Source organism: Crinia signifera, chromosome 19 (assembly GCF_055691185.1).
Source record: "Crinia signifera chromosome 19, ASM5569118v1, whole genome shotgun sequence".
NCBI lineage: Eukaryota > Metazoa > Chordata > Amphibia > Anura > Myobatrachidae > Crinia > Crinia signifera.
The window spans coordinates 10488532-10627560 of record NC_139226.1 but is presented as its reverse complement, the minus strand read 5'-3'; the positions used below and the strand labels follow the sequence as shown (position 1 = coordinate 10627560).

The 139029-nt window shown below is 44.2% G+C and overlaps 1 protein-coding gene across 1 annotated transcript; it reads right to left on the bottom strand.

Annotated features, from left to right (window-relative positions):
• Positions 1-34863: 34863 nt before the first annotated feature.
• Positions 34864-110425, bottom strand: LOC146042447 (IgGFc-binding protein-like). Its single transcript, XM_083162438.1, has 15 exons — positions 110240-110425; positions 109965-110126; positions 106969-107536; positions 106237-106832; positions 103956-104535; positions 102859-103058; positions 102325-102466; positions 101379-101707; positions 99138-99714; positions 98431-99032; positions 42943-43510; positions 40814-41409; positions 40129-40702; positions 39778-39977; positions 34864-35014 (listed from the first exon to the last, which is right to left on the bottom strand). Exons 1-15 carry the CDS (start codon positions 110423-110425, stop codon positions 34868-34870), a joined length of 6027 nt encoding a protein of 2008 aa, XP_083018564.1. The 3' UTR covers positions 34864-34867.
• Positions 110426-139029: the final 28604 nt, after the last annotated feature.

Below are 139029 nucleotides of genomic sequence, written 5' to 3'. Positions count from 1 at the left end.
TCAATAGAATTGTTTCGTAATATTTCTTCACCTCTAAATAGGATGTCGAGTGACTTGGATGTGTTACACTTAGAAGGGTGACTGTTTACCACTTTCCCCCGACATGTGAGAAGCTAGGCAGCCATCACAGCGGCAAAGGGATCCCTTTTATCACATGGAGGTGTCGTTGAGGGAGCATATAGCATGAGTCGTTTTCATGTCCCTTGTAAGGCAATTGGGACAGGGGCCTTGGAATTTTATAGGTCGGGTCGTTATGAGTATCTCCTTATAGTCAGAGGTAGAGCAGAAGCGAAAAGAGGTTGCTTATGGTAGGAGCCGCTGTAGGAGGGGGGAGCCCCCTTTGTAGTGGATCACTCAGTGGGCCGGTTCCCCGGGGTGGGGTGCCACCTGTTTAGCTTGGGCTGGATAGCAAGGTCCTGGCCGCAAGGTCACGGGAAGGCCGCAATCCGCGGAGACCCGTAAACGGGCCCCCCGACTCCGCTGCCCCCGTGACCCGCAGCCCGCTGCGGGCGCTGGTGAAAGGGGACGCCCCAGAGGTGGGTGCACTGTGTGCGAGGATCTTTGGAGCTTTTTTTTTTAATTATTATTATGTAAAAAAAAAATTTTTTTATTATTATTATATATTTTTTTTTTTTTTTTTTTTGTCTTTTTTCACATATATATGCCTCTGTGTGAGAGCTTGGAGGTTTTGCTGTACTATGGTGGGGGACTGCACAGGTCTGGAGTTGCTGGCAGGGGGCTTTCTCCTATTCCCAGCAGCAGCACCTCGTGGTGAGCTGCACTGTTCCTTCTGTCTGCAGAGGACACTCGTGGAGGTTGCAGCCAGTAATAATTTTTATTATTGCTTTTAGCGATGGGGGAAGGGAGGGCAGATGTCCGGCGGAGGAGGCTATATACAGGAGGCTATGTGTCCCTCCGGCTACTTCCCCAACCCAGGGTCCCTCAAGCCCAGGTAGCCGCGCCGAGATCCCGTCAGCCGCCGCACGATATGTTCAGCAGCGGCTGGCGCACTATCCCCCCCAGCAGACCCGCCTCGTGTGCAATGCCCCAGCGGCACTCACCCCAGGGCACCAGAGACCGGACAATGCCAGGAGTCCTCCTCAGGCGTCTCCAATCAAAAACGAAGGCCTCCGGCGCCACGGAGCTCATCAGTCGGGGAAGCTCCAAAATCCAGGCCCCGGCTCAGTCAGCTACCCAAGGCCGCAATCCGCAGAAGCCGTCAGAACGGCTTCCCGACTCCGCGACCTCCGGCAGCAGGTACAAGGGGGAGCAGAGGGGACCCGGAGAGCAGGGGGGGCTCCCTGGTGTATAATCAATTGGTCCCAGGAGGTTATTTGTGATCTTTTGGCACGGGAGCTCGCCAGAAGTGCTGCCTGCACGTATGGCTGCCAAGCCACGCCCCCTCCTTATTAAAAGGTTTATCTTTTATTCCCACAAATCCCCATGACACCTTCAAATGGCAAATAGATCAGTACAAAATTGGGAGAAAAATGAGATTGCGGGAATATTTTGATAATAAACCATCAGATCCCTCACGTAAAGAAGCGGCCATAAAACCTTTCAAGAAACCGAGTCATTTTGATCCACCCTCATATAATGCAAGTTTAAAGACTTTTCTACGAGTAGTTGACAGAGACTGTAAAAACTCAGCAATTAGGTACAACAAAAGTACATTTGATAATTTAACTAGTGAGGAAAGACATGCCCTAACCTCCTTAAAAAATAACAACAATCTGGTTATAAGGAACGCCGATAAAGGCGGGGCAGTCGTCCTACAGGACTTCTCTGTTTACAACAGAGAGGTCATGAGACAGCTGGCGGATGTACTAACTTATCAGAAAGTCCCCACAAATCCAATGCCATTGGTAAAAACTAAAGTCGATTCCCTCCTTGCCCTAGGCAGCAGCCAGGGCTGGCTGGATGAAGATGAGGCAGCGTTCCTGACAGTAGAGCATCCGGTTTGTCCGGTGCTCTACACGTTACCAAAGATACATAAAACCTTGGACAATCCTCCAGGACGGCCCATTATTTCGGCCAGGGGCTCTGTTTTACAACCCCTGGCAAAATATTTGGACCATTACCTGCAGCCCCTTGTGAGAAATACGGGAACTTATCTGAAAGATACTGGTCATTTGCTATGTGATTTAGATCAACTGGGGGTTCTCCCTGATGAATATGTATTGGGCACACTGGATGTATGCTCGTTATACACTATTATACCCCATTCAGAGGGTTTGCAGGCAATTAGGGAGGCGTTGACCCAAAGAAATGAGGGTGGACCCCCCACTGAATTTTTGGTATCTTTGCTTGAGACTGTACTCAGAGAAAATCATTTCATGTATGAGGGCATGCATTACATCCAGTTGGCTGGCACTGCTATGGGGTCCAATGTGGCCCCTAGCTACGCCAACCTGTATATGGATGCCTATGAACGTGTTAACATCATCCCAGCATATCACGATTGTTTGATATATTTTAAGCGTTTCATAGATGATATATTTGTGATATGGAAAGGCACCAAAGAAACGTTCCATCAAATGGTAGAGACGCTTAACAACATCAACAACCCAGTTCGCTTCACAGCAGAGTGCGATCCGATCCAAATAAATTTTCTGGACGTGACAATCTTTCGCAATGAGAGAGGTCTACAATATACCCTGTATAGAAAGGAAACAGACCGGAATATTCTTTTATGGGCCACCAGTCACCATCCCCCCCAGTTGAAATCGAACTTGCCGGTATCCCAGCTCTTGAGGGTCATGCGCAATAATTCCGACCCTGGGCGTGCTGAGACCCAGATCCAGGACTGTGTTGACCGATTTGTTACGAGGGGTTACAGTAAACATAATGTCCAACAAAGCCTAATAAAAGCTAGAGCTACTCACCAGAGTATTGCACGGAGAGCACCTCAGTCCAATGATGACAGAATTGTATTGAATATACACTGTGACACTAATCTTAATACCACGCAGAAGGCATTGAAGAAAAACTGGCACCTTGTAGCAACGGATCCAGCATTCAAAAAGCTACAACATACTAAACCTCTAATTAGTATCACCAGAGGACGCAATCTCAAGGATACCCTATACCGTACTAGTACCAAACATACTACGACGGCTGACACCATGTGGCTATCCAAGAAAAAAGGTTGCATAAAATGTCTTGGCTGTACCACATGCCAAGGGCTGATTGTGGGTCAGTACTTCTGTCACCCACATAGCGGAAAGAAGATTCAGCTACGTCACAAATTGCACTGTCTCTTGGACTACATAATATATTTTCTCACGTGCCCTTGTGGGCTAATGTACGTCGGAAAAACTGTGAGGACATTACGCGAAAGAATGGCCCAACACAGGTACACAATAAGAGAAGCATTGTCGACTGGTGTCACTGACAAACCTGTAGCGGCCCATTTTTTAAAGGAAAGGCACCAAGTTTCCAATCTTCGGTATATGATCATTGATTGGATAGCCCCCAATCCAAGGGGTGGTGATCGTGGACTGTCTCTACTCAAAAAAGAGGCCTATTGGATACATTATTTGGACACAATCTCACCAAGGGGCCTTAATGAGAAAAATACTTTATCGATTTTCCTGGATAACTAAAGAACAGGGCAAATTTGCCTTGCTGATATATGCCCGTGATATAGAAGTTTTTTCTTGTGTTTTATGGCTTGGTTTAACATTATTATGATTTTTGATTCTTTTTGTGTTTTTCCGTTTTCTTCAGTTGTTGTAAATATTATTTGGTAGGTGACACATGGGTTAATATGGGCTCTGGACAGCGTTGCACATGTTCTGTGGATGACTGACTGATTGGTTCAGTCTCTCCACGAATATGTGTATTTTTATCTAATTGTTTTTATATTACATGTGTAATCTGATGTAATAGTCAGCGATGACATGGTTCCCCTGCTAGAAGGCTCTTTTTGTCTACAATAATTATGCCCGCTTTAATATTTAATATACACTCCCTAGTAACCTGCTTCCGCCTAGGTGGAACGCAGGAAGTGAATGGATAACATACTGGACCCACTGATGGAACGCACACAGCGTCATACCCTGTAGAGTATCATGTGACCGGGTAATAATTAATATCCACTCCTGAGTAACCTGCTTCCGCCTTGGTGGAATGCAGGAAGTGAAAGCATAACGTATTAGACCCGCAGATGGAACGCACGTAGCGTCACATCCGGCGGAGCACCATGTGATCGGGTGCTTGGAAGGAAGTCTGAGTGACTACTTCCTCTCTATGGAACGCATGCCGCGCGGAAGCTGCGGTGATGCAGGAGTAGGTATGGAACGCACGCCGCACCACGAGTGAACGGCGGGATTTCCTACATCAGGACAGGTATGTGACATAATTTAACAGCTGATTTTTTGAGCAATACTTGCCATGATAGGCTGGGTATTTACCTTGATGGGCGGACTTTGTGACATTTAAGGCTGGACGCAGGGGGACAGTGTTATCGCTGTCAGCAGGAGATCAGGCTGGAGTAAGGTCTTGAAAAAGGGTCGTGCAATGGCCCGAAACGTCGACTACCATGTTGAATTTTAAAAAGATGAATTAAAATTTGGAAATTTTAAACTATTTTTCTGAAGTCTGGTGAGTGCGCTCTGTGGAAACTGTTTCCCTTTATGGATATATATATACAGGGCTATTTTTCAGCAGGCTCCAGCAGGAACTGAGGCCCTTATTCTATTCTAGTTCACTCTTTCTGACAAAATCTTTCTTAAATGGACAAAACCATGTGCACTGCAGGTGGGGCAGATGTTACTTGTGCAGAGAGAATTAGATTTGGGTAAAGGTTTTACTTCAAAGTGAGATCTATATTGCAGTGTAAAAATAAAGCAGCCAGTATTTACCCTGCACAGAAACAAAATGACTCACCCAAATCTAATTCTCTCTGCACATATTAAATCTGCCCCCCTGCAGTGCACATGGTTTTGTCCATTATTTATTTATTTATTTATTTATTTATAGTTTCTTATATAGCGCAGCAGATTCCGTTGCGCTTTACAATAGTAATCTAAGAAAGATTCTGTCAGAAAGAGTGAACTAGAATAAGGGCCTCAGTTCCTGCTGGAGCCTGCTGAAAAATAGCCCTGTATATATATATATATATATATATATATATATATATATATATATATATATATATATATATATATATATATATATCATACTTGGGTAGATGTGGCACTCACGTCACTGGCATAATAGACGACACGTAGTCATAATTCTTAATCAACGTTTCGGTAATTTATTATACCGTCTTCAGGATATGACATACAGTAAATACACTCACCTTATATAACATGAACACCCCGTGCAAAACACCACGCTGGAAGCCGCGCGCCACACTCGCCGTCAGAACCAGACGGCGGGGGGAGCGTGCGGAACGCCAGGACGCACAGCGGCGTCTCCTAGTAACCAGCCACCAAGACGTACGGAGCCGAGGGACGCCAACCGGTATCCACAGCAACCGTCAGTCAATACATACAAATACATAACATTATTATACACGGAGAGACATATAAGTACAAAAGATACAAAAAAGTACAATATCAAAAGTACAATAATAACATAGCAATGTAGTTAAAAAACAACAAATACTCATACTTCCAGAAGAAATAGAAGATTAGAATAATGTATAGTCATACAAGAATTCTATTGAATGCGGAGTCAAGTGATCATTTATAAGAAACAGGATAGTGATAAATATTCATTCAGCCCTTTGGGGCTGATGGTATTAAGGTGGTGGATCCAGTAACTTTCACGTTTAAGCAGAGCTAAATTACGATCCCCCCCTCGTCTAAGCGGGGCTACCCAATCAATCATCCTGTACTTTAAGCTAGACAATGAATGTTTGAAAAGCGCAAAATGTCTAGCGACAGGTTGTTCGCTGACACCACTCAGTATCACAGCTTTAATCGCAGATCTGTGTGCAGCCATACGGTCCTTAAACCTACATTGCGTCTTGCCAATGTAGGATAAGCCGCATGGGCACAAGATCTGATAGACAGTGTATGTGGAATTACAGTCTAAGGAGTACTTGATGTGGTAAGTTTTTCTAGTATGTGGGTGGGCAAATACATCACCCCCGATCATAAATTTGCAGGTGGCGCATTGGCATTTAATGCACCCCAATTTCTTTTTCAAAAAGGATTTAACGGGTTCTTTACCCATCCCTGTTACATCAGCTTTAACTAGCAAATCGCGTAAATTACTGTTTCTCTTAAAACAGGGCATAATGGCATGATTCTGTAACCCCAACGCTTTATCCGTCTGTATCATCGGCCAAGATTTTTTAATGATACTAGTAATTTGTTCAGATTGACAATTAAATTTAGAAACAAACGGTAATTTATTGATCAAAGATTTTTTGGGATGTTGTTTTAGCAGATCAACTCTGGATAATGCCAAAGCTTTTGTTTTGTTTTTTAATAGGGACGATCTGTCAATCAATAGATCAATTTGTCAATCAATAGATCAATTTGGGCGCATGATACAGACGGGTCACTGTTTATGCGGCAAATGCGCACCATCTGTGAATAGGTTAACCCCAATTTAAGTTTATCAGGATGACAACTTGACTTATGGAGGAACGTGTTTCTGTCAGTCAATTTGGTGAACACAGATGTTGAAATGATACCTCCTATACACGACACAGATACGTCAAGGTAGCTTATCTGTGATTGGCTCATCGTAGCAGTAAGTTTAACTGTACTGTCAGAAGCATTGTGGAGATCTAATACATCAAGAAAGGCTTGTTGAGGGCCCGTCCAGATTAAATACAGATCGTCAATGAAACGTGAATAAAACAAAATAGATGAGCCAATAACAGAGTCAGAGAAAAAAATATCATGTTCAATGCCAAACATAAAACAATTGGCATAGCTGGGGGCCACGGAACTGCCCATGGCACACCCAGCTACCTGTAGGTAAAATAACCCGTCAAATAAGAAATAGTTTATGGTCAACACAAATGTCAACAATTGCAACAAAAAGTCAATGAAAGCAGCTGTCAATTCTGAGTTGGACACCAAGATTCTCCGCACAGCCTGAATACCGAGGGTGTGGGGTATGATGGTATACAGGCTTGTGACATCGATGCTCACAAGCCAAGCCCCTTCAGGTACTGCACCCACGGCACCCAGTTTGTTAAGGAACATAGTGGTGTCCAACAGAAAGAATTGATTCTGCTGAATAAGTGGCTGTAAAACAGTGTCTAGTAAGACAGATGATGGCTGTAGTAACGACCCTCGCGCCGAAATAATCGGGCGTCCAGGAGGGGGAATAATACCCTTGTGCACCTTAGGAAGGGTGTTCATCAAAGGTATTACAGGAAACTCAGGTATCAAAACATCAAATAAATCATCATTTATAATACCACTATCTTTGCTGTAAATAAGGAATTCAAGCAATTCACGTTTAAATGCAGAAGTAGGATCACTTTTTAATGGTATATACGTCAAGGTATCATTCAACTGGCGCATGATTTCGGCTTTATAGGCAGGTAAGTCTTGCAAAACAATGGCACCGCCTTTGTCGGCGGGCCGTATGACCAAGTTCTCATTCTTAGTCAGAAGCCTTAATGCGTTACTCTCATGCTCGTTGAGATTAGAAAACATTTTTTCTTTCTTCTTGATCACCTGTTTCACCCCCAGATCAATCATGCGGCCAAATGTTTTGATGGACGCATTTAAAGAACCAGGGTCAAAAGTAGAGCGTTTCTTAAATTGTTTCAAAGCAGGTGGAATAGTCGGAATAACTGCAGAAGTAGAACTAGTCGACACAGTCGGTGCTTTATTGTTGTAATGTTCCTTTAAGCGCAACTGGCGCATCAGTCTATATTCCTCAATCTGCCAGTCAAGGTCTTTAGCTGGTTTAGAGGGAACAAAGGAAAGACCCTTGTTTAACAGACTGATTTCTGATGCAGAGAGTTCATATGAAGAAAAATTGAAGATGAAATCTTCTGGGGTAATGGTGGTTTTAGACCCCTGCCCCTGCCTCTTCCTTTGTCCCCCCCCCGTCTGGTGCGTCTCTCTGACCAGTGGGATTTTTTCTGGTGACTCGTGGGGGTAGATCTAAAGGGACACGTCGGTTTCTATTATACTTCTTGGTAGAGTTTTCGGACCCGCTTGCTGAGCTAAATTGTTCAGAGGAAGAATCCGTCTCAAAGCGGTCACGGTTATATCTGACACGATTAAATCGATTAGATCGATTGAAATTGCGACGACCATCTTGATTACCACCAATCAGCCATTGATACACACGGTGATATTCGTAGTCCAATTCAACCTTGAGTAGTTTCTCCTTTTTGAATTTAATCAATTCACGTTTATAGCCGGCAATCTGTTGTGCCAATTTATCCATCCAATCTGTCTCTTTATCGGATGTAAGGCTTGGTAGGTGTACAGACTCAAAGGTTTGGATTTTCTTTTGAATAGTAGCAAGTTCTTTGTTGGACTGGTCAATGACTAATAATATCAAGTCATAGGAGCAACGATTTAATATTCCCACCCACTTTTTACAAAAGACTGGGTCATTTCTGCCGATTGTGGGGCAGTTCTTTATTCGGAAACCCCTTGGTATTTTCTTAGTCTTATAATAATCGCTCAGCGATATAGCGTGGTAGGTGAAATCAGTCTCCTTTTTCTTCAAGCTTAGGAGGTCGCGATACAAGATATCGGTGGCAGTCACTTCAGGTATATCCTTAAGCCATTCTTTATTAAGGATCCCTTCGATATCCGTGTCAGAGAATAGAAACGTGTCACCAACATTGAAGAGGGTAGGGTTAAACGGAAGGTCATCAGCTGCAGATTCCGCCATTGCAGATATTATGAATCAGTCCGTGTATACACCCAAAAAGTGCTCAGTGCAAAACAAATAGACGAATCCAGTGTGCAGGGATAATTCCTGTCGACAAACGATCACGGCGGGTGCCTTGACCAAAACAGCAGCAGGGAAGTTGCCGTTTTCAATACAAGTGGTAATAGTCCGGCACTCCAACAACCAGAAATACTTGGGCGGGTGCCTCCAATAAACCAACCTGGCGAGGGAAGGTTCAATACAGCATACTTGGGTAGATGTGGCACTCACGTCACTGGCATAATAGACGACACGTAGTCATAATTCTTAATCAACGTTTCGGTAATTTATTATACCGTCTTCAGGATATGACATACAGTAAATACACTCACCTTATATATATGAGTCCAAGAGACCGGCACACTCCACGGCAATAAGTATCGTAGTAGCCAGGTGCCTGCACAAATAGTAGATACTCCACGGAGTATATATATATATATATATATATATATATATATATATATATATATATATATATATATATACAGTATATATATATATAGTAGTAAAGTTGGTGTAGTCGGCACTCCAGGGGTTACATCAGCAAACAACCAGCGTGGTGCCTTCCGTGAGTTTAGGAAATAGTCACAGGTAGATCCGCAGCACTCATTCCAAATAATGAAACTGACTTCAAACGATCAGTGGTATGACATGTTTCGGTTTTAATCAACCGTCCTCAGATATAAAGAATGATAAAACATAGCTTACCTTTATAACAGGTCAAATAGACCTCCACCCCCATCTCCACGTTAAAAACGGAAGTATTCAGTACTTCATCTGATACATTCCGTGCACCTCAGTGAAACAAGAAAAATTACCAAAGTTCCGGCAGGCTGCATTTAAAGAGAAAGATACATCTTAATAATAATAATAATAATAATAATAATAATAATAATAATAATAATAATAATAATATATAAGACAATCAGACATTGACAACATGCAGTCATGACTCAATAACCTCTATGCATAAACAGACTTCAAAGATAACAATTATAATTCAGTTATTCATTCAATCCATACGGTGCCATCGTTTTGAGTCGATGGATCCACCGTACCTCCCTTTGTAAAAGGAGCCTGTCACAATCTCCCCCCGTCTGCTATCTGCTACTTGATCGATCTATCATAAGATATCGAAGATTGGATAAATTATGCTTGCAAGACAAAAAATGCTTAGCCACGGGTTGGTCAACCACCTTACCCTCCAGGGTAAGTTTGATAGCACTCCTATGCTGTGCCATGCGCTCGCGAAATTGGCAAATTGTTTTGCCAACATAGTACATACTACATGGGCAGATAATGCAGTAGATCACATACTTGCAGTGCAAGTTAGAGCTTGTCGGCAAAACGATGGCACCGTATGGATTGAATGAACAACTGAATTATAATTGTTTTCTTTGAAGTCTGTTTATGCATAGAGGTTATTGAGTCATGACTGTATGTTGTCAATATCTGATTGTCTTATATATTATTATTATTATTATTAAGATGTATCTTTCTCTTTAAATGCAGCCTGCCGGAACTTTGGTAATTTTGTATCTTGTTTCAGTGAGGTGCACGGAATGTATCAGATGAATTACTGAATACTTCCGGTTTTAACGTGGAGATGGGGGTGGAGGTCTATTTGACCTGTTATAAAGGTAAGCCATGTTTTATCATTCTTTATATCTGAGGACGGTTGATTAAAACAGAAACATGTCATACCACTGATCGTTTGAAGTCAGTTTCATTATTATTTGGAGTGAGTGCTGCCGATCTACCTGTGACTATATATATATATATATATATATATATATATATATATATATATATATATATATATATATATATATATATATATATATATATAATATACACCAATGTGTTCTGTTTTCTGTTTGGGACAATGTTTGTTTGTTTTTATGTAATACTCTCAAATTCAAGGTAAGTATTAGGTTTAAATCACCATCCGTTTTGTTTCTTTTTCTTCACAGGAATCAGGAATCACATACAGTTTAAGAAATATTTATTAACAACTTCTTGCAACAAGGAACATGTTTTTAACAATACAGTACCAGTAATTGCACACAACAAGCGGCATCCTGGTCTCAATAACTGTCACAGGTTAAGTTTTATTAAACCGGAACAGGGACTCCTCGTATATAACTCAGCTGCTGGAACATGTTCCTCCTATGACGATAACATACAATCCTACCTTGGATGCTAAAACCAATAAATAATATTATAATACACTTACTTAGTCACTGTAAAGTGAAAACATTCAGATAAAATACATTTAAATATAACTCTGCTCCGCTTTCTCTGCAGCACCTATGTGCTCTATTACCTATATTATTGCGCAATAATATCACAATTTAACTTATATATTTAACCTCTAAATTAAGCGCTTCTATTTATTTCAGGAAGTTACTCCGTGATCGCAGTCCACTGAGATTTCAAATAACCCAAGTCCCCAACAGTATATGCACAGGTGAGTAAGATGTAGTAAGATCAAATTTGTAACTAAGGGCCTTATTCTGGTCGGTGCGTACTTTCCCGAATTCTTACGGATGGCATTTTTTAGCCGTCTGCGCATGCGTGGGCAACGCTATGCGCATGTGTCACGCATGGTCTCCGTACTTGTTCGCACTAATACCATACAGAAATGTGCACCGCAATCACTCGGGAAATATGGGCGTATTATGGGCGTCATTCGGAACTACACAGGGGCGTAGTTTCAAAGTGGGCTAAACTGGGCGTAAACATGGGCGTACACGAGGGAGTGCACTCATTCTGGAAGGCGTGCATTCAGACAGCACACCGAATGCATGCGAACTAAAAGGCTAGAAATATGCGGTGTCCATAAGCAAGTATTTGTTTGCGGACACCACTCGGTCATGCACTAGGCAATCGGAACGCCCAATCACTACTGGCGCACCTCAACCAATGTCAGCTGAACACAATACAATCCACTCCTTTACTCATTACTCATTAATTACACGCTTCCCATTGCTTCAATTGGAACCATTGCAGCTTAAATGGACCATTACTAAACACACAAATATATGCTGCAGTTTGGACACACATTTACACTGCAAGCAATGGACAGAACTTACTATCACTAATATAAATAGACATGTCACTTCTACATTTACCAATTAAACCACACATTTGGGGATCAAAATATGAATTTATTACAATAACTTCAAAAAGAAAATGGAAAGCATGTTATTTGACACATGCAACAAATTAAAAGGTACCATGGCAGGAATGTACAAAAAAACACGTTTGGCCCTGGTAGGCTCCTTGCCACGTGCAGCAGCTCTTCGGCCACGGCCACGTTGGGATGGTGGCCAAGGTGGAGCAGATGCTGGTGAGAGGGGGGGATGTTGTTCCCCCTCTGCCAGCAGGGAGTGCTTGTGGTGGAAATGCACCAGAAACGGATGACAATAGGGCCCTATTGCTGGAAACTAGCTCCACCATAAGCTCATTATGGTGGAGGAGGAGGTCATTTTGGCGCAGGGCTTGATCTGCCAGCACCTGCAGGCTTGCAGCTATTGAGTGCTGGGTGCCAGCCATGGCCTGCTGGGCCTCAGCAATAGCCTGCAGGCTCCCAGCTATTGTCTGCTGGGTGCTGACCAAACCCTGCATGACCTCCTCTGTCCTACACATCCGCTCTGATGCTAAGTCTCCCTGCTGGTGAATCTGCCCAAGCACCTGCACCCACCTGTGGTAATCCGGTTTGGCCAGTGGCTGCTGCTGCTGCACATGCCTGCCACTGGTGGCAGGTGGCACAGACTCCTCCACCTCCTCAAGAGATTCTTGTTCAATCGGTGGGGATGCTGGTGAAAGAGAAAATTACAATTACAACACATTCCAAGAAAATTAGTACCAACTACTTATGCCATGCCAAATAATTACCTTCAACAAAAGCAGCAAAGACTCCCGCTGGGGCCTCGCTATCCATGTTGCTCACCCCCCGGACCTCCTCTACTGCAATGCAGCACTCGGCCATCTCCTCCAGGGGAGTGAGCTTCAGGCGGCCTGGCATGGGGCCAGCCCCAGAGGTGTGGCTGTGTTCCCACCGTTTGGTCAGTTTCTTCTTGAGGTTGGTTTTGAAGTCGTGCCACCTGCAATAAAAGTTTACATATTACTACATGTCACTCCTGATGTTTGCTGTAGCAGCCATTGCAATCTGCAACCGATTACAACATGTGCTTCATTACACAAAACTTACATTCTATTAAACTATAAAACCAACCCTTAGAAGACACATTCTCACTCACCCTACAATAACTATCGATTAAATGACATGGCAATCATGTCTGTGGATTCAAGCAACGTGACCGACCATTTACCAACTCCATCTAACAACTCATTTAAACATTACTGGTCTTGTACTGCTCAAATGTAACACACATGAACTTGCCTCTTCTTGACGTGCTCCGTCTCACGAACTTGTGGAGCTACCGCATTAATCTCTGCAGTTATGTCCTCCCAAATCTTCCATCTCCTTGTGTGTGTCAACCTGTCCTGTGGACACTCGATCCAATCCCGTGTGCGGGGTACCAGTATGGCAAGCTCCTGTGCTTCGAATGCCATGTTCCTGCTGCTTGGTTCCTCTGTTGGCATCTTTCGGCCACGCCCACGGCCATGGCCACCTGTCGCTGTACTTGAAGTGCTGGCCAGGCTACTCTGTTGGGAAGCCACCTGCTGTGTTCCAAATGATTCTGCCGAGGCAGAAGATGGCCCAGCTGCAGATTGGGCTGATGTTGATTGGCCAGCTGCAGATTGGGCTGATGTTGATGGGCTAGCTGGCTGCTCTTCTCCCACTGGCTGGTCTGTGGTGAGGGGCACATAGGAGGTGCTGGAGTCCAGGCGAGCAAAGAGTTCCTGGCACTCCTGGTCTCCCTCAGATTGAGATCCAGCCATGTTTGCAACAACTTTTTGGCCTTCTAGCACACCTTTATATGGTATTTCTGTAATTGGCGTACATCAGCGACACCCTGCGTTCCGTACGGCAGCGTAGATCGTGCGGCGCATAGGCCACGCCCATACCAGCGGAAAAAAAATAGTACAAAACCAGGCATACTTGCTAAGTCTGATTTAGTAGTTAATGGCAGATTTCAACACCAATAAACACCTAAAACTGTGGCCAGACATGAAGTCTATATGTGAATGTACATTTGTACTGTGCACTTGTTTGGTATGTACAACAAATGGCACTAACCCATGCCATATGTTAATCCAGTCCACCACTCAGGCAATAGTAATCAGTGCTTGCATCCAAATCACATGTGAAAGGTCTCCAAATACTGGCTTGATGCTAGGTACAATTCATTCCACATCTCTAGTGTGGCCCGGTAGAAAGTAAGTGTTCACATGGCACCATGGCCTAATATTGGGAAAAGGTCTTGCACTATTTGCTATGTTTCTGCTGTATAGCTTTCACTATAATAAAGCTGTCTAGTTTAGTACCTTGTAGAGTTAGGTGTAACTGGCTAGTGATGCACACTATTTCACCTGTTGTTTTCACCCATGTTTGGCGAATATAATGGATTCCAAACTTCTTTCACCCTGTCTGTTTTGGAGATACTAAGTAATGGCAAGGTCAGCTCAGCTATGCAAAGCTACAGCAAGTGTTGTTTTGCGATGCAATGGTTTAGCCTTCTGTTGTGGCGCATACACGCTGTTAATGACAAAATGAACAATAAAGTTAATACCAAATATCACTCTGAACAACCAATTACAGAACATGATTGCTTTAATTGTGCCATTGCTAAGATGGCGGCCTATGGGAGAGCAGCCCCATTTTCGCCCGCGGAGCTCAGGGCACTGGTCTCCGTTATGGAGACCAGGCTGGGGCGTGCGGGCCCCTTTATAATGAATAGGCAGAAGCGCCATGCCTATGCAGCGGCCCGCAGGTGCATATTCGCGCGCACCCAGGTGCGGAGGACCATCGCTCAGCTGGAGCGGCGATGGTCAGATCTGAGGCGGCGACAGCCGGATTTGCTCCAGCAAATCAGGGCCAGCATTGCACGATGTAAGTGTTTACACATTAAATGGCCAATTCTACATTATTGCTTCCATGACCTTTTTTAAGCCAATAAGGTAACCTGGCTGATCACCAGATTAAACATGGCATACACTATATGTGTGGTACTTCCTGTTTGACATCCTGTAATGTGGATATAATATGTAATTGTGTAGGGTTATTGTTTGTGATGCTTAAAATGGGCCAAATGTCACATCAAAACTGGCATGTTACAGGCTGTGTTTGATAAAAGCCAGTAAGGAGATGATTGGCTGGACATTTATCTCTACGTATCACCTTTGCATTGATCGCTTGTTAAAGCGTAATACATCTGTCCAAATGTCCCCTAATTGGCACTAATGTTTTTTTTCTCCAAACCAGCACGGGATCGAGCACGCCAGGCAAGGGAGGAGGCAGAGGCGGCCCAGCCACAGGAGGAGGGCACTGCCGATATGGGCGAGGAGGTGGTGGCACAGGAGGAGCAGCTGGTGGAGGAGGAGGTGGTGGCACAGGAGGAGCAGCTGGTGGAGGAGGAGGTGGTGCCAGCTGAAGAGGAGGTGGTGCCAGCTGCTGAGTGCCACCAAGAAGAGGTATGTATACATAAAGAGTAATTATTCCTTTTGTAATCTACTATTTGCTATGTAGCACTGGTGAATCAATTGTGTTTTAAAAGACTATAAAGTCATCAAACAAACTGGGTAGCAACAGACACACTTAGGGGTTAGATAGGGTGCCCAAACCATCCATTTTATCCTGGACACATATTAATGACACAGGTTGTGGGGATGGCTTTCAGGTCGATTTTAATTGCCACTGAACCTGTGTAGTTAATCTGTATCCTGGAAGAAAGGGATGACTTGCTCATCTAAGGGTTACATGTCCCTGCTGCAAGCATACAATCTGTAGCCTCATATAGGTGAATAGAGTTTACAGGTGATTGATCTTTCTAAACTAGATTAAGTATGGCATAAATAGAGTATGGACAGGCGTGGCTTAGAATGGAGTCACAAGTGGTCAGTGCCCCTGGGCCCTCCTCTAGCTAACCACCCCCTGCGGTCTGCATGTATTGTTGGCACCATAATTGTGTGTTGATCTTGTCTTAATGATGATTTTGTGCATGGGAGTGGGTTAGTGCTGCAGCTTCACCTACCTGGCATTATGACAATGATTTATGGAGCAGACCATCAGCAGGCAAGCCATGCTTGATTGCACAAATGTACTGTGCATTCCTGAGAGTTGACTAAGTCCCATGCCACGTTCCATCATAGAACAGACACTGAGCGCTTTTTGATGAGTTGTTATTGGTGGAGCTCATGACATGCTTCTCAGAGCTTAGTCATGGGTGGGTTTGGATTCAGAAGGAGCACTATGACTGTGAGGTGTTCTACAGAGTAAAGGGTAGAGGGAAATAAACAGGCTGTCCATGTAGTATGTATGCATGTATGTATAGATGTATGTGTCATATATATATTTATATATGTCTGTATATATATATATATATATATATATATACACACACACCTGTCACCTTGCATTTATTTAATTTATGTATGACTATGTTAAATGTATGCATGAATATCATTACTAATTGTACCCTTTATAACATGTCCACAGATGAGCCAGCCCAAGCAGATGAGGGTATCCGTGGGGCCCTCCTGAGATTGAGGGACCACATGCAGCTGGTCATGGCTGATATACAGGACCTGACCGACCTGATCTTGTGAATTTTTTTTTTTGTTATCTTTAAAAAATTATGTTCAATTATGAATAAACTAGGTGATTCATCGCGCCCTACGGGCGCTCTTCACACCGTCGTAAGGGGCTGCGCCCCCTTAATTTGTGAACATTTGTATATGAGAAAGATGGTTAGAATTGTATGAAAGATGCCTGTATTGCAACTTGAGTTATAGGTGAAATGTGTTAAATAGAGAGCATATGATGTGGAAGGGGGTGTGTATTGTTTTGTTTAATTAAAAAGCGGTTACAGAGTAAGATGTACATTGATAGTGTGGATGGTACAGTGACATTTGTGGGTGTGGGGGGGGGCTGTGTGTGCATGTTGTTTAGGTGTGTGTGTGTGCAATAGTATAGTAGGGTATTTCTGAGTCAGCGGCTCCCCACTGGCGGAGGTCACGACACAGGAAAACAGGAGGCTGGGTAGTGATAGGGGTGTGTGGACATAAGTGGGACTAAAGAGGAGGGTGGGAGATACTGTGCAGCTTCTGCCAGTGGGTGAGGGTCCAGTGTGGCAGTACAGGAGTACAGGATGGTGGCCCTGAGTCAGTGTCTCCTCCTACTGGGTGGGAGTTAGGGTACATGAGAGCAGGAGGCTGGGCTATGAGGCATGATAGGGGCATGTGGGCAACACAGCGTCAGCGACTCCCCAGTGGTGGAAGTTACGGTTCAGGAGAGCAGGAAGCTGGGTAGTGATAGGGGTGTGTGAGTATACAGGGGACTAAAGAGGGGCTTAGGGGTGCCGTGAATTGTGGGAGGGGCATGGGGGGTGCCGTGAATCAAGGGAGGGAGGGGGCGCAGGTGTCCACAAATCGCGGGAGAGGGCTGGGGTCCGCCAAGCGTGGGAGGGGGCGTGAATTGCGGAAGGGGGGGGTTGCGAATTGCGGGAGGGAGTGTGTGCGGGGGGTGACGTGAATCGTGGGAGGGGGCATGAATCGTGGGGGGGGGGTGTGCGGGGGGTCCGTGAATTGCATGAGGGGGGGGCACGGGGCGCGATAAATCACCTAGTTGGTTATATATTCTTGTAGAAGGATGGTAGGATGTTGCTGTCATTCAGAATGCATTTACATAAACAGTATTAGTAGCAGTAAAAGATCTGACTTAAAACACCTACAGTAAAACAGAACAGGTGTTATATATTATACAAAGAATTGGTTGATGATGTGTAGGTTGACGTGCACATAGTTTTCACTGTAAAAAAATTGCTACAAGAAAAAATCAACACAGAAAGGTCAACACATGTAAATGTTGACATAAGTGTGGCACTTAATTGGTGTCCATGTCGACACATGAGAATGAATATGAAAACATTCAAAAAAGAAAAATAAATCTTCAAAAACTCATTTCAACCTTTTTCATTGTCGACCATAGCCGTGTCAGTGTTTTGCATGTGCCATTTAACCCTGGGGTTGCCGTGAATCGCGAGCGGGGGTGGGGGGGGGAGGAGGTGAGGTGTGTTCGCGAATCATGGGAGGAGGGGTCGTGGGTGGATGCCGTGAATTGCGGGAGGGGGGGTCGCGGGGGGGTGTGGGTGCCGCAAATCGTGGGAGGGGGGGGACGCGGGGGGTTGCAGTGAATTGTGGGAGGGTGGGTCGCAGGGGCGGGGGGTTGCCGCAATGACAGGGGGGGAATTACGGTAGGGGTGGTCGCGGGGGGTGGGGGGTACCGCGAGGAAGGGGGGGCCTGGGGGGTTGGCACAAATCGTGGGAGGGGGGGTCGCGGGGTGCCACGAATCGCAGGAGGGGGTGTGTCACGGGGTGGGGCCGCAAATCGCGGGAGTCGCCGCGAATTGGGGGGGTGTGTGCTGTGAATCGCGGGAGGAGGGTCGCCGTGGGGTGCCGCGAATCGCCACAAGAAAAAATCAACACAGAAAGGTCAACACATGTAAATGTTGACATAAGTGTGGCACTTTATTGGTGTCCATGTCGACACATGAGAATGAATATGAAAACATTGAAAAAGTGAAAAATAAATCTTAAAAAACTCATGTCAACCTTTTTCATTGTCGACCATAGCCATGTCAGTGTTTTGCATGTGCCATTTAATCGTGGGGTTGCCGTGAATGGGGGGGGGGGACACACACATTGCTCTGTTTCTGGACTTTCTTCTTAATTTATGGATTACCATCACCTGTGCTTAAACACCTTTCTTATCAATTACCCTGTTTAAAACAGGTGATGACAATCATAAATTAAGATGGAATTCAACAAACAGAGCATTCTGTCCCTCCTGGAGAGGGTCATGTTGGGAGGTATGGAGGTGTGGGGCGCTCACCTGGTGTGTCTGGTGAGTAGCTGTGTCTTTGCTGTGTAACATGGAGAGGCAGAGGGTGTCTGGCACTGTCTGTGGGCTCACTGGGCTGGTTCTCTGTCATGTGAGTCAGTCATGTGAGTCAGAGGCTCCACCCAGCGTTACAGCTTCAGACACACTTTGAGTGACAGATGTAGCCAAATATATAAGAGATAGTTGCAAACAGTTAGAAGTTGTCTGTGTGTTTTTTTGACATTAAACAGTATATGTGTAAATTGTTTATAATATTTTACATTAGCAAAAGGTACATACTGTATATAGATGTATGTTATGTTCACATGATGTAAGGGTTAATGTGTGTAATGAATGTAGTAGTAATGTGTTTAAGTTTGTATTAGGATTTAATTGATTCCAATAGAAAACAATCCCTTTTTAATGAGGTTGCCTAATTGCATAAGTGGGTCATGTGATCGATTTCTGTTTTCAGATAATAGTGTTGAATTGTGCGTAAATACACCGCATCGGTGCATACGGCCAGGTTCCCGTACGTTCTGACGCGGTAAGACCGTGCTTACGCTGTAAGACCGTGCAGAATATGTGTGTTTCCACCGCACACGCAAGGTTGGGATGTCGTCCGTAAACACGCCCTGGTCTTCCAGTGTGAGTCCGTCCATATGCGGAGGTCCGGTGGGCGTTTTTTCGGACGATGTCCGCACAGCGTTGCGTGCGGCCCGCTCCGAAAGATTTCGGAAATGTACGCACCGACCAGAATAACCTCCTAAGTATTTGTATTCCACTTGTTATACTGTGTAACAAATCTTTCCAAGTCTTTCAAATAGAAACTTTGTGTCCTTTTAATTGACTCGCTCTCATTCCCTCTGAAGCTAAACTGCTGTAGAAATATATATCTCCTCACTTTAAAGTTAAGTTATACATCGTCACACACAGCCCTTTTCCATAGGAATTGTTGTTTAATCTCCGTTTGGGATCACCACTATCCTTGTTGGCTTGATATAAAGGGGGACATTTACCAAAATGGATTCGTAGAAAAAAGGTGTATTCGTAGGGAGAAATACACCTTTTTTTTACGAATTTGTATTTTCGGGATTTACAATCCCAAAAATACAACAATTCGTAGTCCTAAAGATGGAACATTCGTATTTGTATTTACAAATACGAATGTCCTACACCATCGATAGGATACGACAGAAATCACCATTCAAAAGAATGGTGGTTCCTGATGTACTAAGCAGCCGTACTGATAATACGGCTGCTAAGTGGTGTAAAACACCCACACAAATACGACAGGAAAATAGAACACCATTTTCCTGTTCTATTTGCTTTAAGCCTGCAAGGATCAGTCAGTGTAAAAAAATAGAAAAATTAAATAAATAAATAAATAAAAAAAAAACGGCGTGGGGTCCCCCCCACAGCCGTAACCAGCACCAGGCTGAAGGAGCCGGGGCCGGTAATTAAAAATCAGGGAACAAGAACCAGCCCCAGGCTCCAGGTCCGGGGCTGGTTCCCAAAATACGGGGGACAAAATGACTAGGGGCCCCCCGTATTTCAAGAACCAGTCCCAGGCACAACCAGCCAGCAGGGTAATGTCACAGCCGGGGGACACTTATGATATAAGGTCCCGCGGCCAAAACATTAACTCCCTGACCGGTCAGCCTGGCCAGGGGCCCTGGGGGAGTGGGGACCCCCCCAATGAAGGGGTCCCCCCCTCCAGGACTTACCTGACCAGGCGCAAGCCTGGTACTGTCCCCGATGCCCCTGGGCGGTGGGCATCGGGCTGATTATGGTGTAAAAAATAGATTAAACTATTGTTTTTTACTGTGGCACTACAATTGCCAGCAAGCCTCCCCAGCAAGCTGGGGCTTGGAGAACCACAAGTCCCAGCCTGCTGGGTATTAAAGGGCCCGCTGGCACTTGTAGTTCCACAGTTAAAAAAATAGTACACAAAACACATTGACACACTTTTAAAATAAAACTTTAATACATACAAAGCACACACATACTAATACTTACCTATCTTCTTTCCATAGGTAGCCCTGGTCCTGTGTCGTCTTCTGGTCCTGTGTCGGCGGTCTTCTGGATCCATGTCGACGTCCTTCTTCATGTCGACGTCGCTGTCGGCGATGGCATCCGGATCTGACGAAATCCATGTGGAAGCTGTGGAAGGAAACCATACTCACCTGTCCCAGCGCGACGTAGTCCAGGTAAGTGTCTTGGCAAAAAAACAAACCGACACCCCGAAACCAGACCGGACAGAGAGCCGCACGGTGTTTGTTTACATCGTGCGGCTCCGCCTCCCGAATGCCGCTATTGGCCGCCTTGCGGCCTAGCGGCTCCTGATTGGCCGCTAGGCCGCAAGGCGGCCAATAGCGGCATTCGGGAGGCGGAGCCGCACGATGTACACAGAGTACCGTGCGGCTCCCTGTCCGGCTGGTTTCGGGGTGTCGGTTTGTTTTTTTGCCATTTCCTGGCATTTTTGGCAGAAGCCTGCACGGGTCAGTCAGATCCATGCAGGCTTCAGTGTGTAAAAAATAGAAAAATAAATAAATAATTAAAAAAAACTGCGTGGGGTCCCTCCCTACAGCCATAACCAGCACCAGGCTGAAAGATCCAGGCCTGGTTTTAAAAAAAATCTGAAAAACATTCAAATAGGGGTTCCTTGATTTTTTTAAAACCAGGGCCAGGGCTGGTTCCCAAAAGACAGGGGACAATATGAGATGGGGTCCCCCGTATTTTGAAAACTAGCCACAGGCCCAACCAGCCAGCAGGGTAATGCCACAGCCTGGGGCACACTTTTTATACAGGTCCCCCCAGCCAAAGCATTCACCCTACCGACCAGTCAGCCTGGGCAGGGGTCCTGGCAGGCACGTGCAGTCAGGGGAGGCAGGGGAGGCAGAGCCTCACCTGTCATAAATAAAAAAAAAAAAATACAAAGATGATATTTATAAACATATACTGTGTTATAAATATCTTATTTGTATTTTTTATTTTTATAATTTATGGTTTGAGAGGCTGTGTGAGCGCTGGGAAGCAGCGGTAGCTGTGCCTCAAGCTGACAGTTTAAAACTGTCAGCAGCGGGGGGCAGGGCTAAATTGCGGGCACAAGCAGAGGCTGAAAAGCCCATTGAATTAGAATGGGGAAACGGCACCTACTCCTCTGCCTCAGTGACAGGGACGTGCCTTCAGCTCACATGAAAGCACGCCCTTGTCACTGAGACAGATGTCATTGGACAGCAGATCAGTCTGTCACACACTGACAGACTGATCCGCTGTCACACACGGCTGGGCAGGAGGCTGCTGGACCCATTAACGGCAGTCGAGCTAGCCCAGGACCTGGCTGCCAAGATCGAGCTGGTGCTGGGGCAGAAGCATGGCCTGGAGCGGAGCCTGCTTTGCGAGCTCAGCATCGCCAGCAATAACCTGCAGTCCCAGGAGCGCAGGGCGCCGGGAGAGCTGGTCCTGGGGCAGAAGCATGCCTGGAGCGGAGCCTGCTTTGCGAGCTGAGCTCAGCATCACCAGCAATAACCTGCAGTCCCAGGAGCGCAGGGCGCCGGGAGATCTGTTAGGGTGCCCCAGCTAACCTCCCTCATCCTACCCCGGCCTCAACCCCACTGGATCCTGATCTCTTCTTATGCTGGGACCACGCTGGGAGGCCTGGCTCCCCTCACTCCTCCAGCTACCGGTCCGCTCCCCGCTCTCTTCAAGATGACACTGTAGCGCTGTACAGTATATCGGGACACCTCTGTGAGACCTGGCTCTTCTCCTTCCTCCTGCAACTGCAGCCTGGGACGGCTTTATTCATGATCTGCGTGACTTCGTCTGTATCATCCCCTCCGCTAGGCTGTAATCCCTCATCCCGCTGCCAATGCCGCTGGAGCCCTGGTAGGCTTCAAAAGTAAGTGATGATTCAGCCCTATGTCCCCACTATCACTCTCCCCACTGTCACTCTCCCCCATCCCCCACTCTCACTATCCCTGCTGTCACTCCCCCATCTCCCACTGTCACTTTCCCCACTGTCACTCTCCCCCATCCTCTACTGTCACTAAACCCATCCCCCCGCTGTCACTCTCTCCACTGTCACTCTCCCCCATCCTCTACTGTCACTAAACCCATCCCCCGCTGTCACTCTCCCCACTGTCACTCTCCCCCATCCCCCACTGTCGAGCTTTTATGGACAGTGACAGAGGGGTATGTGGGGAGAGTCCCACATACCCCTCTGTCACTGTCCATAAAAGCTCCTGCCTCACCTAACACTAACCTCACCGCACGTCACTGGGTCCTGGGGAGGTGGAGATCCCCCCAATAAAGGGGGCCCCCCCTCCAGAAGACTGGTGCTGTCTCTGGTACCCCTGGGCTGTGGGTACCAGGCTGATAAATGTGTATAAAAAGAAAAACCTATTTTGTATTGCTGTTACACTACAAGTCCCAGCAAGCCTCCCCCGCATGCAGGGACTTGGAGAACCATAAGTCCCAGGAAGTGGGGCAATAAAGGGACCGCTGGGACTAGTAGTGCCCCAGCAGTACAAATAGTTAAATAAAAACACCCAGACACTTACAGTACAAATTTAATACACACGGAGCCCATTCATTCCAACTCACCTGTCTTGATAGAATATCAGTCCCCTTCTCATGTAGAATCCATAGTGGGGTACCTGTAGAAGCAAATTATACTCACCACGCTGATCTTCGGGACTTCTACGCACCATCCGCAATGCAGTACGGCAGGCATGTCCAAACTTTGGCTCTCCAGCTGTTGTGAAACTACATATCCCAGCATGCCTTGCCATAGTTTTAGCATTCACTAATAGCAAAACTGTGGCAAGGCATGATGGGATGTGTAGTTTCACAACAGCTGGAGGGCGATAGTTTGGACATGCCTGCAGTACGGTGTCTGGGGGCGGGTTTGTTTACATCCCGAGCTCCGCCCCAGACCAGGACTTAGCCCCGCCCGCCAGCCAATCATGGTCCGACATGGGGGTTTTCCCGGACCATGATTAGCTGGTGGGCGGTGCTAAGTCTCGGTCAGGGGGCGGAGCTCCGTAAGTAACAATTGGTCAAAACTTGTATCAGCAAGTGCAATGACATGCAATATCCAATATCTCCATCTGTCTATAGCCTCCTGTGCCTACATGTGTATATACACACACACATATATATATATATATATATATATATATATATATGGCTGGGTAGGCAGCAACTTTTATTGACAGGCCAGTAACACTCCCAGAACATACCCATTGAATGGATCTTTTTTGTAAGCATTACCAGCCACCTCCCAGTATCAGGAAAGCATCCTTGCTTTCTTTCTCTTCATTTGAGGTCCACTTTTTGTACTTTTTTTCCATGCTTTTCACCATCATATTGTGGCCATCACCATACCCCTTCCCTTTTATAATTTTCTTGACAACTTCACTGTCTGGCTACCCCACTTATTCTCTAAACATCTCTATTTCTTTCTGGGTGACTACAATGTGCCCTTCACAACCCCATGGATCCTGTAGAATCCAATATGCTCTCTCTGTCTTCCTCTGTCGACATCAACTAATCAACTAACCTCCATCACTCCCACCATAGTTGCCACTCTCTGTGAATTCTTTGACTTAAGTCATTTTCTACTCCTAATTTCTGACCACAATCTTCTCACCTTGACTTTAGCCTACTTCCAGCCCCACTCCCTCACCAGAAGGGTTACTCTAACCTTAACTTTGTGCTTTTTATCTCCTCTCCAGACATCCTCTTTTCTGCCATCTCCACTCTCTCCTGCCTTGAACAAGAGGTCTCACTTTACAGTTCCACTTTCTTCCCTGTACTTGACTCTTCCAGCCCAGCTTTGATTCTCAGACTCTGTCACTCTATATCCTATCTTTGGCTTTATAAATGCATTTTTTGCCTCCAGAAATGTACAAAACAGATCAACCTTTCATATTTCAACTTGACCCCTTCGCTTTCACCTCCTCTGCTCCCTCCTTCTTATGGCTTGCTCCCACCTTGTTCATCTCTTCATTCTGTCTCTCTCTTCCAGCTTAGTTCCCTACTCCTTCAAACATTCTCGTGTATCACACATCCTCAATTCCTCTCTCTATCATGATTCTCAAATATCTTCCTCCTCCCCTTTCCTCCAAGCCCTTTGGAGGATTGTCTTCCTTGATCTTAACACGTTCTTGTCTGCCCACTCTCTTCTAAGCCCTATTGAATATTGATTCTGCCCTCTTCACTCTACTGTACTTACCTCATCATGGTCTCCAAGTTACTTTCTCACCACCAAATGTAAGGATCACTTTTCTCACCCTTCTTGATCCATATGCTGCATCTTCTCTTGCACCCTCCAGTCCATCAATTTACATGTTCTCTTTTAGTTCTACTCTTGACTCTTCATCAAGGGGATCTTGATGAAGTCAAGAAGATGGGACTAAACACATTGGTACTGGAACTGGGTGCATGCCCTTTATCCCCCAAAGAGACAGATAAGCCCTACTGTTTTTATTTCTTATATATGTGCTACCTCCTTACTGCTTACATTAAAAACTGTGGTTTATCTTAAGAAACCTGGTCTGAAGGATTTTTTTTGTGGGACCATATTGTCCCTTACTACTTATAATAGTATTTATTATGCTCCATATGCATTTTAGTACACATTATGTTTATTTTTTTTTTTATTTATTACATATACCCATACTTGCTGGTCATGTGACCAAAGATATTTGGAATGAGATAAGTCAGTGTTCCTAATTATCTGTATGCACTTTTTAAGGGGTGCTTGATCTTCCCCATACACAACATGCTCAGAAAGTGAACACTCACTTTCAGATCAGTGGTGCTCAGAGGGGGCGGGTACTAATTACCCAGGCTCAGGCTGCTGGTGGGGCCCTGATCTGTTGCCCCCCTCTTCTGGAGTAAAGTTGTGGCTAGCACTATTTTCCCTATTATATCTTTGGGAAGGTGGCGCAGCACATTAAAAGCAAATACTCTGGTATTGTTCCAGAGTCTTAGTTCTCTAGTGTCCAGTGTCAACTTCCCATATATATCGGAGAAGATGGCGCTGGCCAGGGAGGAAGCCTTCCATCGCGCCCCCCCCCCTCCTGTGTTAAAATGCCCCCCCCCCCCCACACACACACACACACACTGTGGAGCTCAGTCCCGCAAATATTTTATTTGTCAGATTACCACATATTAACAGACATACTGTAGTCACGCCAACTATATTAGGTCATGCCCCCTCTTTGCCGTTTCCCAATGTGGCTCTCTACGCTACTGATGCAGGATTCTGCCACCTATGCTTATATGTGCCTTAAGAGTGGGAATAATATTGTGTTCTTGTGGATGAGCTCGGAGATGATGTCATCACCAAAACTGAAGCCCCATACACACTACGCCATTTAAAAAAAAAGATATTGGTCAAAAGGTCCCATCTGAGCGATATCTATTAAAAAACGTGTAGTATGTATGCTCAATATTGCTAATGATGTGTGCTCCGGCGCATCATTAACAACCCGTCCCACATCGTCTGAACATGCAGGTCAATTTTGGTTATGTAGCCAATGACCGGCATGTTCAGCAGGATCCTTGCGACACATCACAGAAAGTCAGGGCAGCCATCAGGGGGGGACTGCAGGGACTCCAGTCCTGGGCCTAGACAGTAAGAGGGCGTAGGACTGGAGTTTATAAAGTATTATTTGTCATAAACAGAGTTCATATTTCCCTTGAAGCAATATAGAAGTAGTGCAGGCAGTGCCGCTAGACACAGGTCAGACCCAGCATTCCATGTGTTCGAGAAAGTGAAAGGAGGCCCTGCCTATTTTGTCAGTCCCGGGACCCACAATTCTGCTGACAGACTGGATTAAGCCTCAAGGGTATGTGGGACACTTAGGAAAAGGGGGGCCACACCCAGGGCACCTAAGACCGGAGGACTCTCTATGTGTTTGTCTAGCTCTAGACCCAAATGCTAACATTAGATAACAGGTGGACAGAACACAGACATTCAGGGGCAGAAGAGGAAAGGCTGGGAACCCTGGGTGACTTACAGCTCTCTCTGCCATCCAGTCTCTCTCCTTTGGTCAGTAAGCTCCGTTAGTAGTTCATAAAACCTGATTTTCCTGTGCACTTCAAACTGTCCTGCTCACATTCTGGCTGTCTGCCTCTACTGCTCCACAAAAGGGAGAGCTAATAACATAACTGTGCTCCAGCTTGGGGGGGGGGGGGGTGGTGGAGGGGCTTACAGTATATCCTGCACCCCTCTTTTAATATGGATATGGCCACTGAACAATATTATTAATGATATTGTTCAGTGTGTATGCACAATATCGTCCAACTGCAGGACCGCCTGTCAGCGGCATAGCTTTGTTTGGGGGAGCCCCCCGTTGTTATTGGGGGGGGCGCCCCCCCTCCCCACCTGGCCGCCCCCCCACCCTGTGCCTGCCCCCCGTGCCCCCTCCCCCTATTGCCGCATGCTAACCTGTCTGCGCGTCCCGGCTCCCCTCCTGGCTTCAATAAATTCTATGCAGATGGACCATGATAAAATGGCCGCCCCCATACCCCAGACAGTTTCAGAGAAAAGTCTGCTTTATGGGGCGGCCATTTTATCGTGGTCCATCTCCATAGCATTGATTGATGCCAGGAGGGGATCTGGGACGCGCGGACAGGTAAGCATGCGGGGGATGGGGGGCGGGGGGATTACTATAGCACCGCAGCCCCCTCGGCACCCCCATATGCACAGCGCCCCACGCGACCACGGGGGCTGCGGTGCTATAGTTATGCCACTGCCGCCGGTATCATTAATGATATCGTCCGTTCCCAGGAGTTCATCTAGTGTGTGCAGGGCTTCAGGATTTTACTGCTCTGTGTGATTCATATAGATACAGTACACTCAATGCAAAAATTAATGAGTAGATAAATTCACCAAGTTTTTATTAAAGCAAATAAGAAGCATTAGCGTGATTTTAAAAATGTTCAACATTTATTTTATTACATACAGTCCCAGTTACTCAGATGACTTATACACAATGTCTGTCTACTTTTATCCTCTAGTCCATCTGTCCTATTCATCTAGCAGCGATAATAGTACATTAAGCAGAAACGTAGACACATGTTAATGATGCCCTGTAGAGGGCAGTGATGAGGGTCAGGTTGGCAGCCTACAGGGGCAGCATTAGAATGGTAATAATAAAAAATCCTTCATTTAAAAAAAAGTGCAAATAAGTGAGAATGAAAATAAATGGGAAAAATATGGTTATAGTAAATATCACAGGACAGGTGGGTTATATATACAGTAACTCAGGCAGACAGCCAGTGGCGTAACTTGTGTAAGGCAGCCCCCGCGGCCGCTTGGGGGAGCGGGGGCTGCGTGGGCGCCAGCACGGGACACTGACTGACAATCATCAGATTCATCACTGCTGCCGCAGTGTGCCGCCTGCCGCTACCCGCCGCGTCTCTCTGCCTCAGCTGTGTGTGTGAGCCGGAGGTGAGCTTAAGTTCACAGCCCCGGGCTGTCTCCAGCTACTACTCCTCTCCCGCATTTATACAGCAAGAGAGGGCAGCCGGAGCGCACACCCACAGCAGCAGCTTATTAGGCTGCTGCTCTACAGTACCTTGCTTTCTGTGCTCTGACAGGAAGCAGCCAGCGCTAGCAGCATGACCTCGTGAGTATACCCCCCCTGCTGCAGGACTCAGGAGTCATCATGCTGCTGAAGACAGGCAGCAGCAGCACGCTCACCTCCTCGTCCTCACCTCGTTTCCCTATCTCCCAGCCTCCCCCTTCCATCAGAGGGAGGGCACCAATTCTCCTTCCCCTTTTTTTTTCAAGTTGCTGCTGAAGGCTGGAGCAGAAAAATGGAAGTCACATGGTGCAGCACTCTGGAGGAGCCTCAGCTCAACAAGCGGAGCAGTGTCCTGTCAGCCACCACAGAGAGCAGCAGTTTATCAGGTAGATACTGCTGTGGGGAGGGAAGGGAAAGATTGTCACAAAGAATATTGGGGGAGGAGAGGAGAGTGTCACAGAGCAGTGTGGGGGGAGGGGAGTGTCACAGGGTGATGTGTGGGGAGGGAGGAGAGTGTCTCAGAGAATAATGGGGGAAGAGGGGAGAGTGATGAGTGTCACAGACACAGAGTGATGTGGGGGGGGGGGAGGGGAGGGGGAGAGTCTGACAGAGTGATGAGGGGGTTTTCAAAGATTGATGTGGGGGGGAGAGTGTGACAGTGATGTGTGGGGAGGGGGGATAGTGTATTATTATTATGTGTGCTAGGAGGGGGGATTGGTGTATTATGTATGCTGGGGGAGGGCTGATGGCATGAATGTGTGCACTGGGAGGGGGGAATGGCGTATTAATATGTGCGCTAGGTGGGGGGAATGGTGTATTATGTACGCTGGGAGGGGGGAATGGCGTATTATGTGCGCTGGGAGGGGGAATGACATTAATATGTGCGCTGGGTGGGGGGAATGGCGTATTATGTACCCTGGGCGAGGGAATGGCGTATTATGTACGCTGGGGGAGGGGGGGAATGGCGTATTATGTATGCTGGGGGAGGGGGGAATGGCGTATTATGTACGCTGGGGAAGGGGGCAATGGCGTATTATGTACGCTGGGGGAGGGGGAAATGGCGTATTATGTACGCTGGGGGAGGGGGGAATGGCGTATTATGTATGCTGGGGGAGGGGGGAATGGCGTATTTAATATGTACGCTGGGAGGGGGGAATGGTGTATTATGTACGCTGTGGGAGGGGGTAATGGCGTATTATGTACGCTGGGTGGGGGGAATGGCGTATTATTATGTGCGCTGGGAGGGGGTGGCATATTATTATGTGCGCGGGGTGGGGGGGAATGTGATATTATGTGCACTGAGTGGGGGGTGGCATATTATTATGTGGGATGGGGGAATAGCGTATTATGTGCTCTGGGAGGGGAATGGCATAGTATTATGTTCCAACAGTAGTTGCCAATGGATGCAGGCACGCATCTGTAGTATGCAGGATAGCAAATATAGGCTCTCATTCTGGTTGACTCAACCAAAATGCCGCTTGCACAAAGAGGCTGCAAATGCGCATAAATATTTATTCACAGACAAAACATCGCTCCCCTGCACAGGGAAGTGAATCAACCAGAATGAGGGCCATAGTGCAGTGTATGTTGAGAGGGGGGTGCAAGGTACCAGCAGTAGTATGTGCAAGGGGGTGGGTGCAGGTTAGCAACGTTAATGTGGGGGGAGGGGCTGTAGAATGTTGGCAAAAGTGTAGTGTGTGTGGAGATGGAGGTGCAGGGTAGCGGTGGTAGTGTGTGTGTGCGTGTGTGGAGTGCAGGATAGCTATAGAGCTTGATTCAGTAGCAATTGCAGTTTTGCTTAAAAGCACAGAGCAGGGCCGCCCAACATGCAAGGTCCCTCCCTGCAGAAATGTGATCACATTGTAAAAATGTGATATGATCGCATCTTTAAGGAAATCCCCTGCCTGCGCAGCTCAGCTGCGAAGGCAGGCGCAAGGCCAATATTTTCCATATTGCTGCAGCTGAGTGTGATGTCAGGCAGATGTCCAAAAATGGTCCTGACACGCCAGCGTTGTCCTGACCGTGCCCTGCCTTGCTGTCCTGTTTCCGCCTAACACTGACAAATAAAATGCGATCACATCCTTTTGGCCTAATAATTGATTTTCGCACTTGTCAAGCTGAATCAGGCCCATAGTGTAGTGCTTGCAGGGAAAGGGGTGCAGGGTAGTGGTGGTAGTGTGTGTGTGTGTGTGTGTGTGTGTGTGTGTGTGTGTGGAGGGAGGTGCAGGATAGCAGCAATAGTATAGAGGGTTCGGCGCGGGGTAGCAGCAGTAGTGTAGTGGCTTACACTCTCCATTTTCGCCCACTGACACTTACCCTCTTTCCATTACCATATAACCGTGAAACATTTTACAGAGACATGTAGAGAGGATATACAGATGTATCCCTTTTTGACTAAAGGCTATTAACGGCAAACGGGACTCAGTTGTCGTGATAAGCTTTCCTGCTGGTGTGCGTAGGATCATATAGTGTGTTCACTCCCATGAATGGGTTCTAGCGGATGTGATATATATATATATATATATATATATATATATATATATATATATATATATATATATATATATATATATATATATATATATATATAGCAGTCGAGTGGTCTGGCACTCTGGACAACCACCGGGGTGCCTTCCTGAGGTAGAAATAGAGCTGGCTTTGGATCCACAGCAGTGGAATCACGAGGCGGCACTCTCCGGATTTGGTGCAAAGTAAATTGTATTAAATCATGAACAAAAAATAAAGTGCAAAATCAGGTCATAGTTGTGAACAGTCTCAGGGAGCAATCCCCTTCCTCAGGACGACCAACAGGGTAATAACGTGCAGGATGTTTTTGTTTTTTTGTCCTTCACGTTATTACCCTGTTGGTCATCCTGAGGAAGGGGATTGCTCCCGAAACTGTTCACAACTATGACCTGATTTTGCACTTTATTTTTTGTTCATGATTTAATACAAAATTGGGCTCTGACATCTGGATCATCTTGGGAGTGCTACCCTTAATCGTATCATTATATTTAGATATTATGTATATGTATATATAGAGAGAGGTACAGAGGTTCCTGAGAGAGAAACCAGGCGGCACTCCACCAAGGTGTGATCCAATGTTTATTCACTCATCAACGTTTCAAAGCCCCATCGGGCTTTTTCATCAGGATATGCAAACCTTGAAACAAGTCCGTGGAGTGCCGCCTGGTTTCTCTCTCAGGAACCCCTGTACCTCTATTTGCTTCTTTGGGAGGGCACCCCGGCAATTAACCCCTTCCCCTTACTGGCAGGGGGCTGCAGACCTGAGTGCTGGTCAACACGTTGTGTATATATATGACCCAGCAAAAAATCAGACAATAGTCTCTTGTCTCTATATTTCCCATAGCCAGGATGGATGTGCTTACCTTGCTCCCCACTGTCCCAGCTAAGGCTGCTGCTATGTGAGTGGCCAGTGACCAATGCCCCATCTGAAGGAAGAGGACAGCCAGGTGGTCTGACCACACTACCCCCAACGTACCCCACAGATACCACTTATTATGTCTGTACCTTTATTATTAGTACTATTATACAGGGACAGAATAGTGGCCACTATGTACACACTGGGAGGTAAGGAACTCCCCCCACCCCACCCTTACAAATCCTGTGTTTGCCACTAGCCTCCCATTACCCCATCTGAGCTATGAGCTGATGTATGGGGAACTAGGTGATCTAGTCCAGTGATGGCTAACCTTCACACTCCAGCTGTTGTTGAACTACACATCCCAGCATCTCCTGCATCAGTTTTAGCATGGCCAAATAGTAAAACTTATGCAGGGCGTGCTGGGATGTGTAGTTCAACAACTGGAGTGTCAAGGTTAGCCATCACTGATCTAGTCAGATCGCTTAGAAAAGGGTCTGAAATAACCCCATGTGTACGCCCCTTAAGGCTTTAGGAGGGGAGCTCATGAACATGTTCCCCCTGCCTGAGAGGTGCTCTCCCTCCTCCCATTGTTCAGAATAATACATGGGCTGAAAACTTCATATACATATTTTTTAAGTTTAGTAATCAGCCCTGTTTCCTGCAGTGTCCGCGGCTGAATGTTTTGGCGACACCCGTGACTAGGTGGAAACCCGTGCATCTTTCAGCTTCAACTTTAGCAGGTATACTGATGTAGTAACCCCGCCTACTGTTATACTGGCCCTGCCCATTTTGATTTGGTGCCGCCCACATGAGGCCACTTCCAGAAAATTTCCAGGGCCACTTTTTGTCCCCAATCCGCCCCTGTGCGGCAGCCAATAAAAATCCTCAGCGTCACACTAACCAATCACAGTGCAGCCAGCAGCTTCATCCATACGCTGCCTGAGACCTCTGCACTTTGTTCCCTGGCTGCCTGCAGAGCCTGTAATAGCATGGAGCCTGTAATAGCGGCTACATAGTTCTCATACAGGGGTCTTTCCCCTGGCCCTGCAGCCACACCTACACTCGCAGCCCTGGATCATACAAGTGACAGTTCCCTGTGTGTTTCCAAGCCCTAGATGATGTCCATGCTGAAAACAAATGACAGGTATATATATACACACACCTATACAACACATACACATCCCAATATTAATACCCCACCCCCACAACCTTATCCCTATACTACAGGTACACAGATCACTATACAGCACATGTTTCCAAATGTTTGAAAATTGAGCATACTGTACATCCCTGTATGCCGTACATACATTCCTACTTACAGATAGATCCCTATAGACATTAGGGAGATATATATAGCAGTCCCCTACATACAGTACATACTTCCCTATGTACAGCATGTAGAGTCCTATATAAAGCAGGTATATACAGTATGTAGTTTCCTAAAAATAGCAAGTATATACAGCACAAACAATATCTAATATACACACACATACACCTACATAAGATCTCAAACACATATGACACGTATACAGCAAGTACATTAATCATAAAATATCTTTACCACATACAGCTGGCATACACAGCACATACGATCCCTATCTGTGTACAGGACTATATATATATATATATATATATATATATATATATATATATATATATATATATACATACACACACACACACACACACACACACATATATACCACACAGGATCCCTACAAACATACAGCATTATGGTGTGTGGTATAATATGTAATAGGTATTACGGCATTTGGCATAATGCAAAATGGGCATTACAGTGTGGCATAACATGTAAGGGGCATTATGGCATGTGTGTATGTATGTATATATATATATATATATATATATATATATATACACATACACAGACACACACACACACACACACACACATACATATATATATATATATATATATATATATATATATATATATATACCACACAGGATCCCTACAAACATACAGCATTATGGTATGTGGTATAATATGTAATAGGTATTACGGCATTTGGCATAATGCAAAATGGACATTACAGTGTGGCATAACATGTAATGGGCATTATGGCATGTGGAATAATATGTAATGGGTGTGTGACATGTAGTAGGCAGTACGGTGTAAATTTTTGGTGCACTTCCCCTATTTTTAGATTGTCTGGCTCCTACACTTTCATCCTGGCTCCTAGATTTTACAAAAATTTGTCAAGCCCTGCCTTACAATATATTTTGTAGTGCCATTGTGATATTCATATATGTGTGTGTGTGTGTGTGTGTGTTTGACCAAAAATGGAAGGGGGGGGGGGTGGGGGGCGCCAGATTTTTATTTGGCAGGGGGGAGCAAAATTTCTAGTTACGCCACTGCAGACAGCTTATAGACAATACAGTACGTTAGTAGTAGCTTTGTATGTGTTATAATGGCACATCCAGAAGGGCCACCCTGCAGTCATATCTCTACATTACCATCTGCAGACATCGCACCAGTTGTAGTCTCTACTTTCTCCATCTACATTTGAACCCAACTGGCCACCAACTTCCTATGTAACTGGAGATATCTACAGGGCCTACATCTAGCTTTCTTTGTCAATTCATATGATCGATCATACCTGTAGAAACAACTATACTAAGGGGTTAAGGGGGGGTGGGGGGTTTCCATCTCCTGTAATGGTGATGTTGACCTCCTAGACATTGTTTATCTGCCATCCTGATACCACATAACTATCAATGTATCTAACATGCAGCAACTCTTATTAAGTACAGAGATCATTATGTATACTGCCATTCATTCAATATCTTCAGGAACGGGAGATCTGTTGTGTATTTGGGTCAGAGGGGACATCCTCTTGGTTCTGACCGGTATCTTCATTGGGCCGCATCCAGTACTACAATAAGAATAATGTATCAGAAGAGTCACAGTATATAACATGAAATACAAAATTGTAAAAAAAAAGCCCATGTCGCATGTCAGTGGGGACCTCCCACATCATTCCATGGTCGCCAACATTTTAGCAAGTGCTGTGCAGGGTACTTACCCAGACCTAGTTATCCTTGGACCCTGTAGCAGCCACGCACACCATTGATGAGGCCACAGCGCATGAAAATGCTGCATGAAAATGGTGCGCAGGTCACACCGCCAGCTTGGCACGTACATTGACGGGTACAGTCTGCCGTGACAAAGGACTCGCCCTCCTAAATAAGAAAAATTATAGGTTTTAATTTAAAAAAAAAAACACAGGGAATACGTAAACTTCTAATTATTATATCAGCAATTGCTAAGAAATGCATCTTACAAATTTGGTTACAGCCTATAGCCCCTCCGTTTACTCTTTTTCTTAATAAATTACATTATGTATTTAAGATGGAATGGTTAGAAGCATCTTTGAGAAAAGACATAGCTACTGGGAAATGTTTCATCACATGGGAAAGTTATATGAATATCCAACCCAATTTTACTCAATAAAAGATCAGGGGCCTTATTTTGGTTCATTCTTTCTGACAAAATCCTTCTTAGATGGGCAAAACCATGTGCACTGCAGGTGGGGCAGGTGTTACTTGTGCAGAGAGAATAAGATTTGGGTGGGGTTTTACTTCAAAGTCAGATCTATATTGCAGTGTAAAAATAAAGCAGTCAGTATTTTCCCTGCACAGAAACAAAATTACTCACCCAAATCTAATTCTCTCTGCACATGTTACATCTGCCCCCCCTGCAGTGCACATGGTTTTGTCCATCTAAGAAGGATTTTGTCAGAAAGAATGAACCAAAAAGAGGCCCCAGGTTTGGAAATGCTTCCGGAACACACGGTGGTACGAAACACGAATGAATGCACAAGACCCACCGATCCTTTTTTGGGTGAATATTAAATAATACCAATAGTGTATATAATCTGGAATTATGAAATAATGGGGATATTGATTGGAAATATATAACCGGATCCCACCATGCCATATAGTGTTACTGACATCTTATTTTGGATTTGTGTTTGTACTTTGTATAGCATATATAAAGTAACTGTAATGAAATTTTCTAATGCGCTTCAATAAAAGAAAAGAAATGGAAAGGTAAAAAATATTGTGATCACCAAGTATAATGTGCCCCTGGAGAAATGCCGCTTTATACCTGAATTTCAATCTTTTCCATGGCCCCTAATTTGGTACATTGCAATATATATGTATATATATATATATATATATATATATATATATATATATATATATATATATATATGTAGAAATATATATATATATATATATAGAGAGAGAGAGAGAGACCGGAATGAAGCAGCACTCCTCAATCTGTAGTAGGTGCGGTGCCAGCCAATAGCTCCCCAGGCAGGGGGCAACAATATAGACACGATGATGGCAGCACACGCTCAAATAATCAGTCAGGAGTCACGTTCTTGCAGTCAACGTTTCGAAGCTTTTAATGTAATGCTTCTTCTTCAGGACAAGATAACATAGTGCATAACATACAACATATTTATACATACCGGTAAGCACACCCACTCGTACCTAGATTCCCGTGCTCCACCGGCAAAGTGACTGACGTCATCAGCTGTGGACAAGCGTGTCCGTCTAAGCCTAAGTCAAATTTATCTCCAGGTGAAACTAAAGCATTGAATGACTTATCTTCTTATACAGATATTGCTATACGGCCCGCCGATAAGGGCGGGTTGGTGGTGGTGCAAGATCTTACTGAATATAAAGCTGAAATTATGCGTCAATTAGCTGATTCATCTGTTTATAGATTGCTTGACTGTGATCCTACTGAAATATTTTCTGATAAGCTTGTGGAGATATTACAGCATGCGGTCAGTGATGGGCAGATCACATCTGATCTAGCTAATGCATTACAAGTACAGTTCCCCACTGTACCGTTGCTGTATACACTCCCCAAGGTTCACAAAAGATTAATAGCCCCCCCTGGACGCCCGATCATCGCAGCCAGGGGGTCGTTGTTTCAGAATGTGGCCGTGTATATTGATTCCCTGCTTCAACCATGTGTCCAATCTAGTCCTGGTTTTCTTTTGGACACTACTACTTTCATTAATCAGTTGTCAGATATCGGTACAGTACCCTCAGACAGTTTACTGGCTAGTATTGATTTCACTAGTCTATACACCGTCATACCGAATGATGGTGGACTAGAGGCAGTACGTAGATTATTACAAGATAATCCTCTCTATGTGGGTCCTGATATACAGTTTGTATTATCCTTGCTTGAACTAGTACTCACACATAATTATTTCTTATATGACAACAGATTCTATATACAAACTAGCGGATGCTCGATGGACAGTCATTTTGCACCAGCATACGCGAATGCGTATATGCTGCAGGTCGAAAGAGACATATTTTTCACTAACATCAATGTATCTAGTAATATCATTTTCTATACTAGATACATTGATGAACTGTTTGTTATTTGGAGTGGCAGTAAGGAGCATCTCTTAAAAGTCATTGATCAGCAAAATATCTCGAGTAGCCCCATAAAACTTACCTGTATTGTCAACACAAAGACAGTGTCATTTCTGAATGTTCTGGTGTCGATTAATGATGGATCGATTAGCACTACTTTGTTTCGCAAAGAAACGGATCGCAACACGGTATTACATGCCAGTAGTTGCCATCCGAAATCTTTGAAGTTTGGGCTCCCTTATTCGCAATTTATCCGGGCGAGAAGAATTTGTAGCGATCCCCAGGAGGCAGAGCTACAAATTGATCTCATGATTGACCGATTCTCTCAGAGGGGTTATGATATTGCCTTGTTACAACAAGCTAAGAGACGAGCACTATCAAAGTCTCGTAGTGAACTTCTTGTTTATAAATCTAAAACTAGTGAGACAACTAACCGTGATATTTTGCCTTGGGTTAACCAATATAATACAGCCAGTCCGACCATCACTCAGGTCATCAAGACTAACTGGCCGATTATACAGAGTGATCCTTCTCTTCAGCTTACCACCAGCAGAATAATGCCCTGTTATACAAGGGGTAGGAACATCCGTGATAGACTTGTCAAATCAGATGTTGCTCAATTACAGGTTGCGGGCAGCGAACAATTCTTGACCCTCAAACCAGGCTGTTTCAAGTGCCTGGGGTGCATTACGTGTCGTTCCCTCACAAGGGCCGACACATTCTGTCACCCCCTGAGTGGCAAGAGATACCAAATCCGACATAGGGTGACCTGCACGACACGTTACATTGTTTATATGATTTCGTGTCCGTGCGAGTTAAACTATGTTGGTAAAACAGAAAGAACACTAAGAGAGCGTATGGCGGGACATCGCTCCTCCATTAAGGCAGCTCTCGAGAGCGGGTCTAGTGATCAGCCCGTTGGTCGTCACTTCTTGCTTGCCAGACACTCCTTACCTATGTTGAAATATATTATTATAGACCACGTGCCTGAGAGTATCAGACGAGGCAATCGTGGTCTGAAATTATTAAGATGTGAGGCACAGTGGATCCACAGACTCAACACACTGGCGCCTAGGGGGCTTAATGAGTCTGCTGGTCTCCACTGTTTCATTTAAGGGGTTATACTCTGTGGGTTCCCTTTTGCTATTTGGGCATGTCCTGATACATTCAATTCCTTTTATATTAAGTACTTTCTGATGATGTTTAATATGTTGAAGGTGATGTCAACTTTTTGACTATGTCGATACGTTTTATACAAGTAATCTTTGTGATTTTTTTTCTTATAATACCAGTCTGCATCTCTTTTCAGGTGGAGCGCAACTAGTTTTACCGCAATGTTTATGTGATTTCACTTGCTGGTGATGTGTGTTATAAATTATAGGTTTGTTGTAATTGACACGCTGTAATTATTGGTGTTTGTTTTTGTAAACCACGGTAACCATGACAACAGCGGCTCGGAGCCGGCAGGCGTCTGGACGCACAGGTGAGTTGGTTACGAGCAGTGCCAGTGCGTGTGCGCCGACGGACACGCTTGTCCACAGCTGATGACGTCAGTCACTTTGCCGGTGGAGCGCGGGAATCTAGGTACGAGTGGGTGTGCTTACCGGTATGTATAAATATGTTGTATGTTATGCACTATGTTATCTTGTCCTGAAGAAGAAGCATTATATTAAAAGCTTCGAAACGTTGACTGCAAGAACGTGACTCCTGACTGATTATTTGAGCGTGTGCTGCCATCATCGTGTCTATATATATATATATATATATATATATATATATATATATATATATATATATATATGTGTGTATATATATATATATATATATATATAGATAGATAGATAGATAGATAGATATTATACAGTATATATATATATATATATATATATATATATATATTATATACATACATACTACATACACACACTGTAGATTGATAGTGAAAAATCTTGGTTAAAATATAATAAGTGAAACTTATTAGATGAATTTGAAGATATAAATGCTATAGGACTTTATGTTTCTGTGTCATTTGACCATGAGGAAAGGTCTATTTGGAATACAAGTACAGTGTGTTACTCTTCCATTCAAAATAATATAATAAGATACATCTTCTACACTATATATAAGAATAAAAAAACAGTAGTACTACGTACACTTAAAATGTAATACGTACACTTAAGTATAAAATGTAATACGTACACTTAAGTATAAAATGTAATACGTACACTTAAGTATAAAATGTAATACGTACACTTAAGTATAAAATGTAATACGTACACTTAAGTATAAAATGTAATATGTACACTTAAGTATAAAATGTAATACGTACACTTAAGTATAAAATATAAAACGTACACTTAAGTATAAAATGTAATACGTACACTTAAGTATAAAATATAAAATGTACACTTAAGTATAAAATATAAAACGTACACTTAAGTATAAAATGTAATACGTACACTTAAGTATAAAATATAAAATGTACACTTAAGTATAAAATATAATATGTACACTTAAGTATAAAATGTAATACGTACACTTAAGTATCGTCCACTAAATACACATCCACATTTTTCCATGTTGACACAACTATCTCCGTCTAACAGATAGCCGGCATCACACTCGCAACCTTCGAAACATCGATCAGTGCATCTTATTGGCTCGGTGATCCCAGAGCAGGCCTGCTCACAGGTTCTGGTACAAAGCGCATATTGACTGTTCGCTGGACAGGACATCGCTGCAAAACGAAGATAACAAAATGTAGGAAATTGGCAAATAGAACTGGACAGTAATGTAAAACACAGCATGCAAGATAATGTTCCTTTCCAACAGCTGGAACTAACTTATTATGTTACACTGAATTTTGCTTTATTCTGCACTGTACTTACGGCAGAAATCTGGTGTTCGCCAAGAGCTTACAGTAGCCCCAACGGTATGACAAGCTGCTGCATAGGCCTGGATTGCCTTGCACACAATATTATCATTTCCATCAACAGCACAAGAGTCATAGATGCAGTCGTTAAAATATTCAGTTGGGTTAATCTTGGAATGACAGCTTTTAAATGGCCCAGCAGGGTTTGTGATCATGCCGCAAGAGGACGTAGCCTTAAATGGTTGGAGCTTGGCATCCGAACATACTGGACATTCTCCATCAGCACAACCATCACTGCATTTGGCACCAGCTATGGTCACTTTCCAAGCTGCTCCGAACTGATTCACAGAATTGGTAACCTCTTTGCTTGGAAGTTGAAATTCATCCTTGATGCCACCATTGAAGTTGCCACAGAGACCACCCATCTTGCCACGGTATGAACTAGGAATACTAAGCACTACATAGTAAATAGTATCATAAAGTATCTTCAAGCCAAAATCTGTCAGTAGGACAACATTGTTCCCTTCTTGATTTACAACGATACTGTCATCTTCTAAGGTCAGTGGCAATTTTTGGAGCTCTCCATCAACCTATGGAAATAATAAAAAACATTTTTCTTTAAGGTATTGACAAATTAGAACATAACGTTGTATCATTGCAATGTAAACAAAACAAATTGTATATTAATATTTGATACTCACCTTTACGGCGGATCTCATGTCTCTTTCAATGGCCACAGTGTACCCATATACAGACACCACCACGAGTCTTGTCACAGCAACTTTACCATTACCATAGCTTTCATTCTCAACAACCACAGAGAACTTCACAAGGCGCGGGTCATCCACCACAACCTTTGCGAAAGTGTAAGTGCAAGTGCCTTGGAAGTCAAATTTGAGACCATCAAAGGAGGTGTAATGTGGATCTCCAGAAGCCTCACATCTGCCATAATATTTAGGTTGGCATCCCCAAACCCCATTGACCAGTTTGCATTCTTCCTCAGGTCCACAGCGTTCTGATTGGCACGTGACAATGCCATTAGGCCCACACCAGCACTTCTCATTGCACTGCCCCTTAGGATAGAAGACTTCATCCTGCTGGTAATATTTATCTTGATAGACGCAGCCACACTTTGCAATGGGAACACATTTGGAACCACTCATTATAAACCCATTGTCACAGTAGCAAGATTCTTTACAAAGAGAATCGCATCCAGTCGGTGAGGACAATCCATAACAGTTGACGGGGCAGGCATTTCCGCACAATTCATAATGACTGTTTGGAGGGCAGGATGGGCCTAGTGAAATTGTATAAGTCAATATTAGCATTTCATATGAAGGGGTGTAATATAAAACCATAAGATAGTATAAGATTATAATATATAAGATATAAAATTATATTATTAGAATCAAATCACAGTGTAAATAAGTAAAAAAAAAAACCTGTAGCAGAGTCTATCAGACAGATGTATTAGCCTCCGAGTTCGGTGGCTGTGCTGGACAATAATTTAGAAGGCATTGTTCTGCCTTAAGAATGATTGCCCCTTTAAAAAAAACATACGAGTTCGGCCGGCATCCCTCACGGACACTAAAGTCAGAGGCTATTACATCTGGCAGCATGTGTGTTGTGCTTTGGACAATTTCAATATTGCAAGTATTCAACACTTGACATCACTCTTTCATTACCAATACAAATACTCTTTATCAAAAGCACCAATATTATTACAGGTTGAGTATCCCTTATCCAAAATGCTCAGGACCAGGAGAATTTTGGATGATGGATTATTCTGTATTTTGGAATATTTTAATATTTCAATTATATATTTTGAAGTATCTTGAATTTATTCTGTATAAACACATCAAGCACATGAAATCCACACACATATATTTTTTTTGTTAAAAAAACAAGGTTTTAAAACTTGAAACAAAATTTGTGTACTATCACAGATACTGAATTTTAATTCCAAGCAATCATTTTCTTGCACATATTTAGTGCCAGTTACATATCATGTCCCCAGTAGTGCCAGTTACATATAATGCCCTTCTTTTTCTCCTCAACCTCTTGCCCATAATCCTTCTTTAATGCTCTAATTACCCATTACTCAATACCCATTGTATCTGGAAGTCTGCCTTCTGTCTTTCTCCCTCTTCCTCTTTTCTCTTCAACTTTCCCTCTTTCCCCATCGCTTTCTTTCACCTGTTATCTCTTCCTTTTCCATAACCTGTGTTTTTCCTACTTCTGTCCCTTCTGGTCTTTTGTAGACAGCAAGGCAATCAATTACATCTGTAGCTACCCACCATGCTCCTCATGGAGAAGAACCTTCATCTCGAAGAGTTCTGCTTTTTTCTGTTGAGAGCTGTCTAGTTCTGTGGGTCAACATGGTGAAAGATAGAAAAATGCGGTATGTGAGAAATGCCAAAGACAGGTCAAAGAGGGTTGGCATCTTGAACCTCACCTCTCTTATCTCTTTAGCCATAAACATGGCTTGTCAGCCCTATTCTATATCTACACCATGTTCTGCCATCCAGTCACTGCTGGCTAAAAATCTACTTGAAGGATAAAAGTTGGATATATGTCAAAAGTAAATAGACTAACCCCATGAGGATTTACTATTGAGTGGTAGAAGTAATTCCAGCTTACCAAAAATGTATTGTTGTACAAAATTTCATGATTTGGCACAACTAATAGAACACACAATAAATGCCACTTGCACCTATGTGTATCTGTTACAAGTGTTTACTAAAGATCTTAATAAATCAATATTTATGAAATGTTCCTTTACGACTAATTAGCATCAATTTCATGAGAGATCTTTTGAACCTTAACTTACAGCAAAAAGAGGGCGATCTCCATTCCTGAAGTTTGACACCAGCGGCTTGACAGGCAGCCACATAGAGACCTATAGCATTACAGTATGATGATGGATGTCCTTTGTATTGGCACGCATCAAAAATGCAGTCATTGAAGAAAGGAGTGGGGTCAACAACTGAGAGACACTGGCTGAATGGCCCTTTGGGATTGGTGATAAGCCCACAGTAATTCTCACTTATGTACTCTTGCTTTTGAGCTTCAGAACATAGAAAGCAGTTCTTGTTACACTCTGGGGTACAACCAGGAACATCACCAACTTTCCAACTGTTACCAAACTGAACTTCATTTGCTGCTGTTTCGCCATTCTGCATGACAAAGTCATCATTGGGATCCTTGTTGTAGTTTCCACACAAGCCAGCAACAGCATTGGAATAAGTGCTAGGTACAGTCACTGCCACATAACTGTTCCAGTCATACTTTACAGTAACGCCAAAGTCTGTCGTAATAATGCCTTGGTTGCCACTGATGTATGCTACAACTTTGTCAGTTTGGAAGTAAAATGGCAGTGATGTCACAACATCGTCAACCTGAAGAAAAAAGAATGTAAGAGATCAATGGTCTACATCTTAGTCATCTCTCTTTATCTGTCTAAACTATACTGCATATAAAATTTTGATGTTTGTATCTGGCCCCTGATTCTGGTGATATTTCAAAGGATGACCACTGTCTACTGGATTGTGATCATTTTCCAAATGCACTAACGGTACTTGTGAGTTATCCGGGCTGCCGATTTTTTCATCGCGCCCGAAATCGTGGGCATCGCGTCGGTCGTGGCCGTTATAAGGGGCCGCGACGCGATGCCCGCGATTTCCCATAGACAATAATGTTAAAAGACGCGATGGACCAGATTTCCCATAGACAGCAATGTTAAAATAAAATGACAATGTGAAATTGGCCAATATGGCCATTTCACATTGGATATGTTTTAAAAAAAAGGTTTCATGGCCCCCCACCACCGTTAACGCCACCCCGCTATTGACGCCAACCCGAAGCGTGGCGAGCGCAGCGAGCCCGCGAGGGGCGGAGGTACGCGTCCTACGACCTTTTCATATCCCTACTATCCACTAGGGCGTGGAGGGGACGCGGACACCTGTGAAGCCCGCAAGGGGATGCGGATACCTGTGAAGGTATCCGCGTCCCCTCGCGGGGCTCGCTGCGCTCGCCACACTATTCTATTCTCACTCCACGCCCTAGTGGATAGTAGGGGTATGAAAAGGTCGGAGGACGCGTACCGCCGCCCCTCGCGGTCTCGCTGCGCTCGCCACGCTTCGGGTTGGTCTCAATAGCGGGGTGGCGTTAACGGTGGTGGGGGGCCATGAAACCTTTTTTTTAAAACATATCCAATGTGAAATGGCCATATTGCCCAATTTCACATTGTCATTTTATTTTAACATTGCTGTCTATGGGAAATCGGGTCCATCGCGTCTTTTAACATTACTGTCTATGGGAAATCGCGGGCATCGCGTCGCGGTCCCTTATAACGGCCACGACTGACGCGATGCCCCCGATTTGGGGCTAAATCGCGGGCATCGCGTCGGTCGGGTGTCCTTAAGTTAACTAAACTTAAGGACAAAATCGGCAGCCCGGATAACTCACAAGTACCGCACTAACTACTTGCTATTGTGAATGCAGCATAATTACATCTCATCAAATTGGTTGACTATATGTGTGGACAGAATGAAAAATATTTCTGTTTTAGCTCTATGGTCTAACAGCAAGATCTTTGTGTTTAAATACTTTCAATAAACAAATGACTACATTGACTTCATACATACCAAAATACGACGAGGATAATCCAAGCTAAGAGTCAAAACCATGGGCAGTATTCAATGAGAAAAGTTCTCCGTCTTTTGTGGAGAATTTGTGCTTTTTTCGCCTTGGACGGAGCATTTTGCTCTCCAAAAGCGAGCAAGCCTATTCAATGTGAAATGTTCTCCGTCTTTCTAACTGATTTTCGCCGTCTCTCTCCGTGTAGAAATTCTCCATCTTTTGATGGAGAGCTGGAATGTGAACTTTTAATCTAAAAGGCTTTTGTATTTAATTTTGGTGTCAAAAAATCAGGAATTTTTTTCTGTGAAGGGGCATGTGATTTTTATTCATGTGCTTATAGCACATGAATATATATTTAATTTAAAAAAAAATATTTTTTTTAATTTTTTTTTTTTTTTTTTTTACACAGTGCAGCCAGCAGGGGGCCGGAGCGCTCGAGCCGCTCATTAGATATTCATATATTCACTGCACCCGTATGCACGTTCGGGTACAGTGAATACTGGGTCCCCCGCTGGCTATAGGGGGGGGCAGCCTGTGCTGCCTGGGTCCCAGGGGGGCCCCCTACCCTCACATATGTTCTGTGGCATCCAGGGAGACTTTAATCTCCCTGGATGCCACGTCCCTGTCAGCTCCCTGCCGCGGACGCTCGTCCGCTGCAGGGGTTAAGACTCGCCGCGAGTGGCGGCGAGTCTTAAAAACATTGAATAGTGGGAGCAGGAGAGGCAGCGAGCCCTCCGGAACACGGAGAGTGCACGGCGAGCAAAAAAAAATGCTCGCCATGCACGGAGAATATCTTCATTGAATACTGCCCCATATCGTAGACTTCCAGTGTAACCACTTTGGTGTAGGAGACAGCTGTGTTCCCACCACGATTGTTGTTTTGGACATTGACAGTAAAACGGGTCAGTGATGCATCATTAGAGGACACACCAACCAGCTGGTATATGCAGGTTCCCATAAAGTTAAATCTCTTGTTGTCAAAAGTTGTGTAGTGAGGATCTCCACTGCCTGTGCAAGTAGCGAAGCTGATGGGTTGACAGCCAAGCACTCCATTTGATACCATGCACTTTTCACTTGCTTTACAACTGTTCTCCTTACAAACCACCAGGCCAAGGCTTGGATCACACTTGCAGAGAAGACGACACTTGTCATCGGACCAAAACTCCTGGTTTGGTTGGTAGTAAGCACCATTGTAATTGCAACCACAGCTTGAAACCTGTACACATTTATCAACACTGAGGACATAACCGTCATTGCACTGGCAGGTCTCCACACAGTCATTAGTGCAGTGGGATGGATCTGTTCGATCGGTACATGTGGCTGGACAAGCATTTCCACAAAATTCGTAGTGACTGTTTGCAGGACATTTCAAAGCTGAAATACAATAAAGTTTTTAAAAATATATTTTTACCATGTTTAAAATATATGCTTATAAGCCAAAGTTGATGTTGATTTATTTTGGTGAATCTCACTACTTACTGCATCCAGAAGGGGTTCTCCAATCATATATTTTAGCGCCCTGTTTTCGGCAGGTGTCGGAATAAACGTTGAGAGCCTGGCATAGGAATTGGTCAGATCCACCATTAATGCAGACATCGTATAAACAGCTATCGAAAAAATTGTCTGGGTTAACTTTCGAGTGGCACTCTCTGAATGGCCCATCTATGACATTGCTGATGAGGCCACATCTCTTCTCATCTCCAAACATGGCCTTCTTGCTGTCATCACAAGTTGGACAATTGAGTCCCGGGCAGTAATCAAAGCAAAAAGGATCCTGGTCATTGACTTTCCAGCTCTTAGCCCAGTCTATGATGGAAGTAACCAATATGTTGTCGGAAGTGGTCATATCATCTCTGATATTTTTGTTAAAGTTGCCACAAAGACCAAGCGTAAGCCCATAGTAGCTGCTGCTCAGTGTGACCACAACATGCCAGTTATACTCGTAGGTCACCTGAAGGCCAAAATCGGTACTCACTACGGCATTGAGACCACTGATACTTGCCTTGATCTTTCCATTTAATAAGCTCATTGGAAGGTTGGTGATTACATCATTGACCTGTTAAAAAAGATAAACATGGCAGTTTAAAAATATAAATCTTAGCTTGCTAGCTTCCTTTGATTACATTATATAGTTATATGTTAACCATGGCTTTGGTGGCACTATGAGTAAAATGAAAACAATAAATAAATTACTAAATAAATAGATGTATAAATAAACACTGTGTGCTATTGATTTGCACTATCGATTTTGACTATTTTGGGTGGTGATTCAGGTTGGCTCAGTAAGCAGTGTAAATGATCTGCTTACTAAGCGCTTAAAAACCATAGGCATGGCGAGCGAACAACCCCTTGCGCCGTGAGAATGTCCTTCCTGGGATGCAAATGGATGTGAATGCTGACACATCCATGCGGGTGTACAGGTGAAAAATCATACGATGGATACCAACCAGATCAACAGATCTGACTTTTATCTGTCCCCCCTGTGTTTGCATGGGGACGCCCAGTGTTTTTCTAGGTGCAACCACCATGTTTATGGGCAGCCCAGAAAACACTGGGTGACCCCATGGACCTCGAGTGGTCTGTTGGCCACGAGCACAGCACAGGAACTGCGGGCCCTGACCTTGTGTTGTCAGATGGCCACCAGCGCAGCATGGTAACCATGGGCCCTGACCTTGAAGTGGTCAGTTGGCCATGAGCACAGCATGGAAGCTGCGGGCCCCAACCTTGAGTGGTCTGATGGCCATTAGCATGGAGACTGTGAGCACTGACCTTGAGTGGTCTGAGGGCCGTGTGCGCAGCATGGGAACTGCGGGCCCTGACCTTGAGTGGTCTGATGGCTATTAACACAGCATAGGAACTGCGGGCCCTGACCTTTAGTAGTCTGATGGCCATTAGCACATCATAACTTTCCCGCATTGTAATTTGGACTTGCATCATACCCCAGCTTGTGTTAGAGAGGTGCACGTGGGTCTGGCTGCCTGAGGTGCTGTCGCCACACATGGGCGAATTAAAGTTTCAATGCCACCATCTGTTTCTCCCTGTTAGAGTCCTCTATGTAAGGAAAGGGAGGTTTAGATTTGTGGAGGATCTATTCCTAGGAGCGTCCTTTTTTGGTGCTCTAGTCTGGTGGTAGGGCAGGGGTTTGTGGGGCCAGGAACCCTGCTCTTGGCAGGAAAGAACGACAGATTAATTGTTTTAGGTCTTCAGTAAGCGATGTTTATGCATCATATCGGTTGTTTTCAGTACGCTCACCTTTCATTGACTATAGGCCTGCGCTGGATCACCCACTCGGGGACAGCGGCACCACCCGGTCAGGTGTACAGTCAATCGAGTTGGTGGAGCCATACCGCTTGTTGTTTAGCGAAAATGTCATTACCACGTCAGTCGTGGGGTGGAGCTTAGATCACTAGCCGTTCTTTCGGGGCCACCATTAATTAAGCTATAATACTATCAATTAGCTTAAAGTGCTTTAAATAAATTCAGCTATCAATTTCTGGCAAACCCAAGTCTCCGAGTCGTTATTTCAGGTTTATATAAATTGTGAAATGTGAAAATGTATACATGCATAAGGTCACACATCAGATGCTAGGATGTTTAGTGCTTTTTCTCTTTGGTAGCTTCACTTCTACACTTCCTTAATTAGGAAAAAAAAAATATTAGTGTATTTTTTTATGAATATTGAATTTAAAAATATTGTATTCTTTCACCCTCCTCCATTAGATTATTATTGTAATTTTTTTAAGTATTATTTGCATAGAGATAGATATAAAAATAAATGATCGGACATTTTTCTACTATTATTCCTACAACTACTACACTACAATTGCTGCTTCTGCTTATAATAACAATAGTAATATGAAATTAATAAATATAAAAATATTCACATAGAAAACACATGTTAAAAAATACTAGCTAATTTACATTCTGTTAATATTGGTTCATGCAGAAATAATTGGACTCACCCGAACTTTACCAAACTCGCCCTTCATAATGGTGATCTTATACCCGTATATGTATATGCTGACTGTTTTAACATACGACACTGCTTGGGTTCCTCTGTTGTCATTTTTCTCTTCAATGGTAAATGGCACCAAACCATCATCTCCACCACCATATTTAGAGAGTACATATGTGCAGGTTCCTTGGAAGTTAAAGTCATAACCATCGAAAGTGTGATAATGAGGATCTCCCCACGCCCAACAGGTGCCAGTGTAATTTGGAACGCAGACTGGTTTTCCATCTTGCACCTTGCAGGTTTCCTGGACCCTACATTTTTTGAACTTACATGGATCTGAAATAATAATAAGAATAAAAAAAAATGTATTTTTAACCTCAAATATGTAAAAATCACAGCTGGGATAGTATTTAAATTCTCATTTCAAGCAGCAGACTACGACTTATGTGTAGTAACAATGGTGTAATATTTTATTTCATGTAGTTCCACTTGTAACCTGCAGGTGTCACTGTTGAGGTTGCTGTTTACAGCATCAGTGGGTTTGAAAATATATTAAAGAATAAGGCATCTACAGGCCTACCTACAGTTCTATCTTATACAATCAAGTTTGACTTAATGATTAAGATTATATAATATAGTTTATTGATCAGTAGATTTTTAATTTTAGGACCGGTAAAAACGTTACCTTTATTAATACATCCTACTACACCATCCGTAATCTGACACTTCTCATCAGACGTGCAGCTGGTGTCCTCACAGATCAGTCCACCAATCGGGCTGCAGGTACAAACTTCTGTACAGTCGTTCGATAGAACTGGCAGATTGGGCTTTTGAAATGAAAGCAAACCAAACCAGTAATTAGATAGCTGTATAAAAATAGTTTCATTTGAATGTTGTATAAGAAAAATCAGGATCATTATTTGGTCCTTGTTGTACATATGTACTATTCAAAAACAGTTTATATGGCCTTGAAATCAACACAGAACATAAATTGTTAACCACCATTATAATAAAATGATGTAAATTATTATCAAAATAAAAGCTTCTCCTTCCATGGAATTGACATTCGGCTATTTACTACAGTTAATATGGTATTTTTTATTCGGGTGAAACCTGGAAAGTTCTTCCGGATTAAGTAACTGTTCATCTGTATGATTCCAGACCTACAGTACACCAAGAGCTCCATTATACCAACCTGATAGTATTGTCCATCTTCAAAGCAGCCACAATTGTCCATCGACACACATCCTTGCCCATCAAAGAAGAAGCCATCATTACACTCGCAGCCCTCTGAACAGGTGGTGGGGCAAATGGTTGGATTGGTGATACCAGCACAAGTTGTAGAACATACATCAGCACAGACTTGGTATTGGCTATTGGGTGGGCAGGTCATTGCTATTTTGAGAAAATCAAGGACAATTCATGAGCAACGTAATACAAATAAAGATTGTACCAATGCGTTTCACGTTCTTGTAGTATAGGACTCTTGTGATGCATAGTGTTTATTTAGAAGAGAACACATCAGTTTGACATACTCCCTGTGAGTACTTTCATTGATGGTCAGAGCAATCAATCAATCATGGTTCTAACCTCCCAGTGACGATGTGAAAATTAAGGAGCTGCAAGTCCCTTATTGGCTGCTAGGAACATCTGAAGTAGGAGCCCTCTAACTGGAGGAATGTAATCAGCTAACACGCTCCTAGATGGTGATATCAATTAATTCTGATATTAAACAGGGATCAGCAGGAAGTCTGGCTTGCAGGACAGCTGCCAGAGATAAACAAATTAAGATTCATAGTGTGACAATGTCTAAGTTGCTTCTAGGCCTCTCACAACAAAACGACTCAAAAAGAAATAAAAAAGGACACCTCTTTATCTACTTCAGTGGTTACAGACAGTATATTATTCTTGGATATTGGTCATACTGTATTATATTTCCCCTATTTACAGTATATATATATATATATATATATATATATATATATATATATATATATATATATATATATATATACAGTACATCCCATTTTTCTCATTTATTAATCACATGTATAATATTCACTGTAGATTGATGTATATTGTAGGCTGTATTAGTAAAGCTTTAATAACTTACGGCAGAATGCGTCATTTCGCCAAGGTTTTATGGTGACACCGGCTGCTTGGCATGCAGCGACATAGCTTGCAATGCTATTGCAGAGAATGCCTCCGTCCCCAGCCCCAGCGCACAGGTCATAGATGCAGTTGTTGAAGTATGTATCGGGGTTAATAGTTCCATAGCAAGCACTCAGGGGGCCTCCTGGCTTATTAAGGAATCCACAGTAGATCTCAGTCTTGAAGATATCTACTTTTCGGTCATCACAGGATGGGCAGGGATTTCCACTGCCACCACACCCACTGTCACATATTATACCAGGGATCTGAACCTGCCAGGAGGATCCAAATATGGTGACATCTGTAGTCAGACTTTTGTCGGGGAGCTGGAAGTCATCATTTTTGTTTCCATTGTAATTGCCGCACAGGCCACCCAACTGTTCCTTGTAGTTTCCTGGAACGGTTACTATCACATTGTAGACCAGGTCATAGTTCACCTGAACACCAAAGTCGGTGTCAATGATGACCCTTATGCCATTCTGGTAAGCTTGGATCTTGCCGTTTTCTAAGGTCACTGGGAGGTAACTATACACTCCATCAATCTGTTTAGGAAATAGGAATTTCTGTTGCGCTTTACAATTGGACATAAGTGATCAAATAAAACTAGGTAATAATAGACAGACATAGAGGTAGGGGGACCTTACAATATATAAGAATATAGCATTGACACACAAGGATAGGTTATATCGATGGCGTAGAGGTCTACCAGATTTAAAAGATTCTAGGTGGACTGTATGATATGGTCACCCAGCAATGTTGGCCTGGGGTTGGCAAATCGGAAAGTGAAGAAAGTTCATGTTCAGACAATAAAGCTCAACACTATATAAAATAAAAAGGGTTTTCTAGATACTATATGATAGATAATTAGGTTATTAAAGTCCACATTTCTTCATTTTGTGCCAAACAAACAAGGGACCTCTTACTGAAATTTTAAGGTTTTCTAGTTTTCGATATGGCATACGACCTTATTTGTAAACATTGCACTTCATTAATAAAAGATAAAACCGGCTAAAAAACAAACAGAACAAAAGCTAAAAGCATTTTGTCAGATGTCAGTTGGAACAGATAGTGACTAGTTGAACCCCTGAATGTTTTTTTTCCAAACATCTACTGGAATAAAACATTCAGGGGTACAACTAGTCACTATACAGCAACCACAGCTGGAACAGATAAACATACAAATTTGTTACTTTTTAGTTTTTGCTTTGACATGTTTTTACCTTTTGGGGGGGGGGGGGGTTTCAGCCATTCTGTAGTTGGACCAGATGGTAATACTAAAATGAGGATATCACTACCTAAGGGTCCCTATATAAGGTTGAACATGATGGACACAACCTTAACTACTATGTTACTATGTTATTTTTATAGTTGTTTTTTTTTTTTTTTAGCTTTGGCATGCTTCACCAAGTTTTTTTTTTTACTTTGTATAACATAGCAATAAAATCTAAGCACAGTGGATATTATTGCTAGGTTATAAAGAGTAGGCCACTCCGGACAGAAGGGATAAAAGAATAGGGTGTGGTACAGGGGTCCGACAGTCGGGATCCCGACAGTCATTAGCCCGGCGTCGGGATCCCGACTGGCCGGACCCAGACAGCATGGTGAACGCAACTAAGCCCCTTGCAGGCTCGCTGCACTCGCCACGCTGTGGGCATGGTGGCTCGCTACGCTCGCCACCTATTCTATTCTCCATCTGTGGGGGTCGTGGACCCCCACGAGCGAAAATAGCTGATGGCTGTCGGGAACCCGGCTATCAGTGTTTTGACAGTCAGGATCCCGACGTCGGGAAAATGCTGTCGGGATCCTGACTGTCTGGCCCTGTCCGGCACCCAAAAGAATAAAGGTGCATACACACTGGACGATGTATGGACTGAAAGAAATTCGTAACAGTGGATATTATTGCTAGGTTATAAAGAGTAAGCCACTCGGTACAGAAGGAATAAAAGAATAAAGGTGCATACACAATGGACAATGTATGGACTGAAAGAAGTTTGTAACCAATTTGCCTTGAACTACACAAAGGATATTGTGCATACACACTGAACATTATGATGACCGATAAACGTCAAACAATCTAGCTAGACTGTATCAGTTTTTTCAAAGAGGAAGAAGAAAGACTCTGGGTGAAATGTAATAGGATGAGAGATTCAGAAAGTGAGAGATTTGGTAAGAAATCTCCAGTTTTTTTAAAGTGACAATCACTGACACAGCAAAATCACACTGGTGTTGCTGTGTAAATGATTGCCACTTTAAAAAAACTGGAGATTTCTTACCAAATCTCTCACTTTCTGAATCTCTCATCCTATTACATTTCACCCTCTCTTTTTTGATGGGGCACTCTTGTTTGGAGATTAATTATCATAATCTGAATTATAACAATTATGGGACATGTAAATGGTAAGTGGGGAAGACGCCAAACAGAGATACTCAGGAGTCGCCCCTAGTATAACAGTCAATACTAGTATAACAATTAAAGAGAAGAGGAAGTGTGGAAAATGTAGATTACGTGTTTAAAAATTAACTTTTATTAATGAATTTCTAAAATAAATACTAGACACACATATATAGTTTGACACACAAAACAATTAAAATGTAACACACTTGTGATTCAGATGAGCCACATACATGGATGCACTTAAAGTTGTGATTACTTGCTGTCCCCAGCTCAATAATTTTTAGCCAGAGAAAAGAACCAGTGTTTGGGATTAAATCCTCAGGGAAACGTATAATCAATGTATCAAGTGATCTTTGCCAAAAGTATACAAATGTTTCAAACAAGGTTTTGCACAGAGTCTATGCAGAGACAATGTGTCTGTATTGTGGCTTGAGGATAAGGCCTGTTTGTTTGAAGTTTGTAGTGAGGCAATCTCCAAGGTTGTATGTTATAATATAACGCTTATCACAAAGTCTACATGGAAGAGATTTCTATACTCTGTATGACCCAGAGTTCAAGATTAATTTATGTGGTATTTCATAATGGTAGGTTGATGAATCTAGCCAAGTATTTTGGAAGTCAACATCACCAGTGAAAATATTATGATCAAAATACTCTTAATTTAGTACGTGTGGCATTTCAAAATATGCCGTAATTGTTCTGCAGCAGGAGGTATAGTAGCGCATACACAGTTTTAAATGGTACATATCTTGAGCCAATATTTATCTCTCATTTGACAGTTAAGAGAGTATGGAGAGAAAGACAGAAAGAGGTAGTCTCCCTGTGAGTCCCGCGTGAGAGATATTCAGACTGACTCTGTATACCTGTAGCAGGAGTGGGTCACTCTGTTAGTATTAGGGAAGTCACCGTACCCATTTCTTTATCAGGAATGACCCCAAAGTACCTGCCGACTTCCACTGTAAAATAGTGGGCTTTAAAGGAATTGTGGGAAATCTCAAATTTTTTCAGGGATTATAGGAATAGAGAGGAAAATCTCCTACTAATTCCCTGCTAGAGCTGGCGCCTCCCTACTTTATATACCTATATCATAAAGTGGCAAAGATTATTTTGAGAGTTAGACAGGTCACCCCCCCCTCAGTTTCTCATGAAGCTTCCACAGTTTGCCAGCTGCCATCAAGATAATCATGGTCGGCTTTGTAGGTATTGTGGGCACACACGCTCCATGCTGCTGGGTTTTCAGAGAGGGAGAAGTGAATAACTGCTGTCCCCCACAGGTCTCGCTGAGGAGGAATTGCTCCGCTACAGAAATGTACGAACTCCAGAGTGGTGACCTAACCTCCAGATTATTAGAACAGGGATATAGCAAGAGGTCCATCAAAAGGGCTAAATATCTTGCACTCAAATCCCAGAGAGAGGATCTTATATTTACAACAACCAAAAAACAGGAAATCAAGGCACCGGTTACACGTTTTGTCACAAATTACTGTGACCAATGGAGGGAATTACAGGAAATCATCAAAAAACATTGGCCAATCTTACAGATGGACTCTGACCTAGATGAGATAACAACACAAGGGCCCCAATTTAACTGGAGATGAGCCCGAAATCTTAGAGATCGACTGGTTCTGAGCAATTTCCAACGTACAACTAACTTCAAACCCAAAATGATGGGCACATTCCCATGTGGGAAATGTAAGGCATGTATGCTCATACATTGACAGAAAGAACGAGGTCATTAACCGTTTTTGGAAAAAACTCAAAGTGACACAATTTATGACCTGTGAAACATTAGGGGTTGTATACTGTCTCCCTTGTGGGCTAAAGTATGTTGGGATGACCAGCAGGAAACTGAAACTCAGAATACTGGAACACGCCAGCAACATTCACAATGCTGAATCAGACACCCTTAAATTAAAAAAACTCACGTCCGTAGCAAGACATTTTCTTAACAAACACAAAGGATCACCCCAAGGACTAAAAGCATTTGGAATAGAATGCATCAGAATGGGGATCAGAGGCGGTGACTTGACCAAAGAACTGTTGCGCAAAGAATGTAAGTGGATCTTTGACCTCAAAACAGTCAACCCATATGGTTTGAATGAAAACAACAGTTTTGGATCCTTCTTGTAAAAACTAACTCGCATATATATATCTCTTATATATTTGGCTACATCTGTCACTCAAAGTGTGTGAGTGTGTGTATAACAGGAGGGACACATTGCTCTGTTTCTGGACTTCTCCCTTAATTAATGATTGCCAGCACCTGTGTTGAAGCACCTTTCATCACCCTTCTAATCTGTGAAACAGGTGATGGCAATCATACATTATGAGGGAAGTCCAGAAACAAAGCAATGTGTCCCTCCTGGAGAGGGTCATGTTGGGAGGTATGTGACTGACTCACATGACAGAGAAACAGCCCAGTGAGCCCACAGTGCCAGACATCCTCTGCCTCCCCATGTTGCCCAGCAAAGACACTGCACCAGTTGAGCGACCCCCACCGCCCCACCCACGATTCGCGCCCCCCCCTGTGACCCCCCTCCCACGATTCGTGGCACCCCCCGCGCCCCCCCTCCCATGATTCGCGGCAAAACACCCCCCCCCTGCGACCCCCCTCCCGCAATTCGCGGCACCCCCCGCGCCCCCCCTCCCGCGGTTCGTGGCAACCCCCCGCGATTCGCGGCAACCCCCCCGCAATTCACGGCACCCCCGCGACCCCCCCCCTCCCACGATTCGCATCAACCCCCCCCCCCTCCCCATGGCTATGGTCAATGAAAAAGGTTAACATGAGATTTTGAGATTTAATTTTCATTTTTTGAAATGTGTCGAATGTGTGACCTTTCTGTGTTGATTTTTTCTTGTGGAGATTCACGGCACCCCCCTCCCCCCCGCGACCCCTCCCACGATTCGCGGCACCCACCCCCAAACCCCCGCGACCCCCTCCTCCCGCAATTCACGGCACCCCCCGCAACCCCCCTCCCGCAATTCGCAACCCCCCTTGCGTGATTCTCAGCCCCACTCCTGCACTTTGTGGCCCCCCGCCCCCTCCCGAGGTCCACCGACACCTGCGCCCACCCCTCCCTCAATTCTGCCCCCTCCCTCGATTCACGGCACCCCCCGCGCCCCTTCCACAATTCACGGCACCCCTGCTCCCCTCTTTAGTCCCCCGTATACTCACACACCCCTATCACTACCCAGCTTCCTGCTCTCCTGAACCATAACTTCCACCACTGGGGAGTCGCTGACGCTGTGTTGACCACATACCCCTATCATGCCTCATAGCCCAGCCTCCTGCTCTCATGCACCCTAACTCCCAGCGAGTAGGAGGAGACACTGACTCAGGGCCACCATCCTGTACTCCTGTACTGCCACGCTGGACCCTCACCCACTGGCAGAAGCTGCACTGTGTCTCCCACCCTCCTCTTTAGTCCCCCTTATGCCCACACACCCCTATCACTACCCAGCCTCCTGTTTTCCTGTGTTGTGACCTCCGCCAGTGGGGAGCCGCTGACTCAGAAACACCCTACTATACTATTGCACACACACACCTAAACAACATGCACACACAGCCCCCCCCCACACCCACAAATGTCACTGTACCATCCACACTATCAATGTACATCTTACTCTGTAACCGCTTTTTAATTAAACAAAACAATACACCCCCCCTTCCACATCATATGCTCTCTATTTAACACATTTCACCTATCACTCAAGTTGCAATACAGGCATCTGTCATACAATTCTAACCATATTTCTCACAATACAAACGTTCACAAATTAAGGGGGCGCAGCCCCTTACGACGGTGTGAAGAGCGCCCGTAGGGCGCGATGAATCACCTAGTATATATATATATATATTTTATATATATACACAAACTTTTCTGACAAATCATCCATAACTTCACCTCATCACTTCATTCCATTTCCATTATGATGGGGGGGGGGACACCTTCTTTTTTCTCACACCCCTCTCCTTTGTTTCCTTTCACTTTCACTACACAGTTCTCTTGCTGTAACACATATGCCACTAACTATAGCTTTCTTTGTATTTGTATCTCTATATGCCAGCTATACTCACTTATGCAATCACTTAAATGATTTGCTCATGTTTTATACTCTATACAATTTGTCTTACTTGTACATGTTTCTTTTTCCCCCCTCCACACACGATATAACACACACAATATCACACCACTCATTACTTGGATGATACTTAAATTTAGTTACTTTGCACAAATCAAAATATATAGAGCCCTTGGATTTATCTTTCAAAACTCCTCAACTCTTGGTCTCATTACATATTACATAACATTTACCCAACTCGCATCAATCACCTGACTTTCACACACCGCATCTTGTCACCGTCGCTAAGTACAATTATCCAAAGAGTTTAGTTACATCATTCATCATTTGTCATTTGTTATATTGTTCAGTGCGTATGCACAATATCGTTCATCCGGGACACTGAGAAGGGTCAAGAGCAATTGCTCATCAATGTCTTTAGTGCAATGTCTTCTAGTGTGTATGCACCTTTACACTGAGAATACTCAAATTTTTTTTAATTTGGAAAAGCTATCAGAGAGGAACTGTTGCTTAGCCAGAGTAATTGTGGGCATACAGTATGGTTTGGGGGCTATTTTTTTTTTCATCATAATGACCTGTAATGTTACCTTGTATCGGAAATATATGGGATGCGGTCAATTTCCCGGTGGTCGGAATTCCGGCGTTCAAAATCCCGACCCCGGAAACCCGACCGCCGGAATCCCAAAATTTTCTCCCTCTGTGAGTGTCCACGACACCCATAGAGGGAGAATAAATTAGCGTGAGGAGCGTAGCGTGACTAGCGTAGCGAGGCATTGGGCCTGCTTTGTGGCGAGTGCATCGAGCCCGCAAGGGGGGGGGGGGATCCACATCCCCCCCTTGTCGGGATTTCGGCGGTCGGGATTCTGGCATCGGGATTTTCAATGCCGGGATTCCGAACGCCGGGATTCCATACCGAATCGAAATTTATGTATGTATATTATGTATATTAAAGGTTAACACACATCAGACCAACTTTCCTCCAACCATTCAACTAGGTTGAATGGAATAAAAATCTGGTACTGGATAGGAGCAAATGTATTTTCAATGTACTGTAGTTGGACCTATTTGATTTTATCAATTCCACTGAAAGTTTTTGTCCATTCTCCTGAGTTTGTGAGCACATTGCTCATTGGCTTTTGCCCCCATACAGTACCAGATTTTCAGTCCAACCAACCAACTATGTGTGGCCAGCATTAGATATGTAGACTTTCGCCAATAGGGCTGCGGTTTTAAAGAAATAATCATTTAAAAGGCATAACCAGGCTGAGTTAAAACGTTGTCCAGACTCATCTGGATCTCAATATGCAGGGAATTACATGACCTTTTCAAATGTACAAATATGGAGTATTTTTACTAAGCTGGGAGTTTTATTAGAGATGTGATGTGTCTATGGGCAACCCATCAGATTCTATTTCTTATTTTCTAGAAGGTGCAAAATAAGAAGTAGATTCTGATTGGTTCAATAGCAACATCTGATGTTCAATAGAACTCTTAATACATACAACTCTTAGAATTCTATAATATAGGATTTTGCTAATAGATTTCTGAATAGTCAACATCTACTGAATACCTATTCCTAGACATAGTTGCCCGTTAAACCAAAACATCATTATTACTGAATTAAACACTAAAAATAACATACCTTAATCTTCCCTTGGACATTATACTCAAGAATGAGGTTGTATCCGTAGACTTCAAAAGACACAAGTTTAGTGACAGAAACTTTTCCATCTCCCCATTTTTCATTTTCCACATTGATGGCAAAAGGTACCAAGTTTTCTCTTTTTGTTATAAGCTTGGTGAGTGTATAGGTGCAGGTACCTTGGAAATTGAAGGCCACACCATCAAATGACATGTAGTGAGGATCACCGGATGCAGAACACTGAGCAGAACCCACTGGTTGACACTTCTGGACTCCATTGACAACTTTACACTCTTCATTGGGTCCACATGTAAAAGCCTTACACTGCACCACTCCGCTAGCGGTGCATACACACTGCTGGTTGCACAACTCACTGGGGAAAAATATTTCTCCAGACTGATAGTATTTATCGTTGTACTTGCAGCCACACTTGTTGATGGGGACACAGTCTCCTCCACTTAGGATAAAGCCGTCATTGCATTCACATCCCTCGGTACATGTAGGGTTGCACCCTAGTGGAGGTGCGAGCGATAGACACGTTGGAGCACAGCCAGATGTACATACTTCATAGTGACTGTTCTTTGGACAATTTGGACCTGCAGGTTAAAAAATACAAAAAAACTCAACATTCCATAATGCCATGTAAAAAATAATAATCTTATGAACTAATCCAACATTATCATTGAACATTTATAAAAAGCAGCCGACCTGGACACATTTCAAGGTAGACTTACGGCAGAACTTGTCGGTTCTCCATGGGTATATGGTGACTCCAGCCTCTTGGCACAAGATTGCATAGCTGGCAATTATTTTGCAAAGAATATCATCTCTGCCTTCGTAGAAGCAAGCATCATACACACAGCTCTTGAAGTATCCTTGTGGGTCGATCTTGGCATGGCACTCACGGAAAGGTCCATTCTTGTCTGTAATAATCCCGCATCCTTGATCGTTGTTAATATGGCGTACTTCAAGTTCCGCTAATTTGGGGCAATCGGCTTTGTCGTCTTCATAGCAACCAGGTACAGTTTGCACCTTCCAGCTATTACCAAAGTCAGTTGGCTTGGTGGTTAACTGGTTGTTTTTCATTAGGAAGTCATTGCTCTCGTCACCATCAAAGTTACCGCAAAGACCACACACGGCTCCAGCATAGCTGCTAGGAACTTTGACGGCAACATGACTGTCCCAATTGTAAGACACACGTAGACCAAAGTTTGTCTGGACGATAGCAGTATCACCCTGCTTGTAGATGGACAGCTTACCATTATCAAATATGAAGGGGAGGTTTGTTAATATACCATTCAACTGTGTGGGAGGAAAAAGATAAAAAGCATGCAGGTGCGTTAGTATTGAAATAAAATTGTCATTAAAAATACTGTGGGCCTGATTGTATATTGGACACATTGCAAATATTTTCATTAATTGTTTCGTTTTTTTGTGACTAAATGTATAATTCAGATGAGGTATGCATTCCCACCAGTGTTGGCTCCAGATGTGGGGCTGCAGCACAGTTGAACATTCAAATTGTGGAGCCACACCAACTGCCATTCCAAACTGACTCCCTGGCAGTGGCTGTGGTTCCCCTATTTGAATTTTGGACTGTGCTACACTGCAGCCCCACCTCTGGAGCTGCCACTGGTTCACACCATTTTTCTAGACTACAGACTTTCCTGAACCGTGACTAAAGGGAAGCTGTTGGGTGTGGTATGCTACTGTATGTAGCCATGTTAACATGCAGAATATCGACATTCATCTTGTTAAAATGGATGACATGACATGATAAAATGTCTACATAATGGCATTAGATGCCTAGCAGTCACTTATATGGTGGATGTATCGTCTTTCTTGGTCGTGGTGGTCATGTGACTAGACTTTTCTGTTTATTCGAGTACAGTCCCCCTAATGTTTATTCGATTACAGTCCCCTTAATCCTGATCCTTAGCCATAACTACCCACAAAGTGCCTCACATTAACCTCTTCCTACTGCATACTGCACTTTCCTACCTTTAAATTCTTCGCTCCAGGAAATGCCTGACAAGGAGACAATGTCAGTATCTTTAGGGGACAATTCCAGGGTTTCAGTTATTAAGTTGCATCATTAAGCCACAACCCCTCAATAACGCACTGCAGTTACCTGTAAAATCTCCTCATCCTGCCCGCGTCACAAGGAAGTGGGTGAGATGTACTGTAGGAGATCATCTGCTCTTTCGTGTGTGTGTGTGTGAAGCTGCCCTAAAAATCAGGAGTTTCCTGGCACTTTTAGGAGATTAGGCAAGTATGGCCAATGCAGGTTAGATCTAGCCTCCTCATGAGTGGTGGGATGAAGATCAATGATGAATAATATTGTCCCAGTAAAATAAATTTTTTATCTCAACGCATTTTCCCTGGATAACTGTAGCTTCTGGCTTCCTCACTTGTTCCTGAGGAAGCCGGAAGCTACAATTAATCGGGGAAACGCGTTGAGCTATCTACAATTTTATTTCACTGGGACATTATTATTCACCATTGATCTTCATCCCACCACTGATCTCCTGAATTATGAAGCGCCATCTGGAAAACTGGTAAAGTGATATATTATCCATCTGGGATACCTAGCCCAATCCCTGAAGAACACACCAGAGGACAAGTGGCTGCCATCAGGATATTCTGTCTTATATAGAAACATTGAATTGGGGAACATTTCTCCTTTTTACGACAAACAAAGGAACTCCACTTATTTCCACAACATTCTCCAAAACTCATGAGGATCGTATCAATGGTAATATACAAACATCTCTACCCAGCTTTTATCAATGAGTGACTCATTCTATGAAATGTATTGAATATACCACAAATGATGTCACAGATGTGACAAGCTAATAGATTGTTTCTTCATTTTTATATATTGTGTTTTGCATTGTCTTAGTTGTATTATATTGTTTTTTTTTTCATTTGATATTATTAGAGCCAATAAATATTATTATTTATCTACAGTATGAGAAAATGATTGTCTACAGCCAGAGCTGGCATACCCATTCTTGTTTTATAGACAATCTAATGGACCCACTTGCCCACCCCCTGGGGCAATCCATTATGATGGCTTAATGGCGATCTAGGGAGCGAGTATAGCACAAGGTGCATTGGAGTATTTTTACAGAGCTGGTGGCCAATCCAATTAAACAGACACACATACGGTAGATATTCTGTTTGATATTCACATATTCTGAGTCTGTTTGGTTTATATGGGTATGTTGTAGGAGTGGAACGCCAAAGCTTAGTATTTTACCTAGGAGATCATACCCTGACAGAGATTTTGCAGCTAGCATGGGACAGTTGGAATTGTCAATGGTGCCTCCGATGGGTGTGACAGCCCCTGTGAATTCAGATGCACACTATACAATAATGTTGCTGACACAACTATAGATGCTTATGTGGCAACATTGGTATGCCTCAGTGTGTGCAATTGTAGTACATGGAAAATATCGAAGTACAGCATTACCAGCTTAGGTGTAAGTGTTGGACAGTTAAAATACAGGGAATAAAACTCACCAAAATCAAGTTCTTGTACTGCCTGGTGATGACGATATCAAAGCCATAGACCTTGACTTGGACTGTGGAGACGTAAGACACGACTTTACTCCCTCGGTTGTCATTCTGAGTATTGACCTCGAAGTCCACCAGATCTGGTGACTTCTTGCAGAGTCCAACAAACTGGTAGATGCATGTGCCCTGGAAGTTATAGCTCATTCCATCAAAGGAGATGTAGTGGGGATCTCCTGAAGACGAGCAAGTGCCATAAGATATGGGGTAACAATCTTGGATGCCGTTTACAACTGAACATTTCTCTGAAGGCTTACACTGGGTGGATTTGCATTCAACCTTCCTGGTGGCAGGGTTACAAGTGCACTGCTGCTCACACTTACTATCACCCCAGAACATCTCATTGGCTGCATACACCATTCCTTGGTAGACACACCCACAGTTGTCATAGGGTATACATTTTCCTCCATCTAGAACATATCCATCCTTACACTGGCAGCTCTCCACACATAAGTCAGAGCACATGGATGGTATAGCGTCATCATTACAGGTATGTGGACATGCTTCAGCGCATAGCTGGTACTGGCTGTTCTCAGGGCACTGCATTGCTGTAAGACAAATAGATATAATTCACTTAGCAATCTATATCATTCATTCAAGTATATTATCTATATAAATAAATAAATATACTTGCATGGGTCACAGCTCCTCCTGAAGAACTGTATTAAACATGGTTAACCTCAAAAGACTAGAGTCAAGGGATATGGATGTTGGGTTAACCTATATTCGTTCGACACCCTTAGGTTATCAGACCATAGGTCAACACCTATAAAAAAAGGTCAACATTGCTTTTAAAAGGATTTACATTTTTTTTTAAAAAGCAGTTTATTAACCTACCATCCAGTAGGGCTTGGAGGGAGAATAAAATAGTTTGCCAAGCATAGCGAGACACCGTGCCCGAAGCATGGCGAGCCCATGTTAACATAAAAAAAAATTGCTATGTCGACCTTTGGCCTATGAAACTAAGGGTGTAAACCCAATGTATGTCAACCAAAATTGGGTGGACCCAATTACCCATACCTCGAGTCAATTAGTCTCCATACTTAAAAGGAAAAGGGTTTGTAACAGACTTCTCCATTATACTCTATGTATGTCTGCTGCAAACATGTATTCACATACAGATTTCTGGTTGTGTCTGGAACTATGGATTTGCGGCAGAAAGCCAGATTTACTGCTTTAAGTACAGCATGCTGGCTTATGATGGGCTAATAGTATGGCCCCAACCACTGGCACAAGCCTGCAGTATATGGTTAGTCCTGTGGTTCCTTTCTCCGGTACTCAAGTACCCCCAACAGTTCACATTTTCCAGATCACCAGTGGATTTAGAATGTGACAGTTGGTGACAGTACACCAGCTAGGTGACATTGAATACTTGAACCATTAGGGGTACTTGAGGACCGAGGTTGGGAACCACTGAGCTAGACGAGCTGAATCTGGCCCATAATGTAAAGTTGATGCACATTAATAAAAATCAGTATATTAATGGTAGAGCAGAAAGTAAATTTATCTTCACCATTGAATAATTGAGTCAAAGTTTCTTCAAAATACTTTCATTCAATTTATTGTATTATGATCAGTGTAGTGCAATCTAATCTTTCATCCAATCATTGTGCCCGCTGAACACTGGCCAGTGGGACTCTACCTACTGTAATTGGAGGGTATGCTTAGAATTCCATTACAAGACTATAGTCTTATTAATATTTTGTTACACTGCAGACCATAACCAAGCTAAGAAACACTTGGGTACTGTAGGTTGTAGCTTATCTTTACTGAAGCGAACCAGCAGCACCGATCTATATAAACACATGTGATGCCAAAGTGTGTGTACCATTCATACATTGCGCCACATATCAGCGTGCTATATTGTAGACAGCAGTGCCAATATAGACCTAGGCATTACAGCCCTGAGCACACCCCTTTAAGCATGGGGGAGAAGGTAACCGGACAGCTGACCATGTCTAGGTTGACATCAACAAAAATTTCATTCAAGAGGTCAATATGGCAATGGTTGACACAAGAGTAGGTATGCATGAGTTTCACAATTTTTTTAAGGTTTTGACTTTTGCACACTTTACCATCTGCATAGACCAGGCATTCCCAACCATGGACCTCAAGTTACACCAACAGTGCAGGTTTTAGTGATATCCAGGCTTCAGCACAGATGGTTAAATCAAAATATCCCCAGTACTAATTAAGTCACCTGTGCTCAAGCCTGGGTATCCGTAAACCTGCACTGTTGGTGTGCCTTGAGGACTGTTGTTGGGAATGGCTGGCATAGACTGATTGGGAACAGTAAAATGGGTACAAAGAACATATGGGGGTCCATGTGCTCAGGTGGGCTAGAGAGATTATATGTACACAAAGGTTTGTTTTTTACTTACGACATCCAGAGGCTTGTCTCCATTCCGTTATCTGGACCTTGCTCCTCTGGCAGGCATCAGCATAGGTTTTCAGACTCTGGCACAGAATCTGCTTGGAACCCGCATTCATGCACAGATCATAGACACAGTTATCCAGGTAAGGCTTTGGATCTATGACAGATTGGCATTCTCGGAAGGGACCATCAAGCACCTTGGATAGAAGGCCACAACTTTGGTCACTTAAGTAGGTTAGTTGGGTTTCTGGTGGGCAAGTCTTGCAGTCTCCATTACAGTCGTGCCAGCAGAACTGGTCACCATCCACTGCCCAGCTCTCACCAAACGCAACAAAGTTAGGAGCCTGAGTACCATCTGGTTTCATCAGGTCATCTTGTGAGTTTCCATTGTAGTTTCCACACAGGCCACAAAGACTGCCAAAGAAGCTGCTAGAGATCTGTATTTTTAGGACAGAGTTCCAGTCATAGTAAACCTTCAAGGAGAAGTCAGTTTCAAAGACAACAAAGCCACCAGATTGATAGAGCCAGACTTGACCATTATTTAGACTCAAAGGAAGTCCTTGAAGTTGGTTGTTCAGCTAAAAAGTAAATTGAAGCACAGTAAAAGTTCTTAGCATACATTCTACCTGGATTTCTCAATCTTATGTACTCAGATCTCACACTCAAGCATGACTACTTACCCTTACAAATCCATACTCATCTCTTATTACAGAGAAAGTGTTCTCATAGACTTGTATTGTAATTTTACTGACAAAAGAAACATGGGTATTGCCTCGATTTTCATTCTTGGCTTCTATATTGAAAGTAGGAAGGCTACGGTCACTACCACAAGTTTTGGCGACGGTGTAACTGCAGGTTCCTTGGAAGTCATAATAGAGTTCATCAAAAGTGCGATAATGTGGATCACCAACAGCATGACAGTAGGCCTCAAAGTCTGGAACACATACTGGTTTCCCATTGGACATCTTGCATGTCGCCTTAGCACTGCATTTTATGGTGCTGCAAGATGGACCAGAGATATCTGGAAACAAAGAAATTAAGTTCGTAAACAAAACTTGGGATTTCATGTGATTTACCATGTTATAGCAACTTTATAAGGTATGCAAACCTTATCCTCTGATTTAACAATTAAAAAATATCTTTGTCAACATGGCTCATGCACACTCCTAGTGAAGTTTGAAATGTTGAAGAATTTGGCTCTTAATTCTGCTAATTTTATGATCGTTACCTAAGAAAGATAGCTGATCGTTCTGCAAGGAGACCGTGAGAATGTTCTTGACCACTGGACCCGCTGAGCAGGTTCCTAAAGAAGAAAGTTACATAAATGACAGTGTATAACAAGGTGCTAACTTTAGACAAAGGATACTTCAAGAGATGCAAAAGTTTAAATTTTTAGCATCATGGTATTTCCTTATTGTAGCCATAACCAAGCTTATTGATATTGCATTGATAATCAAATAACTATTCAGGAAACACTGTAGCTACTGTAGAAATATTCATGGGACATTTTTCTGACCGGTTTCAGTGATATGATCAGTTTGTGCAAAAAAAGACAAACTTAATGATCCCGATTATATTATTACCAGCTCCAGTGTCTTGTGGCATAGCACAGGCTTCCTTGACTCTGGAAGTTGCCTACTGTAATTTGGGGCAGAGGTATTAAGCCTGCTGAAGTGATAAAGTGGAAGGTGATGATAATGCAGTCAGCTGTAGACTGCCAAACCCAGCCTGTAACTTGACAGTTAGGAGCCAATTGGCAGGGCATAGACAGTCAGTGAATACAGAAGGCTGAAGAGGTGCTAATGTATTACACAGAGTACAGGGCATACACAATCAGTGAATACAGAAGGCTGGAGAGGTGCTAATGCATTACACGGAGTAAATGGCATAGACAATCAGTGAATACAGAAGAATGGAGAGGTGCTAATGTGTTACACAGAGTACAGGGCATAGACAGTCAGTGAATACAGAAGGCTGAAGAGGTGCTAATGTATTACACAGAGTACAGGGCATACACAATCAGTGAATACAGAAGGCTGGAGAGGTGCTAATGCATTACACGGAGTACATGGTATAGACAATCAGTGAATACAGAAGAATGGAGAGGTGTTAATGTGTTACACAGAGTACAGGGCATGGACAATCAGTGAATACAGAAGAATGGAGAGGTGTTAATGTGTTACACAGAGTACAGGGCATAGACAATCAGTGAATACAGAAGGCTGAAGAGGTGCTAATGTATTACACAGAGTACAGGGCATACACAATCAGTGAATACAGAAGGCTGGAGAGGTGCTAATGCATTACACGGAGTACATGGCATAGACAGTCAGTGAATACAGAAGAATGGAGAGGTGCTAATGTGTTACACAGAGTACAGGGCATAGACAGTCAGTGAATACAGAAGGCTGAAGAGGTGCTAATGTATTACACAGAGTACAGGCATAGGCGAATCTAGGGGGTGGTCCGGGGGTGCACAGGACCACCCATTAGCCCATTTTGTAGCTGAGGGATGGGGCTTTCCAACGAGCCCAGCCCCGTGTCTCTAGCCCCCTGGGAACCGGAGATACGACCAGGCAAAGCTGGAACGTTTTCCCTATAGGATAACATGGGACCCGCTAATTCCGACCCGCACCCAGTTCAACAGCTGCCAGTTCCCCCTTCTGCATCACTGAAGCTCAAGGTTGATGTCAGTCAAACCCAAATCGCCGGGCCTTCAATCTGATATCAGGCTGGATCCATATGGGTTAATTGGTTCCAGGGATATTGAGGTTAAACCGTTTTTTTTATTTTTTTTTATTTCTTAAATGCCTTTTTTATGACTGTTTATGTTCTTTGAGGGCAGATTTCTCTGGAACCAAACAGCCCAGTTTCACGGGACCAAAAATCATTCGAAGCCAACTCAAAAGTTCTTCAATATGATACTGGTCTCATGTAAATGGGTCAGTTGGTTCCGAAGATATAGCTTGTTGGTTAAAGGGGGGTAGGGAGAGGGGAGTGTTTGTCTCTACCCCTCACACCAGAAAATGCAGGGACTAGGCTGGTGTATAAGGGGTCAGCCTGGGAATGTCCCTGCATGATCCTGGGACCACATTCCCGGGTAAATCCCTGCATTTTCTGTTGTGAAAGGGGTATTATTTCAAACAGCCGTGACCTGCAGTGCTCTGAATACAGCTGGGCAGCCCCCTGCTCTCTGCCCAGCTGTCAATGACTGTCACCCCTGCAGCTTCCGCTCCAATTCTTCTCCCTGCTTTCACTTTAGCCCGCCCCCCTTTAATCATGTTGTGCCGGCGCCCGGTGTGCTCCCCCGACGTCACGCACAACAGCGCGCATAATATTTCAAATGTCCACACGGCTAGAGGGGACACCAGGAGGGGAGTGGGAGCATGCTCTGCGCTGCGCTCTGCTCCTCTCCCCATAGAAGCAGCTGCACCACTCTCCAACTCTCCCTGCAGCAGCAGCGAAGGCTCATATAAAAATTTACAGTAAGTGGCACTTTTGGGGGCATTGCTTAAGGGACGCTACAAGTGGCAGAATGTGGGGGCATCACGCATAATGTGTGGCTTAATGTGTAAGGGGCATTAGGGAGTGCAGCATCATGTGTAAGCGGCATTATGTGTGCAGCATCATGTGTAATGGGTACTATGGTGCATGGCATCATGTGTAATGGGTTCTATGGTGTGTGGCATCATGTGTAATGGGTACTATGGTGCGCAGCATCATGTGTAATGGGTACTATGGTGTGTGGCATCATGTGTAATGGGTACTATGGTGTGCGGCATCATGTGTAATGGGTACTATGGTGCCATCAAGCAAGAACCCCCTAGCAATGAGCACGTAGGTAAGCAGCACTTATGTGGCAAATACGTAATGGGCATTACGGTTAGTTATATAGTATGTAATGGGCATCATGATGTGTGGCACAATGTGTAATGGGCATTATGGTGTGTGGAATAATGTGTAATTGGCATTACGGCGTGTGGCATTATGTGTAATGGGTATTACGGAGTTTGCTAAAATGTGTAATGGGCATTAACGTGTATGGTCTAAAGTGTAATACCACACCCCTTTTTGTGATGCCACACCTCCTTTCCATGGGGCCACGCCCCCTTTTTGTCGCGCGGCTACGCCGCGCAAAGGTCCCCCTGCTATTGTGTCTAGTTCTGGGACCACCCATTACCATAATTCTAGATTCGCCTATGAGTACAGGGCATACACAATCAGTGAATACAGAAGGCTGGAGAGGTGCTAATGCATTACACGGAGTACATGGCATAGACAATCAGTGAATACAGAAGAATGGAGAGGTGTTAATGTGTTACACAGAGTACAGGGCATGGACAATCAGTGAATACAGAAGAATGGAGAGGTGCTAATGTATTACACGGAGTACAGGGCATAGACAATCAGTGAATACAGAAGAATGGAGAGGTGTTAATGTGTTACACAGAGTACAGGGCATAGTCATTCAGTGAATACAGAAGATACGGTTGGTCACTCACCACATAGGACAACCAGCAGAGAACATAGCAGCAGGGCAGTCGTATCACCCATGACTGAAACGACATACAGTACAGGATTAATGTCACACATAAACCGGTCTCCTGGGGCTCATTGCTTCAGAATACACCCCAAACCCCTGAGTGGGCATTATAAACAAAAATAAAACATTCTGTATACTGTATGCCCTCTAAGACATGGAATAGTTTTATCATATAAGGAATGGATAAACCATCATTGATAAGGAAAATAAATCATGTTTTTTGAGTTTTATACAGAGGGGTCAGACCATAGCCCCCATCATTATAGTGTGAACTGGTCTGCACCAGCAATTAGCCTTTTGAAGGAGACTTGTGCAAGCATCACTTACCTACCCTTCCAGAAGCTATAACAGGCTCCTGACCAAAGTGCCAGCTTCTGCCCAGTGGCAGTAGCCAGGTGTGGCACTATAAATTTGCATGCAGCACCCTTGGGGGCAGCCTGTACCTCCCACATGTGAAATGCCAAAATCTTGGGTTGAAGGCTCCGAGCCCCATCCCTTCTAGACACCCGCCCCTTTCTTGAAACCCCACCACTTTTCCTTGTTTCATTTATTTCTCCCCAACAGATATATACAGTGGCGGATTTACATGTAAAATACAGATGAAATCGGCCACTGTTCTCTGCCTGTGATACTGCTCTGGCTTCACTTTGATTCGCAGTGACTTCCTATTGAAAGTCCAACCTGCCAATCACTCAAGGCAGTCCCATTGGGAGGTTTTTCCTCCCTCAGGGATTGTAGAGAAGCAAAACCCGCACAAGGACTAATTATCAGAGTATTTATTCTTTTTCAAATCAGCCCCTTATTGTTTATTTTTGTTTTCATTTATTGTATTTAAATAGGGGGTGCAGCCTCAGACTGTTGAAGGAGGCATAAAAGGGACAGAGGATAGAAAATGAGTCTGTTTTTGGCGCACTAGAGGTACTAAACATTTAAAAATGAACTTTTATTGATTTATGTTAATATTGTGATCTGTTGCCACAGCGAATATTTTTAAAAAACTTTTCGTAGATAGAGTGTAAGAAGAAATTCTTGTATTAAAATGTACTGTATCCAAGTCGGCTAGATGTGTGTGTGTGTGTGTGTGTTTATTTGTTTCCTCTCTTACTTCATAGTATTTTCTGGTATATATCCATGTGGTTATCTCTTATATATTTGGCTACATCTGTCACTCAAAGTGTGCCTGAAGCTGTAACGCTGGGTGGAGCCTCTGACTCACATGACTGACTCACACGACAGAGAACCAGCCCAGGGAGCCCACAGTGCCAGACTTCCTCTGCCTCTCCATGTTACACAGCAAAGACACAGCTACTCACCAGACACACCAGGTGAGCGCCCCGCCCCTCCATACCTCCCAACATGACCCTCTCCAGGAGGGACAGAATGCTCTGTTTGTGGACTTCCATCTTAATTCATGATTGTCATCACCTGTTTTAAACAGGGTAATTGATAAGAAAGGTGTTTAAGCACAGGTGATGGTAATCCATAAATTAAGAAGAAAGTCCAGAAACAGAGCAATGTGTCCCTCCCCCCCCCCCATTCACGGCAACCCCACGATTAAATGGCACATGCAAAACACTGACATGGCTATGGTCGACAATGAAAAAAGGTTGACATGAGTTTTTGAAGATTTATTTTTCACTTTTTCAATGTTTTCATATTCATTCTCATGTGTCGACATGGACACCAATGAAGTGCCACACTTATGTCAACATTTACATGTGTTGACCTTTCTGTGTTGATTTTTTCTTGTGGCGATTCGCGGCACCCCCCGGCGACCCCCCTCCCGCGATTCACAGCACACCCCCCAATTCACGGCGACTCCTGCGATTCGTGGCACCCCGCGACCCCCCCTCCCACGATTTGTGCCAACCCCCCAGGCCCCCCCTTCCTCGCTGTACCCCCCACCCCCGCAACTCCCCCTACCACGATTCCCCCCCCTGTCATTGCGGCAACCCCCCGCCCCTGCGACCCACCCTCCCATGATTCACTGCAACCCCTCGCATCCCCCCCTCCCACGATTCACGGCACCCACACCCCCGCCGCGACCCCCCCTCCCGCAATTCACGGCATCCACCCACAACGCCCCCTCCCGTGATTCGCGGACACACCTCACCTCCTCCCCCCCCCCTCTCGCGATTCACGGCAACCCCAGGATTAAATGGCACATGCAAAACACTGACACGGCTATGGTCGACAATGAAAAAGGTTGACATGAGTTTTTGAAGATTTATTTTTCTTTTTTGAATGTTTTCATATTCATTCTCATGTGTCGACATGGACACCAATGAAGTGCCACACTTATGTCAACATTTACATGTGTTGACCTTTCTGTGTTGATTTTTTCTTGTAGCAATTTTTTTTACAGTGACAACTATGTGCACGTCAACCTACTGTACACATCATCAACCAATTCTTTGTATAATATATAACACCTGTTCTGTTTTACTGTAGGTGTTTTAAGTCAGATCTTTTACTGCTACTATTACTGTTTATGTAAATACATTTTGAATGACAGCAACATCCTACCATCCTTCTACAAGAATATATAACCAACTAGGTGATTTATCGCGCCCCGTGCCCCCCTCCCGCAATTCACGGACCCCCCGCGCACCCCCCCCTACAATTCACGCCCCCTCCCACGATTCACGTCACCCCCCGCACACCCCCCCTCCCTCATTCGCAACCCCCCCTCCCGCAATTCACGCCCCCTCCCACGCTTTGTGGACCCCCGCCCTCTCCCGCGATCCGCGGACACCTGCGCCCCCTCCCTCCCTTGATTCACGGCACCCCCCACAATTCACGGCACCCCTAAGCCCCTCTTTAGTCCCCCGTATGCCCACACACCCCTATCACTACCCAGCTTCCTGCTCTCCTGAACCGTAACTTCCACCACTGGGGAGTCGCTGACGCTGTTTTGGCCACATGCCCCTATCATGCCTCATAGCCCAGCCTCCTGCTCTCATGCACCCGAACTCCCACCCAGTAGGAGGAGACACTGACTAAGGGCCACCATCCTGTACTCCTGTACTGTCACGCTGGACCCTCACCCACTGGCAGAAGCTGCACAGTATCTCCCACCCTCCTCTTTAGTCCACCGTATGCCCACACACCCCTATCACTACCCAGCTTCCTGCTCTCCTGAACCGTAACTTCCACCACTGGGGAGTCGCTGACGCTGTTTTGGCCACATGCCCCTATCATGCCTCATAGCCCAGCCTCCTGCTCTCATGCACCCGAACTCCCACCCAGTAGGAGGAGACACTGACTCAGGGCCACCATCCTGTACTCCTGTACTGCCACACTGGACCCTCACCCACTGGCAGAAGCTGCACAGTATCTCCCACCCTCATCTTTAGTCCCCCTTATGCCCACACACCCCTATCACTACCCAGCCTCCTGTTTTCCTGTGTCGTGACCTCCGCCAGTGGGGAGCCGCTGACTCAGAAACACCCTACTATACTATTACACACACACACCTAAACAACATGCACACACAGCCCCCCCCCACACCCACAAATGTCACTGTACCATCCACACTATCAATGTACATCTTACTCTGTAACCGCTTTTTAATTAAACAAAACAATACACACCCCCTTCCACATCATATGCTCTCTATTTAACACATTTCACCTATAACTCAAGCTGCAATACAGGCATCTTTCATACAATTCTAACCATCTTTCTCATATACAAATGTTCACAAATTAAGGGTGCGCAGCCCCTTACGCCGGTGTGAAGAGCGCCCGTAGGGCGCGATGAATCACCTAGTAGCATATAATTAGGTTAGGCAGATACTTTGTTTTTGTTGCAGCTAATCAGGAAATCTGAGCTCTGTTATTAGTTTCTTTTTAGAATGTAACAAATGTAACTTCACCAGATATATGGCTCAGTTCCCGGTTCCTGCTGAGTATTTCTTGTCATGTATTGGATTTATATTCCACTAGAGTGTCTATATAGTTTTAGTGCAGTTAGGTTACGTGTAGGGAGTTTGCTATACACGCTCTCACTTATATATTTCCACAGTGTGATTAGCTCCCCGACTAAGGGGGTTATTCTAGTTCATTCTTTCTGACAAAATCCTTCTTAGATGGACAAAACCATGTGCACTGCAGGGGGGCAGATGTAACATGTGCAGAGAGAATTAGATTTGGGTGAGTTATTTTGTTTCTGTGCAGGGTAAATACTGGCTGCTTTATTTTATACTGCAATATAGATCTCACGTTGAAGTAAAACCCCACCCAAATCTAATTCTCTCTGCACAAGTTACATCTGCCCCACCTGCAGTGCACATGGTTTTGCCCATCTAAGAAGGATTTTGTCAGAAAGAGTGAACCAAAATAAGGCCCCATGTGCACTGCAGGTGGGGCAGATGTTACTTGTGCAGAGAGAATTCGATTTGGGTGGGGTTTTTCTTCAAAGTGAGATCTATATTGCAGTGTAAAATCATGCAGTCAGTATTTACCCTGCACAGAAACAAAAAAACTCACCCAAATCTAATTCTCTCTGCACAGGTAACATCTGCCCCCCTGCAGGATTTTGTCAGAAAGAATGAACTAGAATAAACCCCTAAGCTACTGGATTTCAATCCTTTTATTAGTTGTCCCAGTTGTTTTGACAGTTCGCTATTATTGCGTTTTTAGTATTAATTTGCTATTGTAATTCCTGCAGGGCACCTGGACCGATGCAGCCTGCGAGTTAATTAGTATTTTTTAACTGTATATTCCTTTGGGCAGAGCCAGGTTAGTCAGGATTTATTAATTAGCACACGTATAATGATGAATTATGCCCAGTGATGAGTTATTATTATCTCATATATTGCATGGGTGCTGTAATTGTATTGGGGACTATAACAACGGAACCCGAGATATATTAGTACTCTATCTAACGTGCATGTGTCTAAACCAATAACCCAAACTGCGGGATAAAATTTTCGTATCACCTGATTAAATGGAGATTTGTGGGGCATGTATTAAAACATACAATTACAGCATTAATGGCCCGCTGGGACTTGTAGTCCACCTGTAAACAGAATGTTAAAATAAAAAAATACACACAACTTTATTACACACACACACACCTCACTTTTACATCAATATACTTACAGAACCAGGGTCCAGTGCTGCCTCCCTGCTCCAAAGCCAGCTCACCCCACACTGACAGCTAGATGTGAGATGGACACTGGTGCCTCCCCCTGCACTACCTGATAGTGGACCTCTGCTGCCTCTAACTCTGGCACCTCTGCCACTGCAGCATCTGCCTCTCACCTCTGCACCTCTCATCACTGCTCTCTCCATTGTCTGCTCCTTACTTCCTATCAAAGCTCAAAATGGCCCCTGTGCCCCTTTATATAGGGTCTGTGATGCATAATTTAGTGGACTTTGATGGCCCAATAACTTAGGAGGTTGTAAGGAGTGGCAAGGTAGTGTAGTAAATCACATTCCTGTTGGTCATAAAATCGCACATGACCAGAGCTGGAAATCGCCTCATATCGCACAATATCGCATTTTTTGTCCGTCAATTCGCATCACATTCTCATTCATTAATTCACAGCAAAAATATGATTTTTAAAAAATGCGATATAGTGCGATTTTTACCTAAATCGCACATTTAAAAAAAAATCGCACTTCACTAAATCTCGCCCATTGTATCGGAAGTATAGTGAGAGTCAGGGAGACCTCAATACAGTTTAACAACAATCATATATTTACAATATTAGACAAACAAGAAATGTATTCTTATCTATACCTCAAGGCAGTTACCAGATTCCCAACATAGGGTGTATTTCCAGGGAGCCTCCTCTCACTGTGTAGTCCTGGATCTGTGGTCAGTCACATGCACCCTGTTCTCAATCTTAGGTCCAATGGAAGCTGAAATCAGTCTGCAGTGACCCTGTATTTAAACTAGAATTCTGGGCGGTGGTCAAGGGATCATATCCCCATATACATTAATGTGATTAATGAATGCATATTGAGAAACCATTGTTCTAATTTAGGTCAAATATTCCTTCATGTCTTTGTTCTTTGACTTGTAGTAAATCTTGTCAAATACTTAGTATATTTGGACTCTGACAAGATTGTACAGTACTTGAGCTCAGTAAACATGTACTTGTTTACATCAGATAGTTCTATTGCCTGGCTTCTACTGTAACACAATGGGAGGCCAAATTCTGAATAACATACTGTACTACAGCTAGAAGTCTATGTAGGAACAATGGCCCCTAGAAAGATACACAAGGACATTCTTATAGCACAGACATACAGCTATATGACACACACACACATATACATAGAAGACAAATGCTGCCCATACACTTATGCGATCAGATGTGATGGGACATCGCAATGCCCAGTGTAGCACCCGATGTCGCATACCAGACATCGGGTGCTGGAAGTGGCTGTGTGGAGCGCTGGCGGGGAGCAGGGTACGTACCTGGCTTGGGACCAGAGCGGTGGAGCTGTCAGGCAGGTGGCGGGACTCAGCGGGACTTTGAAACACTGGACGGCCCTCTAATTGGCTGAGGCCGCTGAGACTGAGAGCTTTCTCAGCCAATCAGAGGCCTCACATTCAGGCGGCCGCTGATTGGCTGAGAGAGCTCTCTCTCAGCGGCCTCAGCCAATCAGAGGGCCATCCAGTGTTTCAAAGTCCCGCCGCCTGACAGATCCGGTCCCCAGCCAGGTATGTACCCCGCTCCCCGCCAGTGCTCCTGTTCTCCGACACCGCCAGCTCCAGTCCCTCGTCAGCGCTCCTGTCCTCCGCCGCTGCCACCGACAGCTCCGGTCCCCCGCCAGCGCTCCTGTCCGCCGCCAGCTCCGGTCCCCACTGCCAGCTCCGGTCCCCGCTCCAGTCCCCACGCTGATTGCATTTGAGCAATCGCATGTGGTCAAAAAACACATGCGATTGTTCATGCAATTCAATAAATATTATGTGCAGCACATAATATCTATCGATGCAACATTCGACGGCGTGCCCGCGCATCGCATCGAATGTCCCCTTCAAAATGCATGCAATCATTCGATTTATCGGCCAGATGTGGCCGAAATCGAATGATTGCATGCAATATCTGACATATGTATGGGCAGCAAAACAGTTATACCTAGGCTAAAAGTCAACCACACTTGACGTCTATGTATTAATAAGAGTTATTCTCATATTGCTCAATATCATCATATTGACCTGTGTGGCAAAACTTCTTTGCATTCTACAGCATTACAATATTTATGCAATAATAGACATAATAACATGATCACAACCTAAACAATAATTAGAACAACAGTTCCTTTGATCAGTCATATTTAAGGAAAATTTCTATCCTCCTTTAAAAAAGCTGCAGTGAAGCAGTGAAACCCATTGGACTCATATGTGCTGCCCCCCATCACCGTCGTATTCAGGAACTGGTCCAGCCAACTGTGAAAGCTTGTTAACAGCCCCTCACCAAGACTGCATCATCCTCTTATTACCCAATGTATCATCAGGCGCTGTGGGGCTTCGTTCCTTATTGGACCCTGTCACTGTTCGCAAGCTTTTTCTGGCATTGCTCCTCTCCAACCTGCTAATGCTCCGCGCCGCTTGCTGGTCTTCAAATTAAAATTGCACATGCGTCTGGTATACTGCACCATCCATTTCCCAGCATCCCAAGCCAATATAACCAGACGCATGCACAGTTTTAATTTGAAGACGCCGGATACCAGCAAGTGGTGCAGAGCGTTAGAAGGTTGGAGACCCAGCTGACATCCGAGCCGGCTCGGGAGTTCCCGCCTGAATTCCGGACCAATAACGAGGCCGAACGTCATCATCGCGCTGTCGGATTCTCGCGGGAGCGGGATCTTAGAAAAGACGCACGCGCGCCCCGCCATCTTCACTCCAATCTTGGAGAGGGAAGAGGGTGGTTGGGAAGCTCCGTGTGCTCCGTGCTGTGCTCTGTGCCATGTGCTCCGTGACCTGACCTGTGCCCTCACTGCCTTGTGCTGTGCTCCGTGCCATGTGCTCCGTGCTGTGCTCCGTGACCTGCCCTGTGCCCTCACTGCACTGTGCTGTGCTCCGTGACCTGCCCTGTGCCCTCACTGCCCTGTGCTGTGCTCTGTGACCTGCCCTGTGCCCTCACTGCCCTGTGCTGTGCTCCGTGACCTGCCCTGTGCCCTCACTGCCCTGTGTTGTAGACTTGAGAGTCAGTGACTGTTTATAGGCCTGAGCCCTGTAGTGTGATTTAACTAACTAGGTGCTGCAGTGCTCACACGCAGGGGCTGCAGTGTCCACTGTCCAGGGGCTGTCCTGTGGCCCGTGCCCTGTTGTGATTTATTTAGCCCTAAGCCCTGTGTTGTGATTTATTTAGCCCTGAACCCTGTGTGTTTTTTGTTATTTAACTAACTAACTCAGTGCTGCAGTGCTCACACACAGGGGCTGCAGTGCTGCTGAGTAGTACACTGTGTACAGGGGCTGCAGTAATACAAGGGGCTGTGTCCAGTGTGACGGCCTATATCTTATCCATTGTCCAGTGTCACGAGTCACTCACGACATATATCCTGTGTCCTGTCCTGTGTGACGACATATATCCTGTGTCCAGTGTGACAACATATATCCTGTGTCGAGTGTGGCGACATATATCCTGTGTCCAGTGTGACGACATATACCCAGGGCCAAATGTAATAGGGTGAGAGTTTCAGAAAGTGAGAGATTTTGGGAGAGTTTTCCCATGTTTTTTAAAGCAGCAATCAATTGCATGGCCAAATAAACCTGGTTTTGCAGTGTAATTGATTGCTGCTTTAAAAAACACAGGGAAGCTCTCCCAAAATCTCTCACTTTCTGAAACTCTCACCCTATTACATTTGGCCCCTGGTGTCCAGTGTGACGACAATATATCCTGTGTCCAGTGTCACAAGTCACAACATATATCCTGTGTCCAGTGTGACATGTAATGTGTGCCGGCATATATCCTGTGTCCAGCGTGACATATATCCATTGTCCAGTGTGACGACATATATCCAGTGTCCAGTGTGACGACATATATCCAGTGTCCAGTGTGACGACATATATCCAGTGTCCAGTGTGACGACATATATCCAGTGTCCAGTGTGACAACATATATCCTGTGTCCAGCGTGACGACATATATTCTGTGTCCAGTGGGACGACATATATACAGTGTCCAGTGTGACGACATATATCCAGTGTCCAGTGTGACGACATATATCCTGTGTCCAGTGTGATGACATATATCCTGTGTCCAGTGTGACGACATATATCCAGTGGCCAGTGTGTAATCTAACCATTGTGTGACAACATATATCCAGTGGCCAGTGTGTAATCTAACCATTGTGTGACGGCATATATCCAGTGTCCAGCGTGACATATATCCATTGTCCAGTGTACAGGAGCTGTGTCCAGGGGCGTTGTCCAGAGGCTGTGTCCAGTGTGACGGCTGTGTCCATTGTCCAGGGGCTGTGTCCAGTGTGACGGCTGTGTCCAGTGTACAGGAGCTGTGTCCAGAGGCTGTGTCCATTGTCCAGGGGCTGCGTCCAGGGTGACAGGCTGTGTCCAGTGTCCAGGGGCAGTGTCCAGGGGCTGTGTCCAGGGGCAGTGTCCAGTGTCCAAGGGGCTGTGTCCAGTGTGACAGGCTGTGTCCATTGTCCAGGGGCTGTGTCCAGTGTGACGGCTGTGTCCAGTGTACAGGAGCTGTGTCCAGAGGCTGTGTCCATTGTCCAGGGGCTGTGTCCTGGGTGAAAGGCTGTGTCCAGTGTCCAGGGGCTGTGTCCAGGGGCAGTGTCCAGTGTCCAAGGGGCTGTGTCCAGTGTGACAGGCTGTGTCCAGTGTGAAGTAAGAAAAAGAAATAAAAGTAATAAATAAAATAAAAACACATTTTTGGAGGATGATGGAGGAGGAAATAGTGGGAGTGCTGAAGCTGCTACCACCAGTCATGACAAGGCCGATACCTCTTTGTATTTGCTGTTTGGAGCATTTCTCTTTTTTTGGGATAGTTTATTAAACTGCCACCCTGTCTGCCCCTGCAGTGCGGCTCTGCCAGGTTGGAAGTGTAAGGTCCACATGTATGTGATGCCCACTGCTGTCGCTTAGCTTAGTCATCCAGGTACCTCGGTATACCCTTTTAGCCCAACTACAGTAAATGAAAACTATTTTGTAAGCTGTGAAGTGATCAAAATTTACTAGAAATGAGTGGAAACTAATGTTATTGAGGTCAATAATAATTTAGGGGCAAAAACAGGCCCAAATTCTGTTATTTTAGCCATTTTTAGCATTTTTTCATAAAAATCCAGATTCAAAACCAAAACCAAAACCCACAAGGGTGGTTTTGCCAAAACCATTCCAGATCCAAAACACGAAGGGAGATCCAGATCCAAAACCAAAACCCGAAAAAGTGGCCGCCGCACATCTCTAATAATAATACATGCTGCCGATAACAGGACCCACTTCACCACGACAACAGGGTGAAGCGGGTCCTGTCACTTAAGGAACGATAAAGACCTCATGATAAATCTACCAATGAATGAGGAATCTATGGGTGAATATAACATAACCACACACAATATACGTGTTCATTTTTATTGATTAGTTCTCATTTCATTTAGATTTTTTAACAATGTTTTATATTAAATATACCATTTATCAGTGACATGCGGTGAGGTTAGTGACAGTTGAGGCAGGCGCTTTCGCGAAATGGGAACGAGTCCCGGCAGTGCCCTAACTAGACATTTTGGTACCCTGCACCGGAAAGAGGATTGGTGCCTCCCTATAGTGAAAACAGGAAAGGCGCACACCAACATTTCAAGGGCGTGGCTTCATGGGGAATGGACGTGTCGACATAATTGTACCAATAACAATGTAATACCCCTTACACATTATGCCGCACACTGTAATGCCCATATCACATTATGCCACACCCTGTAATGCCCAGATCACATTATGCCACACACCGTAATGCCTATATCACATTATGCCACACACTGTAATGCCCATATCACATTATGATTTCCCATTTTTAGGCTTGAATGTGGCTGGGCCTGTTCCTCCAGATGTGCGGTTTGCTGGCGTCAGCGCTCCTCACAAAGTGATATGTAGAGGCAGGTTAGGTAGTCAGCTGGGGACAGCCGTGAAGTGGCTGAGATGCTGTAATGCCAGGTCAGCTACCTCACCTGCCTGCAACAGCCATGACAGGGGCTGCAGGTGCGCTGAGCCCCATCACCCTGGCTGCCAGTGCTTTTGAGTAATGGGAGAAGCCAGAACTCAGTAAGAGTCCCTTAAGCAGGAACCAATGGAGCAGGGGTTCCCAAACTGTTTTGAATCACGGCACCCTAGAGCATCAAAATGTTTTCAAGGCACCCCTAGGCCAAGTGTTTCTTATTGAGAAATTCAGGAAAAATATGACATTAAGTGCATTGTGTTTATAAGACACAGTTATCTGGTGAGGGGCAGGATTTGCTTATGTTTGTCCACATATATTATGATTGGCAGCCACAAGCACTGGTTTTGCCTGTTACATTGACCATTAATAATATGAATTGATCTTGGGCCACCAAACCAAGGAACCCCTGCAAGTGTCCTGAGGCACCCCAGGGTGCCTAGGCACACAATTTGGGAACCACTGTAATGGAGGGATGAGAAGGACTGGCACTGCAGGGTACCCCAGCGGTGGGAGGGAGGGGAAGCACGGCCGCTGCAGGGTTCCCCAGTGCCACGCTGTCTGTCATATAGCTTGACAGAAGCAGAAGCAGCGTCAGCCGCCAGCACACAAGCAAGGACATGCGGGGGGGGGGGGGGGCGTGCAGGGTTCCCCATCGCTGCCACCACCAGCAAACACATTAAGCAGGGATAACCAGAGAGGAAGCGAGGGAGGGCAAGAGCGGGCGCTGCAGGGTTCCGCCAGCACCACATGTTCCCGCACTGCAGACTCAGTGACAGCGGATACAGACTGAGTGACAGCGGATACAGGCTGTCAGTGTGTGACAGCCTGATCCGCTGTCCTATCACATCTGCCTCAGTGACTTCCCTGTCACTGAGGCAGATGTGTAGATGCCGCTTCCCCATTGATTTTCAGTTGCTTTTTCTCCCCATGGCTTAGCCCTGCCCCCCTCTGCTGACAGTTTTCAATGGTCTGCGGGAGGCACAGCTCCTGCTGCCTTACAGCCACCCCACACAGTGTCTCACTTCATAATTTATTGCAAAAAATACAGATAAGATATTTATTACACAGTATATGTGTTATAAATATTATTAGTATGATTTTTTTAAATCAATTATTACAGGGGAGGCACTGCATCCCCTGCCTCCCTTGACTGCATGGCCCTGCCATTTATTAAATGTGTTAACATTTTAACTACCGGTGTTTAGCACTCCCTTCTTATTGCCCCCTCTGTTATTGGGGCTGTGACAGTGGTCATAGAGAATTTCACATGTTCCAACCCCCTTGGATCACCTTAATTAGCATTCCTTGTGCCTATGTTTAAAGGCTTTTGGTTGTGTCTGTAAAGGGTTGTGCAAACTCCCCCAATTCCTTATTTTGTCAAATAGCTTTTCCCACATTTAAAATATAGCATCATTCCTAATACCATCAATCTTGTCCTTTGGAACCCCAGCATTTAACAAATCATTTTTTTTTTTACTACGTTTACTTCTGTATCTTTCGGGGTGTTTACCATGCAGTATCTTACTTTTGTACTGATTAGAGGGTGCTGCCAATGCTTGGAATACTTTGTCTGGGGCTATTTTCTTTGATTGGAAAAAACTAATCGGTTCTAGCACAGTAATCATTTCAAAGGCAGAGACCTGCTTAGCTGTGCCAGAAATAACAGTGAACAAAGACGTTCTCAGATGCAATGGGGCTGCTTGCAGAAAGACAGAAATCATACGCTGTGGTACAGGAGTCCTATCAGGACCTTCCCAACCCACTTCAACCTGATTCTTCCGATAAGAGCTGTACCTTGCGATGCGGCGCCGTCGCTGGTCTCCTGGGTCTGAGAGCCGGGAGTCCCTCTGCGCATGCGCAGAGTGACGACCAGGGGCGGGTTGGCCCTGGAAGGAAACTGGTCCATTTTCTGGTGGGCTGGTCCATAAGAGACCAGAACTGGCTGCTCTCCCCCCTGGCTGGGCCGCAGACTGAGGGACTACAGCAGTTAGAGGCCGCGGCCGTTGCACCCGACTCCTGCCCAAAAAAATATGGCCTTGGCCGTCTTTGACAGATTTCAAGATGGCCACGGGAGGGCTTCTGTGCATGCGCGGTCTCACGCAGCTCCTCCCACGGTTTTTGTAGTGCAGAGGTGGTCAGATCGTCGGCCGTGGGTGCACGGGTGACATATGTCTATTTTTTTCTTTGGGTTTTTTACAATTATAGGGGGTCAGTATGTTAGTTACCTGTTGGGGGTCAAGTTATTTTTTTCTGTGGGATCAATGCATTTTATTTCTTTCTTTGGGGGCTAATGTAATGGTGTTCGTACAGAGTTGCTGAGGTGCAAGCACCAACAAGTGTATTATTTATGTGTTACGCTTTCCTTGGGGTTACAGGGGGTCAGCTATTATGCAGTATGGGGGTGTTATTGGAGTGATATGGGCTGATAGTGGTTCATACAGAGAAACTGATTTGCTTGCTTTGGTGGATGATCTGGGCCTAGGATAAGGCTGGCGAAGGTTTCAATAATGCATCCAGTGGTGGCCGTGCAACAGCTCTAGCATTTGCAACTGCATAAAAAAAACAAGGTAGGCTGCAACTGCATGCAACTCTGAATCAGATTCTATTAGTAGGGATCCTCCCCCTCTTGACAGACTCCACCCCTTCAGCAGACCCCAACCCCAGGGCTGCTTCCATACATTTTCCGGGCTGGTTTTACATCCCAATCCACCCCTGGTGATGGCCAACCCGTAGGGCATGCTGGGCGGGATGTGGAACAGATGCCTCACACAGCGCTGCGGAGAGAAACCCATAGGCTTCTACATGGTATTGCCAGCATAAGCTGGTGATACCCTCCACAGTGCTGACCCGGCGGAGAGGGGTTAGAGAATACGAAAATGTGGTAAATCCCGCCCCCTGTGCCTTGAGCTGCTGTGTTTTGCAACCAACTCAGTTATTTCACTAGGGGAATAATTCCAGGTCTCTATGGTGGTGACAACAAGAAAAAGCTATAAACCAAGCGCAAAAAAACCAATAGGGCTAGTGATTGTCCTTGCTGCTGTCCTGGAAGGGATACTCGGCCCTTCTTAAACTCAAAAAAGCACTCTATGGTGGTGAACTGTGAAGTTCACAGCTTTGCGGGTCATGTAAACGCCGTCCGCCACCAGCACAATCCCCCCCCCCCACACCCACCCGCATGCAGATTTCCCTGCACGCATGCAAATGGCTGTTCACCATTCGCAACCTTATGTGCGGGGGCGAAATCATTCGGTGGTCGCTGACCAGCAATTGATTTTGCACCTCTCTAGTGTCTTAGAGCTGCGGCGTCCCTGTACGGTAAGAGGGAGGGCAGTAGACATCAGCTGCCGCCCCCGAACCCAAGCCACGGCTGCATTAGCATGGGAACGTACAGGGTTTTAATGGGGATGCCCATGGCATTCCCATGGGTGTTACCCCTCACCCCCCGCTCGCACTGCTAGGTGCAAACGGGCGGCGACACTGCGCATAAAAGTTTATGTCATACGCAGCTGCTAAACACTGATCCCCTGTGTGAACACGCAGCATTTCTGGGGTCAGCTAAAAGGAGAATAGTTCCATATTTACATGCTTCACGCATACATGGGATCAAGTGATTATATCGTGACACTGGGCTTGTAATGCCCACTTTCTGTGGTACCAATTGGTGCATCCTAACATGCCACCATCGGTCAAAACTTGTATCAGCAAGTGCAATGACATGTGCAATATCCAAAATCTCCATCCGTCTATGGCCTCCTGTGCCTACATGGGTATATACATATATATATATATATATATATATATATATATATATATATAAAGCAGGGTAGGATATGGTTAATCCAATAAGGGCACTGACCAGAGTCTCATCATGAAAGGCAGCAGTGAGCACTGAGCAGGAACCGCTCATTACATTTGCATAGAGCGGGGACCCGCTCATTCAATACGCACTGCACTGGGTCCACGATCATTAGATATGTACAGGGCGGGACTAGCTCAGCACTCACTGCTGCCTGGGTTTGCCTGTCAGTTCATCCAGCAGCGCCCACCACAGATCCCGCTGATGCTGCTCCCCCAAGCTGTTGCGGGGTCTGCCACATATGTAGCTACGCCACTGCCAGGATTCTAGTTTAAAAAGTATAATTTGTCACATTTACCTTGAAGCAATGTATAGGTTGAGTAGTGTGGCCAGTGCTGCAGACACAGGTCTGAGCCAGCATTCCCTGTGTTCAAGAAAGGGGGCCCTGCCTATTTTGTCACTTAGGGCCACTTAGGACAAGGGGGGCCACTCCCAGGGCCAGAATAAGCCTTAAGACTTATGACCGGATGACTCTCTATGTGTGTGTCTCTTGCTCTAGACCCGAATGCTGACATTAGATAAAAGGTGTACAGACACCCAGGGGCAGAAGAGGAAAAGCTGGGAACCCTTACAGCTCTCTCCGCCATCTCTGCTTTGGTCGGGAAGCTCCGTTAGTAGTTCATAAAACCTGATATTTCTGTGCTATGCAAACTGTCCTGCTCACATTCTGGCTGTCTGGCTCTACTGCTGCACAAAAGGGAGAGCTAATGACATCACTGTGCTCCAGCTTGGGGGGGGTGGAGGTGCTTACAGTATCTCCTGCACCCCTCTTTTAATATGGATATGGTCACTGAACAATATTATTAATGACATTGTTCAGTGTGTATGCACAATGTCGTCCAACCGCGGGAACGCTGGTATCATTAATGATATCGTCCGTTCCCAGGAGTTCATCTAGTGTGTGCAGGGCTTCAGGATTTGACTGCTCTGTGTGATTCATATAGATTAGATACACTCAATACAAAAATGAATGAGTAAATATATTCACCAACTTTTATTAAAGCAAATAAGAAGTATTAGCGTGATTTTCAAAAATGTTCAACATTTATTTTATAACATACAGTCCCAGTTACTCAGATGACTTATACACAATGTCTGTCCCCTTTTATCCTCTAGTCCATCGGTCCTATTAATCTAGCAGCGATAATAGTACATTAAGCAGAAACGTAGACACATCTTAATGATGCACAGTAGAGGGCAGTGATTGGGTCAGGTTGGCAGCCTACCGCGGCAGCATTAGGATGGTAAGAATAAAAAAATCCTTCATTTTAAAAAAAGTGCAAATGAGTGAGAATGAAAATAAATGGGAAAAATCAGGTTATAGTAAATATCACAGGTGGTTTACATATACAGTAACTCCGACAGACAGCTTATAGACAATACAGTACGTCAGTAATAGTTTTGTATGTGTTATAATGGCACATCCAGAAGGGCCACCCTGCAGTCATAGCTCTACATTAACATCTTCACACATCGCACCAGTTGTAATCTCTACTTTCTCCATACACATCTATATCCAACTGGCCACCAACTTCCAATGTAACGTGATATCTACAGGACCTACAGTACATCTTGTTTTCTTTGCCAATACATATGACCAATTATATCAACTATATTCAGTTGTTAAAGTGTGTGTGGGTGTGTGTGTGGGTGTGTGTGTGGGTGTTTGTGTGTGTGTATGAGGGGGGGGGGGGGGGGTTCCACCACCTTTAATGGTGAGGTGGAACTAGTTCCATCCTCACTTTAGCTCCATGCACATAACATAAAGAGGGTGTGGTTCAAATGGTTGAGATACAGACGGTCGACACTTGAGAAAGGTCGACACATGCAAAAGTACGAGACGGTAAAGGTTTACATGAATTTGTTCACCTTTTTGGTATAAAATAAAGTGCTTCAGGGACAGTGGTAGGTGGGGAGTTTGACTGGTGCTATACACATGTCAAACCGTAATGCCGGTGTCCTAAGGTGAGGTCATTCTTCTTCACTCCACTACTGCTGCACTCGGCATACTTTACTGTTCCCAAGTGGATGGTAAAGTATAAAAAAAAGTTATGCCAACTATTTGCTTGTGTCAACTTTTTGACAACATTGACCATATGTATGTCGACCATCTGGTGTCAACCCATTACCTATCGACCAAGACATTGTTTATCAGCCATCCTGATACCACATAAACTTTATCAATGTATCTAACATGCAGCAATTCTTATGTACAGTATACTGCCATTCATTCAATATCTTCAGAGAGAGGAGGTCTGGTGTGTATTCGGGTCACAGGGGGCGGCCTCTCGGTTCTGTCCGGTATCTTCATTGTGCTTCATACAGTACTACAATAAGAGAGATGTATCAGATGAGTCACAGTATATAACATATGAAATACTAAAATAAAAAGCCCATCAAAATGAATTTCAAATGAACTGCAGGATTATGGACGGCTGGAGCAATTTTATTGGGTCGTTTTACAATTATTTTTGATCGTTCATATCAATACTGATGGCGGGCATAGTATGTCTGCGGGTACGGCTTACCACTATGCGGCAAAAGTAATAAGTCTTGGAGAGTGATAAAACGGAGAGCAATAATGTACCAGCCAATCAGCTCCTAACTTCCTTGTTACTGGTTGTGTTTGTAAATGATAGTTTGAAGCTGAATAATTGGTAGTTTATTTCTTTCCGATTTATTATTCCCCAAGGCTTAGTAAATCTGCCCTCATGTCACTTACAGTATGTCAGTTCTGTTCAGGAGGTGGTGCATCTATTGTATTTATGGAATGCGGTCAGTTTCCCAGCGGTCGGAATCCCGGCATTCTAAATCCCGACGCCGGAATCCCGACACTTTCTCACCCACGACACCCATGGAGGGAGAATAAATTAGTGTGCAGAGCGTAGTGCGGCATCGGGCCTGCTGCATGGCGAATGCAGCAAGCCCACATGGGGGGGCGATCCACGTCCCCCCCTTGTCGGGATTTTGGCGGTCGGGATTCCAGTGTCGGGATTTTGATCGCCGGAATTCCATACCGAATCTGTATATGTATATGTATATGTATATGTATATTATATATATATAAATATATATATATATAAATACAGACCATTTAGTCTGCCCCTTTTTTAAACATGTTACCTCAAACCATATTTGATCCTTATTTTTTTGTAAGGATATCAATATGCCTATCCCGAGCATGTTTAAATTGTACTACTGTATTTGCGTCTACCACCTCTGTTGGGAGGCTATTCCACTTACAGTACCTACTAATCTTTCTGTGAAGTAATTCTTCCTCACATTTCCCCTGAATCTTCCTCCCTCTAGTTTCAGTGCATGTCCTCGTGTTCTGTTGCTCCTCTTCCTGTGAAGAATGTCTCCCACCTGTACCTTGTTAAAGCCCTTGATATATTTGAAAGTTTCTATCATGTCCCCCCTTTCCCTTCTCTGCTCTAAAGTATACATATTAAGATCTTTTAGTCTGTCCTGGTACGTTTTGTGATGTAGGCCATGCACCATTTTACAGTCTCTAATGTATTTATATCCTTCTGGAGATATGGCCTCCAGAACTGAACACAATACTCTAGATGAGGTCGTACCAATGACCTATACAGTGGCATTATTACTTCTTTCTTTCTACTGCTGATACCTCTCCCTATGCAACCAAGCATCTGACTTGCTTTCTTCATTGCTTTGTTACATTGCCTACCTGCTTTTAAGTCCCCTGAAATAGTGACACCTAGATCCCTCTCTTCCTCAGTAGTTTCCATTATAGTACCATTTATACTATATTTAGTCTTTGGATTTCTGAGACCCAAGTGCATGATTTAGCATTTTTTGGCATTAAACTGTAGTTGCCATTCTCTTGACCATTTCTCTAATCTACCTAGATCCTCAATCATTTGTTTTACCCCTCCTGGTGTGTCTACCCTGTTGCATACCTTTGTGTCATCTGCAAAAAGGCACATTTTACCCTCAATTCCATTTGCAATATCACCAATAAAGATATTAAAAAGCACCGGACCAAGTACAGATCCCTGGGGTACTCCACTTGTAACCTTTCCCTCCTTTGACTGTACTCCATTTACTACAACTCTCTGTTTTCTGTCCTGCAACCACGCTCTTATCCATTCAACTATCTTAGAATCCAATCCCAAGCTTTCACGTTTATTTAACAGTCTGCGATGTGGGACAGTGTCAAAAGCCTTACTAAAGTCTAGATAAGCTACATCTACAGCCCCACCTTGATCTATTACTTTAGTCACCCAGTCAAAAAAGTCAATAAGATTTGTTGGTACTTATGTAGTAACTGGGCTGCCGATTTTTTGATTGTATGCCTTAACTTAAGGCATACAATCAGATGCGATGCGATGCGATATCGCATCGCATCGCATACGACCATATCGCATGCGATGCGATGCGATGACCCGATTTTTCCATAGGATTCAATGTTAAAATGGACTGAGTCCATTTTAACATGGAATTCAATGGGAAAAAGGGGTCCTTTTCATACCCCTACTATCCAAGTGGGCATGGAGACGGATATAAACCTGTGGCGAGCGTAGCGAGGCGAGCGAAGCGAGCCCCGCGAGGGGGCGGTATTCTGTGTCCCCTCGCGGGCTCGCTACGCTCGCCACGCTTCGGGCTCGGTGGCTCGCTACGCTCGCCACAGGTTTATATCCAACTCCATGCCCACTTGGATAGTAGGGGTTCGAAAAGGACCCCTTTTCCCATTGAATTTCATGTTAAAATGGACTCAGTCCATTTTAACATTGAATCCTATGGAAAAATCGGGTCCATCGCATCGCATCGCATGCGATATGGTCGGCTGCGATGCGATACGATGGACTCGATTTCAAAATCGGCAGCCCAGTTACTACATAAGTACCGATTTGTTTGACATGATCTTCCCCGAGTAAACCCATGCTGTTTCGGATCGTGTAAATTCCACTTTTGTGCAGTGGGACTACATTCACTGTTTTCCAGTCCTCTGGGATTACTCCAGTAGCTAGTGACTGGTTGAATAATTCTGTTATTGGTTTTACCAGCTCCCCTTTAAGCTCTTTTAGTATCCTTGGATGTATCCCATCTGGCCCCATTGATTTATCCACTTTCAGTTTTGAGAGTTCTGTGAGGACTTTCTCCTCTGTAAATGTACTTGTCTCTCCCTCAGTTTTCTGACTATACTTGCAACTTAACTGTGGCCCCTTCCCCTCTCTTTCAGCAGTGAATACTGAGCAGAAATAATTATTAATATTATCTGTTATTACATTGTCCCCCTCAAGAAAACTTCCACTCTCTGTCTTCAGTCTAATTATTCCACTTTTTGTTTTTCTCCTTTCACTTATATACCTAAAAAAAGTTTTCCCCCCTTTACCCACTGATTGGGCCATTTTCTCTTCAGCCTGTGCTTTTGCACATCTGATTACCTTCTTAGCCTCCTTCTGTCTAACAAGATACACCTCTTTGTCCTCATTATTCTGCGTCTGCTTAAATTTCTTAAAGGCCAACTTTTTTGCTTTCACAATACTTGCTACTTATATGTATATATATATACATATTTCGTACATCTGAAAGCCGGACATGCGTAGTTGCGCTATAAGGACACAGGAAGTGTGGCGGAAGTGCCGCAATTGTACTCAATATACGAATTTTAACATGCTTAAGATGCTTTTAAGCATTCTAAATGTAGCGATCAGTTGGACATTATATCTGTGTTTATAATCATGTGTGTGCTTTGTCCCTACAATCCCTAGTACCTCCCATCTATTTTTACATCAATAAGTAATCCTAGTAAGCCACAGGAAGTGATGTCATTGAGTATCTGACAGGCATACAGGTATAAATACCTGCCTGAGCTCAGTTGCTCTCTACCCCTTGAAGAAGTCACATAGACGAAACGCGTTGGATAACCTACCTCCTACCTACTCAAAAAGCTAAGCATTTTATTGAAATTGCTGCTAATATTACTTGTATTCTTCATCTTTTGTTTTTTATTTATATCTATTTTACATATAACCTTGTTTTATATGTTTTTTATATGTCTTTTACCCCCAAATGCCCATTTCTTTAGTCTAATTTTTTTAGTCTGATTTTTATAACAGTCCTCCCCCTTGGTCATATATCTTTTTATGTCTTATATTGTCACAATAAATTAATTTTTTATTCGCTATATTTTTATTTGTGCAATAATTAGTCGCCAAGGTCTTTTTTCATCCCTGCATATATATATATATATATATATATATATATATATATATATATATATATATATATATATATATATGTGAATATACAAAGGGGGGGTGTCCAGAGTGCACTCTTGAAGTACCACCTAGCCGCAAATTCGTTGAACAGGTCATGTTTTCCAGGCCACCTAGCTGAGGAACATGTACAGTCTTGCCAATTCACATTATTAAGCATTTGCTGCATTCATTCCTAACCAACGTATTCTACATGCGTTCTGGAAAACACAAATGTGTTGGTAGATATTGAAGACCAGTTTGGCCACAATGAGTGCATCTCCATCTGTAAACAGTATATCTAGCTTCTTACACATGGGGAGCAGAATAAGAAATGGATGTTGAGTGTGGACGTGGCTTTCAGGACTGCTAACAGTAAGAGGGTCATTGTTGTGGGATCGTTAGCAGTTTCCCACACATCAAGTGTAGAGTAACCATAATGTATAGTAGAACACTTCACTTACCAGCTCAAGTCACGAGCTCTCCAAGATGCTATGAGCTGCACAATGTCCTTGACCACTTTCCCTCCAGGAGCAGTGAGGTCATCAGAGGTGTCTCCATCAAAGTTTCCACAGACCCCACAAACTGCCTCAGACAAACCCTCAGAGATTTGGAGCAAGAGGCTTCCACTGGTGCTAAGCTCAATCTTCAAGTCTTTGTCAATCTGGGTAGAGATGGTGCTATCTACAGCACTGACTGACACAATGCCAAGCACACTGGGAAGAACAGCCAAGCGCCCATTTACCTGTAACATAAGCGCATCATATTAATCATTCATTGTAATGCAGACAATTAAAACTGAACTGGAAACAAAAAAAAATCAAATACATCGGTTAAGGAAGTTGGAATCTGGTTGGATTATTCCCTGAAAATTGAATAAACCAAATGATTTAATTTAAGCCATTGCTTTACTTGTGGTTTTTAGTTTTAAAAGTATTGTAGGTCCAACTCAAATTCCCTATGGTCAATGTAATAGACAAAACCATTGCTTTTAGCTTCCATTCAGAACATATATGGACAACCAGATGTGAATCCTGTCCCTCACTCCATAACTTAATCTAAAGGCATGTACACAATGGCTGAACGATCCTGACTAAAAAAATTGATTTAGTCAAAAATGCAACGTCGCTGCCGGAGATAGGCCCAGGGGCCATCCCCATCAGTAGCCCGCATCTACAGTTGAAAAGACACTGCAGCATCTAGCCAAAATATTGTTGCCTGCAGTGTCTACTTGGCCGGATGATAGCAACGCTGCAGGACCGCGAATGTGTACACGATTCAGGTAAACCTTCTAAGTGATTTTTGACAATGTTGTACATGGCTTAAGGAACCACTGCATTGGTAAATAAACCTTGTCTGGTCCCAGATCTACCACTGAGGAACATGACAACATAGGATAAATGGTTGACCTTAGCTTCTTGGTTTGGCCCCCAAGGTTACAAAGGAAGCAGCACTATACTATCATTCCAACACCTCCATTAACTTTCTGACTTGTGTGCCAAGATACTGTACCTCGTTTTTCACATTTTATTACAACGGTTCTTACATTTTAGGATCCTCATACTGTATAGTATATCAAGGTTCAATTTCTCTATATAAGATTGTGTATTTAAATTTTGGGCCCCCTTCTACTCTTTTGAGAACACTCAGGGTCCATGCTCATGTGGGGTATATACAGTAGATGATGGTGTAGGCCACAGGTCTTCAACCTGTGGCCCTCCAGATGTTGTGGAACTACATGTCCCAGCATGCCCTGACAGTTTTGGCATGCTGTTATAGGAAAAAAATGTGGCAATGCATGTTGGAACATGTAGTTTCACAACATCTGGAGGGCCATAGGTTGAAGACCCATGGTGTAGGCCATAGTGGAAGTACAGTACAGCCCCTGGTTTTGTACATTTAAACAAAAAAAAATTACTGATATAATATTACTGAGAGTTGCTGACTGAGTAGAACATTATAGTAAGTGCTGTGTAGGCTACTTACCCAGACCTCATTGTCCTTGGAAATGGTCACTATGCCACCATGAGTGAAGATATGGAGTCTGGTGACAGACGGTGCTTCTTTTCCAGAGCTCTGAACATCGGCAAGCACTCTAAAATAACCGGATGCATCCGTCTTTAACAGAGACGCAACTTCTATCGGGCCATTTCCTACAGGTCCTCCCGAGAGGCCATCGAACGTGACCAACTTCTGTGGGCTTACAGAACATTGGCCTTCCACCTTGTAGCAACCACGCACACCATTGACAAGGCCACATCGCTCCTTGGAACTGCATGAAACTGCTGTGCAGGTCACGCCGCCGGCTTGGCACTTACATTGACGGGTACAGTCTGCCGTGACAAAGGAATCACCCTCCTAAAAAAGAAAAATTATAGGTTTTAATAAAAAAAAAAAAAGTTGAAATTTTTTTTTTTTTTTTAAATATGGTTATATCCAAGTATAATATGTCCATGGAGAAAGGGAAATTCAACACCCCCTCTATAGAGATTGTGTCCAAGTGGAAGATAAATATGTACAGTATTTGAATAACTTACATGCACAGCAAGTCCATTCTAATGTGTCACATGTAACTCTAAATCTGAGTCTATGGGGGAGATTTACTGTATCAAATCTACTAAAGATAAATTGTTGCTCATAGCAACCAATGGGATTATAATTTTATAGAATAGATTAGGTCAAATATTTGGTTTATGACTGTGAGAAATCAGTACGAACCAAGGACCTAATTCTGGTCCCCAGGATAAGCTGGGAATTTGCAGATTTGCGTGTGGAAGAAATGCCGCCCCCGCGCTTGCCATGTTTCCCCACATGGTTGTGAATGGATGTTTCGCATAAACATCCATTCCCAGCCTTGGGGGGAGAAATCATTCAATGGTCGGCGGCCATCAAATGATTTCCATAGCGCCCGCAGATGTAAGACACCTTTCTACATTTGCAGGTGCCCTGTGCGGCAATTGGGCGGGCAGCTGACATCCGCTCATGCCAGCTGCCCGCCCCAGGCGCCGCATCACTGGCACATTTACATAGGAACACACAGCATTTTCATGGCAATGCCCAGGAAATGCTGGGTATTCCCATGTGCGCAGCCTGTTGCCACCGCCCCATGCTTCCCGTCTGCACTGCTTGGTTCGAACGGGACGGTGAGCAAGCAGTTTACCATGCCCGCTCGCACCCAGCATCTGCACATGCGCATAAATGCTAAACATTGCTCCCCTGTGTGAATGTGCAGTGGAGTGATGGAATCAGAATAAGGCCCCAAATCATATAAGTTTAAATGATTTAGGCTTATAATTAGTATAATTTTACATTAATTAAACATACTGTACATGCTTTCCCATAAGTCTGAATAAGGACAGGCTGTATCAATTGGAAAATGCGGTAAAAATCCATTTTTCAGGGGTTTTACCATATTTTCATATGTATCAGTGCGGGACTGCTCCGTTTCCGCCAATGAGGGTAATGTCAGCTTTTTTCTGCCATTCCCCTATAGAAGCCGATGGGCTTCTTTTCTCCGTCACCTTAGCTGTTGTCTGGGCATCCTCCTGCTGTGCTGTCTGGGACCCAGTGACCTCTTCCTCCCTAGCAACAGTACTTCCCCTTCTGGGTGCAGGGAGGAGGAGCCTGCGAGTCCCTGCAGCCAACTGCAGCAGTAAATGATTGCCGCTTTAAAAAAAACCTGGAGATTTCTTACCAAATCTCTCACTTTCTGATTCTCTCACCTTATTACAGTTCACCCTTATCTTGTCTATGCTACTTTTTATACTTAAATTTAAATATTTCCCATGAACCCTAATTTGGTACACTGTAATAAGATTTTATTTATTTATTTCCAGTTACTCTTACATTCAAGATAATATAATAAGATAAATGTTCTACCCTATATAAAACAGCACAAAAAAGGAGATGAAATAAAATAACAGTAATAATGTAATACATACACTCAAGTATCGTCCACTAAATACACATCCACATTTTGCCATGTTGACACAACTATCTCCGTCTAACAGATAGCCGGCATCACACTCGCAACCCTCGAAACATCGATCAGTGCATCTCATTGGCTCTGTGATCCCAGAGCAGGTCTGCTCACAGGTTCTGGTACAAAGCGCATAGTGACTGTTAGCTGGACATGACATCGCTGCAAAATGAAGATAACAAAATGTAGGAAATTGGCAAGTAGAACTGGACAGTAATGTAAAACACGGCATGCAAGATAATGTTCCTTTCCAACAGTTGGAACCAACTTTTATTATGTTACACAGAATTTTGCTTTATTCTGCACTGTACTTACGACAGAATGCTGGTGTTCGCCAAGAGCTTAGAGTAGCCCCAACGGTATGACAAGCTGCTGCATAGGCCTGGATTGCCTTGCACACAATATTATCCTTTCCATCAACAGCACAAGAGTCATAGATGCAGTCGTTAAAATATTCAGTTGGGTTAATCTTGGAATGACAGCTTTTAAATGGCCCAGCAGGGTTTGTGATCATGCCGCAAGAGGACGTAGCCTTAAATGGTTGGAGCTTGGCATCTGAACATACTGGACATTCTCCTTCAGCACAACCATCACTGCATTTGGCACCAACTATGCTTGTTTTCCAAGCTGCCCCAAACTCATTCACAGATTTGGTAACCTCTTTGCTTGGAAGTTGGAATTCATCTTTGATGTCACCATTGAAGTTGCCACAGAGACCACCCATCTTGCCACGGTATGAACTAGGAATACTTAGGACTACATGGTAAATGGTATCGTAAAGAATTTTCAAGCCAAAATCTGTCTGTAGGACAACTTTGTTCCCTTCTTGATTTACTACGATACTGTCATCTTCTAAGGTCAGTGGCAATTTTTGGAGCTCTCCATCAACCTATGGAAATAATAAAAAACATTTTTCTTTAAGGTTTTGACAAATTAGAACATAACATTGTATCATTGCAATGTAAACAAACCAAATTGTATATTAATATTTGATACTCACCTTTACTGCGGATCTCATGTCTCTTTCAATGGCCACAGTATACCCATATACAGACACCACCACGAGTCTTGTCACAGCAACTTTACCATTGCCATAGCTTTCATTCTCAACAACCACAGAGAACGTCACAAGGCGCGGGTCATCCACCACAACCTTTGAGAAGGTGTAAGTGCAAGTTCCTTGGAAGTTAAATTTGAGACCATCAAAGGAGGTGTAATGTGGATCTCCAGAAGCCTCACATCTGCCACACTCTTTAGGTTGGCATCCCCAAGCCCCATTGACCAGTTTGCATTCTTCCTCAGGTCCACAACGTTCTGATTGGCACTTGACAATGCCATTAGCCCCACACTGGCACTTCTCATTGCACTGCCCCTTAGGATAGAAGACTTCATTCAGCTGGTAATATTTATCTTGATAGATGCAGCCACATTTTGCAATGGGAACACATTTTGAACCACTCATTATAAACCCATTGTCACAGTAGCAAGATTCTTTACAAAGAGAATCACATCCAGTCGGTGAGGACAATCCATAACAGTTGACGGGGCAGGCATTTCCGCACAATTCATAATGACTGTTTGGAGGGCAGGATGCGCCTAGGGAAATTGTACAAGTCAATATTACTTCTTCACATGAAGGAGTGTAATATACAGTCATATTATTATTATTATGTTATGCAATATACATGATCAAACCACAGTGTGAAAAAAAAAAACATGCAGCAGAGGCCATCAGACAAATGTAATAGCCTCTGAGTTCGGTGGCTGTGCAGGATGCCGGACAAACTTGGATGTTTTTTAAAGGGTCAGTCATTTACAAGGCATTGTTTTGTCTTAAAAATAATTGCTCCTTTAAAAAAAAAATGTCTACGTTTGGCCTGCATCCCACACGGATGCCAAAGTCAGAGGCTATTACATCTGGCCGCATTTGTGTTGTGCGTGTGAAAATTTCAATGTGGTAAGGATTTAACTTTTGAAATGACCCTATTATTACCATTAGAAATACTCTGTATCAAAATTACCAATATTATTATATGTTTACCATTTATTTGGTCCGTAACCACCCAGTGAGACGAGACCTCTTTTTCTCCTCAACCCAAAATCTTAATTTAATGCTCTTACCTATTACTCACTTCCCAATGTATCTGGTTTTCTGCCTTGTTTTTCCCTCCCTCTTTTCTCTTCAACTTGCACTCTTTCCCCATCTATTTATCATCGGATATCTCTTCCTTTTCCTCAACCTATGTTTTTCTTACTTCTATAGACAGCAAGGTCATCATACAGTATATCTGTAGCTATCTCCCAGGCTCCTCATGGAGAAGGAACTTCATCTCTAAGAGTTTTGAATTTTTTACAGGTGAGTCTCAACATGGTCAAATAGATAGAAAAGGGTGGTATGTGAGTAATACCAAGGACTGATCGAAGAGGGTTGGCATCTTAAACCTCACCTCTCATCTCTTTAGCCATAAACAGGACCTGTCAGCCCTATGCTATATCTACACCATGTTCTACCATTCAATCACTGGTGCAGTGGACTTGGAATAATTGACTGATAGTGGCTAAAAAGTTACTTGCATGATAAAAGTTGTACATGTCAAAAGTAAACTAACTAACCCCATGAGGATTTACTATTGAGTGGTCAGAGTAATTCAAGCTTACCAATACATTTTTTGTTGGGCAAAATTGTTATGATTTGGCACAACTTATAGAGGACATAATAACTGCCACTTGCACCTATGTGTATGTGTCACAAATGTTTACTAATGAGCTTAATAAACTAATATTTATGAAACTTTCCTTTAGGATTAATTAGCATCAATTTCATGTGAGATCTTTTGAACCTTAACTTACAGCAGAAAGAGGGTGATCTCCATTCCTGAAGTGTAACACCAGCGGCTTGACAGGCAGCCACATAGAGACCTATAGCATTACAGTACGATGATGGATGTCCTTTGTATTGGCATGCATCATAAATGCAGTCATTGAAGAAAGGAGTGGGGTCAACAACTGAGAGACACTGGCTGAACGGCCCTTTGGGCTTGGTGATAAGTCCACAGTATTTCTCACTCGTGTACTCTTGCTTTTGAGCTTCAGTACATAGAGGGCAGTTCTTGTTACACTCTGGTGTGCAACCAGGAACATCACCAACTTTCCAACTGTTACCAAACTGAACTTCATTTGCTGCTGTTCCGCCATTCTTCATGGCGAAGTCATCATTGGGATTCTTGTTGTAGTTTCCACACAAGCCAGCAACAGAATTGGAATACGTGCTAGGTACAGTCACTGCCACATAACTGTTCCAATCATACTTTACAGTAACGTCAAAGTCTGTTGTAATAATGCCTTGGTTGCCACTGATGTACGCTACAACTTTGTCAGTTTGGAAGTAAAATGGCAGTGATGTCACAACACCATCAACCTGAAGAAAAAAGAATGTAAGAGATCAATGGTCTACATCTTAGTCATCTCTCTTTATTGGTCTAAACTATACCTAATCTTAAATGTTGATTTTTGTATCTGGCCCCTGATTCTGGTGATATTTCAAAGGATGACCACTGTCTACTGAATTGTGGTCATTTTCCAAATGCACTAACTACATGCTAAGGCAAATGCAGCATTATTACATCTCATCAAATGTTGTTGCCTAGTATGTGTGGACAGAATGAGAAAAATTTACTTTCAGCTCTATGGTCTACCAGCAAGATCATTGTGTGTATAGTAAATACTTTCATTAAACAGATGTCTACATTGACTTCATACGTACCAAAATACGACGAGGATAGTCCAAGCTAAGAGTCAAAACCATATCGTAGACTTCCAGTGTAACCACTTTGGTGTAGGAGACAGCTGTGTTCCCACCACGATTGTTGTTTTGGACATTGACAGTAAAACGGGTCAGTGATGCATCATTAGAGGACACACCAACCAGCTGGTATATGCAGGTTCCCATGAAGTTAAATCTCTTGTTGTCAAAAGTTGTGTAGTGAGGATCTCCACTGCCTGTGCAAGTGGCGAAGCTGATAGGTTGACAGCCAAGCACTCCATTCGATACCATGCACTTTTCACTTGCTTTACAACTGTTCTCCTTACAAACCACCAGGCCAAGGCTTGGATCACACTTGCAGAGAATACGACACTTGTCATCAGACCAAAACTCCTGGTTTGGTTGGTAGTAGGCACCATTGTAATTGCAACCACAGCTTGAAACCTGTACACATTTATCAACACTGAGGACATAACCGTCATTGCACTGGCAGGTCTCCACACAGTCACTAGTACAGTGGGATGGAGCTGTACGATCGGTACATGTGGCCGGACAAGCATTTCCACAAAATTCGTAGTGACTGTTTGCAGGACATTTCAAAGCTGAAATACAATAAAGTTTTTAAAAATATATTTTTACCATGTTTAAAATATATGCTTATAGGCCAACTTTGATGTTGATTTATTTTGGCAAATATCACTACTTACTGCATCCAGAAGGTGTTCTCCAATCATATATTTTAACGCCCTGTTTTCTGCAGGTGTCGGAATAAACGCTGAGAGCTTGGCATAGGAATTGGTCAGATCCACCGTTAACGCAGACATCATATAAGCAGCTATCGAAAAAATTGTCTGGGTTAACTTTCGAGTGGCACTCTCTGAATGGCCCATCTTTGACTTTGCTGATGAGGCCACATCTCTTCTCATCTCCATAGATGGCTTTCTTGCTGTCATCACAAGTTGGACAGTTGAGTCCCGGGCAGTAATCAAAGCAAAAAGGATCCCGGTCATTGACTTTCCAGCTCTTAGCCCAGTCTATGACGGAAGCAACCAATTTGTTGTCGGAAGTGTACATCTCGTCTTTGATATTTTTGTTAAAGTTGCCACAAAGACCAAGAGTAAGCCCATAGTAGCTGCTGCTCAGTGTGACCACAACATGCCAGTTATACTCGTAGGTCACCTGAAGGCCAAAATCGGTACTCACTACGGCATTGAGACCACTGATACTTGCCTTGATCTTTCCATTTAATAAGCTCATTGGAAGGTTGGTGATTACATCATTGACCTATTTAAAAAAAAATGGCAGTTTGATTATTAACCTCTTAGCTTGAAAGCATCCTCATGAATTACTTTATATAATAATATGTTAACCATAACTTTGGCGGCACACTAAATAAATAAATAGATATATACATAAACAAACAAACAAATACACTGTGCGTTATCTATTTTGACTATATAGGGGTTTATTCAGGTTGGCTCAGTAAGCAGTGTAAATTTGCCACTTACTGCGCACTTAAACGCCACCTGCTGGGTGAGAGAGTGAGAGAAAGCCCCCCTGGCATGTGAATAGATGTGAACACAGACACATCCAGTCACATGAAGGCAAAAAATCGTTTGATGGTTGCCGACCATCGAAAAAAAAATGTCCACTTGCTCCCCGGAGATGGACGAACATGGGTAGGCTGCTGAAGTCATGTGACGCCAGCCGCCGGCCCCATACAGGCTTCGACCTGCTTGCATTTGCATGGGGATGCCCAGAGTTTTTCTAAGTGCATTTTTCTTGTGTATCCATGCGCGGGACCCATTCCCGCACCCGCTCTGTGCAACACCTCGGTGACTATAATATTCATGGAAGGTGTTCATACAGCAGCCCTGCACATGCGTATATACACAAATATGCAGGTTTCCGCCCTAAAATGCTGTCTTCCAATCAAACTGTGACTACTTTGATCAAAATGCAACTATTTAGCAATTAGGCATTTATGCTATTTGAGGCTACATGCGCAGGTGTTCGATAATTGGACGAATTGTGAAGTCGTTGATTAGTGATCCATTCTGAATTAGGGCTTTGGTCTGCACAATATGGGTAACTTATATTAATGATCACAGTTTAGGGACGTACACAGTAGATGGGCTGACAATTTTAAATTTGTTTTTGGAAATTTACGACACATGGCAACATTATTGCTTTGTATCAGTGGATTATTAGGCTGTTGTTTCATGATATTAGTTTATTATATGGCTTAAGATATTCTATAGGGAGCCACATAAAGAGTTAATCTTTATTTTGTTTGAAAGAAACTAACAATGTAATCTTATTTATTAATTCAGTAACACAAACAACATGAAACAATAGGTACAAAGGGTTTTATTTACTATTTAAACAAACCATTTTTTAAAATTCATTTTAAAAGTTTATCCAGTTGGGGACTGTTTAAAAACAAACGTGTCTGTTTTTTTACTTTGATTTCTAAAAATTCTGAAAGCCTTAAAAACTGAACGTTTCCTATTTAGAAAAGCAAAAATAATTAAATATTAACGATAAAAATCTTTTAGAATTTGGTATCTTCACTTCCTTTATTATAAATAAAAAATATCTACAAATATATATATAAAATAATATAAATGTTAGTGTATTTTATTATGATCGACTTATATCTTATTCTTTCACCCTCCTCTTTTAGCTATTTCTATTGTCATTGTTTTATAGTATTATGTGCATAGAGATAGACGAAAATAATTATAGGACATTTTACTACTATTAATACTACAACTACTACTACACTACAATGACTGCTTCTGCTAATACTAACAATTATTATAAATAATAATTGATGAGAAATGAATAACGAAATTATTCACATAGAAAACATACACAACGTGAAAAAAATACTAGCTAATTACCATTCTGTTATTATTGGTTCATGCTTAAATAATTACACTCACCCGAACTTTACCAAACTCGCCCTTCATAATGGTGATCTTATACCCATATATGTATATGCTGACTGTTCTAACATACGACACTGCTTGGGTTCCTCTGTTGTCATTTTTCTCTTCAATGGTAAATGGCACCAAACCATCATCTCCACCACCATATTTAGATAGTATATATGTGCAGGTTCCTTGGAAGTTAAAGTCATAACCATCGAAAGTGTGATAATGAGGATCTCCCCACGCCCAACAGGTGCCAGTGTAATTTGGAACGCAGACTGGTTTTCCATCTTGCACCTTGCAGGTTTCCTGGACCCTACATTTTTGGGATTTACATGGATCTGAAATAATAATTAAAAAAGAAAAATTTGTAAATTTGTATTTTTAACTGCAAATAACTAAAAACTCACAACTGGTACTCTCATGGAGCACAGTTTTGTTAAGTCTTTAAGTGCCAAAATCTCCGTGAGAGATGTTCAAAATATCCACAAAAAATTCTAGCGTCGCTCGCATTTGTTATATAAATGCAAAGGAAAAACGTTTGGTTAAAAAAAAAAAGATTGTATTTCCTATATAATGTAAACATCACAGGTCATTATGATGAATAAAATTTTTTGATTGGCAAATTTCAAACCTATTCTGACAAATTCACTTGGCACTCAAAGGTTTCCTTATCAAGCAGCAGATTTTATATTATGAGTACTAATAATGGTGTAATATTTTATAGCATGTTGTTCCGCTTGCAACCTGCAGGCATCACTGTTGAGGTTGTGGTTTACAGCATCAGTGGGTTTGAAACTACTGAATGTATCATAGACATCAATAAGTAAGGTGGTATTTACAGGCCTACCTACAGTTCTATCCTATACAATTACTGTAAGTTTGACTTAATGAATAAGAATTATACAATATAGTTTATTGATTGGTAGTTTTTTTTAATTTTATTTAAAAACGTTACCTTTATTAATACATCCTACTACACCATCCGTAATCTGGCACTTCTCATCCGACTTGCAGCTGGTGTCCTCACAGATCAGTCCACCAATCGGGCTGCAGGTACAAACTTCTGTACAGTCGTTAGATATAACTGGCAGATTGGGCTGTTGAAATGAAAGCAAACCAAACCAGTAATTAGATAGCTGTATAAAAATAGTTTAATTTGAATATTGTAAAAGAAAAATCAGGACCACTTCAAAATTATATTGATTATTTAGTCCTTTGTTGTACATATGTACTATTGCAAAACAGTTTGTATGGCTTAGAAATCAACACATAATATAAATTGTTAACCACCATTATAATAAAATAAAATTAAATTAAATTATTATCAAAATAAAAGCTTCCCGTTCCATGGAACTGACATTCGGTTATTTACTACAGTTAATACGGTATTTTTTATTCGGGTGAAACCTGGAAAGTTCTTCCGGATTAAGTAACTGTTCAGCTGTATGATTCCAGACCTACAGTACACCAGGAGCTCCATGATACCCACCTGGTAGTATTGTCCATCTTCAAAGCAGCCACAATTGTTCATCGACACACATCCTTGCCCATCAAAGAAGAAGCCATCATTACACTCGCAGCCCTCTGAACAGGTGGTGGGGCAAACGGTTTGATCGGTGATACCAGCGCAAGTTGTAGAACATACATCAGCACAGACTTGGTATTTGCTATTGGGTGGGCAGGTCAATGCTAGTTTGAGAAGACAAAATAATGTTTTAAATCAAGGACATTCATCTGCAACTTAATAAAAAACAATGATTGAAACAATGCGTTTCACATTCTTGTAGTAGAGGACTCTTGTGATGCATATCACAAGATAAGAGTGTTCATTTGCATAAGAGTGCACATCAGTTTGTACACAAGCCAATAAAGGACTTGCTGCTCAGACATATTCCCTATGAGTACTTTCATGATTTCTAGAGCAATCAATCTATCATGGTTTTAACCTCCCAGGTACTATGATGGAGCTGCAAGTCCCTTATTGGCTGCAAGGAGCATCTGGAGTAGGAACACTCCAACTGGAGGAATGCAATCAGCTGACATGCTCCTAGGTGGTGATATCAATTATTAGGATAATAAACAGGGATAAGCAAATTAAAGTTCAGAGTGTGACAATGGATAAGTTGGGGCAAGGCCTCTCACACCGAAACAACTAAAAAAAAAGGAAACAAGAATGAGGACACGTCTGTATCTACTTCTGTGGTTACAGCCAGTATCTTATTCTTAGATATGGGTCATACTGTATTATATTACACCTACTTATAATATTTTTGGTACTTATGTATTATCTGGGCTCCCATGTTAAATACACCCCATTTTTTCATACCCCTACTATCCAAATACGCATGGAGTTGATTTTATATAGTGTGGCGAGCGCAGCGAGCCACCGTGCCCGAAGCGTGGCGAGCGCAGCGAGCCCCGCGAGGGGACGCGGTCTCATAAGAAAAACGGGAGCCCAGATATTACATAAGTACCATATTTTTATATACATTACACACCATTTGCTCATTTACTAATCACTTGTATAATATTCACTGTAGATTGATGTATATTGTAGGCTGTATTTGTAAAGCTTAAATAACTTACGGCAGAATGCGTCAGTTCGCCAAGGTTTTATGGTGACACCGGCTACTTGGCATGCAGCGACATAGCTTGCAATGCTCTTGCAGAGGATGCCTCCGTCCCCAGCCCCAGCGCACAGGTCATAGATGCAGTTGTTGAAGTACGTATCGGGGTTAATAGTTGCATAGCAAGCACTCAGGGGGCCTCCTGGCTTCTTAAGGAATCCACAGTAGATCTCAGTCTTGAAGATATCTACTTTACGGTCATCACAGGCTGGGCAGGGATTCCCCGTGCCACCACACCCACTGTCACATATTATACCAGGGATCTGAACCTTCCAAGAGGATCCAAATATGGTGGCATCTGTAGTCAGACTTTTGTCAGGAAGCTGGAAGTCATCATTTTTGTTTCCATTGTAATTGCCGCACAGACCACCCAACTGTTCCTTGTAGTTTCCTGGAACGGTCACTATCACATCGTAGACCAGGTCATAGTTCACCTGAACACCAAAGTCGGTGTCAATGATGACCCTTATGCCATTCTGGTAAGCTTGGATCTTGCCATTTTCTAAGGTCACTGGGAGGTAACTATACACTCCATCAATCTGTTTAGGAAACATATTGTAAGTAGATATTTATTATGATTTTTTTATTAACAGTTTATTTTATAATGCAGCAAATTCCGTTGCGCTTTACAATTGGACACAAGTGATAAAACAAGACTGGGTAGTAGACAGGCATAGAGGTAGGAGGACCCTGCTTGCCAGCTTATAATCTATAGGGATATTAGTATTGATACACAAGGATACATTTTATCTATGGCTTAAGGATCTGCCAGATTTAAAAAAGTTCTAGATGGACTGTATGATATGGTCACCAAACATTGTTGGCCTGAGGTTGGGGGGAAATCAGAAAGTGAAGAAAGTTCATGATCAGACAGTAAAAGTCAACACTATATAAAATAAAATAAAATAAAGTTTTCTAGATAATATATGATAGAGAATTGGGTTATTCAAGTCAAAATGTCTTTATTTTGTGCCAAACAAACAAAGGTCCTCTTATCAAAATGTTAAGGTTTTCTAGTTTTCAGTGTGATATACCTTGTAAGATGACCTTATTTCTAAACATTGCACTTCGATAATAAAAGATAAAACCAGCAACAACAAACCAAAAAATGTAGAAGCATGTTGAAGCAAAAACTATAAAAAAAAATTAATTGATTAGCACGTCCGTCTGTTCCAACTATAGTGGCTGAATCAGAGCCGGCCCTAGGCAAAGCAAACTAGGCAAATGCCTTGGGCATTTGGAATGCCTAGAGGCGCCAGCAGCTTCTGCTGAACAAAATGATATGCAGCATGCCTATATTATGTGTGTGAGTGAGGCTGTATCTGCATATGAAATAGTGTATTCATGGAAATCACTTTAACATAGCATTCCGTATGCAGGTACAGCCACAGTCGCATACAGAATATAGGCATGCCACATATCATTTTAATCACCAGAAGCACGTTTTCCAGGTCTCCACACAGAATCACAGGTGAAATAATTAGCTCCACCTGTGGATCTTTTAAAATGTGCCAGTGAATAATTAGTGCACCTATGGATCTGTGAAGTGACCTGGAAAACGTGCACCGTTGGGGGGCCCTGAGGATCGAGGTTGAGAACCACTGGTCTATACCACCTAACAGGCCTTGTATAAGGTTGAAATTGATGAACGCATGTTTTTTCCAACCTCAACTACTATGTTACTATGTTATTTATATAGTTCATTTTTTTAATTCTTGCTTCACCTTGTTTTTTTTTTTAACTTTTTATAAGACAGCAATAATATCTAGGTACATTGGATATTATTGCTATGTTATAAAGAGTAAGCCGCTCTTTACAGAGGGGATACAAGAATCACACACTATACGATGTATACACACTTAAAAGGCAAAACTAGGTTGGGATAAAATGTTGACCAGACTCATCTGGATCTCAATATGCAGGGTATTACATGAACTCTTAAAATGTACAAGTATGGGGTATATTTACTAAGATGGGTCTATGGGCAAACATTTAGATTATATATCATATCTTCTAAAAGGTGCTATATAAGAAGTAGATTCTGATTGGTTGCCGATAGCAGCATACGATCTTCAATAGAACTATCTTAGTAAATAAACCCCTTAGAATTCTACATTATACAGTAGGATTTTCTAATAGAATTCTGAATAGTCAACATCTACTGAATATCTATTTCTAGATATAGTTGCCCGTCACAATAGAACTTCGTTGTTACTGAATAAAACATTAAAATGACATACCTTAATCTTCCCTTGGACATTATACTCAAGAATGAGGTTGTATCCATAGACTTCAAAAGACACAAGTTTAGTGACAGAAACTGTTCCATCTCCCCATTTTTCATTTTCCACATTGATGGCAAAAGGTACCAAGTTTTCTCTTTTTGTGATAAGCTTGCTGAGTGTATAGGTGCAGGTACCTTGGAAATTAAAGGCAACGCCATCAAATGACCTGTAGTGAGGATCACCGGCTGCAGAACACTGAGCAGAACCCACTGGTTGACACTTCTGGACTCCATCGACAACTTTACACTCTTCATTGGGTCCACATGTAAAAGCATTACACTGCACCACTCCGCTAGCGGTGCATACACACTGCTGGTTGCACAACCCACTAGGGAAAAATATTTCTCCAGACTGATAGTATTTATCGTTGTACTTGCAGCCACACTTGTTGATGGGGACACAGTCTCCCCCACTTAGGATAAAGCCATCATTACATTCACATCCCTCGGTACATGTAGGGTTGCACCCTAGTGGAGGTGCGAGCGATAGACACGTTGGAGCACAGCCAGATGTACATACTTCATAGTGACTGTTCTTTGGACAATTTGGACCTGCAGGTTAAAAAATACAAAAACTCAACATTCCATAATGCCATGTAAAAAATAATTCTCTTATGGACTAATCCAACATTATCATTGAACATTTATAAAAAGCAGCCGACCTGGACACATTTCAAGGTAGACTTACGGCAGAACTTGTCGGTTCTCCATGGGTATATGGTGACTCCAGCCTCTTGGCACAAGATTGCATAGCTGGCAATCATTTTGCAAAGAATATCATCTCTGCCTTCATAGAAGCAAGCGTCATACACACAGCTCTTGAAGTATCCTTGTGGGTCGATCTTGGCATGGCACTCACGGAAAGGTCCATTCTTGTCTGTAATAATCCCGCATCCTTGCTTGTTGTTAATATGGCGTAGTTCCAGTTCCGCTAACTTGGTGCACTCGGCTTTGTCGTCTTCATAGCAACCAGGCACATTTTGCACCTTCCAGCTATTACCAAAGTCAGTTGGCTTGGTGGTTAACTGGTTGTTTTTCATTAGGAAGTCATTGCTCTTGTCACCATCAAAGTTACCGCAAAGACCACACACGGCTCCAGCATAGCTACTAGGGACAGTGACGGCAACACGACTGTCCCAATTGTAAGACACACGTAGACCAAAGTTTGTCTGGACGATAGCAGTATCACCCTGCTTGTAGATGGACAGCTTACCATTATCAACTACGAAGGGGAGGTTTGTTAATATACCGTTCAGCTGTGTGGGAGAAAAAAGATAAAAAGCATACAGGTGCGTTAGTATTGCAATAAAATTGTCATATAAAATGCTGTTCTAAATTGGACGCATTGCAAATATTTACATAAATTCGTTTTTTCTTTTATTGTCACTAAATGTATAATTCAGATGCGGCATACGTTCCCACCAGTGTTGGCTCTAGAGTTGGGGCTGCAGCACAGATCAACATTCAAATTATGGAGCCACACCAACTGCCACTCACTGGCAGTGGGTGTGGCTCCCCTATTTGAATATTGGACTGTGCTGCAGCCCCACCTCTGGAGCCGCCACTGTTTCCCACTGTTTTTTTAGACTACAGACTTGCTAATTATCACAAGTGAAGCCACCGACCCAAGAAAAGAAAAAAAGTCGGCCACAGGAGGAATCGCAAACTGATTTGTGAAGAATATCAATAGATAACCCAGTGGTCACGTATCAACACATGTTTTGTATGTACATGATCACAGCTGATGGTATATACATGGTATATACATGACCCAAAAATGGCCAATGAGATACTTGTGTTTTTGCAGCCACTCCTCCTTACCACCCCCCATTTCATTTCCTGTCAATCACTCAGGAAATATTAGAGAATTCCTGAATCATGACTAGGAGGAAGATGTTGGGTGTGGTATGATACTGTATGTCGCCATGTCAACATGCATAATATTAACATTCATCTTGTGAAAATGGATGACATGTCAACATGATAAAGAGTTTACATAACGGCATTAGAGGCCTAGCGGTCACTTATATGGTGGATCTATCATCCATTTTGGCCCTGGTGGTCATGTGACTAGCCTTTTGTTTATGTGAGTACAGTCCCCCTAATGTTTAAGTGAGTACAGTCCCCCTAATCCTAATCCCTAGACATAACTGCACTTTCCTACCTTTACGTTCTCCTCTCCAGGAAATGCCTGACAAGTAGACAACGTTAGTATCTTTGGTAAGAGGCCAGGGTTACATCCACTGAGTTACATCATTAAGCCATACCCCGTCAATAACGCACTGCAGTTACCTGTAAAATCTCCCCATCCTGCCCGCTTCACATGGAAGTTGGTGAGATGTACTGTAGGAGATCAGTCTGCTCTTCCGTGTGTGTGTGTGTGTGTGTGTAGCTACCCTAAAAATCAGAAGTTTCCTAGCACTTGTAGGAGATTAGGCAAGTATGCCCCACTACTGGTTAGATCTGACCTCCTCATACAGGTTAGCTCTAAGGTTAGATTAGAGCTAACCTCCTTATTCTACTGGTGATAACTATTCCTAACCATCATCATTCCGTTAATGTTGACATTTCACGTGATCACATTTCATTTGTTGACATGGTCAAGTTTGTAGATGTTCTGAGGATATCAACATGCTGTTGATATATTGAGCCATATTTACATTCTAGTGTCATTGTGGTGTAAACATTATAGTAATTGGTTTAACATAATGGTCCTTGATGATAATATGACCAACAGGGCCTTAAGGAGGGGTTGTTCAACTGCAGCCAACCCTCTCCTCTGGCTCACTACTCCAGCTCTATGTCATGGCATGTCTGAAAGATGCTCTGAGCAGCAGCTACTTAGACAATCTAATGGACCCACCTGCCCACCTCCTGGGGCAATCCGTTATGGGGTGTGGTATAGGGTTCTGACAGTCGGGATCCTGACAGTTATTAGCCCGACGTCGGGATCCTGACTGCCCGGACTCAGACAGTATGGTGAGCACAACAAAGCCCCTTGCGGGCTCGCTGCGCTCACCATGCTGTGGGCACGGTGGCTCGCTACGCTCTCCACCTATTCTATTCTCCCTCTATGGGGGTCGTGGACCCCCACGAGGTAAAATAGCGGGTGGCCATTGGGCACCTGTCTGTCGGCGTTTTGACAGTCGGGATCCCGACATTGGGTAAATGACTGTCAGGACCCCGACTGTCGGGACCGCGTCCGGCACCCTCTGTTATGATGGCTTAATGGCCATCTAGAGAGCAGGTTTAGCACAAGGCGTACTGATGCCTTGTTACAGAGCTGGTGGCTGATCCCATTAAACAGATCCACATAGATATTGAGACTGTCAGGTTTATATGGGTTTGTTGCAGGCTTGTCATAGGAGCAGAACTCTGAAGATTAGTCTTTTACCCAGGAGGCCATACCCTGACCGAAATTCTGCAGCTAGCATGGGGCAGTTGGAATTATCAATGGTGCATCCGATGGATGTCCCAGCCCTTGTGAATTCAGATGCACACTAATACACAAGGGGAAGGGTTTTATTAGTAACAGCTTAAATGTTGTTGACACAACTATAGATGCTTAAGTGGCCATATTAGTGTGCCCCAGTGTGTGCGATAATATAAGGAAAATATTCAAGTACAGCATTTCCTGCTTAGATATAGGTGTTGGACAGTTAGAATACGGGGAATAAAACTCACCAAAATCAAGTTCTTGTACTTCCTGGTGATGACGATATCAAAGCCACAGACCTTGACTTGGACTGCGGAGACGTAAGACACGACTTTACTCCCTCGGTTGTCATTCTGAGTATTGACCTGGAAGTCCACCAGATCTGGTGACTTCTTGCAGAGTCCAACAAACTGGTAGATGCATGTACCCTGGAAGTTATATCTCACTCCATCAAAGGAGATGTAGTGGGGATCTCCTGAAGCCGAGCAAGTGCCATAAGATATGGGGTAACAATCTTGGATACCTTTGACCACTGAACATTTCTCTGAAGACTTACACTTGGTGGATTTGCATTCAACCTTCCTGGTGGCAGGATTGCAAGTGCACTGCTTCTCACACTTACTATCACCCCAGAACTTCTCATTGGCTGTGTACAGCTTTCCTTGGTAGACACATCCACAGTTGGCTTTGGGTATACATTTTCCTCCATCTAGAACATATCCATCCTTACACTGGCAGGTCTCCACACATGAGTCAGAGCACACAGATGGTATAGCATCATCATTACAGGTATTTGGACATGCTTCAGCACATAGCTTGTACTGGCTGTTCTCAGGGCACTGCATTGCTGTGAAAAGAACACAATATTAATTATTTCTAAAATATCCTCTTCTTAGCAGACACCTGCATGCCTCACATTTCAATTTATACTGTAGATACAGTAGCTGCTTCCTCCGTCTATTTCATGTTGTGTTGTATGTGTGAAGATATATAGAGAGTATCACTTGTAGGCCATGGTATTTATTTTATTCATTAACAGTTTCTTATATAGCGCATTTTTACAGTTGGAAACAATAAACTGGGTAATAACAGACATAGAGGTAGGAGGGCCCTGCTCACAAGCTTTTAATCTATAGGGAAATAGTCATTGATATACAAGGACAGGATTATTAAAATGTATAATAGTCCACCAGGTTGCAAAGGTTCTAGGTGAGTTGTATGATATGGTGCCCTATCTATGTTGACATGGGTTCAGGAGGATGTGGAGAGAGAAAATATGTAAGGATATGTTTGACTGTACAGAGCAGATGAAATTGGATAGGAACATTTACGAAGGTTCTGTGGGTGGTTCCGGAAGTCGATAAGATGACGTGAGTTTCCAGGTTCAGAGACTACAGCAGAGTTTTACGGTGTGTGGAATCCACAGAGTTCTTGGGCCAATGCAACTATGAATGGGAGCGAATAATGAGAGTGGATTGCAAAGCATGGATCTAGTGAAGTGTGAAGAGATGTACGTTGGTGTAGGTTGGTTAATGGCCTTGTGTGGGAGTAAAAATATTTATTATGGAATATGGTAGAATACAGGTATCCAAAGGAGAGACTGAAAACGTGGATCTGCAGACTATGAATATCTAGTTTAGTCTCGCAGCAGCCCTCAGAATGGTTTGTAGTGGTGAGATCCAGTCAGAACACTATTTCAATGTGGGGAATAATAGAGTTTTTGCAGTGTAAGGTATGGTCGAATTTTGGATAGATTCAGAGTCAAGGATGACACCTAGACAGTGAGCTTGTGGGGTAGGATCAATTGTTGAGTTCTCATCAGTGATAGAGATTTAAGGTTGGTAGCTATTACTGAAATGTGAAAACATACTTAAATCTGTTTTGAAAATATGATGTTTGAGGTGGCGAGATGATATCCAATGCAGATGGTAACAAAACTGAGAAGGATATGTAGATTTGAGTATCATCCATGTGTAGATGACACTGAAATCCAAAAGAGTTGATTAGTTTGCCAAGAGAGGAGGTATCAATTGAAAAAATCAGAGGACCCAAGACTGAACCTTGGGGTACGCCAACTGCTAGAGGTAGAGAAGAGAAGGTGGATCCAGAAAAGTGGATACTGTGGGTGAAATTTAATAGGGTGAGAGAATCAGAAAGTGAGAGATTTGGTAAGAAATCTCCAGGTTTTTTTAAAGCGGCAATCATTGACACTGAAAAATCAAACTGGAGATTTCTTACTAAATATCTCACTTTCTGATTCTCTCACCCTATTACATTTCACCCTCTAAGAGCAATTACAAAAGTAGGATGAGGACCTGAAGACCTAAGGGATTGTAGTGTTTGAATGAGAAGAGAGAGGTCAATTGGGTCAAATGCAGTAGAGAGATCTATTGTAGTAAAGATGGAACAGTAGTTTGAGAACGTTTGGGTAATAATTGGGTAAGAATTGTGTTTTCTTCAGAATGGGAGTAATCACTGCATGCTTGAACAGTGATGGAAAAATGCTAGTAGATAAAAATGTTACTTAAGGTTGGGATTAGCTCAGGAGACAGAACAATACTTAGCTATGAGGTTATTTGGGGGATGTAATAGAGTGTAAGATGATGAGAAGATAAGAAGAGTATTAATAGTTTACCGTAATTTTGTTTGCTCAAATGAAGAGACGCTGCAATGGAAAGTAGGCAATGGAGCTGAGGAGGTCACTGGCTGTGCAAGAGCCCCAACATAATCACTGAGACTTCACAACCAAAGCACAGGGCCTAGCTCTGAACAAATTGGTGGGTGCAATATCAAATAATCTGTTTTAACAATAGTGTGATGACATAAAGGGGCATATTGAGGGTTCTGATGGCATTTTTTGGTGCTTAATTTTTTTGTACCAGTCTCATGTGCCTTCATCTATCTGTATGTTTGTGTCCTTTAGGGATGAAACTGTTGATGTGTTTCTGTACCAGGAGGATATAGGGGGTTATTTTGGTTCACTCTTTCTGACAAAATCCTTCTTAGCTGGACAAAACCATGTGCACTGCAGGAGGGGCAGGTGTTACTTGTGCAGAGAGAGTTAGATTTGGGTGGGGTTTTACTACAAAGTGAGATCTATATTGCAGTGCAAAAATAAAGCAGCCAGTATTTACCCTGCACAGAAACAAAATAACTCACCCAAATCTAATTCTCTCTGTACCTTTTATATCTGCCCCCTTGCAGTGCACATGGTTTTGTCCATCTAAGAAGGAATTTGTCAGAAAGAGTGAACCAAAATAAACCCTATAGTGTGGACTGCTGGGACTATGACATTTTAGGTGTGCTGAAGGCACCTTGTGGCACAATATGTGCTGAAATGACTCTGTGGCGTAATGTGAATTATATGATAAATGGGTACTTATGTAGTATCTGGGCGTCCGATTTAGAAATCGGATCGGATCGCATCGCATCGCATGCAACCAAATCGTATGCGATGCGATGGTCAAGATTTTTCCATAGGATTCAATGTTAAAATGGTCTGAGTCCATTTTAACATAGAATTCAATGGGAAAAAGGGGTCCTTTTCCTTTCCCCACTATCCAAGTGGGCATGGAGCTGGATATAAACCTGTGGCGAGTGTAGCGAGCCACCGGGCCCGAAGCGTGGCGAGGGGACACAGAATACTTTTTAAGAAATATGCGTCCCCTCGCGGGGCTCGCTTCGCTCGCCACGCTTCGGGCTCGGTGGCTCGCTGCGCTCGCCACGCTATATAAAATCAACTCTATGCCCACTTGGATAGTGGGGAAATGAACAGGACCTTCTTAACATTGAATCCTATGCAAAATCGCATCGCATCTGATTGTATGCCTTAAGGTAAGGCATACAATCACAAAATCGGCAGCCCAGATACTACATAAGTACCGATAAATGTTTGTGTTATAGAACTCAAATGCCTAACCTGCTAAATGTCCCTAACTCTTCAGAGTGGTGCACTCATAATAGAAGTTGAATGACTGTATTGAATGACACATCCTAAAAAAAAGACGGTACACCAAGGTTTGTTTTATACTTACGACATCCAGAGACTTGTCTCCATTCTGCAATCTTGACCTTGCTTCTCTGGCAAGCATCAGCATAGGCTTTTAAACTCTGGCACAGAATCTGCTTGGAACCCGCATTCATGCACAGATCATAGACACAGTTATCCAGGTAAGGCTTTGGATCTACGACAGATTGGCATTGTCGGAAGGGACCATCAAGCACCTTAGAGAGAAGACCACAACTTTGTTCACTTGCGTATGTTTTTTGAGTTTCGAGTGGGCAAGTCTTGCAGTCTCCATTACAGTTGTGCCAGCAGAACCGGTCACCATCATTCACTACCCAGCTCTTGCCAAACTCAACCAAATTCGGAGCCTGGGCGCCATCTGGTTTCATCAGGTCATCTGCTGGATTTCCATTGTAGTTTCCACACATTCCACAGACACTGCTGAAAAAGCTACTGGAGATGTATATTTGTAGAACAGAGTTCCAGTCATAGAAAACCTTCAAGGAAAAGTCAGTTTCAAAAACAACAGAGCCACCAGATTGATAAAGTCGGACCTGTCCATCATTCAAAGTGAAGGGGAGGCTTTGACGTTGGTTATTCACCTAAAAAAAAAAAATTAAATTATGGTAAAGGTTCATAGAAATTCCTAGTATGTACAAAACACAATGTGTTCCATCCTCATGTATTCATTAAACAGAACCAATTCACAGTCACACCCTCACAAGCTATCCAACTTACCCTGACAAAGCCATGTTCATATCTCACAAAGGATATTGTGTACTCGTACACTTCTACTGTAACGTAGCTCACATAGGCCACACGGGTATTGCCTCGATTTTCATTTTTGGCTTCAATATTAAAAGTAGGAAGGCTACGGTCACTACCACAATTCTTGGCAATGGTGTAACTGCAGGTGCCTTGGAAGTCATAGTAGCGACCATCAAAAGTGCGGTAATGTGGATCACCAATAGCATGACAGTAGGCTTCAGAGTCTGGAACACATATTGGTTTCCCATTGGACATTTTGCACGTCTCCCTAGATCTGCATTTGATGGTGCTGCAAGATGGACCAGAGTTACCTGCAAAGGAGAGCATACATATTACTGTAGACCTGTACAGCGTAAGGCACTTGTAAGTGCAAGTTATGGCCACGCGGATTCATCTTATCCACCATATTTAAATATGTAAAAATAAACTTCTGATTTAAACAGCTGTAGCTATTGCCTGTGGTAATTGCTGGTAAAATCTTACAACCAAGATTCAAACTAACATGAATCACAAAGTGTTGAATCTGCCAGTTTGATCATTTCTTAGTTTTGTGAAAATTGATCCTTTAAAACTGAAATCTTCAAAAAAAAAAAGTATGTTTGGCACTTAACCATCTTGGTTTTTGTACATTAAGGCTGACAAATTGAAATATACTGACAATGTTTCTTGGTTTGGTTCTTATTTCATCCTGATTTTTAAAAAAATTAAAAAAGATTTGAGATTTAAAATCCAAATCTTTTGTTTTTAGGTTTCTTGATAATGAATAAAAAAATTAAAATCATGTTATTTTTTTTTATAATCCAAAACCTAAAATTGGGATTTAAAACCAGATATTGGTTCAGATCAGATCTCCTCATGATATCAGAACTGTGATTGGGTTTATACAGCTCTTCTTCATAGTTGCGTAAACACATACAGTACATAGGGCCTTATTCTAGTTCACTCTTTCTGGCAAAATCTTTCTTAGATGGACAAAACCATGTGCACTGCAGGTGGAGCAGATGTTACCTGTGCAGAGAGAATTCGATTTGGGTGGGGTTTTACTTCAAAGTGAGATCTATATTGCAGTGTCAAATCTAATTCTCTCCGCACATGTTACATCTGCCCCCCTGCAGTGCACATGGTTTTGTCCATCTAAGAAGGAATTTGTCAGAAAGAGTGAACTAGAATAAGGCCCATAGTGCCTGCTATTATATCATAGCTCAAGACAACACAAATTCATATTAATAAAGCATAAATATACTTCTACTGTTGCAAAACAAAAAGAGAACCACTTACTGTTAACACATATAGCCGGAGATCCATAACTGTTAAGACTGATAAACCCATACGACAGAAGCATAAACGGTGAAGACGGATTCTCAACCAATTGGAAACTGAAGCCTTTTGGTAATCTATGAGTTGTCCATGAATAATCGCTCCCTGGGATGTTATTCCAGGATAAACCTTCGGCAGGGCTTTTGTTAACGAGAACTTTAGAGATATCTGTGGTCTTCACCACTGCTGTTCCATAGTTTTCGAAGTCTTGTTGGCCGTAGATATAGTAGGACGAGCAATAGCTGCTTACTGGTGGGATAGTCATCAACAGAGGGTCAAATTGTGTTGAAAGCCTATCCACCCAACCAGTACAGTAGTGAATAACTTGGATTCCAACACTGGCCGAAAGGTAAATTGATGTTGAGACTGGGATCGTCAGCTGAATTACTTGCCCTGCGCTTAAGTCTTGTGTAGATTTATTTGGACCAATTTGGTAGCTGATCTGTGTTTTCTCAGCAGCTACCACATACAGAATATCAGGCTTTGACTGTAAGGAGATTGGAGGTATTATGAAAGTGGTTCCCCATGCAGAGACTGGCCTTAGTTGCTCGTATACATGATTGCACTTTGAGTTCTTCCATGTGCATGTGTGACCACTCAAGACTGCCACAGGCTTCTGAGATACCACTCTAGTACCAGACAGATCATCACTACTGAGAAGTTGAAGAGCGTTGTAAGCTTCTAGGAGGACAGTGAGCTTTGTTCCAGCTGGGTAGAGTTTTTCTTGATATGTAACGGCCCCTTTCAGATAGATGTCTACATTAGTAGCTTCTTCAGTACTGACTACAGAGAACTCCTTAAACCCATCATCAGGGCCACCCAGAGGTGTCACCACATAGTAGTCATTGCCCAGGTCTTCAGCAGGATACACAATGCTAGTGTCAGCACTCTGTAACTTGAAGTTCAGAGACAGCACAGATACATCTTTATCTGCCTGGATTACGATTACATTGCAGGATTTACTGACACCAGGCAACTCTGCATTTTTAGGGACTTGGACACTGAGAGTGGATCGTTCGTTTACATTGAAGACCTGCTTGTAGCTGGATTTGTTCATCCACACGGTTACTGTAGTGGAAGGGCTGTACCCAGTGATGAAGAGCTTGAAGGTTCCAGTACTGTAAGATAGCTGGTAGTTCTGCATGAAGACCGTAACAAAGTTCTTGCCCAGTGGACCCGCGGAGCAGGTTCCTGAAGAAAAAAAATGGAAACATAACATAAAATGCTTAGTACAGGTTGAGTATCCTTTATGCAAAATGCTCGGGACCAGAAGAATTTTGGATAATGGATTATTCTATATTTCACTATATTTTTTATATTTCATTATGATGTATCTTGCATTTATGTTGTATAAACACATCAAACACATGAAATACACACAAATTATAATTTATTTGTGCATAAAACAAGGTTTCAAAACATAAAACAAAGTTTGTGTACTATCTCAGGTGCTGAATTTGAATGCAAAACAAGCATTGTCTTGCACTTATTTAGTGCCAGTTACATATCATGTCCCCAGTAGTGCCAGTTACATATCATGTCCCCAGTAGTGCCAGTTACATATCATGTCCCCAGTAGTGCCAGTTACCTATCATATCCCCAGTAGTGCCAGTTACATATCATGCCCCCAGTAGTGCCAGTTACATATCAGGTCCCCAGTAGTGCCAGTTACATATCATGTCCTCAGTAGTGCTGTTACATATCATGTCCCCAGTAGTGCCAGTTACATATCATGTCCCCAGTAGTGCCAGTTACATATCATGTCCCCAGTAGTGCCAGTTACATATCATGTCCCCAGTAGTGCCAGTTACATATCATGTCCCCAGTAGTGCCAGTTACCTATCATATCCCCAGTAGTGCCAGTTACATATCATGCCCCCAGTAGTGCCAGTTACATATCAGGTCCCCAGTAGTGCCAGTTACATATCATGTCCTCAGTAGTGCTGTTACATATCATGTCCCCAGTAGTGCCAGTTACATATCATGTCCCCAGTAGTGCCAGTTACATATCATGTCCTCATTAGTGCTATTTACATATCATGTCCCTAGTAGTGCCAGTTACATATCATGTCCCTAGTAGTGCCAGTTACATATCATGTCCTCAGTAGTGCCAGTTACATATTATGTCCCCAGTAGTGCCAGTAACATATCAGGTCCCCAGTAGTGCCAGTTACATATCATGTCCTCAGTAGTGCCAGTTACATATCATGTCCCCAGTAGTGCCAGTAACATATCAGGTCCCCAGTAGTGTCAGTTACATATCATGTCCCCAGTAGTGCCAGTAACATATCAGGCCCCCAGTAGTGCCAGTTACATATCATGTCCCCAGTGGTGTCAGTTACATATCATGTCCCCAGTAGCGCCAGTTACATATCATGTCCTCAGTAGTGCCAGTTACATATCATGTCCCTAGTAGTGCCAGTTACATATCATGTCCCCAGTAGTGCCAGTTACATATCATGTCCTCAGTAGTGCCATTTACATATCATGTCCCTAGTAGTGCCAGTTAGTAGTAGTAGTACGTTTATTTATAAGGCGCCGCAAAGTGTCCGCAGCGCCGTTCATAGCAAACAAAAAAAAAAAATTACAAGGTAACGTACAGGGTGTGTTGAAAGATACAGTATAAATAGGGGTATAGCTGGTAGAACTAAAATCAGCATCAGTTCAGAAGTAGGTGTCAAAATTGTCAAGGAGACTGAAGATGAAGTAGAGGAAGGGAAGAACAGGACAGGAGCACAGGTGAGGTAATGAGGTAGGGTGAGTACGTGAGGAAGGAGGGCCCTGCTCATAAGAGTTAACATACTAAAAATAGGTGGGTGGACGAACGAAATACAATAGGATAAGTAGGAACGGAGGGGAACGGAGTTACATATCATGTCCCCAGTAGTGCCAGTTACATATCATGTCCTCAGTAGTGCCAGTTACATATCATGTCCCCAGTAGTGCCAGTAACATATCAGGTCCCCAGTAGTGCCAGTTACATATCATGTCCTCAGTAGTGTCAGTTACATATCATGCCCCCAGTAGTACCAGTTACAGTACATATCATGTCCCCAGTGGTGTCAGTTACATATCATGTCCCCAGTGGTGCCAGTTACATATCATGTCCCTAGTAGTGCCAGTTCCATATCATGTACCCAGTAGTGCCAGTTACATATCATGTCCCCAGTTGTGTCAGTTACATATCAGGTCCCTAGTAGTGCCAGTTCCATATAATGTACCCAGTAGTGCCAGTTACATATCATGTCCCCAGTAGTGCCAGTTACATATCATGTCCCCAGTAGTGCCAGTTACATATCAGGTCCCCAGTAGTGCCAGTTACATATCATGTCCTCAGTAGTGCCAGTTACATATCATGTCCCAGTTACATATCATGTCCCCAGTAGTGCCAGTTACATATCATGTCCCCAGTAGTGATGTTACATATCATGTCCTCAGTAGTGCCAGTTACATATCATGTCCTCAGTAGGGCCAGTAACATATCATGTCCCCAGTAGTGCCAGTAACATATCAGGTCCCCAGTAGTGCCAGTTACATATCATGTCCCCAGTAGTGCCAGTTACATATCATGTCCCCAGTAGTGATGTTACATATCATGTCCTCAGTAGTGCCAGTTACATATAATGTCCTCAGTAGTGCCAGTTACATATCATGTCCTTAGTATTGCGAGTTACATATCATGTCCTCGGTAGTGCCAGTTTAAAAAAAAATCACTTTCTGGAATGTATGGTTTTTGGAATAATTTGGATAACGGATATTTGGATAAGGGATACTCAACCTGTGTATATTATTAAGTCCCTATACTCAGATCAAAGTATTGCCTTGTAATGGCTGACTCTATTGAACTTACCTTTTTTTTAGAAGGCTGGTATAGCCTTCGCTGTAACCAATAAGATTACTATTCTTACCGTTCCTCATATGGGTGGAGTGTATCAAGCCTAGGAAGCAGACAGAGGGGTCTATCCTAATGGGTGCGGATGAATCGCACTCGTGAATCATCACAACACCGGGTGCACTTCATGGCGGACTGAATTTGCTTAAAAGTGCCCCCACCTTCATAGGGGCATGAGCAATTTTAAGCGAATTCGGCTCTGCAACGGGTGCGAGATAGACTTAATTCGGGTGCTGTTTTCAGCATATAAACAGCACCCAAATGGCAACTTGCGCCCTTCAGCACTAATAGGATAAACCCCAGAGTGGAGAAGTTTCCCAAAGAACTGTTTTAAAAGCTATGTTAGATTTGTGACAGAAGCTGATTGGTTGCTTTGCGTAACTGATTCCATTTATCTCTCTCCAAAGCTTGATACATTTCTCCATCGAGAGTATGGATTATCCAATAGACTTTTATTAAATTCTGTAATTCGCACCTTACACCTTAGGTTCGCTAGCCATATTTTATGCATAATTATTTCCGTTGAATTACCGTAACACCCCCTGATTCAAACTGGTCATCTCTTTCTGACATACCAAAAAGGGACAACAAAAAATGTGTTGGCTTAGTGACTTGTCGACTTAAGCCCATGTCGACCTTCAGTTGTGTCGACCTTGATGCATGTCAACCTTTCCCTTGTTTACCTAGTGACCATATACTGTGTAGGGTTGTTCCACATATGTGTTTACATCAGCAAACATCGATGGCATGTAAGCATTACTGTTTTGAGACCATGATGTTTGAAGTCCCACCTCACTGGCGGCTGTTATTCTGTTGGCTCCACCCTCTCGCATCACTGAACCAGAGGGCCTAATTCTGGTTGACTCACAAAGCGTATGTGAATGGATGTTTACCATAAACATCCATTTGCAGCTTCTGTGAAGGGAGGAAATCATTCGATGGTTGTCGACCATCGAATGTTTTCTGCAGCTTTCGAAGATGTAAGACAACTTTCTGATGTCTTACATCTGCGTGCGCCCTGTGCCGGAAGTGGGCATCAGCGGATGTCAGATGCCCGCCCCTCGCACCATAGAGAAAACTGTGTCTGTGGTTTTATTCAAAGTTTGGGGTTTTAAGAAAGGTCAGCAGGGGCATAGAGAGGGCAGAACCAGCGGAGCTCGAGCTCCGGCCAACAAAAGTTTTCAGGGCTCCATGCAAGCAATCGCCCCCTGCTGCATGCTACGCTGCCGCCCGGTGTCTTCTCCATGTCCTGACTCGCGGTGACTCATAATATTGGCTGTGAGGCACGGCCAGGCGGTGCAGTGGTCTCTCTCCAGGCTCCATCTGTAATCTCCCCTTCCTCTGCACTCCCCAGCGTGTACGTATTACGTCACATGCTTGGAGGAGACTGGAGGAACCTCCCGCTAGAATTCTGCCTGCCTGTAGAAAATGTGCATACTGCTGCCAGCCTAGGTTCAAGAAATAATAATAATCATCACTGATGGGGGAGGTGGTTGTGGGGATGCGGTCAAATTCCTGACCGCCGCAATGCCGGAACTTTGTCCTTCTATGGGTGTCCACGACACCCATAGGGGAGAACAAAACAGTGTGCCGAGCATAGCGAGGCACTGGACCCGCTGCATGGCGAGAGCAGCGAGCCCGCAAGGGGGGAGGTGGGGGGATCCACGGCCCCTTTGTCGGCATTGCGGCGGTTGGGATTCCGGCGACGGTATTTTGACCGTCTGGATTTCATATACTGATCCCGGTTGTGGCAGGTGTCACAATCTAAGTTAAGCACCAATGATACTGTTACTTTTGGTGGCATTGATGGGGGGGGGGGGGGGGGCACGTCACATAAACTTGCTCTGGGTGCTATTGGTACACGGTACATGGTATGCCGCTGAAGGTAAGTTCTGGAAAGTTATCCTTGGGACACTCAAGGCCTTAAAACTAAAGACAGCTTAGGGCTCTGTGCAAAATGAAGATTTTACACTGTTCGAGAGGGGGGTGGGGTGGGAGGGTGCAGTGAGAGGTTACAGTACACTTAGGCGTGTATGCTAAAGGTTAATCCAGGCATGTTGTTTATGTTTGATCAAAGTAATCCTGTGTCCAGAAACAAGCCCTAGATACACAGACCATTAAAACGCAGGTGACTGTCATATAGAGTGTATTTACTCATATAAGAATGAAGGGTGTGCAGATTGCTCAAACAGAAGGTGAGATATATAACATTCACATCCACTGCCCGCTCCACTGCTGCACCACAGCCCCCAGGCGCTTCATGCAGCCTGCACCCCACGCTGCCCAGGTATTTTTTCTCCTGCCCCCGCAGCATTCCCGGAAATTTTACATGGGATATTTTGCATGCTATTTATCCCATGTAAAAAATGGCACGTCAAGCACCAAATCGTAGTGAGCTCTCCCGGGCAGCTGCCGGGCGAGCTCAGGGGAAATTAGGTCGGACTTGTCTGCCTAATGTATGGGGACCTTTAGATTTATGTATATGGTGGAAAGGTGCAAAGCAAGCCAATATTAGCAGGCTGCTTGGTTTCCCAATGAGGCTAGTTAATGATGTTTGTTAGCATTTCAATCATGTGACCAAATGGTCTGGCCAGGCCTGGCTCCGAATTGGGATAATATTTTTCTAGGGTTAGAAGCAAGGCAGCTTACTGATTTGCAGCTTGTGAACAGTTAAAGAAACAGTTGAACAAACATTGAACAACTTCAAATAGATAACAAATACCCAACGTACACACTTGAATTAAATACATTCAATGATAACTAAACCTTATCCTTGACAGCCATTCAATCACAGCATGTTTACTAAATTACATTGTCTCATTTTATTACATGGTATTCTCACCAAACTACATACTGACAATAATCAAGGCTGGCGCCACCACTAGGCAGCTTTAGGCAATTGCCTGTGGGTGCTTGACAATGGAGGGCGGCATGAAGTAAGATCATCCTCACACCAGCACGCCACTCACCCGCAACCCCTGAGTAGTGTGTGCTGGAACAGGTCAATGGCGCCTGCATTACCCACATCCCAGTGGACTGGGCACTAGACCAGGTGTTGGAGCAGGTGATCGTCGCCTGCATCCGACCCACCCTGGTGGAGCAAGTGAGCATCTGGGCGGCCCCCCTAGGTGAGCGGTCCCCGCAACCCCCCTTTTTTTGCCTGGGGCGCAGAATTGGCTAGCACCGGCCCTGCCTATAATCACCCTGACACGACTCTGTGCACATTGCTGCTTCGATCATTCACGTCCCACTTCTTAACACACATGACCTCTTTACTTACCTCTCAACATGTACTTTCACATCCACATCTGGCCACCATAAAAAATATTCACAAACCTCCTCCATTATCTATCTCTCCTTTTTACTCTTATTAGCTGGTGACATATCACCAAATCCAGTCCCCAACCACCTGTCCCACTCCCATTCAGCTGGTTCAAGGCCTTATAGAAAACCAGCTCACCTCATAATTATCACATGCCTCCCACCACCCACTAAGCCGCTAAAACGTGACCTACTGAATGCACGCTCTGTTTGCAACAAATTAACAGATTCCCTTAGCTGGTGATCGCTGGCGGAGAGGCGCTCCATCTGACGGGGTTGCGTGTGCGTCTCACACGTGCACACGTTCCCGTCAACACGGTGACAGGGAGCACGTCTCTGCTTCAGGGAGATGGGCATGGATCAGGGAAGGGGGGGTCTGGATGCATCTCCGGGGTGGGGCAACGGGGGAGCTGCAGTGGGCGGGGCGTGCAAGTGTCTTGTGTGTGTGTGCACCCCATTCTGGCAGCTGGTGGTGGCTGGCAGATGGCAATTCTACTAGATAGTGCTCCCCTGATATAAGGGTTTTCAGGGCAGGATGGTGGAATAGCTGCCCAGGTGATGGCGGGTGTGGGCAACGGTAGGGACTACTGGAGCTTTCTGAGCAGATTGTAGTCTGATGTGATTACCTGTATGCTGCAATGCTGTAACCATACTTGCCTATGCTGTGACCTGCTACAAAATAAAGCCCAAGACTTCATCTTGATCCAGTGTATGTGATTCCCTGTCACATAATATATTGTATACCCCCAAGATCAAATATTACATTTTCTTCCCAGTAGTATTAGATAACGGCACAAGATTGATAGAAAGAGTTTTAAGCCAGGCAATAAAGATTCATAGCCACAGAGGTAAATATATGTATCTGGGACCTGTATGGTACAGTGTGCATCTGAGCAGCACCTAGTTAGTACGTTATGCCAGGGTTGCCTACTTCCTGGCTGCCAGTTCAGTGAGGCATGGGGGGCGGGGCCACTGACAGGGCAGGAGGGGGTGGGGTGGCTGGTGGATGGTCAGTGTAGGGGAGTGGCCAATGTGATTGCATCCTCGAGGCCACGCCACCCACTGTGCTATACCGGTATTTTGGCATTGCACAGCAGGGGGCGTGGCTACATAGACACAAATTGCGTCATTTGCTCACAAAGAACGCCGGGGGGGGGGGGGGGGGCTGTTAGGGGAGGTGGTCTGTGTGTCGTGGGAAGCTGCCCGTATTCCAGGAAGCTTGCCTACCTTTCCGCGGGGCTGTGAGGTCGACCCAATATCCGGGAGGGTAGGCAATCCTGCATTATGCATCTGTCTGGGCAGCGCCTGGTACATTGTGCATCTCAGCAGCACATTATATGTCAGCAGGAAACATGCCAGGGTACGCTTGAAACTTATCGGGATTCCACGTGCTCAGGTGTCGACACCAAATAAAACCTGAATGAACTTATGTCAACATTTATGTATAATTTTTTTTCCATGTTGACTGGTTGCTCTTGTTGACTTTTTTTTTATAATGTCGACCTTGTGAATGTCTAGATACTAATGTCCCTTTGTTTCTTAACACTGGAGAAACAGGACTGACCACCAGTCACAGTAATTGTATGTGTTTGCGTTTATCTTACCTTTAGCAGTTAATTTTTAAACGACTTCAAATGCAAGTTGCGCTGTGAATATAACGTGCAACAGCCAATGGGATCCAGGATATTCTGCCAGACCTCTTCAGTCTGCAGTGATATCCCTCCCAGCAGGCATGTGAGGCATCTGCGTAAGGGCACCACCTGCTCGGGGCTGCACTTACAAACTGGTTTTATTGTTGTCAATGCAACGTTTCTGTTTCCAGCAGGTCCGGTCTGACAGAACTTCATGTTTCCCATGGGCTGGTGCACAGGTCTTTATTTAAAATATAACGTACATTTCAAGTATTTTAAACATTCACTGCTTAAGGTAAAACAAAAGCAAACACATACAATTACTGTGACTGGTGGTCAGCCCTGTTTCTCCAGTGTTAAGGAACAAAGGGGCCGATTCCAGTTCACTCGCGGTGAACTGAGTTAGGCCCCTGCCCCGATGGTCGTGTTTGTGCCTGCGCGTTTGTGCGCATGGTGCAAACCTCGGCTGCGAGCGGCCTCTGTGATTTACATTGTCGTGGGGAGGGAGGGGTGGTGGCGGCGCTCCGACTTGGGAGCGCCTGTCTATTCGTGGGTGTCCCCTTTAAACCTGAACTGCTGGGGGATTGAAGAAACACTGGCTGAACCAGTCTCTTTACTAATAGAAATTACACAACACAAAAGCCCCGAGGTGCCGCTAAACCAAGGAAACCTTTAGCAGCATTTTATGTAATACATAATTAATCCTTTGAATCCACCCCACACGGTCGAAATGCAGTAAGTCTAGACTAGGTACCACAGGTTGACAGGGTCAAAAGGTCTCGATGGAAATGATCAACACAAAATATGTGTACACCAGGTTGTTTTATGGTGACATTTTGTACGCTTCATCACCGGTAAACACAATTAGTGGAGACTCTCTGCCACCACCGCCCTTGGCACAGGTTACTACCTATTTGTCGTCTATGTGGATGGTAAATCAAGTGAAAAGTTGAAAAAAATCTGGCGTTGACCATTTAAACCTGTTGATGTTTTGTACCTGTCAACCTTAGACACAGTCAACTTTTAGATTATGTCGACCTATTTGCCTACTGACTGTCCAGGACACAGCAAATCCACCCATCACATCATATTGCAATGAAAATGCTCCATTTAAGGCTTTCAGATGCATGTGTGGGATCTGGATATGATGCTGCCAATCGGGATACCATCTTTCAAAATACCAGTGCCCGAAGCCGGACCATCGGCCCCAACACTGGAAACAGAATCCCTACATCAGCGGAGATGCAAGTGCCAGAATCCCGACATCCCAACCTCCCAACCCAGTGTGTGCCAGCAGATGCGCCCATAGTGCCACCTAGTTCTGGCCCTTATGTAATACCGACCAACAGCTGTACACTTTCTGGGTTTATACAAAGCGTTTGTGGTATAGGGTTCCGACAGATCCCGATAGTCATTAGCCCGACGTCGGGATCCCGACTGGCCAGACTCAGACAGTGGGGCAAGCTCAACAAAGCCCCTTGCGGGCACGGTGGCTCACTACACTCGCCACCTATTCTATTCTCCCTCTATGGACCCTCATGAGGGAGAATAGCCAGTGGCCGTCGGGACCCCGAGTGTCGGTGAAACTGTCAGTTTTGACTGTCGGGATCCCAACTGTCGGTGAAACTGTCCGGCACCCATACAAAGCGACCTACAGTTGTGTCACTATGACCACACCTCCCCGATTTTAGTGGGACAATCCTGTTTTTCTGGGGACCATGTCCCTCCCAGGGCTGGCAGTGCCCCAGGGTGGGGAGGCGAGCAGTTGAGTGCCCCCCCCCCCTGTTTTTTGGGACTGTGCTGCATCCTGCCAGGGCTGGCAGTGCTCCATGGTAGGGGGGAGGGGAGTTGGGACTCCCCCCCTGTGAACAGAGCAGTTGGGAATAGATGCTGTGAGCATGCACACCACATCTATTCAGTGTAGATGTGGAGCTGGTGCATGGCCAGCGGCTTACACAGTGCTGGACATTCCCCCATAGTGATGGAAAACAGGGGCGTGGCATGTCTTATTGGCATCCCACAAGGCCACGCCCCCTTCCCATGGGCCATGCCCCTTTTGAGAGTCCTGATACTCAGAATGTTGGGAGGTTAGCTGTCGGGAAATGAAGATAATACAATGGGAAATACTGTATGTATCAAACCTTCTAAAGAGGACAGATGGAGAAGTTGCAACTAAATAGCTTCTAACTATCATTTTTTAGACTGTACTAGATAAATGAAAGCTAGAATCTGATTGGCTTGTGTGGGCAATTTCTCCGCTTGTCCTCTTTAGAAGGTTTTATAAACCACCCCTAGGGCCAGATGTACTAAGCTTCACAAAGGGATAAAGTGGAGCGTGATAAACAATCAGCTCATAACTGTCAGGTTACAGACTGGGTGTGGGAAATGGCAGTTATGAGCTGATTGGCTGGTTTTTTTTTTTTTTACATTCTCCACTTTATCAAGCTTGATACATTTGACCCTCAGAGACACTGTTATAGAGCATGTCCTGCATACCTACCATCAGGGCCGGATTATGGTCTGTGGGGGCCCTGGACAACAAAATTGCCCCCCTCCCCCTAGACGGAGGCAGGTCGGTCCCCCCACCCCTGGACGGAGGCAGCCCCCCCCCCCCCTGATGGTGGCAAGTCGGTCGGTGTCCCCCCCCCCCCCGGAAAGAGGCTGGTCCCCCCTCCCCTGGTACCTGGCTGGGCAGCGGGGTCCATGAAGCGCTGTGGAAGCAGCGGGGTCCCTGCGGCGTATGGGCAGTCAGCGGTGTGGTCTCTGCGACAGATGGGAACTAGTAAAGCTACTAGTTCCTATCTGCCGCAGGGACCCCGCTGCTGACTTCCCATACGCCGCAGGGACCCCGCTGCCTTCCCAGTGCTGCATGGAACCCGCTGACCGGATCCCCATGCTGGCCAGGTACCAGTGGAGTGGGGAACTGGGGTGGGGGCCCTGATCTGTGGGGCCCCAGGGCAACCGCCCCTATCACTCCGTGGATAATCCGGCACTGCCTATCAACATGACCCATTCTAGGAGGGCTTTCCTATTAATATATGACTGGCATCACCTGCATTGCTCTATTTATTTGATAACTACTTAAAAGCATGTCAAAATGACGTCTTCTGCAATGTACTTTCACTTTGAACTGTGACAGTTGTTACTTTCAATTTGAGTTGTGACAGATTTAGCCCACTCAAACATCACCCCCAGTCCCTGTCTGCTCCTACCCCCAATCTCTGTCTTCACAGATTATTCTCTTCTTATATATTTTATCGGTTCTGCTGGGTGCGTTTTATCAACAAAAAATGGCCTGTAGTAACTTGCGAATTGCAGTAAAATTTGCGCATTTGACCTGCTTAAAAAAAAAAATTGCACATTAAAAAAGGAATCCAGATGTTTTCTTTTAGAAAATATCCAAATCTCAAATGTAATGCGAATTTTCAATTTACACCCTTAAAATGACCAAAAATCACAAACCAGGCTGCCGAGTTTGACAGAACCATGCACAGATCAGTGAGATCCGAGCATGGTTCTGTCAATAAAAGTGATCCAAATATAGGGTAAAAAATAGTAAGGATCCCCCGTATTTAAGAAATCAGCACCAGACTTTTGTACCGGTCCTGGTTCCAAAAACTGGGGCTCCCCATATTTTGGAACCGGCACTGGGCTCCAACAGCCAGCGGTGTCATGCCACAGCAAGATCCCCCAGCCGAACCATGATTACCCAGGCAGGTCAGCCATGGACAGGGAACCGGGGAGAGTGGTGTCCCCCCAATAAAGGGGTCCCCCCAGGCTTCACCCTTCCAGGGCTGAAGCCCGGGGCTGTGCCTACCCCTCCTGGGCAGTGGGTCATGGTGAATTGGTGTAAAAAAAAAATACACATTTAAATAAAATAATATATTGGTTTTCACAGCCAAACATCAAGTCCCAGCAGGCCACCCCCGCATGCTGGGACTTGGTAAACCACAAGTCCCAGCATGTGGGGCATTAACAGGCCCACTGTTTCTTGTAGTTCACCTGTGAAAAATAAAAGACACACATTGCGTTCATTCAGGAACCCTGAAGTATTTTGTAATTACTACTGTAGATGCCGGTAAATGCAGCTGGTGCTTGAGGCTACGCTTGGGGGTTTGTCACAATGTACGCAATATTATTGTATAAAAATAAATGGTACTTGTGGAGTATCACGGCTCCCATCGTATGGCATCGTATGCCATATGTAGTGGCATACGATGGCATACGATGCGATGCAATGTTTTACAGATTTTTGACCATTTTTGCTCAAAAATCGTATGCCATCGCATGGCATCGTATGCCATATGTAGTGGCATACGATGGCATACGATGCGATACGATGGTTTACCGATTTTTGAGCATTTTAGCTCAAAAATCGTATGCGATCGCATCGGATGCCATACGATGGCATCTGATGCGATGCGATGGCACCCGATTTTGCACTGAAATGCATCAGAATGCATTAAAATGTGTATTAAAGTAGTGAAATACCCCAAATGCCATTTTTCATAGTGCACCACCCCCACTATCAACGTCAACCCGCAGCGTGGCGAGCGCAGCGAGCCTGCGCGGGGCGGCGGTACGTGTCCTACGACCTTTTCATACCCCCACTATCCACGTCGGCGTGGAGTTGAGAATAGAATAGTGTGGCGAGAGCAGCGAGCCACCGAGCCCGAAGCGTGGCGAGCGCAGCGAGCCCCGCGAGGGGACGCGGATACCTGTGAAGCCCGCGAGGGGAAGCGTATAGCTGTGAAGGTATCCGCGTCCTCGCGCGGGGCTCGCTGCGCTCGCCACACTATTCTGTTCTCAACTCCACGCCGACCTGGATAGTCGGGGTATGAAAAGGTCGTAGGACGCGTACCGCCGCCCCTCGCGGGCTCGCTGCTCTCGCCACGCTTCGGGTTGACGTTGATAGTGGGGGTGGTGCACTATAAAAAATGGCATTTGGGGGCATTTCACAAGTTTAATACACATTTCAATGCATTCTGATGCATTTCAATGCAAAATCAGGTGCGATCGCATTGCATCGCATGCCATTGTATGGCATCCGATGCGATCGCATACGATTTTTGAGCTAAAATGCTCAAAAATCGGTAAAACATCGTATCGCATCGTATGCCATCGTATGCCACTACATATGGCATAAGATGCCATGCGATGGCATACGATTTTTGAGCAAAAATGATCAAAAATCGGTAAAACATCGAATCGCATCGTATGGCATCGTATGCCACATGCGATGCGATGCGATTTTTAGCATACGATCTGCATACGATGCAGGTCGTGGGAGCCGTGATACTCCACAAGTACCAAATAAATTGTATTTTCTGTAAACCTTGCTGTAAATCTGGTAGTTTTGTTGTTCCGTTGACATAAAAAAAAATCCACCACGTAATCGCACATTCAACTCTGAGGACAATGAGGGGAAATGTAGGCGGAGTTCAGCTCACGCATGCACCATGGTGAATTTTAAAAGTGACCTCTGGTGGATGACTGTAAGCATTACACTCATCCTCAAAGGCTAAGCCCACATTAGCGTTGCCTACTTTTAGGCTGTCCTCTCCGGGAGAGGACAGCCAGCTATAAGATAAAGGGGTGGGGTCTGTGGCCGTGCCGAGCAAGGGGTGGAGCTGGAGGCGAGGCTACCCATTTCGCCCCTGTTTGGGGGCATGGTAATTGTGATAGCGTTAAGGTGGCCATGCCCCCTGCTGTGAAATGCCAGTATTAAAGGCATTTCACAGCGGGGGGGGGGGGGGGGGGGGTGGGGGGGCATAATAATGCAATTTGCATTCCTCTCTCTCTCCCTGGCCAACCGACCACAGGTTGCCTGCAGCCCTTGTTATTTTATTTTATTTTTACAGCGGTATGACCACGCCCTTCACCATTGGACATGCCCCTCCCATTGACCATTTCCTTTTTTCCCACTGGTGTCCAGCGGCCCTGGTGTTGAGCGTTTACCAATCACTGATCCAGGACTGTAAACCACACTGTATGAGACTACAGCTACCCGGACATTACCCCCCGGCTCTGGTTGGTCATTACACTCCTTCATTTGCTCAATATCTACCCGCTGCTATAATTGTTCAGAGGGCATAATAGGAACTTACAGGAACAGGCCCGAATAGTATCCCCTGTTTCAATGGTGCATTTATTTGTGTTGTAAAGACATTTTAATCTTAGGTCTTTGTGTTCACACATGGGGCCTAATTCACCCGTTTGCTAGGCAGCCTACTCCGCTCACTAGCATGCGATTGTAGGTGTACGCTTACACATCTACGCGCATGCAGCCGCACCGGAGAAATATCATTCGATCAGAGGCGTAACTAATATTGTGGCGCCCCCCCGCCAAAAAATTACCTTACCCCTCCGCATGCCGCTGCCACCGCATTCAGTCCGGCACCGCAGATAGCCTCCGGGCTCCGTCTCCTGCAGTAATGAAAAATGACACGACAAAATGGCTGCCCCGTACAGCAGACAGTTTTTTTAGGGATGTTAGAGGAGGCAGCGGCCTGTTCTAGCATCCTTAAAAACTGTCTGCTATTAGGGGGCAGCCATTTTGTCGTGTCATTTTTCATTACTGCAGGAGACGGAGCCCGGAGGCTATCTGCGGTGCCGGACTGAATGCGGTGGCGGCGGCATGCGGAGGGGTAAGGGGGGGTCTGACCAGAGTGCCCGGGCACCGGGGGCACCCCGCTGGCGCTTGCTCCCCCAAGCAGCCGCGGTGGCTGCCTTACGGTAGCTACGCCTCTGCATTCGATGGTCACTCGCCATCAAATGATTTTCTTCCTCTTCGCAAATAAAACTCAGTCTAAACTTACAGATGTAGTGCCTGTCATCTTTGGCCAGAGCCACCACTCTGGCGAGTGCCGGCGGACAGGGGCTACACTGAACTGCGACGCATGTGCCAGTGGCGTAGCTACGTTTTGGGCGCCCCCCCCGTTAGGGGGGGGGGCGCCCCCCTCGCCGACGCCCCGCCAAGCACCCCTACCCCCCTGCCCTGCCGCCCCGCCGCCTCGCTGCCTATGCAAACACCCCCCCAATCCCCCACAGCCTTACCTATCGCGCTGGTCCCGGCGGCTCCGTTCTTCTGCTGAGGACCACCACAAAATGGCCGCCCCCATACAGCAGACAGTTTCAGAGAACTGTGTGCTATATGGGGGCGGCCATTTTGTGGTGGTCCTCAGCAGAAGAACGGAGCCGCCGGGACCAGCGCAATAGGTAAGTGACAGTCTGCGGGGGATGGGGGGGGTTTAACTATAGCACCGCAGCCCCCGGCGCCCCCACATGCACAGCGCCCCCCCCCCCCCCGTGGTGGCGGGGGCTGCGGTGCTATAGTTACGCCGCTAGCGTGTGCGTCTCACGCGCACACGCGTCCCAATCCTCCGTCAGCGGGGCAGCTGGATCCTGCCCGTCTCCACTTCAGGGAGACGGGCAGGGTTGAGGGGGGGGTGGCGGCGAGGGGGACCGGTGGTGGCGGCGGGGGAGGCAGCAGGGACCCAGGGCAACCTCCGTTGCCACGGGCGCGTAGCGGCTAGCGGGGGCTGACAAAATTATCGTCAGCCAGTGCAAAGATGAAGCTAGCTTCATCTGTACTTTTATTATGGCCGAAGAATTTTAGACGGGCGTTGATTCATGTGACATCAGTCTCCCACCCTAAGCAGACAGTGACACAGCTGCGTTCCCAGGCGTGCACCCAGCATTTCTTTGGTTGCGCCCATAAAACGCTGGGCATTCTCCTGCATCCACCCTGTCCCTGCTCCCTTCCAGCCCGTCAATGAAGAAATGCCTCGGCAAGTGTGAAACTCGCTGAAAGTGATCAGGCGTATATTCGTGCATGCGCAAACCCCAACAATCGACCGGGGGGGGGGAGCAAATTGAGTCATCCCCATGGTATCATGCATTAAGTGTCTTTTAATGTGTAGCAAAACCATTGGTACTTGTGTACTTTCATGGCGCCAGCATGGAGCCGTGCGTCTGTGTCCCCTTGCGGGTCACGCTATCTAAAATCAACTCCATGCCAACGTGGATAGTGGGGATATGAACTATCCACGTTGGCATAGAGTTTATTTAGTTTATTTTAGAAAGTTTGGTGAGCGCAGGACCCGGAAGTAGCGCGTGGCCATGCTGGCGCCATGAAACTACACAAGTACCAAACCAATTTATTAATTTAAAGGTAATTCAATCTTTTGTCAATTTTTATTTTATCTTTAGCACTGCCATTCTTGTTTTTTCTCACGGCCATATCTGTACCTATCATTTTATTCAATGTACTTGAAAAATGCTTCCTCAAAGCTGATTGGTTTCTATTAGGAACTCCTCCACTATTTTCGCTGCAACTGGAAACCCTCCCTGCACCTATGGTGTGTTAGTCTGGAGAGATACAGTAAGTAAGTAGATGGGTGTAGGTTGTGTGGTGTAGGCTCTCGTGTGCGCACAGGACACCCTCCACCCACTCCCCTTTATACTGTAGATACGCCACTGTTAAATAGATAGGCATTTATACAGACTTGTAAAGTCACATTCTCCGGATTGTGGGCGATACGTTTTATTCTTTGGGTTTAAATGGAATGTGGAGATGAGAGGACAATACTGTACATGTAAAGGACATAGATGCGTTTATTACTCACCACACAGGACAGCCAATGCGGCCCCCAGCAGCAGGACTGTTGCTCTACCCATGGCTGTAAAGAAAAAAGAATAGTTATTCACAATTAGCCACTCCTACAGCGCACTGCGCCAGCCTAAGCAATAACAACCTGTGTTTGAAAGTGTAATTTCAGTATGCGATCATATTGAGCATTTCCACATGAATATAAAACATTATTTTGGGGAAGATGTCTCAAATCTTTTAAAGAACGGAGAACTAGTGGACGAGTGCAGAATTTATTGTTACTGTTATTAGATTTCATTTATAAGGCGCCACAAGGTGGTTGGCAGCGTCCGTACGTGTGGCACACATTAGAACAATACAGAGGACACAGAACGTAATGTTACAGTAACTGAGACCCTACAACAGAGCACAGGTAACAATTAGCAAGACAAAGCTCAGTACACAATACAGCCGGGATGTAGGGAAGCAGAGGTGGTGTCCATGGGCAGGTTGGTGAATTATTACAAGTGAGAAGAGATGCCGGTATAGATGGTCGTTGAGTTTGAGAAAGCTGTAATTAAAGTGTTAGAGAAGAGTGCTGTGAGAGTCAACGAGGAGGGAAGGAGGCCTGGCTCCAAGGAGCTTTGGGTCTAAATGGGAAAAAGGAGCGCTATTGAAGTGATTTAATTAAATTGTTATGGGGTAAAGATGCTGTGAGACACTGATAGTATTGGGGTGCTGAGTATGATAAAATGAAAGGGAGTGGTACCTGTAATGAAAAAAAGGTTAGTTGCAATGTTTACACTCTTTTGGGAATTTTTGCGTTTTTTTGATTGATTTTTCGTTTTTGTTTAAAAATGAAATTTCTCCGTGCGGCACTATCCCTGACTATCCCTATGCACCTCCGTTCCGTGATGTGATGGTCTGCGGTAGATGGAGATGAGATGGCTGGCAGGTATCTGGCTAGCCACGCGTCCGTGGTAGCCGCTGTGATGTTTGTCCGTCTCTGCCGTCTGCCGGAAGTTGCCGGAAGTCCTCGTGGCGGGTTGTACGATATCACTGCGGGTAGTGGGATCAGCGTGCCGCTGGAGATGGATGTTCAGAGAATGCTGTCCAACGCGTTTCATGCGACTTGGCGCACTTTTTCAAGGATGTATTCTTTCCGCAATCTTTGTTCTTTTATAGTGAAACTTTATTGTTTGACTTTAAACATCGCATGCAACCCACCATAGAAACAGAGGGAGGGGAGACAGACAGGTGATATGCAGTGCAGCCAAAATAGGCCTGAAGGTAGGAAGTGAGCAAGGCAGGGATGGCCAGGACATGAGGCGGCAGGTAGGGAGAGCGGCCTCTGTACTATTTTATCCTAAAGGATAAGCTTTGATGAACAGGTGGGTTTTTAGTGCCCATATGAAACATTGCAAGGTTGGAGAGAGTCTAATAAAGCCAGGCAGCTCATTCCAGTGAAGGGGCAGCACAAGCAAAATCTTGTAAACGCACATGGAATGCAGTGACCAGGGTAGTGTAAAGGCGGTGGTCATTGGCTGACCAGAGAGCGAGTGTGGGAGAGAGCGTGTAAGGAAATGAGTTTAGAGATGTAGGAAGCAGTGGAGAGGGCCTTGTATGTGAGGGCGAAGAGTTTGAAGAGGATTCTGTAGGGAAATGGGAGCCAGTGCAGGTTTTGGTGAAGCACTTAGGCGAAGTGCAGCGGCGGGAGATGAAGATAATTGTAGCTGCAGAGGGGAGTGAGCTGGTAGCGTGGGAATCCAATGGAAAGACTATTGCAGTAGTCAAGCTGTGAGGTGACCAGTCAGTGAATAATAAGTTTAAATCGCACTCTGGGAGAGAAAGTGCCTGATGCGAGTGATAGTGTAAATGGAATCGACAGTATTGAGCCAGGGATTGGACATGGGGGGCACAGGAGAGGTGGGAGCCATGAGTTATACCCAAGAGTAGAGTTGGGGAATATGGAAGATGATGGTGTGGTCAACAGTGATGGAGATATTGGGAGGGGGTGTAAATCTGGATGGAGCAAAGATGATGAGTTTGGTTTGTCTATGTTCAGCTTTAGAGAGTTCTCATGCATCCAAGAGGAGATGGCAGAGAGGCAGCTGGATACCCGGGAGAGGACAGAAGGGGAGAGGTCAGAAGAAGAAAGGTATACATGTCATTGGCAAAGTAGCGGTTGTATTACAGTGAGAATAGAAGGGGGCCTAGAATAGAACATTGTGGGCCCCCGATGGGAAGAATGGAAATGGGGTGAGGTGGAGCCAGACACAGACATTGAGAAAGAGTGGTCAGTGAGGTATGAGGTGAACCAGGGCAAAACAATGCTACAGGTCAATAGTCTGGAGGGTACGGAGCGGGAGGGGATGATCCACAGTGTTGCAAGCAGCAGAAAGATCCATGAGGATAAGTAGTAGTGGCCCCTGGACACTCAGGTAGTTTGGAGGTGAATAGGAGAAGAGAGATGTGCTGGTTTGAGGAGAAGAGTTGCTGCAGATCATAGGGAGAGGGCCACGTCCCCCACTGGTCCTGTCCATCAGACCTGAGCCTTCACATTAGACTTGGGAATGTGTATATAGTACTCCCCCCCCCCCCCCCAATTGGCGCCCCTGGCCTCATTACCCAAATGCTAGACATTCCTCTACAAAATGCTTCTAGAGCAAACAGTAAGTTACTAATTCACTCAGCATCAAAGCTTCCCGCACAGTGAGCTGATGCCCAGATCATAGATCTTCTCATTACAAACCACTTAGGTGGGTCTAGTAACATTAATCATTGCCTACAGAGCTTCTGTCCTACAGGCCTGATGGCAGCCACTAACTAAGAGGAATAACCTCTGAAAGTTCATTTCTGGGAAAAAGAAACAATGGAATTAAAGGATTAATCCCATAATATTGATATAATATGTACAAAGATTATTGCCTGGTTTCCTGGTAAACTTTATGGGCTGTAAATAAATCTGATAGATGCTTCTACTCTGAACATTGAGGAGTTATATATTGTAGTAATGACTATGGGGGTTATTCAGGCCTGATAGCAACACTGCAAATCCGCAACAAACGATTATTGATACACTGCGCGTGTATACAGTTTGTAGCGCACATACATGAGCAGTGACATACATGAGCAGTGAGATACATGAGCAGTGACACACATGAGCAGTCACATACATGAGCAGTGACATACATGAGCAGTCACATACATGAGCAGTTACATACATGAGCAGTGACATACATGAGCAGTGACACACATGAGCAGTCACATACATGAGCAGTGACATACATGAGCAGTCACATACACGAGCAGTTACATACATGAGCAGTCACATACACGAGCAGTGACATACATGAGCAGTCACATACATGAGCAGTGGCATACATGAGCAGTGACATACATGAGCAGTGACATACATGAGCATTGTCATACATGAGCAGTGACACACATGAGCAGTCACATACATGAGCAGTCACATACATGAGCAGTGGCATACAGTACATGAGCAGTGACACACATGAGCAGTTACATACATGAGCATTGGCATACATGAGCAGTGACACACAATAGCAGTGACACACATGAGCAGTCACATACATGAGCAGTCACATACATGAGCAGTGACACACATGAGCAGTCACATACATGAGCAGTCACATACATGAGCAGTGACATACATGAGCAGTGACACACATGAGCAGTCACATACATGAGCAGTCACATACATGAGCAGTGACATACATGAGCAGTGACACACATGAGCACTGGCATACATGAGCAGTGACACACATGAGCAGTGACATACATGAGCACTGGCATACATGAGCATTGGCATACATGAGCAGTGACATACATGAGCAGTCACATACATGAGCAGTCACATACATGAGCAGTCACATACATGAGCAGTCACATACATGAGCAGTGACACACATGAGCAGTCACATACATGAGCAGTGACACACATGAGCAGTGGCATACATGAGCAGTCACATACATGAGCAGTGACATACATGAGCAGTGACACACATGAGCAGTGACATACGTGAGCAGGGCATACATGACTAGTCACATACATGAGCAGTCACATACATGAGCAGTGACACACATGAGCAGTGACATACATGAGCAGTCACATACATGAGCAGTCACATACATGAGCACTGGCATGCATGAGCAGTCACATACATGAGCAGTGACACACATGAGCAGTCACATACATGAGCAGTGGCACACATGAGCAGTCACATACATGAGCAGTGGCATACATGAGCAGTGACATACATGAGCAGTCACATACATGAGCAGTGACATACATGAGCACTGGCATACATGAGCAGTGACACACATGAGCAGTGACATACATGAGCAGTGACATACATGAGCAGTCACATACATGAGCTGTCACATACATGAGCACTGGCATACATGAGCAGTGACACACATGAGCAGTGACATACATGAGCAGTGACATACATGAGCACTGGCATACATGAGCACTGGCATACATGAGCAGTGACACACATGAGCAGTGACATACATGAGCACTGGCATACATGAGCAGTGACATACATGAGCAGTGACACACATGAGCAGTGACACACATGAGCAGTGACATACATGAGCAGTTACATACATGAGCACTGGCATACATGAGCAGTCACATACATGAGCAGTTACATACATGAGCAGTGACACACATGAGCAGTGACACACATGAGCAGTGACATACATGAGCAGTTACATACATGAGCACTGGCATACATGAACAGTTACATACATGAGCAGTGACACACATGAGCAGTCACATACATGAGCAGTCACATACATGAGCAGTCACATACATGAGCAGTCACATACATGAGCAGTCACACACATGAGCAGTGACACACATGAGCAGTCACATACATGAGCAGTCACATACATGAGCAGTCACATACATGAGCATTGACATACATGAGCAGTCACATACATGAGCAGTCACATACATGAGCAGTCACATACATGAGCAGTCATACACATGAGCAGTGACACACATGAGCAGTCACATACATGAGCAGTCACATACATGAGCATTGACATACATGAGCAGTCACATACATGAGCAGTCACATACATGAGCAGTCACATACATGAGCAGTCACATACATGAGCAGTCACACACATGAGCAGTGACACACATGAGCAGTCACATACATGAGCAGTCACATACATGAGCAGTCACATACATGAGTAGTCAAATACATGAGCAGTCACATACATTAGCAGTAACATACATGAGCAGTGCATAGACGTCACACAGAGGAATAATCATTTGATAGTCAGCAACATGTGAGGGATTTGCAGCTACTCACTGATTTTCACAAACTGCGCAGTCTTGCACGTGGCGGTATTTCACTCTGGCGGGTCGGCGTATACCTGATCACAGAAACTGCCATTTAACATACAGCGCTCAGGTCTGAATAACCCCCGGTAACCTCATGAACAAGGTGCCTCCTATTTTTTTCACATCTGCATTCTTTGCCCCATTCCCAGCACTGCAGAACGCTCCTGTACTACCATCTAGAAATTACATCTGCATTCTTTGCCCCATTCCCAGCACTGCAGAACGCTCCTGTACTATCATCTAGAAATTACATCTGTATTCTTTGCCCCATTCCCAGCACTGAGGAACGCTCCTGTACTACCATCTAGAAATCACATCTGGGAACCAATTACTGAACCTTCTACAGGGCAGACTGTGAACAAAGATAAAATTATTTTGTATGCAAATTTTGGTACTTGTGTA

What these genes read in the sequence shown, in the direction of transcription:
- LOC146042447 (XM_083162438.1), bottom strand. Translation starts at nt 110,425, where the DNA reads ATGGAGGAAAATGTATACCCAAAGCCAACTGTGGATGTGTCTACCAAG. An exon ending in AAGATGGACAATACTACCAG is followed by an intron (nt 102,467 to 102,858) that starts GTGGGTATCATG and finishes TCATTTCAACAG; the next exon opens with CCCAATCTGCCAGTTATATC. An exon ending in ACATGAGATCCGCCGTAAAG is followed by an intron (nt 40,703 to 40,813) that starts GTGAGTATCAAA and finishes TTATTTCCATAG; the next exon opens with GTTGATGGAGAGCTCCAAAA.